Source organism: Saccoglossus kowalevskii, chromosome 6 (genome assembly GCF_978046115.1).
Source record: "Saccoglossus kowalevskii chromosome 6, keSacKowa6.1, whole genome shotgun sequence".
NCBI classification, from domain to species: Eukaryota; Metazoa; Hemichordata; class Enteropneusta; family Harrimaniidae; genus Saccoglossus; species Saccoglossus kowalevskii.
The window spans coordinates 2,584,550-2,701,674 of record NC_140646.1 but is presented as its reverse complement, the minus strand read 5'-3'; the positions used below and the strand labels follow the sequence as shown (position 1 = coordinate 2,701,674).

General features: G+C 38.1%; 1 protein-coding gene across 1 annotated transcript; it reads right to left on the bottom strand.

Moving 5' to 3' along the window:
* Positions 1-14,790: 14,790 nt before the first annotated feature.
* On the bottom strand, positions 14,791-107,205 carry LOC100373947 (NACHT domain- and WD repeat-containing protein 1-like). Its single transcript, XM_085499949.1, has 11 exons — positions 107,062-107,205; positions 71,038-71,426; positions 70,421-70,623; positions 69,321-69,633; positions 64,720-65,115; positions 59,794-60,134; positions 41,067-41,273; positions 38,833-40,584; positions 37,754-37,938; positions 15,341-15,465; positions 14,791-15,169 (listed from the first exon to the last, which is right to left on the bottom strand). Exons 1-11 carry the CDS (start codon positions 107,070-107,072, stop codon positions 14,961-14,963), a joined length of 4,131 nt encoding a protein of 1,376 aa, XP_085356075.1. The 5' UTR covers positions 107,073-107,205; the 3' UTR covers positions 14,791-14,960.
* Positions 107,206-117,125: the final 9,920 nt, after the last annotated feature.

Here is a 117,125-nt window from a genome sequence, read left to right as displayed (position 1 = left end):
GACAGAGCAGAGAAACGAGGAAATGTTAGTGATTAATTCCAAAAATATCGATACCGAATCCACATCGGTCCACGTCTGGTAAAATTTGACATTCAATTTTTAAAATTAAGTCACGATCATTGATTGAGTTAGGTCTATACCGTATACGTATACGTAAAAGTGTTCCCACAAAAAATATTTTCGACTAAAAACGGCCATATGCCCTGAAAAAATCGAACAGAGCTTGACATGTATGAATAATTTATTGGGCTTAAAAGAAAAACGTGTCAAATTTAGTTATAGCCATAACTATTTGGTGGCCAGTCGATGAACAATTCGAAACTCAGGATTCACACGGAAGTCCTTCAAGGCTGAAAATCATCGACCCTACTCTGGTTTACTTTATTTCACAACTTGCAGAGAAAACTGATTCGCGTGAACTCTAATGTATCTTAGCCTAGTATTTTCTTTTTGAACTAAGGTCAAATTCCATCAGTTTGTCAAAATATATGTTTTTCAGCGAATAATTTTGAAGCCTGTCACAGCATAAAAAAAACTACGTGAATCGACGCCGGAGATTGGATGGTACGACGACCCTTCAATTAGCGTCAAATATGCTTTGTTACAACATCATTGATTGGCTGAGAGTCACCTGATCGGAGCACGACCTGGGTCACAGAAGCATATTTGTCCGTATTATCAACAGGACTTCGCAAGATAACCACACCCACATTTTCAATTTTTTTTAGCGCGGAAGTTGCCAACAAATGTAAAAAAATCGTGAATTTCATGGATTCGAATAAAATAAAGCAAGCGATTGATAAGGATGATTATTAATATTTTCCCTGATGCTCTTCGAATTTTTATTTGTTTTTATTTCAAGGTAAGAAATGGCTAGTTGAAGTTGCATCGTCTTCAATGCGGTTGTTTCACCGCGAACAACTCTAGCTCTGTTTTGGGCATAGTTTAGTTTCGCGGTGTAAAATAAAATATATATTAAAATAATAATACTTGTTTTATTATTTGGGGTTTCAGCCCACAAATTACGGACATGATCCCCATGAATTACGGTCAATGCCCTACCTGAACTCAGTATGGAGAAACCAACGGGGATCGACATTCCAAACAAACAATCGAAATTATCAACGAAAGATGAGATTTTTCTAGATATTTACAAACATACTGTCATGACAAACATAAAACGTAAAATTAACAAATACACAAAGAGGTGTAATATTAGGTTTTATTTTAGGCTTAGAAATATTTTCTTTCACTCAGCCCATGCATGTAACTGCCATTTAGCTTTACGGTCCTTCAGCATCGGGGGAAAACAACAATAATTATACAAAACACATTTTGAAGACTCAACAATCAGGAAAGAACCATGTAGTACTTGTGTTGAAATACATTTTGTATTTCACGTCAGAATATTTCGCGGTTTGCGCGGTCAAAAATAAAGCGGAAATTGTCCGGTCGAGTTCAACAAGCGGTCGCAAAGGCGAGAGAAAAAGGTGATTGGAAAGCGGAAGCGGGCGGGAGGTTGTGCGAAAGGAGTACTGTAACTTTGCACAACTTTCTTTTAAATCGTTTTATTTTCCAAGTCAATATTCTATTTTACTAATACAATTTTTTTCTAACGCAATGGCGAAGAAAAGAAAGAAAGCGTTGACAGACGAGGCAAAGAAAAATCTGCCATTCAGTGTTGTACTTAGCTGCGGTTCCGTAGCTCTTTGGTGCGACCTACAATCGAATTTCGCCCTAACAATTTCATTTGGACGTCTTTTTTTTAATGTTGTTGTTGTACGTCGAACATAGAGCTACGGGATCTATCACCGTTTAAAAACAGAAATCTGGCATACGTAAATTAAATCGCTTTTGCTTTCGATTAGTCTTTATTGTGAATTGATAGCTGGATGAATAACATACAAACTTTTGTTTGCAATTTGTGTTTATAAATAAGCAATAATTTGTGATATTTTCAAACAATTACCGCGGAAACCAAGCAAATTACGAGAAAACGACAGCCATTGACATCCCACACTCCCTAGCACAGAATAAATGTAATCTCGTTTGGCGGTCATGTGATACAGTGGTGGAAGAATAAAACTCACTCTTCCCGTTATTCTAATTGTTCCAACAAAGCAATCACATACAGTATTTATAATTGTATGATTTTTGTTTAATAATAGAAACTAGTTGCATAAACGCAATTTATCTACTGATTTCGGTCACGTGGTACAAAATTATAGGTCTCGCGTAATTTGCTATAGGTCTCGCGTAACTCTGTAGTCCAAAATGGCGTCTTTCGTCATGTTATTTTTCTGCGACTCGGTGTACGGTAAATAAAGTCAATTTTTTTATGACCACCGTCTTCATTTCACAGCGCAAATAGGTTCTGGTCATTGTTTGGAAGTAAATAAACATAGTGAGTACTTTCGAAGGTCTTAAAATGTGATTTTCGCGACGACCAAATTTGGCATGTGGATTTTAACCGGTATTCAGTCGCACAAGGCCCCATAGCCATATGGGCCGGCCAGAGTCAGTCACGTAAATAATGCGGTCGGCAACATAGGGCTATGATTCCACAGCTATGTTGTACTCTGACACAGCAATTTTTTTTCAAACATCGGCCATTTTGTTTCACCATGAAAACTGTTTTATTAGTTGTCATATCAGAGACACTTGAAGGATTAGCTTGTTTGTAAACTGTCATCGTGTACAGTGGGACAGTAATGTTTGTCAGAGGATTATCCCTCGTTGTTCGTTTGCATAACAATGGAAAACCCGAACGTTCCTGGAGTACGGACTCAAATGCCAGCAGTTTTCTTCATTTTCCACGCTCGAGCTTGAAAATATTCATTATCTGACACTCTTTATGAGTTCTATGATATCAGTGGTTAATATGTTTGGCCATTTTTAGTGTATATTTATAATAATGCAGCAAATCTACAGTGTTTTATTAACCAAAACTGTTTTTCGCGTTTTTCTCGAGTTGAAGTTTTGATCGAGTACGACTCATTGGGACCGCCGCCAAATCAAGTGCGTTCGGACTAGGACATTCAAACTCGCAGTTATCGTTCAAAAGATAATGATGGTGCGAAATATGTCTGGGTTTTTAAAGAAAATGCTTTGTCACAGAATAATAGTCTGTTAAAGGTGCCAAGTATGAAATAATTTGGGGACACAAAAACAAACCTGCATCGAAATCGGAATAATAGGTCTTTTGATTATCGGAGACGTATTTCAATGGACTTGATTACGGACAATGCATGACGTAAATTTCACCAGGAAATTCCGCAGTGTGCTCTCGCAATCGCGGACTTAGTCATTTTTACAAGGTTCGCCATTTTTGATGTCACGTGATAATTATGTAAACAATGACTGTCCAGTTTGTGCGAACTTGCACCTCTATACTTAGTCTTTTGATATATATAACCTAAATTACTGTTCTGAACGAGACCACAGACAGAGAATGTTTTATTTAAAAACGTCACAAAACCCTTCTCGCTACCTTAATGGCGAAAAAAATATCTATAGCAACCATGTCGTCCATGCGAAATGAACATTCTAATTTAATTATACTCGACTATAATATTTTACTAATATTTCTGATACATTAAATGACCACTATATTATAAATAAAGAGGTATTTTCGTAAGCTGTAATCAATTGTTTTTATTTTCGTAATAATGTAATTTAAATAAATAAAAACGTAAATTCGTAGACAGTAAACATGTAATCAGCTATATTTTATTCATCCGTAATTTGTACAAGGACATTTTTTTGTAAGCGTATAAAACATTTACCGAATTAAATGTGGTATTCGTACGCAATTTCCAATTTTGATTCTTAAACTCAAATTATCAAAAATATTATAAAAATGTAATTAGGAATTTGCTTTATCTGTACAGTGTAAAAACCTATTTTTTACTGTAAATGGAACTTTCATTTTATTTCCCGTAAAAACGTAAAATGCCGTTTTTATTTCTTGTAACCTGTAACAGTTACCACCCCTGCCCCTTCTATAAATCCACTAGTGTCACTAGCTTATAAATACGTATTAAGAAACTTGGAATAAGAACAAGATATTATGCGTACAATATCATCCCTCTTTTCAAGATAGAACGTTGTAAAAATTACGGAAGTTAACCATGTGTTTGTGCCATACGCTCATCGCCAATTCAGTAAATGAGCTCCACCTCCGTCAGCAGTAACATTTTAATTGACAATAAATGACAATACAGTATACTGACTACGCAACTGCTACAGATGTTGGTGCCAAGATGTTTATGAGATTAATACAGTACATGTAGTATTAATTAAGAAAAATAAATATGTAATTATTTTTCATGTGATTACTGATGATTTTATTGTTCTTTTTATTTTTGGTCGGAAATGATACCGGCATTAATCTCATTTTGTCCTGCGGTTGTTTAATTTCCCTGGCTTACTTAATCTTTTTACATTTCATTTCAAAGAGGCATGAGTGTCTTTTATTGAATCAAACATATACTTTCAAAGAAAATATGTGTTCATTGGGAATATATATTATTTGGTAATTACCCACAAGTCTTTGCTTTAATATTTTGTCAAATTACTGCACGTGAACGATATACTGATAATATTCTATTGGGTCCTGAAAATCAACTGACCAATCACAGCGACTCTATTTGACGTCACTAAAAATATAGGAAGAATAGGTATTTAAAGATTTTAGTGAAAATAAAGTAGTTGCAATGTTTCCTATATTCTTTGACAGAGCAGATTTTGTTATTTGTTACGTATTAAGGAATCATAAAGTCTTCAGTATTTGATTTGACTTGATTTGATGTTTTTACGCCCAAATTTGTCTGCACTTTTTTCATATATTCTTCAATATTTCTGGAAATGAAACCTAATTCTTTAGTCAACAGACAAAAATTTGAGTCAATTTTTACTCAAAAAATTTGGCTATTTTTGACCTAATCTTCTGAATGAAAGTGCAGACTATAAACGGGACTATTTTGTGAAGTTGTGATGAAAAGGTTAAGTTTGTGTATTTATTGTCTAAACAGTCAATGGATTACATAAGGTGGATATGTTAAATGATTTTGCATCTGTACCAGTTGTTTTCATCAGAACATGTATTCTAAACACTCAATATGTTATAGCGCCCTCTATGGTCTTTTCTCGGTAAGTCATTGGATGTACATTTCACTCTGTCGACATTAATGGTACTGGGTTTGAACATGCAAGATGAAACTGTAAATCGCTTTAAGTTAAGTGAGAGACAAATAGTAACAAATAGTAACAAATAAGTTTTGTAGCACTGACAATTTCTTTGGGGTCTAAAGACATGGGTTTACGCAAAATGTTGTCTTTACAAATGCCACAAAATCCAGAAATCATGAGAATTGAATATTTTACATTACTCATGCAAGTATTCTAAGCACCTACTCATAATTTTTGAAAAAGTTGGTCATAAATTTCATGACAATGTTCCTTTGTTTATTATGTACAATCACAGAGATTTCGACCCATGGCATCACTGAATAGCATATTTTAAGAAACTTGTCATACTTAAAAAAAAAAAAAAAATTCAGAACAATTACTTAGAATACAATGTTAAATATAAATTGTATTTCTTGACACTTTTTAAAATGCAGATTTTTGAAATAAATCAGGACAACAAATAGTACCTCATCATTTATAATAAATAATGTCACCAGGCTACAAGATTGAGATGTGCTATGGAAACCTACGATAAAAGTGTTATAATACTGATAAAATAGCCACTATCCACTAAAATACAACCATCATTTTTTTCGAATATTAGGCTGGTGATTTCAAACTTTTTTTACGTCAATATCCATAAAATGCCTGGGAGTATGAATAAATTCTGGGTATTTGCATTCATGAGTAGGCTTCTAATTCAATGTGTTGTGCTGCAATGAAAACAATTTACCAACCAAACACTGAGGGCGACCTTTTGTATTTACTTCAGTTTGGCACTTGTGCAGAGACAAATCAGCAGATTGCAGAATCTTTTAATTTTACAATTTTCACTTTGATAAAAATGTGTATTCACACCATCTTATAAAGACACTCAGTGTTGTGTGTTTACAAGACTCTGGCCACAACTGTGGCATTTACAATCACAAACACACAATGTGACTATCAAAACTACGATGAATTGAGTAACACATGGTAATCTGTTAGGAAGCTATGTAATTTATTCCTATAGAAGTGTGTAGAAATACAAAAAAGCACACATTTTACAGCATAAAACAGTTAGTTTTACAATGTTATGTACAAAGAAGGGAAGACAGTTCACTAAATTACTGACTGCAAGCATTCACTATAACTACCTATCATAAAGTCATAGGAGAAACCACATTTTTTTTCCTTTACCTTGAGTGACAGCTTTCCTAACTTTGTGGAAATAACCAAATTTTGATTTGGTTTCATGTAAGCTTTGAATGCTATTAGAGAATGTGGTGATTCTAGAAAGTACATAGATCTGGAATTGCTAAAAATAGAACACCTAACATCATATACAAGGATTTGAATCAAAAGTCGAAGCAGACACACCCACCAACATTTAATGGGTCAGCGCCATGTCACAACGACTTATCTAGTTTAGTCATGTATTTGTTTTCACACTGTTTACTCCAATCTATAGACTAGTTACAATAGGACCACCAACAAGTCATGAGAAAATGTTACTTTTTTTTCGATTATTTTTCATTAAGAAGCAGGAAATGGACATACAATAGTATTATAAAATACAAATACTCTTTGGACTAAAAATAAATAACAGAGAACTCAACTTAAAAATATCAATCCTGCATATTTACATATTGCACCATACATACATGGTGCTGTTAGTTTGGAGAAAGATGGATAACACAGACCCCTTTCATAGAAACAAAAACAAATACTTCCACAGTAAAGTTTTTCTAATGCCTACTTGGTCTTTAAATAAGTTATAAATTAGTCTTAAAAAATAAGAAAATATGCTAAATTTGGTTGAAGTTCAAATAACGACTATTACAACAAGTACAATACTGCAAAGAGAAGTGACAATAAATGCAAGCAAGGTTGAGAAATAAAAGATACACACAAATCTCATAAAACAGAAAATATTGGAAGTGTTGTAGCATAGGATTCAACACACTGATGATAAAAGAAATAGTTTGTACAATTAATTAATTCAATTAATTTTGGTGCTCACAATGTAACCTTTTTACTAATTTTGTAGTGTCGGGGTGGGGTGGTATTAGGTTAGCTATGGACAGGATTGCAATTGGGGTATTAGGTTAGCTATGGACAGGATTGCAATTGGGGGGGGGTATTAGGTTAGCTATGGACAGGATTACAATGTGGGGGAGGGGTATTAGGTTAGCTATGGACAGGATTGCAATGTGGGGGGTATTAGGTTAGCTATGGACAGGATTGCAATGTGTCTGTGGGGGGTATTAGGTTAGCTATGGACAGGCTTGCAATGTGGGGGAGGGGTATTAGGTTAGCTATGGACAGGATTGCAATGTGTGTGTGTGTGGGGGGGGGTATTAGGTTAGCTATGGACAGGCTTGCAATGTGGGGGAGGGGTATTAGGTTAGATATGGACAGGATTGCAATGTGTGTGTGGGGGGTATTAGGTTAGCTATGGACAGGATTGCAATGTGGGGGTGGGGTGGTATTAGGTTAGCTATGGACAGGATTGCAATTTGGGGGGTGTTAGGTTAGATATGAACAGGATTGCAATTGGGGGGGCTGTTAGGTTAGATATGACAGGATTGCAATGTGTGTGTGTGTGTGGGGTATTAGGTTAGCTATGGACAGGCTTGCAATGTGGGGGGGGTGTTAGGTTAGATATGACAGGATTGCAATTTGGGGGGTGTTAGGTTAGATATGAACAGGATTGCAATGTGTGTGTGGGGTATTAGGTTAGCTATGGACAGGCTTGCAATGTGGGGGGGGGGCTGTTAGGTTAGCTATGGACAGGCTTGCAATGTGGGGGGGGGGGGTGTGTTAGGTTAGATATGACAGGATTGCAATTTGGGGGGTGTTAGGTTAGATATGAACAGGATTGCAATGTGTGTGGGGGGTATTAGGTTAGCTATGGACAGGCTTGCAATGTGGGGGTGGGGTGGTATTAGGTTAGCTATGGACAGGATTGCAATTTGGGGGGTGTTAGGTTAGATATGAACAGGATTGCAATGTGTGTGTGGGGGTATTAGGTTAGCTATGGACAGGCTTGCAATGTGGGGGGGGGGGGGGGCTGTTAGGTTAGATATGACAGGCTTGCAATGTGGGGGGTATTAGGTTAGATATGAACAGGATTGCAATGTGTGTGTGGGGGGTATTAGGTTAGCTATGGACAGGCTTGCAATGTGGGGGGGGGGGGGGCTGTTAGGTTAGATATGACAGGATTGCAATGTGTGTGGGGGGTATTAGGTTAGCTATGGACAGGCTTGCAATGTGGGGTGTGTGTGTTAGGTTAGATATGACAGGATTGCAATGTGGGGGGTACTAGGTTAGCTATGGACAGGCTTGCAATGTGGGGGGTGTTAGGTTAGATATGAACATGATTGCAATGTGTGTGTGTGTGGGGGTATTAGGTTAGCTATGGGCAGGATTGCAATGTGGGGGGTGTTAGGTTAGATATGACAGGATTGCAATGTGTGTGTGTGTGGGGGGGTGTTAGGTTAGCTATGGACAGGCTTGCAATGTGGGGGTGTTAGGTTAGATATGAACATGATTGCAATGTGTGTGTGGGGTATTAGGTTAGCTATGGACAGGATTGCAATGTGGGGGGTGTTAGGTTAGATATGACAGGATTACAATGTGTGTGTGTGTGGGGGGGGTGTTAGGTTAGATATGACAGGATTGCAATGTGTGTGTGTGTGTGTGGGGGGGGTGTTAGGTTAGATATGAACAGGATTGCAATGTGGGGGGTGTTAGGTTAGATATGACAGGATTGCAATGTGGGGGTGTTAGGTTAGATATGACAGGATTGCAATGTGTGTGTGTGTGTGTGGGGGGGGGGGGTGTTAGGTTAGATATGACAGGATTGCAATGTGAAGGGTGTTAGGTTAGATATGACAGGATTGCAATGTGAAGGGTGTTAGGTTAGCTATGGACAGGATTGCAATGTGGGGGGGGGGTATTAGGTTAGCTATGGACAGGATTGCAATGTGTGTGTGGGGGTATTAGGTTAGCTATGGACAGGATTGCAATGTGGGGGGTGTTAGGTTAGATATGACAGGATTGCAATGTGTGTGGGGGGGGGTGTGTGTTAGGTTAGATATGACAGGATTGCAATGTGAAGGGTGTTAGGTTAGATATGACAGGATTGCAATGTGAAGGGTGTTAGGTTAGCTATGGACAGGATTGCAATGTGTGTGTGTGTGTGGGGGGTATTAGGTTAGCTATGGACAGGATTGCAATGTGGGGGGTGTTAGGTTAGATATGGACAGGATTGCAATGTGTGGGGGGGGTGTTAGGTTAGATATGACAGGATTGCAATGGGTGTGTGTGTGTGGGGGGGTATCAGGTTAGCTATGGACAGGATTGCAATGTGGGGGGTGTTAGGTTAGATATGACAGGATTGCAATGTGGGGGTGTTAGGTTAGCTATGGAAGGATTGCAATGTGGGGGGGGGGGTATTAGGTTAGCTATGAGCAGGATTGCAATGTGGGGGGGGGTTATTAGGTTAGCTATGGACAGGATTGCAATGTGGGGGGTGTTAGGTTAGATATGGACAGGATTGCAATGTGTGTGTGTGTGGGGGGGGGTGTTAGGTTAGCTATGGACAGGATTGCAATGTGGGGGGGGGTGTTAGGTTAGATATGACAGGATTGCAATGTGGGGGGGGTATGTTAGATATGGACAGGATTGCAATGTGTGTGTGGGGGGGGTGTTAGGTTAGCTATGGACAGGATTGCAAAGTGGGGGGGGTATTAGGTTAGATATGGACAGGATTGCAAATTAGCTAGGTTTAAATCATCCATTAATGGAGCAGGAAAAATTTGCAAAGATTGTGCGATTTATGAGTTTGAACAATTATTTTACATTATTATGTATATTCATAGTAATTACAAAAGGACACAATATGTCTGTGAAGAATAGGGTGGTTATGGGATGGTAAACTAACCCTTGTTAACGGGTAAATATCATTGGCAGCAAGTTATTTCATTTTTGCAATGGCTATACAAACACTGAAGTAGCAATTTTCTGAGGTACGTCTACGTCTGTTTTATCCCATGTACATTACACCTATGACAATTGTCATCAGAAAGCAAAATGTAACTATTGGACACTGGTGTCTAAAAATCACAAAACATGATGTAATATCATAATTACACCAAATATTGGATACATTTGGAGATAATGATATGAAGAAAAATACAGATTTTAATAAAACAATAATAAATTTGTGTATGAATGCTGTGAAGGTACCAATTGCAAAGACACTGACATTTTTAATTTCTCTCAATCATTTGAAAAACCCTGTTAAATATTAAATAATTTCACAAAATTTGAGAGATATAATTTGTAACAATAACAACATAGAATCATGAGTGAACTTCCTGTTAGCATGCTATATAGCATATACCCCTATACATGGAGTAGGATATACCCACCGTATCTGTAGCAGGATATACCCACCGTATCTGTAGCAGGATATACCCAACATATCTGTAGCAGGATATACCCACCGTATCTGTAGCAGGATATACCCACCGTATCTGTAGCAGGATATACCCACTGTATCTGTAGCAGGATATACCCACCGTATCTGTAGCAGGATATACCCACCGTATCTGTAGCAGGATATACTCACCGTATCTGTAGCAGGATATACCCACCGTATCTGTAGCAGGATATACCCACCGTATCTGTAGCAGGATATACCCACCGTATCTGTAGCAGGATATACCCACCGTATCTGTAGCAGGATATACCCACCGTATCTGTAGCAGGATATACCCACCGTATCTGTAGCAGGATATACCCAAGATATCTGTAGCAGGATATACCCAAGATATCTGTAGCAGGATATACCTAACATATCTGTAGCAGGATATACCCACCATATCTGTAGCAGGATATACCTAACATAACTGTAGCAGGATATACCCACTGTTTCTGTAGCAGGATATACCCACCGTATCTATAGCAGGATATACCCACCGTATCTATAGCAGGATATACCCACCGTATCTATAGCAGGATATACCCACCGTATCTATAGCAGGATATACCCACCGTATCTATAGCAGGATATACCCACCGTATCTATAGCAGGATATACCCACCGTATCTATAGCAGGATATACCCACCGTATCTATAGCAGGATATACCCACCGTATCTGTAGCAGGATATACTCAACATATCTGTAGCAGGATATACCCAACATATCTGTAGCAGGATATACCCACCATATCTGTAGCAGGATATACCCACCGTATCTGTAGCAGGATATACCCATTTTAGCTATACATAGAGCAGAATATACCCAACCAATCTGTGAGAGGATATACCCACTGTATCTATAGCAGTATATACCCACCGTATCTGTAGCAGGATATACCCACCGTATCTATAGCAGGATATACCCACCGTATCTATAGCAGGATATACCCACCGTATCTATAGCAGGATATACCCACCATCTGTAGCAGGATATACCAAACATATCTGTAGCGGGATATATCCAAGATATCTGTAGCAGGATATACCCAACATATCTGTAGCAGGATATACCCAACGTATCTGTTGCAGGATATACCCACCATATCTGTTGTAGGATATACCCACTGTTTCTGTAGCAGGATATACCCACCGTATCTATAGCAGGATATACCCACCGTATCTATAGCAGGATATACCCACCGTATCTGTAGCAGGATATACACACCGTATCTATAGCAGGATATACCCACCGTATCTGTAGCAGGATATACCTAACATATCTGTAGCAGGATATACCCACCGTATCTGTAGCAGGATATACCCACCGTATCTATAGCAGGATATACCCACCGTATCTGTAGCTGGATATACCCACCGTATCTGTAGTAGGATATACCCACCGTATCTGTAGCAGGATATACCCATTTTAGCTATACATAGAGCAGAATATACCCAACCTATCTGTGAGAGGATATACCCACTGTATCTATAGCAGTATATACCCACCGTATCTGTAGCAGGATATACCCACCGTATCTGTAGCAGAATATACCCACCGTATCTGTAGCAGGATATGCCCACCGTATCTGTAGCAGGATATACCCACCATATCTATAGCAGGATATACCCACCGTATCTGTAGCAGGATATACCCAAGATATCTGTAGCAGGATATATCCAAGATATCTGTAGCAGGATATATCCAAGATATCTGTAGCAGGATATACCCAACATATCTGTAGCAGGATATACCCAACATATCTGTTGCAGGATATACCCACTGTTTCTGTAGCAGGATATACCCACCGTATCTATAGAAGGATATACCCACCATATCTGTAGTAGGATATACCCACCGTATCTGTAGCAGGATATACTCAATATATCTGTAACAGGATATACCCACCGTATCTGTAGCAGGATATACCCAACATATCTGTAGTAGGATATATCCACTGTATCTATAGCAGGATATACCCACCGTATCTGTAGCAGGATATACCCATTTTAGCTATACATAGAGCAGAATATACCCAACCTATCTGTGAGAGGATATATCCACTGTATCTATAGCAGTATATACCCACCGTATCTGTAGCAGGATGTACCCATTGTATCTATAGCAAGATATACCCACCGTATCTGTAGCAGGATATACCCATTTTAGCTATACATGGAGCAGGATATACCCAACGTATTTGTGAGAGGATATACCCACTGTATCTATAGCAGTATATACCCACGTATCTGTAGCAGGATATACCGACTGTATCTGTAGCAGGATATACCCACCGTATCTGTAGCAGGATATACCCACCGTATCTTGAGCAGGATATACCCACCGTATCTTGAGCAGGATATACTCACCCTATCTGTAGCAGGATATACACACCGTATCTGTAGCAGGATATACACACCGTATCTGTAGCAGGATAGACACACCGTATCTATAGCAGGATATACACACCGTATCTATAGCAGGATATACCCACCGTATCTGTAGCAGGATATACCAACCGTATCTGTAGCAGAATATACCCACTGTATCTGTAGCAGGATATACCCACCGTATCTATAGCAGGATATACCCACTGTATCTATAGCAGGATATACCCACTGTATCTGTAGCAGGATATACCCACTGTTTCTGTAGCAGGATATACCCACCGTATCTATAGCAGGATATACCCATCCTATCTGTAGCAGGATATACCCACCGTATCTATAGCAGGATATACCAACTGTATCTGTAACAGGATATACCCACTCTATCTGTAGCAGGATATACCCACCGAATCTATAGCAGGATATACCCACCGTATCTGTAACAGGATATACCCACCCTATCTGTAGCCTTCTCATAGAGTACACAATCCCCAAACCATCATTTCTTGATTAACTCACTACAACAATAAAATCACCTTTATGCATATAATAAGTGCTTTCTGTCAGAAAGAAAATGATCAAATGCATTTCAGCTTAAAATTATATTATATACAGTAAAAATATTATATGGAAAGACCCTGTGTATAACTGAGAAGAAGTGAAACAAAGAAAGATCTTACGGTTAAAGGAATGAAACCAATAATATTCTTCAATGAAGCCTCGATTGACACTTTTCAAGGATAACACTTTCCAGACTTACATCTCACTAACATTTTGCAGTGTATAAATCTCCCACAGACCCCACACCACACAAGGGATATGTGCCTTCTCTGACACCAAAGCTAAGAACAGATGCCCCAACTGACACCCTACAATGTACCCACTAAGACAAAGGAGCACAAAGTCCACAGATGCCCCACACCACACAATGGACCTGACACCCCATATGCTCCCACTGACACCCAGTTAATGACATATGCTCCCACTGACACCCAGTTAATGACATATGCTCCCACTGACACCCAGTTAATGACATATGCTCCCACTAACACCCAGTTAATGACATATGCTCCCACTGATACCCAGTTAATGACATATGCTCCCACTGATAACCAGCTAAGGACATATGCTCCCACTGACACCCAGCTAAGGACATATGCTCCCACTGACACCCAGCTAAGGACATATGCTCCCACTGGCACCCAGCTAAGGACAAATGCTTCCACTAACACCCAGCTAAGGACATATGATCCCACTGACACCAAGCTAAGGACATATGCTCCCACTGACACCCAGTTAAGGACATATGACTAAAGACATGCCTACACTGACAGCCAGGCTAAGGCCATAACCCAATGCTAAGACTCACTATAAGGACACCCCACCTTAATGTACAGATACTTCAAGTGACAATCTGATAACCTGACTTATAATCCACTGAGGACAGATATCCTCACTGACAAATGCTGTGTAGTAGTGTAGTAATACTTTATAAACCATACTTTATGTTCCCTAATAGACTGAATCATTTGTTTCATTGTCATCAATACTTTGCCTTTGCAAGTCTGATGCAAGTTTGCAGGAAAATATACAGTGATCATTCTAATTTCATACTTTGTTGCACATCTTGATGTTTTACTATGAATGAAATCCGTCCATTCATCTCAATTGTGGAAAGGTTAGTTATCTCCCAAAATGTGAACTGAAATGGAATTCACACAATAACTTAAATATGACAATAATATTTTGCAGGTGTAGATTTCTTTCAACCAATGAGGCTAACCTAATTGTACATTGTCTTGTGGGATAGAAACAAGCTGCATACCAAGGTAGAACTTGTACATATAGAAAATATTACTTTTACTGAGATTTACATCCGTTGTCAAATATTTTATCCGTGTTTTATTTAATTTTTTATTTTTTTAGATCAAAAACTGTTGACATTCTTGCAGCATCACCATATATGGTGTTGTTTTCAGGAATCGGTGCAGAGTCGGATGTGCGAAGTCGCAGAGTGATTATGCCTTCCAGCTTGTCCAGACCTATCACAGCACTCGTACCATTAGCGTTTATCTGGCAGCAGCTGATTGGTACATCTGTGGTGAATGTTGCCAAGCATACACCTAGGAAAAGAAAGGGTTTAATTAAGTGCAAACCAGTAACATGTTCAGATGAACATGAATCCTACTGTAGGGCATTGAACTAGTAGCAGGGTATCGCATGGTTTATGGTTAGCATGATTTTAATTGCTGAAATGTGGTCACATGATGTGTAGCAACCAATAATATTCTTACCATTCTGTAGATCCCACAGTCTAACACTTCTATCAAGCTGAGATGAATCATAAGTCAGACAACGATTCCCAATCTCACTCATGTAAATTCTGTCAATAGGATGGGTGTGTCCTCGCAATGTATGCCTGTGAAAACAAAGAATCATGTGTGAATTCCCTTTACATTATGGATCTATAATAGACCATTACTATACTGTACTGACACTGACACTTGCACTGACACTTGCACTGACACTGACACTGACACTTGCACTGACACCGACACTGACACTAGCACAGAGTGGATCTATAATAGACCATTACTACACTGTACTGACACTGGCACAGAGTGGATCTATAATAGACCATTACTACACTGCACTGACACTGACACAGAGTGGATCTATAATAGACCATTACTACACTGTACTGACACTGGCACAGAGTGGATCTATAATAGACCATTACTACACTGCACTGACACTGACACTGGCACTAGCACAGAGTGGATCTATAATAGACCATTACTACACTGTACTGACACTGACACAGAGTGGATCTATAATAGACCATTACTACATTGTACTGACACTGACACTGGCACTAGCACAGAGTGGATCTATAATAGACCATTACTACACTACACTGTACTGACACTGGCACAGAGTGGATCTATAAAAGACCATTACTACACTGTACTGACACTGGCACTGACACTGACACTAGCAAAGAGTGGATCTATAATATACCATTACTACACTGTACTGACACTGGCACAGAGTGGATCTATAATAGACCATTACTACACTGTACTGACACTGACACAAAGTGGATCTATAAATAGACCATTACTACACTGCACTGACACAGAGTGGATCTATAATAGACCATTACTACACTGTACTGACACTGGCACAGAGTGGATCTATAATAGACCATTACTACACTGTACTGACACTGACACTGGCACTAGCACAGAGTGGATCTATAAAAGACCATTACTACACTGTACTGACACTGGCACTGACACTGACACTAGCACAGAGTGGATCTATAATAGACCATTACTACACTGTACTGACACTGGCACTGACACTGACACTAGCACAGAGTGGATCTATAATAGACCACTACTACACTGTACTGACACTGACCCAGAGTGGATCTATAATAGACCACTACTACACTGTACTGACACTGACGCAGAGTGGATCTATAATAGACCATTACTACACTGCACTGACACTGACACAGAGTGGATCTATAATAGACCATTACTACACTGTACTGACACTGGCACAGAGTGGATCTATAATAGACCATTACTACACTGTACTGACACTGGCACAGAGTGGATCTATAATGGACCATTACTACACTGTACTGACACTGACACTGACGCAGAGTGGATCTATAATAGACCATTACTACACTGTACTGACACTGACGCAGAGTGGATCTATAATAGACCATTACTACACTGCACTGACACTGACACAGAGTGGATCTATAATAGACCATTACTACACTGTACTGACACTGACGCAGAGTGGATCTATAATAGACCATTACTACACTGCACTGACACTGACACAGAGTGGATCTATAATAGACCATTACTACACTGTACTGACACTGGCACAGAGTGGATCTATAATGGACCATTACTACACTGTACTGACACTGACACTGACGCAGAGTGGATCTATAATAGACCATTACTACACTGTACTGACACTAACACAGAGTGGATCTATAATAGACCATTACTACACTGTACTGACACTGGCACAGAGTGGATCTATAATAGACCATTACTACACTGTACTGACACTGACGCAGAGTGGATCTATAATAGACCATTAATACACTGTACTGACACTGGCACTGACACTGACACTAGCACAGAGTGGATCTATAATAGACCATTACTACACTGTACTGACACTGGCACAGAGTGGATCTATAATAGACCATTACTACACTGTACTGACACTGGCACAGAGTGGATCTATAATAGACCATTACTACACTGTACTGACACTGACGCAGAGTGGATCTATAATAGACCATTAATACACTGTACTGAGACTGACATAGAGTGGATCTATAATAGAACATTACTACACTATACTGACACTGACACAGAGTGGATCTATAATAGACCATTACTACACTGTACTGACACTGGCACAGAGTGGATCTATAATAGACCATTACTACACTGTACTGACACTGACACAAAGTGGATCTATAAATAGACCATTACTACACTGCACTGACACAGAGTGGATCTATAATAGACCATTACTACACTGTACTGACACTGGCACAGAGTGGATCTATAATAGACCATTACTACACTGTACTGACACTGACACTGGCACTAGCACAGAGTGGATCTATAATAGACCATTACTAAACTACACTGTACTGACACTGGCACAGAGTGGATCTATAAAAGACCATTACTACACTGTACTGACACTGGCACTGACACTGACACTAGCACAGAGTGGATCTATAATAGACCACTACTACACTGTACTGACACTGGCACTGACACTGACACTAGCACAGAGTGGATCTATAATAGACCACTACTACACTGTACTGACACTGACCCAGAGTGGATCTATAATAGACCACTACTACACTGTACTGACACTGACACAGAGTGGATCTATAATAGACCATTACTACACTGCACTGACACTGACACAGAGTGGATCTATAATAGACCATTACTACACTGTACTGACACTGGCACAGAGTGGATCTATAATAGACCATTACTACACTGTACTGACACTGGCACAGAGTGGATCTATAATGGACCATTACTACACTGTACTGACACTGACACTGACGCAGAGTGGATCTATAATAGACCATTACTACACTGTACTGACACTGACGCAGAGTGGATCTATAATAGACCATTACTACACTGCACTGACACTGACACAGAGTGGATCTATAATAGACCATTACTACACTGTACTGACACTGACGCAGAGTGGATCTATAATAGACCATTACTACACTGCACTGACACTGACACAGAGTGGATCTATAATAGACCATTACTACACTGTACTGACACTGGCACAGAGTGGATCTATAATGGACCATTACTACACTGTACTGACACTGACACTGACGCAGAGTGGATCTATAATAGACCATTACTACACTGTACTGACACTAACACAGAGTGGATCTATAATAGACCATTACTACACTGTACTGACACTGGCACAGAGTGGATCTATAATAGACCATTACTACACTGTACTGACACTGACGCAGAGTGGATCTATAATAGACCATTAATACACTGTACTGACACTGGCACTGACACTGACACTAGCACAGAGTGGATCTATAATAGACCATTACTACACTGTACTGACACTGGCACTGACACTGACACTAGCACAGAGTGGATCTATAATAGACCACTACTACACTGTACTGACACTGACCCAGAGTGGATCTATAATAGACCACTACTACACTGTACTGACACTGACACAGAGTGGATCTATAATAGACCATTACTACACTGTACTGACACTGACACAGAGTGGATCTATAATAGACCATTACTACACTGCACTGACACTGACACAGAGTGGATCTATAATAGACCATTACTACACTGTACTGACACTGGCACAGAGTGGATCTATAATGGACCATTACTACACTGTACTGACACTGACACTGACGCAGAGTGGATCTATAATAGACCATTACTACACTGTACTGACACTGGCACAGAGTGGATCTATAATAGACCATTACTACACTGTACTGACACTGACGCAGAGTGGATCTATAATAGACCATTAATACACTGTACTGAGACTGACACAGAGTGGATCTATAATAGACCATTACTACACTATACTGACACTGACACAGAGTGGATCTATAATAGACCATTACTACACTGTACTGACACTGGCACAGAGTGGATCTATAATAGACCATTACTACACTGTACTGACACTGGCACAGAGTGGATCTATAATGGACCATTACTACACTGTACTGACACTGACACTGACGCAGAGTGGATCTATAATAGACCATTACTACACTGTACTGACACTGGCACAGAGTGGATCTATAATAGACCATTACTACACTGTACTGACACTGACGCAGAGTGGATCTATAATAGACCATTAATACACTGTACTGAGACTGACACAGAGTGGATCTATAATAGACCATTACTACACTATACTGACAATGACACAGAGTGGATCTATAATAGACCATTACTACACTGTACTGACACTGGCACAGAGTGGATCTATAATAGACCATTACTACACTGTACTGACACTGGCACAGAGTGGATCTATAATAGACCATTACTACACTGTACTGACACTGGCACAGAGTGGACGATCTATAATAGACCATTACTACACTGTACTGACACTGACGCAGAGTGGATCTATAATAGACCATTACTACACTGCACTGACACAGAGTGGATCTATAATAGACCATTACTACACTGTACTGACACTGGAACAGAGTGGATCTATAATAGACCATTACTACACTGTACTGACACTGACACTGACACTGACACTGACACTAGCAAAGAGTGGATCTATAATAGACCATTACTACACTGTACTGACACTGGCACAGAGTGGATCTATAATAGACCATTACTACACTGTACTGACACTGGCACAGAGTGGATCTATAATAGACCATTACTACACTGTACTGACACTGACACAGAGTGGATCTATAATAGACCATTACTACACTGCACTGACACAGAGTGGATCTATAATAGACCATTACTACACTGTACTGACACTGGCACAGAGTGGATCTATAATAGACCATTACTACACTGTACTGACACTGGCACTGACACTGACACGAGCACAGAGTGGATCTATAATAGACCATTACTACACTGTACTGACACTAGCACAGAGTGGATCTATAATAGACCATTACTACACTGTACTGACACTGGCACAGAGTGGATCTATAATAGACCATTACTACACTGTACTGACACTGACACAGAGTTGATCTACAATAGACGATTACTACACTGTACTGACACTGACACAGAATGGATCTATAGACCATTACTACACTGTACTGACACTGACACAGAATGGATCTATAATAGACCATTACTACACTGTACTGACACTGGCACTGCACTGACACTAGCACAGAGTGGATCTATAATAGACCATTACTACACTGTACTGACACAGGCACTGACACTGACACTAGCAAAGAGTGGATCTATAATAGACCATTACTACACTGTACTGACACTGGCACTGACACTGACACTAGCACAGAGTGGATCTATAATAGACCATTACTACACTGTACTGACACAGAGTGGATCTATAATAGACCATTACTACACTGTACTGACACTGGCACTGACACTGACACTAGCACAGAGTGGATCTATAATAGACCATTACTACACTGTACTGACACTGACCCAGAGTGGATCTATAATAGACCACTACTACACTGTACTGACACTGACACAGAGTGGATCTATAATAGACCATTACTACACTGCACTGACACAGAGTGGATCTATAATAGACCATTACTACACTGTACTGACACTGGCACAGAGTGGATCTATAATAGACCATTACTACACTGTACTGACACTGACACAGAGTTGATCTACAATAGACGATTACTACACTGTACTGACACTGACACAGAGTGGATCTATAATAGACCATTACTACACTGTACTGACACTGGCACTGCACTGACACTAGCACAGAGTGGATCTATAATAGACCATTACTACACTGTACTGACACAGGCACTGACACTGACACTAGCAAAGAGTGGATCTATAATAGACCATTACTACACTGTACTGACACTGGCACTGACACTGACACTAGCACAGAGTGGATCTATAATAGACCATTACTACACTGTACTGACACAGAGTGGATCTATAATAGACCATTACTACACTGTACTGACACTGGCACTGACACTGACACTAGCACAGAGTGGATCTATAATAGACCATTACTACACTGTACTGACACTGACCCAGAGTGGATCTATAATAGACCACTACTACACTGTACTGACACTGACACAGAGTGGATCTATAATAGACCATTACTACACTGCACTGACACAGAGTGGATCTATAATAGACCATTACTACACTGTACTGACACTGACGCAGAGTGGATCTATAATAGACCATTACTACACTGCACTGACACAGAGTGGCTCTGTAATAGACCATTACTACACTGTACTAACACAGACACTGACACAGACACAGAGTGGATCTATAATAGACCATTACTACATTGTACTGACACTGACACAGAGTGGCTCTGTAATAGACCATTACTACACTGTACTAACACTGGCACAGAGTGGATCTATAATAGACCATTACTACACTGTACTGACACAGAGTGGATCTATAATAGACCATTACTACACTGTACTGTACTGACACTGGCACTGGCACTGACACTGACACTGACACTGACACAAGCAAAGAGTGGATCTATAATAGACCATTACTACACTGTACTGACACTGGCACTGACACTGACACTAGCACAGAGTGGATCTATAATAGACCATTACTACACTGTACTGACACAGAGTGGATCTATAATAGACCATTACTACACTGTACTGACACTGGCACTGACACTAGCACAGAGTGGATCTATAATAGACCATTACTACACTGTACTGACACTGGCACTGACACTGACACTAGCACAGAGTGGATCTATAATAGACCATTACTACACTGTACTGACACTGACCCAGAGTGGATCTATAATAGACCACTACTACACTGTACTGACACTAACACAGAGTGGATCTATAATAGACCATTACTACACTGCACTGACACAGAGTGGATCTATAATAGACCATTACTACAGTGTACTGACACTGACACAGAGTGGCTCTGTAATAGACCATTACTACACTGTACTAACACAGACACTGACACAGAGTGGATCTGTAATAGACCATTACTACACTGTACTGACAATGACACAGAGTGGATCTATAATAGACCATTACTACATTGCACTGACACAGAGTGGCTCTGTAATAGACCATTACTACACTGTACTAACACTGGCACAGAGTGGATCTATAATAAACCATTACTACACTGTACTGACACTGACACAGAGTGGATCTATAAATAGACCATTACTACACTGCACTGACACAGAGTGGATCTATAATAGACCATTACTACACTGTACTGACACTGGCACAGAGTGGATCTATAATAGACCATAACTACACTGTACTGACACTGGCACAGAGTGGATCTACAATAGACTATTACTTCACTGTACTGACACTGGCACAGTGTGGATCTATAATAGACTATTACTACACTGTACTGACACAGACACTGACACAGGGTGGATCTATAATAGACCATTACTACACTATACTGACACTGACACAGAGTGGATCTATAATAGACCATTACTACACTGTACTGACACTGACACAGAGTGGATCTACAATAGACCATTACTACACTGTACTGACACTGGCACAGAGTGGATCTACAATAGACTATTACTTCACTGTACTGACACTGGCACAGTGTGGATCTATAATAGACTATTACTACACTGTACTGACACAGACACTGACACAGAGTGGAGCTATAATAGACCATTACTACACTGTACTGACACTGGCACAGTGTGGATCTATAATAGACCATTAATACACTGTACTGACACTGACACAGAGTGGATCTATAATAGACCATTACTACACTGTACTGACACTGACACAGAATGGATCTATAGACCATTACTACACTACACTGCACTGACACTGACACAGAGTGGATCTATAATAGACCATTACTACACTGTACTGACACTGACACAGAGTGGATCTATAATAGACCACTACTACACTGTACTGACACTGACACAGAGTGGATCTATAATAGACCATTACTACACTGTACTGACACTGGCACAGTGTGGATCTATAATAGACCATTACTACACTGTACTGACACTGACGCAGAGTGGATCTATAATAGACCATTACTACACTGTACTGACACTGACACAGAGTGGATCTATAATAGACCATTACTACACTGTACTAACACTGGCACAGAGTGGATCTATAATAGACCATTACTACACTATACTGACACTGACACAGAGTGGATCTATAATAGACCATTACTGCACTGTACTGACACTGGCACCGAGTGGATCTATAATAGACCATTACTACACTGTACTGACACTGACACAGAATGGATCTATAGACCATTACTACACTGCACTGACACAGAGTGGCTCTGTAATAGAAAATTACTTCACTGTACTAACACTGACACAGACACTGACACAGAGTGGATCTATAATAGACCATTACTACACTGTACTGACACTGACACAGAGTGGCTCTGTAATAGACCATTACTACACTGTACTAACACTGGCACAGAGTGGATCTATAATAAACCATTACTACACTGCACTGACACAGACACTGACACAGACACAGACACAGACACAGACACAGACACAGACACAGACACAGACACAGACACAGACACAGACACAGACACTGACACTGACACTGACACAGAGTGGATCTATAATAGACCATTACTACACTGCACTGACACAGACACAGACACAGACGCAGACACAGACACAGACACAGACACAGACACAGACACAGACACTGACACTGACACTGACACAGAGTGGATCTATAATAGACCATTACTACACTGTACTGACACTGACACAGAGTGGATCTATAATAGACCATTACTACACTGTACTGGCACTGACACAGAGTGGATCTATAATAGACCATTACCACACTGTACTGACACTGACACAGAGTGGATCTATAATAGACCATTACTACACTACACTGTACTGACACTGACACAGAGTGGATCTATAATAGACCATTACTACACTGTACTGACACTGACGCAGAGTAGATCTATAATAGACCATTACTACACTGCACTGACACAGAGTGGCTCTGTAATAGACCATTACTACACTGTACTAACACAGACACTGACACTGACACAGAGTGGATCTATAATAGACTATTACTACACTACACTGTACTGACACTGACACAGAGTGGATCTATAATAGACCATTACTACACTGTACTGACACTGACGCAGAGTAGATCTATAATAGACCATTACTACACTGCACTGACACAGAGTGGCTCTGTAATAGACCATTACTACACTGTACTAACACAGACACTGACACTGACACAGAGTGGATCTATAATAGACCATTACTACACTGTACTGACACTGACACAGAGTGGATCTATAATAGACCATTACTACATTGTACTGACACTGACACAGAGTGGCTCTGTAATAGACCATTACTACACTGTACTGACACTGGCACAGAGTGGATCTATAGACCATTACTACACTGTACTGACACTGACACAGAGTGGATCTATAATAGACCATTACTACACTGCACTGACACTGACACAGTGTGGATCTATAATAGACCATTACTACACTGTACTAACACTGGCACAGAGTGGATCTATAGACCATTACTACACTGTACTGACACTGACACAGAGTGGATCTATAATAGACCATTACTACACTGTACTAACACTGGCACAGAGTGGATCTATAGACCATTACTACACTGCACTGACACTGACACAGAGTGGCTCTGTAATAGACCATTACTACACTGTACTAACACTGGCACAGAGTGGATCTATAGACCATTACTACACTGTACTGACACTGACACAGAGTGGATCTATAATAGACCATTACTACACTGCACTGACACTGACACAGTGTGGATCTATAATAGACCATTACTACACTGTACTGACACTGACACAGAGTGGATCTATAATAGACCATTACTACAATGTACTGACACTGACACAGAATGGATCTATAGACCATTACTACACTGTACTGACACTGACACAGAATGGATCTATAAATAGACCATTACTACACTGCACTGACACAGAGTGGATCTATAATAGACCATTACTACACTGTACTGACACTGGCACAGAGTGGATCTATAATAGACCATTACTACACTGTACTGACACTGACACAGAGTGGATCTATAATAGACCATTACTACACTGTACTGACACTGGCACAGAGTGGATCTATAATAGACCATTACTACACTGTACTGACACTGGCACTGACACTGACACTAGCAAAGAGTGGATCTATAATAGACCATTACTACACTGTACTGACACTGGCACTGACACTGACACTAGCACAGAGTGGATCTATAATAGACCATTACTACACTGTACTGACACAGAGTGGCTCTGTAATAGACCATTACTACACTGTACTGACAATGACACAGAGTGGATCTATAATAGACCATTACTACATTGCACTGACACTGACACAGAGTGGCTCTGTAATAGACCATTACTACACTGTACTAACACTGGCACAGAGTGGATCTATAATATACCATTACTACACTGCACTGACACAGACACAGACACTGACACAGACACTAACTCAGAGTGGATCTATAATAGACCATTACTACACTGTACTGACACTGACACAGGGTGGATCTATAATAGACCATTACTACACTATACTGACACTGACACAGAGTGGATCTATAATAGACCATTACTACACTATACTGACACTGACACAGAGTGGATCTATAATAGACCATTACTACACTGTACTGACACTGGCACAGAGTGGATCTATAATAGACCATTACTACACTGTACTGACACTGGCACAGAGTGGATCTATAATAGACCATTACTACACTGTACTGACACTGACACAGGGTGGATCTATAATAGACCATTACTACACTATACTGACACTGACACAGAGTGGATCTATAATAGACCATTACTACACTGTACTGACACTGACACAGAGTGGATCTACAATAGACCATTAATACACTGTACTGACACTGGCACAGAGTGGATCTATAATAGACCAATACTACACTGTACTGACACTGGCACAGAGTGGATCTATAATAGACCATTACTACACTGCACTGACACAGAGTGGCTCTGTAATAGACCATTACTACACTGTACTAACACAGACACAGAGTGGATCTATAATAGACCATTACTACATTGTACTGACACTGACACAGAGTGGCTCTGTAATAGACCATTACTACACTGTACTAACACTGGCACAGAGTGGATCTATAATAGACCATTACTACACTGTACTGACACAGAGTGGATCTATAATAGACCATTACTACACTGTACTGTACTGACACTGGCACTGACACTGACACAAGCAAAGAGTGGATCTATAATAGACCATTACTACACTGTACTGACACTGGCACTGACACTGACACTAGCACAGAGTGGATCTATAATAGACCATTACTACACTGTACTGACACAGAGTGGATCTATAATAGACCATTACTACACTGTACTGTACTGACACTGGCACTGGCACTGACACTGACACAAGCCAAGAGTGGATCTATAATAGACCATTACTACACTGTACTGACACAGAGTGGATCTATAATAGACCATTACTACACTGTACTGACACTGGCACTGACACTAGCACAGAGTGGATCTATAATAGACCATTACTACACTGTACTGACACTGGCACTGACACTGACACTAGCACAGAGTGGATCTATAATAGACCATTACTACACTGTACTGACACTGACCCAGAGTGGATCTATAATAGACCATTACTACACTGCACTGACACTGACACAGAGTGGATCTATAATAGACCATTACTACACTGCACTGACACAGAGTGGCTCTGTAATAGACCATTACTACACTGTACTAACACAGACACTGACACAGAGTGGATCTGTAATAGACCATTACTACACTGTACTGACAATGACACAGAGTGGATCTATAATAGACCATTACTACATTGCACTGACACAGAGTGGCTCTGTAATAGACCATTACTACACTGTACTAACACTGGCACAGAGTGGATCTATAATAAACCATTACTACACTGTACTGACACTGACACAGAGTGGATCTATAAATAGACCATTACTACACTGCACTGACACAGAGTGGATCTATAATAGACCATTACTACACTGTACTGACACTGGCACAGAGTGGATCTATAATAGACCATAACTACACTGTACTGACACTGGCACAGAGTGGATCTACAATAGACTATTACTTCACTGTACTGACACTGGCACAGTGTGGATCTATAATAGACTATTACTACACTGTACTGACACAGACACTGACACAGGGTGGATCTATAATAGACCATTACTACACTATACTGACACTGACACAGAGTGGATCTATAATAGACCATTACTACACTGTACTGACACTGACACAGAGTGGATCTACAATAGACCATTACTACACTGTACTGACACTGGCACAGAGTGGATCTACAATAGACTATTACTTCACTGTACTGACACTGGCACAGTGTGGATCTATAATAGACTATTACTACACTGTACTGACACAGACACTGACACAGAGTGGATCTATAATAGATCATTACTACACTGTACTGACACTGGCACAGTGTGGATCTATAATAGACCATTACTACACTGTACTGACACTGACACAGAGTGGATCTATAATAGACCATTACTACACTACACTGCACTGACACTGACACAGAGTGGATCTATAATAGACCATTACTACACTGTACTGACACTGACACAGAGTGGATCTATAATAGACCACTACTACACTGTACTGACACTGACACAGAGTGGATCTATAATAGACCATTACTACACTGTACTGACACTGGCACAGTGTGGATCTATAATAGACCATTACTACACTGTACTGACACTGACGCAGAGTGGATCTATAATAGACCATTACTGCACTGTACTGACACTGGCACAGAGTGGATCTATAATAGACCATTACTACACTGTACTGACACTGACACAGAATGCATCTATAGACCATTACTACACTGCACTGACACAGAGTGGCTCTGTAATAGAAAATTACTTCACTGTACTAACACTGGCACAGAGTGGATCTATAGACCATTACTACACTGTACTGACACTGACACAGAGTGGCTCTGTAATAGACCATTACTACACTGTACTAACACTGGCACAGAGTGGATCTATAATAAACCATTACTACACTGCACTGACACAGACACTGACACAGACACAGACACAGACACAGACACAGACACAGACACAGACACAGACACAGACACTGACACTGACACAGACACAGACACAGACACTGACACTGACACTGACACTGACACAGAGTGGATCTATAATAGACCATTACTACACTGCACTGACACAGACACAGACGCAGACACAGACACTGACACAGAGTGGATCTATAATAGACCATTACTACACTGTACTGACACTGACACAGAGTGGATCTATAATAGACCATTACTACACTGCACTGACACTGACACAGAGTGGATCTATAATAGACCATTACTACACTATACTGACACTGACACAGAGTGGATCTATAATAGACCATTACCACACTGTACTGACACTGACACAGAGTGGATCTATAATAGACCATTACTACACTACACTGTACTGACACAGAGTGGATCTATAATAGACCATTACTACACTGTACTGACACTGACGCAGAGTAGATCTATAATAGACCATTACTACACTGCACTGACACAGAGTGGCTCTGTAATAGACCATTACTACACTGTACTAACACAGACACTGACACTGACACAGAGTGGATCTATAATAGACCATTACTACACTACACTGTACTGACACTGACACAGAGTGGATCTATAATAGACCATTACTACACTGTACTGACACTGACGCAGAGTAGATCTATAATAGACCATTACTACACTGCACTGACACAGAGTGGCTCTGTAATAGACCATTACTACACTGTACTAACACAGACACTGACACTGACACAGAGTGGATCTATAATAGACCATTACTACACTGTACTGACACTGACACAGAGTGGATCTATAATAGACCATTACTACACTGTACTGACACTGACACAGAGTGGATCTATAATAGATCATTACTACACTGCACTGACACTGACACAGTGTGGATCTATAATAGACCATTACTACACTGTACTGACACTGACACAGAGTGGATCTATAATAGACCATTACTACACTGTACTGACACTGACACAGAGTGGATCTATAATAGACCATTACTACACTGTACTGACACTGACACAGAGTGGATCTATAATAGACCATTACTACACTGCACTGACACTGACACAGTGTGGATCTATAATAGACCATTACTACACTGTACTGACACTGACACAGAGTGGATCTATAATAGACCATTACTACAATGTACTGACACTGACACAGAGTGGATCTATAATAGACCATTACTACACTGTACTGACACTGACACAGAGTGGATCTATAATAGACCATTACTACACTGTACTGACACAGACACAGAGTGGATCTATAATAGACCATTACTACATTGTACTGACACTGACACAGAGTGGCTCTGTAATAGACCATTACTACACTGTACTAACACTGGCACAGAGTGGATCTATAATAGACCATTACTACACTGTACTGACACAGAGTGGATCTATAATAGACCATTACTACACTGTACTGTACTGACACTGGCACTGACACTGACACAAGCAAAGAGTGGATCTATAATAGACCATTACTACACTGTACTGACACTGGCACTGACACTGACACTAGCACAGAGTGGATCTATAATAGACCATTACTACACTGTACTGACACAGAGTGGATCTATAATAGACCATTACTACACTGTACTGTACTGACACTGGCACTGGCACTGACACTGACACAAGCCAAGAGTGGATCTATAATAGACCATTACTACACTGTACTGACACAGAGTGGATCTATAATAGACCATTACTACACTGTACTGACACTGGCACTGACACTAGCACAGAGTGGATCTATAATAGACCATTACTACACTGTACTGACACTGGCACTGACACTGACACTAGCACAGAGTGGATCTATAATAGACCATTACTACACTGTACTGACACTGACCCAGAGTGGATCTATAATAGACCATTACTACACTGCACTGACACTGACACAGAGTGGATCTATAATAGACCATTACTACACTGCACTGACACAGAGTGGCTCTGTAATAGACCATTACTACACTGTACTAACACAGACACTGACACAGAGTGGATCTGTAATAGACCATTACTACACTGTACTGACAATGACACAGAGTGGATCTATAATAGACCATTACTACATTGCACTGACACAGAGTGGCTCTGTAATAGACCATTACTACACTGTACTAACACTGGCACAGAGTGGATCTATAATAAACCATTACTACACTGTACTGACACTGACACAGAGTGGATCTATAAATAGACCATTACTACACTGCACTGACACAGAGTGGATCTATAATAGACCATTACTACACTGTACTGACACTGGCACAGAGTGGATCTATAATAGACCATAACTACACTGTACTGACACTGGCACAGAGTGGATCTACAATAGACTATTACTTCACTGTACTGATACTGGCACAGTGTGGATCTATAATAGACTATTACTACACTGTACTGACACAGACACTGACACAGGGTGGATCTATAATAGACCATTACTACACTATACTGACACTGACACAGAGTGGATCTATAATAGACCATTACTACACTGTACTGACACTGACACAGAGTGGATCTACAATAGACCATTACTACACTGTACTGACACTGGCACAGAGTGGATCTACAATAGACTATTACTTCACTGTACTGACACTGGCACAGTGTGGATCTATAATAGACTATTACTACACTGTACTGACACAGACACTGACACAGAGTGGATCTATAATAGATCATTACTACACTGTACTGACACTGGCACAGTGTGGATCTATAATAGACCATTACTACACTGTACTGACACTGACACAGAGTGGATCTATAATAGACCATTACTACACTACACTGCACTGACACTGACACAGAGTGGATCTATAATAGACCATTACTACACTGTACTGACACTGACACAGAGTGGATCTATAATAGACCACTACTACACTGTACTGACACTGACACAGAGTGGATCTATAATAGACCATTACTACACTGTACTGACACTGGCACAGTGTGGATCTATAATAGACCATTACTACACTGTACTGACACTGACGCAGAGTGGATCTATAATAGACCATTACTGCACTGTACTGACACTGGCACAGAGTGGATCTATAATAGACCATTACTACACTGTACTGACACTGACACAGAATGCATCTATAGACCATTACTACACTGCACTGACACAGAGTGGCTCTGTAATAGAAAATTACTTCACTGTACTAACACTGGCACAGAGTGGATCTATAGACCATTACTACACTGTACTGACACTGACACAGAGTGGCTCTGTAATAGACCATTACTACACTGTACTAACACTGGCACAGAGTGGATCTATAATAAACCATTACTACACTGCACTGACACAGACACTGACACAGACACAGACACAGACACAGACACAGACACAGACACAGACACAGACACTGACACTGACACAGACACAGACACAGACACAGACACAGACACTGACACTGACACTGACACAGAGTGGATCTATAATAGACCATTACTACACTGCACTGACACAGACACAGACGCAGACACAGACACTGACACAGAGTGGATCTATAATAGACCATTACTACACTGTACTGACACTGACACAGAGTGGATCTATAATAGACCATTACTACACTGCACTGACACTGACACAGAGTGGATCTATAATAGACCATTACTACACTATACTGACACTGACACAGAGTGGATCTATAATAGACCATTACCACACTGTACTGACACTGACACAGAGTGGATCTATAATAGACCATTACTACACTACACTGTACTGACACAGAGTGGATCTATAATAGACCATTACTACACTGTACTGACACTGACGCAGAGTAGATCTATAATAGACCATTACTACACTGCACTGACACAGAGTGGCTCTGTAATAGACCATTACTACACTGTACTAACACAGACACTGACACTGACACAGAGTGGATCTATAATAGACCATTACTACACTACACTGTACTGACACTGACACAGAGTGGATCTATAATAGACCATTACTACACTGTACTGACACTGACGCAGAGTAGATCTATAATAGACCATTACTACACTGCACTGACACAGAGTGGCTCTGTAATAGACCATTACTACACTGTACTAACACAGACACTGACACTGACACAGAGTGGATCTATAATAGACCATTACTACACTGTACTGACACTGACACAGAGTGGATCTATAATAGACCATTACTACACTGTACTGACACTGACACAGAGTGGATCTATAATAGACCATTACTACACTGCACTGACACTGACACAGTGTGGATCTATAATAGACCATTACTACACTGTACTGACACTGACACAGAGTGGATCTATAATAGACCATTACTACACTGTACTGACACTGACACAGAGTGGATCTATAATAGACCATTACTACACTGTACTGACACTGACACAGAGTGGATCTATAATAGACCATTACTACACTGCACTGACACTGACACAGTGTGGATCTATAATAGACCATTACTACACTGTACTGACACTGACACAGAGTGGATCTATAATAGACCATTACTACAATGTACTGACACTGACACAGAGTGGATCTATAATAGACCATTACTACACTGTACTGACACTGACACAGAGTGGATCTATAATAGACCATTACTACACTGTACTGACACAGACACAGAGTGGATCTATAATAGACCATTACTACATTGTACTGACACTGACACAGAGTGGCTCTGTAATAGACCATTACTACACTGTACTAACACTGGCACAGAGTGGATCTATAATAGACCATTACTACACTGTACTGACACAGAGTGGATCTATAATAGACCATTACTACACTGTACTGTACTGACACTGGCACTGACACTGACACAAGCAAAGAGTGGATCTATAATAGACCATTACTACACTGTACTGACACTGGCACTGACACTGACACTAGCACAGAGTGGATCTATAATAGACCATTACTACACTGTACTGACACAGAGTGGATCTATAATAGACCATTACTACACTGTACTGTACTGACACTGGCACTGGCACTGACACTGACACAAGCCAAGAGTGGATCTATAATAGACCATTACTACACTGTACTGACACAGAGTGGATCTATAATAGACCATTACTACACTGTACTGACACTGGCACTGACACTAGCACAGAGTGGATCTATAATAGACCATTACTACACTGTACTGACACTGGCACTGACACTGACACTAGCACAGAGTGGATCTATAATAGACCATTACTACACTGTACTGACACTGACCCAGAGTGGATCTATAATAGACCATTACTACACTGCACTGACACTGACACAGAGTGGATCTATAATAGACCATTACTACACTGCACTGACACAGAGTGGCTCTGTAATAGACCATTACTACACTGTACTAACACAGACACTGACACAGAGTGGATCTGTAATAGACCATTACTACACTGTACTGACAATGACACAGAGTGGATCTATAATAGACCATTACTACATTGCACTGACACAGAGTGGCTCTGTAATAGACCATTACTACACTGTACTAACACTGGCACAGAGTGGATCTATAATAAACCATTACTACACTGTACTGACACTGACACAGAGTGGATCTATAAATAGACCATTACTACACTGTACTGACACAGAGTGGATCTATAATAGACCATTACTACACTGTACTGACACTGGCACAGAGTGGATCTATAATAGACCATAACTACACTGTACTGACACTGGCACAGAGTGGATCTACAATAGACTATTACTTCACTGTACTGACACTGGCACAGTGTGGATCTATAATAGACTATTACTACACTGTACTGACACAGACACTGACACAGGGTGGATCTATAATAGACCATTACTACACTATACTGACACTGACACAGAGTGGATCTATAATAGACCATTACTACACTGTACTGACACTGACACAGAGTGGATCTACAATAGACCATTACTACACTGTACTGACACTGGCACAGAGTGGATCTACAATAGACTATTACTTCACTGTACTGACACTGGCACAGTGTGGATCTATAATAGACTATTACTACACTGTACTGACACAGACACTGACACAGAGTGGATCTATAATAGATCATTACTACACTGTACTGACACTGGCACAGTGTGGATCTATAATAGACCATTACTACACTGTACTGACACTGACACAGAGTGGATCTATAATAGACCATTACTACACTACACTGCACTGACACTGACACAGAGTGGATCTATAATAGACCATTACTACACTGTACTGACACTGACACAGAGTGGATCTATAATAGACCACTACTACACTGTACTGACACTGACACAGAGTGGATCTATAATAGACCATTACTACACTGTACTGACACTGGCACAGTGTGGATCTATAATAGACCATTACTACACTGTACTGACACTGACGCAGAGTGGATCTATAATAGACCATTACTGCACTGTACTGACACTGGCACAGAGTGGATCTATAATAGACCATTACTACACTGTACTGACACTGACACAGAATGCATCTATAGACCATTACTACACTGCACTGACACAGAGTGGCTCTGTAATAGAAAATTACTTCACTGTACTAACACTGGCACAGAGTGGATCTATAGACCATTACTACACTGTACTGACACTGACACAGAGTGGCTCTGTAATAGACCATTACTACACTGTACTAACACTGGCACAGAGTGGATCTATAATAAACCATTACTACACTGCACTGACACAGACACTGACACAGACACAGACACAGACACAGACACAGACACAGACACAGACACAGACACAGACACAGACACAGACACTGACACTGACACAGACACTGACACTGACACAGACACAGACACAGACACTGACACTGACACTGACACTGACACAGAGTGGATCTATAATAGACCATTACTACACTGCACTGACACAGACACAGACGCAGACACAGACACTGACACAGAGTGGATCTATAATAGACCATTACTACACTGTACTGACACTGACACAGAGTGGATCTATAATAGACCATTACTACACTGCACTGACACTGACACAGAGTGGATCTATAATAGACCATTACTACACTATACTGACACTGACACAGAGTGGATCTATAATAGACCATTACCACACTGTACTGACACTGACACAGAGTGGATCTATAATAGACCATTACTACACTACACTGTACTGACACAGAGTGGATCTATAATAGACCATTACTACACTGTACTGACACTGACGCAGAGTAGATCTATAATAGACCATTACTACACTGCACTGACACAGAGTGGCTCTGTAATAGACCATTACTACACTGTACTAACACAGACACTGACACTGACACAGAGTGGATCTATAATAGACCATTACTACACTACACTGTACTGACACTGACACAGAGTGGATCTATAATAGACCATTACTACACTGTACTGACACTGACGCAGAGTAGATCTATAATAGACCATTACTACACTGCACTGACACAGAGTGGCTCTGTAATAGACCATTACTACACTGTACTAACACAGACACTGACACTGACACAGAGTGGATCTATAATAGACCATTACTACACTGTACTGACACTGACACAGAGTGGATCTATAATAGACCATTACTACACTGTACTGACACTGACACAGAGTGGATCTATAATAGACCATTACTACACTGCACTGACACTGACACAGTGTGGATCTATAATAGACCATTACTACACTGTACTGACACTGACACAGAGTGGATCTATAATAGACCATTACTACACTGTACTGACACTGACACAGAGTGGATCTATAATAGACCATTACTACACTGTACTGACACTGACACAGAGTGGATCTATAATAGACCATTACTACACTGCACTGACACTGACACAGTGTGGATCTATAATAGACCATTACTACACTGTACTGACACTGACACAGAGTGGATCTATAATAGACCATTACTACACTGTACTGACACTGACACAGAATGGATCTATAGACCATTACTACACTGTACTGACACTGACACAGAATGGATCTATAGACCATTACTACACTGTACTGACACTGACACAGAGTGGATCTATAATAGACCATTACTACACTGCACTGACACTGACACAGAGTGGATCTATAATAGACCATTACTACACTATACTGACACTGACACAGAGTGGATCTATAATAGACCATTACTACACTGCACTGACACTGACACTGACACAGAGTGGATCTATAATAGACCATTACTACACTGTACTGACATTGACACAGAGTGGATCTATAATAGACCATTACTACACTGCACTGACACTGACACAGAGTGGATCTATAATAGACCATTACTACACTATACTGACACTGACACAGAGTGGATCTATAATAGACCATTACTACACTGCACTGACACTGACACAGAGTGGATCTATAATAGACCATTACTACACTATACTGACACTGACACAGAGTGGATCTATAATAGACCATTACTACACTGCACTGACACTGACACAGAGTGGCTCTGTAATAGACCATTACTACACTGTACTAACACAGACACTGACACAGAGTGGATCTATAATAGACCATTACTACACTGCACTGACACTGACACAGAGTGGATCTATAATAGACCATTACTACACTGTACTGACACTGACACAGAGTGGATCTATAATAGACCATTACTACACTGCACTGACACTGACACAGAATGGATCTATAATAGACCATTACTACACTGTACTGACACTGACACAGAGTGGATCTATAATAGACCATTACTACACTGTACTGACACTGACACAGAGTGGATCTATAATAGACCATTACTACACTGCACTGACACTGACACAGAATGGATCTATAATAGACCATTACTACACTGTACTGACACTGACACAGAGTGGATCTATAATAGACCATTACTACACTGTACTGACACTGACACAGAGTGGATCTATAATAGACCATTACTACACTGTACTGAGACTGACACAGAGTGGATCTATAATAGACCATTACTACACTGCACTGACACTGGCATAGTTAACATACATAGATAATAGATAAGAACAAATACGTACTTGAGGGCGCCAGATGTGAGATTCCATACCAGGATAGTATTGTCTTCACAACCGTTCACTACACATTCCCCTTCTGATGAAATATCAACACAACAAGTATTGGAAACTGGTTTCCATTTCTTGAACAATTGTCCACTTATGAGGTCATAGACAATCACAAAATTTGGTGCAGGATCATCTACTTCCTGTGAAACAACAAACAGACAGCTTCAGTGGTTAGGTAAATCTAATGTCAGCATGTAATTGGCCTAATGGTTGTCAAAAGGAAGGCTAAAATAGCATTTTTCAGCCAAAATATTCACTGAAACAGGAGAATTGGAATATAATATTATAGAATTATAATGAACAAACTGATGCCTTTTCAAGAATACCATGTTTATTGTGACTGACAAAATAGACTGTTATAACCGTAAAAGTGTTGATAAAATACTTTAATGCTCATTTTTTTCAAAAATCACTAGTTCATCGTCTTAAAAACAATCATGCTAGTTTTTCACTGGTTTCCAAATTATTGCCAAAAGATGATACTTAATCATTCAAAAAACAATTCTTCATTGGCAATATTCTAAAATGCACGGATACTGTTGACTGTACCACGCAACATTCTGATTGGTTTATAATTGACTTATGTCAAAGGATGCAGTATCACTTCAACTCATGCAAGAAAAAAAACATTGCAGATATCTTTTTACATTAAGTACGTGCATGTGACCAAAAACATTCACACAAGATGAAACTTTGCTGACAACTTTAAGTTTAATCATAATCATGACAGAGTAAAATTAAACAATAGTAACATTTCAAAAACAGGTTATTTGCATGTGAAATGGTATGATCAGACTGATGTGCATGTATGTTTTCATTGTAATTTGCTCTAATTTGTAGTGACCAACAAAATAAAAACAACACATAGCATATTAAAATGGCCCAGTATTTTTTTTATCATGTGGAAATACTTTTTTTACATTTTTTGGACTGTAAAATGTTATCTGTTTATGACAGCTATATTCAAATATGCCTGATGTCTAAATTAGAATACATATGGTCCATTAAAACAAACAGGCCAACAGTTTTCTTACCTTGATTACAGACACCACATAATTCCCGTCCTTACTAATGGCAGACATCTTGGTTTTAAACTCATGCTGTGCAATCCGGAAATCATGAAGCAGTTTTCTTGCATTCAAATCCCAGACAAGCAATGGGCTTGGTTTCTGTGTTTCGTCACCACATACACATCTTTCTCCATTCTCACTCACAAGCAGACTGTTCAGAAATCGATCCTCCCCAACTTTAAAGGTGGATTCCACCTCGCCACTACTCACGTTGATGATGTTCAAATACATTCGATTACGTGCCAAAGCAACAACATGATCCCGATCTTGAATACCGTAGTATGGCATCTGAAGATTCATGATTCCTTTCAAAGTGGTTTCCAGGGTGCCCGTATCCAAGTTGAAGATTTTTAACGCTCTGTTGCACAGAATAACACATCTATGATCATCTATCATTCGTACATCTCTTGGCATATCTATCCCGGTTAGTGTTCGCACAGTTGTTTGATTCTCTATATTCCAAACTTTCACCTCACCTTTCAAGGTTGCTATGGAAACCATGTGAGTCATGTCTCCTTTGATGCGGTAGAATCCATTGAGGATCTTGTTTGCATCCTTTCTGGTATCCAAGGTGACTTCATCCACTTCATCATCATCACCTTCATCTAACTGCACCAAGCAGTCTCCAGAGGGCAGGAAATTTGTTATCGGTGGATTTTGAGCTTGATTCACAATTTGGGACAACTTAGGATACAGGGAGGCATCTTTTCCATCCAAGTAACTGCGGAGCCGAGTGTGAATCTGGGAAAAAACTTGGTTGCCATCGCAGTATAGAGCATACGCAGATAACTGAACAACTTTCTGGAACATTTCCAAGTCAGTATTGTCAGGTTCGGCTGTCCTAGCTAGCGCAATGTCATCAAGAAGTTGAAACACATCAGATCCATCTAGTTTACTACAAACCCAGGAAATATCCCAGATATAATTTTTCATGAATTTGCTATCTCCGCTATGAAAGACATGAAAAGGAAGCTCCTCAAGCTTCCTTGTATTGTACACTTTGTCAAACTTGAGTGGTTGAGGCTGTACATGACGATCCATGCTCACTTCAACTCCTTTCCCTCTGGGACATGGCTTCTTGTCCCCAGCCCATTTCCCTTGGAAATAATTAGCTAAAAATTGGTGTACTTTCTTTTTCTGAGACTCTGAAGCAAGATAGCGTTGCATGACAGCATCTCGGATAACCCTATGTGACCAAGTTCTTAACAAATGCCCATTAACAAGATGCTCATTTAGAAAAGGAGCCAGCTCCTTTCGCAGTTTGGTCCATATAATTGCAGGTGCTCGTCGAATGGACAATTGTCGATGGGTGCAATACTCATCCAAAACTGTTTCATCACAGGATATCAAATCAAGCATTTCTGAATCTGAAAGACCATGTTTAGATGCTGTTAGATAACTCAACATATTCTGCACAGCATTCACACCCTGACATTTCTCTAAAAGTGTGAGGAAGGAGTTGATTTGATCTTTGATGTTGTTGCTAAGCACTGTCTCATTGCTGATGTTGTAACTATGCCAACGGGATGCCATGTGACTGGCTAGCTGCACATACAGTGGTAGGGGGCAATTGTTTATAGCATCCTGAAGAACTTTAGATTGACCATCGGACAACTTTCTTGTTTTTGATTTCAGTATATTTTGTGATAATCCACCGACTTCGGATGAAGTCATCTTTGGTACTTCTAGAAAACATGAAGGTTGGTTCAGGTGTGACTGCACAAGAAAAGAAAAATAATATATTTCAGATAACCTTAAAGACATGGTATTCTGGAATTCAGTTATGATGTTTTGAGACCCAAATATATTTATGCAAACATTATCGAAATTGTAATTCTTTAAAATGGCATTTATATCAGGTGTGGTTTTAGAAGATTAATGATAAAGGGGGGGGGGAAGATAAGCTTTAAGTGGTTCCCTTCAAATCATGTCAGCTGACTTCTCAATAAATAATATGTAATCAAATATAACAGGGAGCTGCCCTCTATGTTATCCAAAATAAAATATGGCAACTTTCTTAGTTCTTGGGGAAGGTTAGTCAAATAGTCATTTCTCAAAAAATAACTACATCATATAACTGCTTGATACATGTTAATAAAATATTTCTGCACAAAAATCTTTATCAAAATTGAATAAAAAAAATAAAATACGAAAAAATTAATCATACTCCCCTCCCCACATGAACAAATACACAGTACCTTAAGAGAGGAAAAGCCGGGAAAGTTGTCACTAGAAGTAGACAATATCATTTTGACATGGGGAGGTAAGGTTGGTGGAATCCAATCAGACTCATCATAGTCTCCCCTCACAAGTTCATCAATACCATCAATAATGATCACCAGAGGGCGCTTTGCCTGCACTTTTTTCAAAAGCAGTGGCAACTCTTTTCTAATTCTGCCAACTCCCTAGAGAGAAAGGAAAATATTCAACATGTTGGCATGAAAGAAAACAAAAAAGCTAAACTTGTCGATGAGTTAATTGAAGGGTGTTCATTAATTTTTTTGAATAAGAAAGACGTAAAACCCTGAGAAGTGAGACAAAGTTGTGACATGCTCTCGTACATACATGTATCACAGCATATATTGACGTAGGTACACATTGCATCATATATTGACGTAGGTACACAGTGCACCATATATTGACGTAGGTACACAGTGCACCATATATTGACGTAGGTACACATTGCACCATATATTGACGTAGGTACACATTGCATCATATATTGACATAGGTATACATTGCACCACATAATGACGTAAGTACTGACGTAGGTACACATTGCATCATATATAGACGTAGGTACACATTGCATCATATATTGACGTAGGTACACATTGCACCACATATTGACGTAGGTACACATTGCACCACATATTGACGTAGGTACACATTGCACCACATACTGACGTAGGTACACATTGCATCACATACTGACGTAGGTACACATTGCATCATATATTGACGTAGGTACACATTGCATCATATATTGACGTAGGTACACATTGCATCATATATTGACGTAGGTACACATTGCATCATATATTGACATAGGTACACATTGCACCATATATTGACGTAGGTACACAGTGCACCATATATTGACGTAGGTACACAGTGCACCATATATTGACGTAGGTACACATTGCATCATATATTGACGTAGGTACACATTGCATAATATATTGACGTAAGTACACATTGCATCATATATTGACGTAGGTACACATTGCATCATATATGGACATAGGTACACATTGCACCACATATTGACATAGGTACACATTGCACCACATATTGACATAGGTACACATTGCACCACATATTGACGTAGGTACACATTGCATCATATATTGACGTAGGTACACATTGCACCATATATTGACATAGGTACACATTGCACCATATATTGACGTAGGTACACATTGCATCATATATTGACATAGGTACACATTGCATCATATATTGACGTAGGTACACATTGCATCATATATTGACGTAGGTACACATTGCATCATATATTGACGTAGGTACACATTGCATCATATATAGACGTAGGTACACATTGCATCATATATTGACGTAGGTACACATTGCACCACATACTGACGTAGGTACACATTGCATCATATATAGACGTAGGTACACATTGCATCATATATTGACGTAGGTACACATTGCACCACATACTGACGAAGGTACACATTGCATCATATATTGACGTAGGTACACATTGCATCATATATTGACGTAGGTACACATTGCACCATATATTGACGTAGGTACACATTGCACCATATATTGACGTAGGTACACATTGCATCATATATTGACATAGGTACACATTGCACCACATATTGACGTAAGTACTGACGTAGGTACACATTGCATCATATATAGACGTAGGTACACATTGCATCATATATTGATGTAGGTACACATTGCACCACATACTGACGTAGGTACATATTGCATCATATATTGACGTAGGTACACATTGCATCATATATTGACGTAGGTACACATTGCATCATATATTGACGTAGGTACACATTGCATCATATATTGACGTAGGTACACATTGCACCATATATTGACGTAGGTACACATTGCACCATATATTGACGTAGGTACACATTGCATCATATATTGACGTAGGTACACATTGCACCATATATTGACGTAGGTACACATTGCACCATATATTGATGTAGGTACACATTGCATCATATATTGACATAGGTACACATTGCACCACATATTGACGTAAGTACTGACGTAGGTACACATTGCATCATATATAGACGTAGGTACACATTGCAACATATATTGATGTAGGTACACATTGCACCACATACTGACGTAGGTACACATTGCATCATATATTGACGTAGGTACACATTGCATCATATATTGACGTAGGTACACATTGCATCATATATTGACGTAGGTACACATTGCATCATATATTGACGTAGGTACACATTGCACCATATATTGACGTAGGTACACATTGCACCATATATTGACATAGGTACACATTGCATAATATATTGACGTAAGTACACATTGCATCATATATTGACGTAGGTACACATTGCATCATATATGGACATAGGTACACATTGCACCATATATTGACGTAGGTACACATTGCACCACATATTGACATAGGTACACATTGCATCATATATTGACATAGGTACACATTCCATCATATATTGACGTAGGTACACATTGCATCATATATTGACGTAGGTACACATTGCATCATATATTGACGTAGGTACACATTGCACCATATATTGACCTAGGTACACATTGCATCATATATTGACATAGGTACACATTGCACCACATATTGACGTAAGTACTGACGTAGGTACACATTGCATCATATATAGACGTAGGTACACATTGCATCATATATTGACGTAGGTACACATTGCACCATATATTGACCTAGGTACACATTGCATCATATATTGACATAGGTACACATTGCACCACATATTGACGTAAGTACTGACGTAGGTACACATTGCATCATATATTGACGTAGGTACACATTGCACCACATACTGACGTAGGTACACATTACATCATATATAGACGTAGGTACACATTGCATCATATATTGACGTAGGTACACATTGCATCATATATGGACATAGGTACACATTGCATCATATATTGACGTAGGTACACATTGCATCATATATAGACATAGGTACACATTGCATCATATATTGACGTAGGTACACATTGCACCACATATTGACGTAGGTACACATTGCATCATATATTGACGTAGGTACACATTGCATCATATATTGACGTAGGTACACATTGCATCATATATTGACGAAGGTACACATTGCATCATATATTGACGTAGATACACATTGCATCATATATTGACGTAGGTACATGCACATTGCACCACATACTGACATAGGTACACATTGCATCATATATTGACGTAGGTACACATTGCATTATATATTGACGTAGGTACACATTGCATCATATATTGACGTAGGTACACATTGCATCATATATTGACGTAGGTACACATTGCATCATATATGGACATAGGTACACATTGCATCATATATTGACGTAGGTACACATTGCATCATATATTGACGTAGGTACACATTGCATCATATATTGACGTAGGTACACATTGCATCATATATTGACGTAGGTACACATTGCATCATATATTGACGTAGGCACACATTGCATCATATATTGACGTAGGTACACATTGCATCATATATTGACGTAGGTACACATTGCACCACATATTGACGTAGGTACACATTGCATCATATATAGACATAGGTACACATTGCATCATATATTGACGTAGGTACACATTGCACCACATATTGACGTAGGTACACATTGCATCATATATTGACGTAGGTACACATTGCATCATATATTGACGTAGGTACACATTGCATCATATATTGACGAAGGTACACATTGCATCATATATTGACGTAGGTACACATTGCATCATATATTGACGTAGGTACATGCACATTGCACCACATACTGACATAGGTACACATTGCATCATATATTGACGTAGGTACACATTGCATTATATATTGACGTAGGTACACATTGCATCATATATTGACGTAAGTACACATTGCATCATATATTGACGTAGGTACACATTGCATCATATATGGACATAGGTACACATTGCATCATATATTGACGTAGGTACACATTGCATCATATATTGACGTAGGTACACATTGCATCATATATTGACGTAGGTACACATTGCATCATATATTGACGTAGGTACACATTGCATCATATATTGACGTAGGTACACATTGCATCATATATGAATTATGAAGTAGATGAATTACATCATTTACTAGAATGTAAACTGTACACAGAACACAGAGATGACATATATAATATCCTTAAAGAAATTAACAGTGATTACCAAAACTTAAACAAAAAAGAACAATTTAAACTTGTACTACAGTCACCAAATACAAAGCATCTTATCACTCTCTGCAAATATTTAGTTAAATCTAAACAAGACTAATTCTTTTATTTTGTCATGTTCTTCTATATTTTTTACATATTCTATGCTACATACAGTGATACTTACATATCACAGTATTTTAATATTTCTTATATTATTAATATTTGTCTGTAGTTTTCTTGTCGTTCACTAATGTTGAATTCTTTTTAAATCAATTTTTATATTTCATGTACTTTTATTATTTACTTTATTAATCTGAAAACCTAAAAGGAAATGTTAACTCTTTCTTTACGGTATTAATAAAGCATTATTCTATTCTATTCTATTCTATATTGACGTAGGTACACATTGCATCATATATTGACGTAGGTACACATTGCATCATATATTGACGTAGGTACACATTGCATCATATATTGACGTAGGTACACATTGCATCATATATAGACGTAGGTACACATTGCATCATATATTGACGTAGGTACACATTGCATCATATATTGACGTAGGTACACATTGCACCATATATTGACGTAGGTACACATTGCACCATATATTGACGTAGGTACACATTGCATCATATATTGACGTAGGTACACATTGCACCATATATTGACGTAGGTACACATTGCACCATATATTGATGTAGGTACACATTGCATCATATATTGACATAGGTACACATTGCACCACATATTGACGTAAGTACTGACGTAGGTACACATTGCATCATATATAGACGTAGGTACACATTGCAACATATATTGATGTAGGTACACATTGCACCACATACTGACGTAGGTACACATTGCATCATATATTGACGTAGGTACACATTGCATCATATATTGACGTAGGTACACATTGCATCATATATTGACGTAGGTACACATTGCATCATATATTGACGTAGGTACACATTGCACCATATATTGACGTAGGTACACATTGCACCATATATTGACATAGGTACACATTGCATAATATATTGACGTAAGTACACATTGCATCATATATTGACGTAGGTACACATTGCATCATATATGGACATAGGTACACATTGCACCATATATTGACGTAGGTACACATTGCACCACATATTGACATAGGTACACATTGCATCATATATTGACATAGGTACACATTCCATCATATATTGACGTAGGTACACATTGCATCATATATTGACGTAGGTACACATTGCATCATATATTGACGTAGGTACACATTGCATAATATATTGACATAGGTACACATTGCACCACATATTGACGTAAGTACTGACGTAGGTACACATTGCATCATATATAGACGTAGGTACACATTGCATCATATATTGACGTAGGTACACATTGCACCATATATTGACCTAGGTACACATTGCATCATATATTGACATAGGTACACATTGCACCACATATTGACGTAAGTACTGACGTAGGTACACATTGCATCATATATTGACGTAGGTACACATTGCACCACATACTGACGTAGGTACACATTACATCATATATAAACGTAGGTACACATTGCATCATATATTGACGTAGGTACACATTGCATCATATATGGACATAGGTACACATTGCATCATATATTGACGTAGGTACACATTGCATCATATATAGACATAGGTACACATTGCATCATATATTGACGTAGGTACACATTGCACCACATATTGACGTAGGTACACATTGCATCATATATTGACGTAGGTACACATTGCATCATATATTGACGTAGGTACACATTGCATCATATATTGACGAAGGTACACATTGCATCATATATTGACGTAGATACACATTGCATCATATATTGACGTAGGTACATGCACATTGCACCACATACTGACATAGGTACACATTGCATCATATATTGACGTAGGTACACATTGCATTATATATTGACGTAGGTACACATTGCATCATATATTGACGTAGGTACACATTGCATCATATATTGACGTAGGTACACATTGCATCATATATGGACATAGGTACACATTGCATCATATATTGACGTAGGTACACATTGCATCATATATTGACGTAGGTACACATTGCATCATATATTGACGTAGGTACACATTGCATCATATATTGACGTAGGTACACATTGCATCATATATTGACGTAGGCACACATTGCATCATATATTGACGTAGGTACACATTGCATCATATATTGACGTAGGTACACATTGCATAATATATTGACGTAGGTACACATTGCATCATATATTGACATAGGTACACATTGCACCACATATTAACGTAGGTACACATTGCATCATATATTGACGTAGGTACACATTGCATCATATATTGACGTAGGTACACATTGCACCATATATTGACGTAAGTACTGACGTAGGTACACATTGCATCATATATAGACGTAGGTACACATTGCATCATATATTGACGTAGGTACACATTGCACCATATATTGACCTAGGTACACATTGCATCATATATTGACATAGGTACACATTGCACCACATATTGACGTAAGTACTGACGTAGGTACACATTGCATCATATATTGACGTAGGTACACATTGCACCACATACTGACGTAGGTACACATTGCATCATATATAGACGTAGGTACACATTGCATCATATATTGACGTAGGTACACATTGCACCACATACTGACGTAGGTACACATTGCACCACATACTGACGTAGGTACACATTGCATCATATATGGACATAGGTACACATTGCATCATATATTGACGTAGGTACACATTGCATCATATATAGACATAGGTACACATTGCATCATATATTGACGTAGGTACACATTGCACCACATATTGACGTAGGTACACATTGCATCATATATTGACGTAGGTACACATTGCATCATATATTGACGAAGGTACACATTGCATCATATATTGACGTAGGTACACATTGCATCATATATTGACGTAGGTACATGCACATTGCACCACATACTGACATAGGTACACATTGCATCATATATTGACGTAGGTACACATTGCATTATATATTGACGTAGGTACACATTGCATCATATATTGACGTAGGTACACATTGCATCATATATTGACGTAGGTACACATTGCATCATATATGGACATAGGTACACATTGCATCATATATTGACGTAGGTACACATTGCATCATATATTGACGTAGGTACACATTGCATCATATATTGACGTAGGTACACATTGCATCATATATTGACGTAGGTACACATTGCATCATATATTGACGTAGGTACACATTGCATCATATATTGACGTAGGTACACATTGCATCATATATTGACGTAGGTACATGCACATTGCACCACATACTGACGTAGGTACACATTGCATCATATATTGACGTAGGTACACATTGCATCATATATTGACGTAGGTACACATTGCATCATATATTGACGTAGGTACACATTGCATCATATATTGACGTAGGTACACATTGCATCATATATTGACGTAGGTACACATTGCACCATATATTGACGTAAGTACACATTGCATCATATATTGACGTAGGTACACATTGCACCACATATGGACGTAAGTACACATTGCACCACATATCAACGTAAGTACACATTACATCATATATTGACATAGGTACACATTGCATCATATATTGACATAGGTACACATTGCATCATATATGAATTATGAAGTAGATGAATTACATCATTTACTAGAATGTAAACTGTACACAGAACACAGAGATGACATATATAATATCCTTAAAGAAATTAACAGTGATTACCAAAACTTAAACAAAAAAGAACAATTTAAACTTGTACTACAGTCACCAAATACAAAGCATCTTATCACTCTCTGCAAATATTTAGTTAAATCTAAACAAGACTAATTCTTTTATTTTGTCATGTTCTTCTATATTTTTTACATATTCTATGCTACATACAGTGATACTTACATATCACAGTATTTTAATATTTCTTATATTATTAATATTTGTCTGTAGTTTTCTTGTCGTTCACTAATGTTGAATTCTTTTTAAATCAATTTTTATATTTCATGTACTTTTATTATTTACTTTATTAATCTGAAAACCTAAAAGGAAATGTTAACTCTTTCTTTACGGTATTAATAAAGCATTATTCTATTCTATTCTATTCTATATTGACGTAGGTACACATTGCATCATATATTGACGTAGGTACACATTGCATCATATATTGACGTAGGTACACATTGCATCATATATTGACGTAGGTACACATTGCATCATATATTGACGTAGGTACACATTGCATCATATATAGACGTAGGTACACATTGCATCATATATTGACGTAGGTACACATTGCACCACATATTGACGTAGGTACACATTGCACCATATATTGACGTAGGTACACATTGCATCATATATTGACGTAGGTACACATTGCATAATATATTGACGTAGGTACACATTGCACCATATATTGACGTAGGTACACATTGCACGACATATTGACGTAAGTACACATTGCACCATATATTGACGTAGGTACACATTGCATCACATATTGACGTAGGTACACATTGCATCATATATTGACGTAGGTACACATTGCATCATATATTGACGTAGGTACATGCACATTGCACCACATACTGACGTAGGTACACATTGCATCACATATAGACATAGGTACACATTGCATCATATATTGACATAGGTAAACATTGCACCACATACTGACGTAGGTACACATTGCATCATATATTGACGTAGGTACACATTGCATCATATATTGACGTAGGTACACATTGCATCATATATTGATGTAGGTACACATTGCACCATATATTGACGTAAGTACACATTGCATCATATAGTGACGTAGGTACACATTGCATAATATATTGACGTAAGTACACATTGCACCACATATCGACGTAGGTACACATTACATCATATATCGACGTAGGTACACATTGCATCATATATTGACATAGGTACACATTGCATAATATATTGACGTAGGTGCACATTGCATCATATATTGACGTAGGTACACATTGCATCATATATTGACGTAGGTACACATTGCATCATATATTGACGTAGGTACATGCACATTGCACCACATACTGACGTAGGTACACATTGCATCATATATTGACGTAGGTACACATTGCACCACATACTGACGTAGGTACACATTGCATCATATATTGACGTAGGTACACATTGCATCATATATTGACGTAGGTACACATTGCATCATATATTGACGTAGGTACACATTGCATCATATATTGACGTTGGTACACATTGCACCATATATTGACGTAGGTACACATTGCATAATATATTGACAAAGGTACACATTGCATAATATATGGACATAGGTACACATTGCACCACATATGGACATAGGTACACATTGCATAATATATGGACGTAGGTACACATTGCATAATATATGGACGTAGGTACACATTGCACCATATATTGACGTAGGTACACATTGCACCATATATTGACGTAGGTACACATTGCATCATATATTGACGTAGGTACACATTGCATCATATATTGACGTAGGTACACATTGCATCATATATTGACGTAGGTACACATTGCATCATATATTGACGTAGGTACATGCACATTGCACCACATACTGACGTAGGTACACATTGCATCACATATAGACATAGGTACACATTGCATCATATATTGACGTAGGTACACATTGCACCACATACTGACGTAGGTACACATTGCATCATATATAGACATAGGTACACATTGCATCATATATTGACGTAGGTACATGCACATTGCACCACATACTGACGTAGGTACACATTGCATCACATATAGACATAGGTACACATTGCATCATATATTGACGTAGGTACACATTGCACCACATACTGACGTAGGTACACATTGCATCATATATTGACGTAGGTACACATTGCATCATATATTGACGTAGGTACACATTGCATCATATATTGATGTAGGTACACATTGCACCATATATTGACGTAAGTACACATTGCATCATATATTGACGTAGGTACACATTGCATAATATATTGACGTAAGTACACATTGCACCACATATTGACGTAGGTACACATTACATCATATATCGACATAGGTACACATTGCACCATATATTGACGTAGGTACACATTGCATCATATATTGACGTAGGTACACATTGCATAATATATTGACGTAGGTACACATTTCACCATATATTGACGTAGGTACACATTGCATCATATATTGACGTAGGTACACATTACATCATATATTGACGTAGGTACACATTGCATCATATATTGACGTAGGTACACATTGCATCATATATTGACGTAGGTACATGCACATTGCACCACATACTGACGTAGGTACACATTGCATCATATATTGACGTAGGTACACATTGCACCACATACTGACGTAGGTACACATTGCATCATATATTGACATAGGTACACATTGCATCATATATTGACGTAGGTACACATTGCATCATATATTGACGTAGGTACACATTGCACCATATATTGACGTAGGTACACATTGCACCATATATTGACGTAGGTACACATTGCACCATATATTGACGTAGGTACACATTGCATAATATATTGACGTAGGTACACATTGCATAATATATTGACATAGGTACACATTGCACCATATATTGACGTAAGTACACATTGCATAATATATTGACATAGGTACACATTGCACCACATATTGACATAGGTATACATTGCACCACATATTGACATAGGTACACATTGCATCATATATTGACGTAGGTACACATTGCATCATATATTGACGTAAAACACAGAGCATCATATATTGACGTAAGTACACATTGCATCATATAGTGACGTAGGTACACATTGCATAATATATTGACGTAAGTACACATTGCACGACATATTGACGTAGGTACACATTGCACCATATATTGACGTAGGTACACATTGCATCACATATTGACGTAGGTACACATTGCACCATATATTGACATAGGTACACATTGCATAATATATTGACAAAGGTACACATTGCATAATATATGGACATAGGTACACATTGCACCACATATTGACATAGGTACACATTGCATAATATATGGACGTAGGTACACATTGCACCATATATTGACGTAAGTACACATTGCATCATATATTGACGTAAGTACACATTGCATCATATATTGACGTAGGTACACATTGCATAATATATTGACGTAAGTACACATTGCACCACATATCGACGTAGGTACACATTACATCATATATCGACGTAGGTACACATTGCATCATATATTGACATAGGTACACATTGCATCATATATTGACGTAGGTACACATTGCATAATATATTGACGTAGGTGCACATTGCACCATATATTGACGTAGGTACACATTGCATCATATATTGACGAAGGTACACATTGCATCATATATTGACGAAGGTACACATTGCATCATATATTGACGTAGGTACACATTGCATCATATATTGACGTAGGTACACATTGCATCATATATTGACGTAGGTACATGCACATTGCACCACATACTGACGTAGGTACACATTGCACCACATACTGACGTAGGTACACATTGCATCATATATTGACGTAGGTACACATTGCATCATATATGGACATAGGTACACATTGCATCATATATTGACGTAGGTACACATTGCATCATATATTGACGTAGGTACACATTGCATCATATATTGACGTAGGTACACATTGCATCATATATTGACGTAGGTACACATTGCATCATATATTGACGTAGGTACACATTGCATCATATATTGACGTAGGTACACATTGCATCATATATTGACGTAGGTACACATTGCACCATATATTGACATAGGTACACATTGCATAATATATTGACAAAGGTACACATTGCATAATATATGGACATAGGTACACATTGCACCACATATTGACATAGGTACACATTGCATAATATATGGACGTAGGTACACATTGCACCACATATTGACGCAGGTACACATTGCACCATATATTGACGTAGGTACACATTACATCATATATTGACGTAGGTACACATTGCATCATATATTGACGTAGGTACACATTGCACCATATATTGACGTAGGTACACATTGCATCATATATTGACATAGGTACACATTGCATCATATATTGACGTAGGTACACATTGCATCATATATTGACGTAGGTACATGCACATTGCACCACATACTGACGTAGGTACACATTGCATCATATATAGACGTAGGTACACATTGCATCATATATTGACGTAGGTACACATTGCACCATATATTGACGTAGGTACACATTGCATCATATATTGACATAGGTACACATTGCATCATATATTGACGTAGGTACACATTGCATAATATATTGACGTAGGTACACATTGCATAATATATTGACGTAGGTACACATTGCATAATATATTGACGTAGGTACACATTGCATAATATATTGACGTAAGTACACATTGCACCGCATATTGACGTAGGTACACATTGCACCACATATTGATGTAGGTACACATTACATCGTATATCGACGTAGATACACATTGCATCATATATTGACATAGGTACACATTGCATAATATATGGACGTAGGTACACATTGCACCACATATTGACGTAGGTACACATTGCACCACATATTGACGTAGGTACACATTGCACCACATATTGACGTAGGTACACATTGCACCACATATTGACGTAGGTACACATTGCATCATATATTGACGTAGGTACACATTGCATCATATATTGACGTAGGTACACATTGCATCATATATTGACGTAGGTACACATTGCATAATATATTGACGTAGGTACACATTGCATAATATATTGACGTAGGTACACATTGCATAATATATTGACGTAAGTACACATTGTACCACATATTGACGTAGGTACACATTGCACCACATATTGATGTAGGTACACATTACATCATATATCGACGTAGATACACATTGCATCATATATTGACATAGGTACACATTGCATAATATATGGACGTAGGTACACATTGCACCACATATTGACGTAGGTACACATTGCACCACATATTGACGTAGGTACACATTGCATCATATATTGACGTAGGTACACATTGCATAATATATTGACGTAGGTACACATTGCACCATATATTGACGTAGGTACACATTGCATCATATATTGACATAGGTACACATTGCATCATATATTGACGTAGGTACACATTGCATCATATATTGACGTAGGTACATGCACATTGCACCACATACTGACGTAGGTACACATTGCATCATATATAGACATAGGTACACATTGCATCATATATTGACGTAGGTACACATTGCACCACATACTGACGTAGGTACACATTGCATCATATATTGACGTAGGTACACATTGCATCATATATTGACGTAGGTACACATTGCATCATATATTGACGTAGGTACACATTGCATAATATATTGACGTAGGTACACATTGCATAATATATTGACGTAGGTACACATTGCATAATATATTGACGTAGGTACACATTGCATAATATATTGACGTAGGTACACATTGCACCACATATTGACGTAGGTACACATTGCACCACATATAGATGTAGGTACACATTACATCATATATCGACGTAGATACACATTGCATCATATATTGACATAGGTACACATTGCATAATATATGGACGTAGGTACACATTGCACCACATATTGACGTAGGTACACATTGCACCACATATTGACTTAGGTACACATTGCACCACATATTGACTTAGGTACACATTGCACCACATATTGACGTAGGTACACATTGCATCATATATTGACGTAGGTACACATTGCATCATATATTGACGTAGGTACACATTGCATAATATATTGACGTAGGTACACATTGCATAATATATTGACGTAGGTACACATTGCATCATATATAGACGTAGGTACACATTGCATCATATATTGACGTAGGTACACATTGCACCACATATTGACGTAGGTACACATTGCACCATATATTGACGTAAGTACACATTGCATCATATATTGACGTAGGTACACATTGCATAATATATTGACGTAAGTACACATTGCACCACATATCGACGTAGGTACACATTACATCATATATCGACGTAGGTACACATTGCATCATATATTGACATAGGTACACATTGCATCATATATTGACGTAGGTACACATTGCATAATATATTGACGTAGGTGCACATTGCACCATATATTGACGTAGGTACACATTGCATCATATATTGACGAAGGTACACATTGCATCATATATTGACGTAGGTACACATTGCATCATATATTGACGTAGGTACACATTGCATCATATATTGACGTAGGTACACATTGCATCATATATTGACGTAGGTACATGCACATTGCACCACATACTGACGAAGGTACACATTGCACCACATACTGACGTAGGTACACATTGCATCATATATTGACGTAGGTACACATTGCATCATATATTGACGTAGGTACACATTGCATCATATATTGACGTAGGTACACATTGCATCATATATTGACGTAGGTACACATTGCATCATATATTGACATATGTACACATTGCATAATATATTGACAAAGGTACACATTGCATAATATATGGACATAGGTACACATTGCACCACATATTGACATAGGTACACATTGCATAATATATGGACGTAGGTACACATTGCACCACATATTGACGTAGGTACACATTGCACCATATATTGACGTAGGTACACATTGCATCATATATTGACATAGGTACACATTGCATAATATATTGACATAGGTACACATTACACCATATATTGACGTAGGTACACATTGCATCATATATTGACATAGGTACACATTGCATCATATATTGACGTAGGTACACATTGCATCATATATTGACGTAGGTACATGCACATTGCACGACATACTGACGTAGGTACACATTGCATCATATATAGACGTAGGTACACATTGCATCATATATTGACGTAGGTACACATTGCACCACATACTGACGTAGGTACACATTGCATCATATATTGACGTAGGTACACATTGCATCATATATTGACATAGGTACACATTGCATCATATATTGACGTAGGTACACATTGCATAATATATTGACGTAGGTACACATTGCATAATATATTGACGTAGGTACACATTGCATAATATATTGACGTAGGTACACATTGCATAATATATTGACGTAGGTACACATTGCATAATATATTGACGTAAGTACACATTGCACCGCATATTGACGTAGGTACACATTGCACCACATATTGATGTAGGTACACATTACATCATATATCGACGTAGATACACATTGCATCATATATTGACATAGGTACACATTGCATAATATATGGACGTAGGTACACATTGCACCACATATTGACGTAGGTACACATTGCACCACATATTGACGTAGGTACACATTGCACCACATATTGACGTAGGTACACATTGCATCATATATTGACGTAGGTACACATTGCATCATATATTGACGTAGGTACACATTGCATAATATATTGACATAGGTACACATTGCATAATATATTGACGTAGGTACACATTGCACCACATATTGACGTAGGTACACATTGCACCACATATTGACGTAGGTACACATTGCATCATATATTGACGTAGGTACACATTGCATAATATATTGACGTAGGTACACATTGCACCATATATTGACGTAGGTACACATTGCATCATATATTGACATAGGTACACATTGCATCATATATTGACGTAGGTACACATTGCATCATATATTGACGTAGGTACATGCACATTGCACCACATACTGACGTAGGTACACATTGCATCATATATAGACATAGGTACACATTGCATCATATATTGACGTAGGTACACATTGCACCACATACTGACGTAGGTACACATTGCATCATATATTGACGTAGGTACACATTGCATCATATATTGACATAGGTACACATTGCATCATATATTGACGTAGGTACACATTGCATAATATATTGACGTAGGTACACATTGCATAATATATTGACGTAGGTACACATTGCACCACATATTGACGTAGGTACACATTGCACCACATATTGACGTAGGTACACATTGCATCATATATTGACGTAGGTACACATTGCATAATATATTGACGTAGGTACACATTGCACCATATATTGACGTAGGTACACATTGCATCATATATTGACATAGGTACACATTGCATCATATATTGACGTAGGTACACATTGCATCATATATTGACGTAGGTACATGCACATTGCACGACATACTGACGTAGGTACACATTGCATCATATATAGACGTAGGTACACATTGCATCATATATTGACGTAGGTACACATTGCACCACATACTGACGTAGGTACACATTGCATCATATATTGACGTAGGTACACATTGCATCATATATTGACATAGGTACACATTGCATCATATATTGACGTAGGTACACATTGCATAATATATTGACGTAGGTACACATTGCATAATATATTGACGTAGGTACACATTGCATAATATATTGACGTAGGTACACATTGCATAATATATTGACGTAAGTACACATTGCACCGCATATTGACGTAGGTACACATTACATCATATATCGACGTAGATACACATTGCATCATATATTGACATAGGTACACATTGCATAATATATGGACGTAGGTACACATTGCACCACATATTGACGTAGGTACACATTGCACCACATATTGACGTAGGTACACATTGCACCACATATTGACGTAGGTACACATTGCATCATATATTGACGTAGGTACACATTGCATCATATATTGACGTAGGTACACATTGCATAATATATTGACATAGGTACACATTGCATAATATATTGACGTAGGTACACATTGCACCACATATTGACGTAGGTACACATTGCACCACATATTGACGTAGGTACACATTGCATCATATATTGACGTAGGTACACATTGCATAATATATTGACGTAGGTACACATTGCACCATATATTGACGTAGGTACACATTGCATCATATATTGACATAGGTACACATTGCATCATATATTGACGTAGGTACACATTGCATCATATATTGACGTAGGTACATGCACATTGCACCACATACTGACGTAGGTACACATTGCATCATATATAGACATAGGTACACATTGCATCATATATTGACGTAGGTACACATTGCACCACATACTGACGTAGGTACACATTGCATCACATATTGACGTAGGTACACATTGCATCATATATTGACGTAGGTACACATTGCATCATATATTGACGTAGGTACACATTGCATAATATATTGACGTAGGTACACATTGCATAATATATTGACGTAGGTACACATTGCATAATATATTGACGTAGGTACACATTGCATAATATATTGACGTAGGTACACATTGCACCACATATTGACGTAGGTACACATTGCACCACATATAGATGTAGGTACACATTACATCATATATCGACGTAGATACACATTGCATCATATATTGACATAGGTACACATTGCATAATATATGGACGTAGGTACACATTGCACCACATATTGACGTAGGTACACATTGCACCACATATTGACGTAAGTACACATTGCACCACATATTGACGTAGGTACACATTGCACCACATATTGACGTAGGTACACATTGCATCATATATTGACGTAGGTACACATTGCATCATATATTGACGTAGGTACACATTGCATCCTATATTGACGTAGGTACACATTGCATCATATATTGACGCAGGTACACATTGCATCATATATTGACGTAGGTACACATTGCATCATATATTGACATAGGTACACATTGCATCATATATTGACGTAGGTACACATTGCATCATATATTGACATAGGTACACATTGCATCATATATTGACGTAGGTACACATTGCATCATATATTGACGTAAAACACAGTGCATCATATATTGACGTAAAACACAGTGCATCATATATTGACGTAGGTACACATTGCATCATATATTGACGTAGGTACATATTGCATCATATATTGACGTAGGTACACATTGCATCATATATTGACGTAGGTACACATTGCATCATATATAGACGTAAAACACAGTGCATCATATATTGACGTAAAACACAGTGCATCATATATTGACGTAAAACACAGTGCATCATATATTGACGTAAAACACAGTGCATCAACTAATTTGTAAAATTGTACAATATACAAAGTATACTACCAAGCATTACAGACATAAATATTACCTTAGAACCCACTGAGATGTGGTTTCCATAGAGATAAGCAACTTGTTCACAAACACTCCGCAACAACTGCCCTAAAGAATACGTCTCAACCGTAGCTCCTACAAAGCGCACAATGCATGCACAGTCCTTAACAACCTGGTAGCAACGACCAGCAGCCTTGGCAACAAGCGCAGTCTTTCCACATCCAGTGAGTCCATGTATGATCAGAGGAAACTGAGAATCACTAGCAAGGTACTTTTCGACTTTGGAGAGAAGATCTTGGCGTCCTTGGAATGTATTACAAAGTTGTTGGCAGTATTTGGTATGCTGTTGCAGCTCACTGTAAAGTCTGTCATGGATTTCTGAGTATTTGATAGTGGAAATGAATGTAGTGTTAATACATCTATACATAGCACAGTGGAAGGTTGATTAAATTAATTGAAAACACATTTATGTCAATTATAAAAGCAATAACTCTTGATCCAACATTGCCCGGCATCACTATCAATACATGGGTAACCAACCAAGGTAGAGATTTCTCCAGAAAGGTTTCTGAGCCAAGGGAATACTAAAAGTAAATCATTGTACCAAAGCATAAACAAAATGAGTAATGTGTGATATTGACAAGGAAAGCTGTATAATGTATAACATTGGCCAGGGAAGCTGTATAATGTACATGTGTAGTATAGTAGTGAATTTATGTACAAAATTTAAAAAAGATAGCTCCGCTGTTAGCAATGCACACTTCAATTAAAGAACAGAAGATATCATTAGGAAATGAACAATATGTAGACTTGCTGTTTTCAACAAGAATTCAAAAATATCACTTTTCACCAAAAATGACAAAAATAATCATAAAAATTAGATAATTGAAGATATCATCACGAAATGAACAAATCTGAGAGAGGTCCACATGTAGTACCTACAGTTGTATATATGTAATATCAAAGCAATTGGACTTGTGGTTTTTAACAAGAAGTCGAAAAAATCCCTGTTAACCAGAAATATTAACCAAAATGAGAGAATTAAAGATATCAGCATGAAATGAACAAATCTGAGAGAGGTCTATCCAAGGTAATTATACACCAAGTATCAAAGCATTCAGGCTTGTTGTTTTGAAGAAGAAGGCAAAAAAGTAAAAAGTTGACATGGACGCCGGACGCCGGACAATCACTCATATGATAAGCTCCGCTCGACAAAGTCTACACGTCTTACATGTCTTACTAGGCACATGCAAAGAATGAACAGATGCAGTCTGGAGTGAGCTGAAATATAACTCTGGACATGGATTAATAAATTTATTTGTGAGTAGGAAAAACTAAATCAGTTTGGTGACTTGAAGGCACTATATTTTAGGCGATTTATATTCAGGTGACTAAAATTGGAATTTTTTCATGGTTGTAAACAGGGAAGAGAAATTTCATTACACTCCCCCGGGTTACGGGTGATCTTTTGTCAAGTCAAGTGGCACTGCATCATTACTTTTAGAGCAAATGAACCAGCACAGACTGATTAGTAAGTCTTTCCAAAGACTTGCTTGATGGTAAACATGTGATGGTTGCAAATCAAATGACACACCTAATCCCTAGGCATCCTGTGTGGAAATCGTAATGTATAAGTGTTGTGTCTTGAACAGACAACACAATTAACTTTCTCTTTCATTCTATGTTCCAATATGTTTAATGTACTCAAATAATAACCCTGTAAGTTTGATTGGTACAGAAATGGCTAAGATAATAACCCTGTAGGTTTGATTGGTCCAGACATGGCTAAGATAATAACCCTGTAGGTTTGATTGGTCTAGGCATGGCTGAGATAATAACCCTGTAGGTTTGATTGGTCCAGGCATGGCTGAGATAACAACCCTGTAGGTTTGATTGGTCCAGGCATGGCTGAGATAATAACCCTGTAGGTTTGATTGGTCTAGGCATGGCTAAGATAATAACCCTGTAGATTTGATTGGTCTAGGCATGGCTGAGATAATAACCCTGTAGGTTTGATTGGTCTAGGCATGGCTGAGATAATAACCCTGTAGGTTTGATTGGTCTAGGCATGGCTAAGATAATAACCCTGTAGGTTTGATTGGTCTAGGCATGGCTGAGATAATAACCCTGTAGGTTTGATTGGTCTAGGCATGGCTGAGATAATAACCCTGTAGGTTTGATTGGTCTAGGCATGGCTGAGATAATAACCCTGTAGGTTTGATTGGTCCAGACATGGCTGAGATAATAACCCTGTAGGTTTGATTGGTCCAGACATGGCTGAGATAATAACCCTGTAGGTTTGATTGGGTTAGGCATGGCTGAGATAATAACCCTGTAGGTTTGATTGGTCTAGGCATGGCTGAGATAATAACCCTGTAGGTTTGATTGGTCTAGGCATGGCTGAGATAATAATCCTGTAGGTTTGATTGGTCTAGGCATGGCTGAGATAATAACCCTGTAGGTTTGATTGGTCTAGGCATGGCTGAAATAATAACCCTGTAGGTTTGATTGGTCTAAGCATGGCTGAGATAATAACCCTGTATGTTTGATTGGTCTAGGCATGGCTGAGATAATAACCCTGTAGGTTTGATTGGTCCAGACATGGCTGAGATAATAACCCTGTAGGTTTGATTGGTCCAGACATGGCTGAGATAATAACCCTGTAGGTTTGATTGGTCTAGGCATGGCTGAGATAATAACCCTGTAGGTTTGATTGGTCTAGGCATGGCTGAGATAATAACCCTGTAGATTTGATTGGTCCAGACATGGCTGAAATAATAACCCTGTAGGTTTGATTGGTCCAGACATGGCTGAGATAATAACCCTGTAGGTTTGATTGGTCTAGGCATGGCTGAGATAATAACCCTGTAGATTTGATTGGTCCAGACATGGCTGAAATAATAACCCTGTAGGTTTGATTGGTCCAGACATGGCTGAGATAATAACCCTGTAGGTTTGATTGGTCTAGGCATGGCTGAGATAATAACCCTGTAGGTTTGATTGGTCTAGGCATGGCTGAGATAATAACCCTGTAGGTTTGATTGGTCTAGGCATGGCTGAGATAATAACCCTGTAGATTTGATTGGTCTAGGCATGGCTGAAATAATAACCCTGTAGGTTTGATTGGTCTAGGCATGGCTGAGATAATAACCCTGTAGGTTTGATTGGTCCAGGCATGGCTGAGATAATAACTCTGTAGGTTTGATTGGTCCAGACATGGCTGAGATAATAACCCTGTAGGTTTGATTGGTCTAGGCATGGCTGAGATAATAACCCTGTATGTTTGATTGGTCTAGGCATGGCTGAGATAATAACCCTGTAGGTTTGATTGGTCTAGGCATGGCTGAGATAATAACCCTGTAGGTTTGATTGGTCTAGGCATGGCTGAGATAATAACCCTGTAGGTTTGATTGGTCTAGGCATGGCTGAAATAATAACCCTGTAGGTTTGATTGGTCTAGGCATGGGTGAAATAATAACCCTGTAGGTTTGCTTGGTCCAGACATGGCTGAGATAATAACCCTGTAGGTTTGATTGGTCCAGACATGGCTGAGATAATAACCCTGTAGGTTTGATTGGTCTAGGCATGGCTGAGATAATAACCCTGTAGGTTTGATTGGTCTAGGCATGGCTGAGATAATAACCCTGTAGATTTGATTGGTCCAGACATGGCTGAAATAATAACCCTGTAGGTTTGATTGGTCCAGACATGGCTGAGATAATAACCCTGTAGGTTTGATTGGTCTAGGCATGGCTGAGATAATAACCCTGTAGATTTGATTGGTCCAGACATGGCTGAAATAATAACCCTGTAGGTTTGATTAGTCCAGACATGGCTGAGATAATAACCCTGTAGGTTTGATTGGTCCAGGTATGGCCGAGATAATAACCCTGTAGGTTTGATTGGTCCAGGCATGGCTGAGATAATAACCCTGTAGGTTTGATTGGTCTAGGCATGGCTGAGATAATAACCCTGTAGGTTTGATTGGTCCAGGCATGGCTGAGATAATAACCCTGTAGGTTTGATTGGTCCAGGCATGGCTGAGATAATAACCCTGTAGGTTTGATTGGTCTAGGCATGGCTGAGATAATAACCCTGTAGGTTTGATTGGTCCAGGCATGGCTGAGATAATAACCCTGTAGGTTTCATTGGTCCAGGCATGGCTGAGATAATAACCCTGTAGGTTTGATTGGTCCAGGCATGGCTGAGATAATAACCCTGTAGGTTTGATTGGTCCAGGCATGGCTGAGATAATAACCCTGTAGGTTTGATTGGTCTAGGCATGGCTGAGATAATAACCCTGTAGGTTTGATTGGTCCAGGCATGGCTGAGATAATAACCCTGTAGGTTTGATTGGTCCAGGCATGGCTGAGATAATAACCCTGTAGGTTTGATTGGTCCAGGCATGGCTGAGATAATAACCCTGTAGGTTTGATTGGTCTAGGCATGGCTGAGATAATAACCCTGAAGGTTTGATTGGTCCAGGCATGGCTGAGATACGGGTGAACACACTAGTACATGCACAGATCAACAAAGCGTCCAAAAAGAAACAAATAATTTGACGCATTCTTCATTGCCAATTATAGTTTTTATCATGATGCAATTTTTTGTTTAGACCTTACTCTTGTGTAATGTTTCATGACCTTTCATTACCAAATTTAACATTACAATGCTATGAAGGACATTTGAACGAATCAGTCTACACCATCTAAGAAAACGCGATCTTAAATATGAACTAAGTTATATTATGTGTTAAGGATCAGGAAATATTTACAGAGCATGTATATTTTTTTTAAAAAAAACCTGAAATTGATAAAATAAGAATGTACAATACAATTGTGCAATAATCAGGAATACATGTTGACAATGAAAAGAGATGTGCTTAGGGTGTAAACAAGTCTTGGTTATCAATATTAATGTTGATCTGTCATTTAATATTTTGTAAGAAAAGCAAAAGACTTACTTTTGACTGGAGCTTCATCTTGATGTACTTGCCAATCACTGATGGCCTTATCAATAAGTGTCGTCAACATTACTTCACTTTGATTACACAGGCTATCAATATACTGAGCATGTTCAGAAATGCCCTCTGGATCAACTCCATTCTTGCTCCACGAAATCTCAAACTTGAGAAAATTACCCTCATTAATCTTCGCACCTAATTCATTTCGTAACTGACTGAGCCTATCTTGTATGACTTCATCTATCTCGTTGTTTTCACCCAGAGTGTCAATGTACGATCGGTTGGAAGAGTCCCCTACGCTTGACTCAATGTCTTTGAACACGCGTCGTATCCACACAATATCGTCCGATGATGCTTCAGTTTCCAGAGGTCCACTCCTTATCTCTTTCTCCATCACTACACAAAACGTCGATATTCAATGTAAGTTCATATAGGGTAATCAATATCAGAAATGTGTTTATATATTTTGATAAAAACAAAATGACAGGCACTGAGGTACATGTATGTCATGTTCAATGCTTATAACAATTTTAAATAAAATTTGTCCATGTACATGCAAGGTTTGACTCTAGAATGGCAGACATGCTTGATTTTCAGAAGTTTTAGTTTCACGATTGATGCCATTTAACCATGTTGCATAGAATTAGAAACAGTTGCATACGTTTCACATAATGTACATTGTATGATGAATGTGTGAAATCTGAATGGGACCAGTACAGACATGTCAGAGGCATTCATTATTAAAATAATATGGCCACCAGAAGGCCATTTTGAATCCAATTTGCAAAACAATAATGTCCAACGTATGTGTCAAGTTGTAATGAAATTCGCCTTTGCAAGATAGGGATCTGGTTGTTCTTGAATGACAGAAATGTTTGATTTTCTTGAATTTTTGGCACTAAAATGCCATTTACCGATATATATGAAGTTTGAACAAACAAACAGCAAATGAATGGACAGACAGGGAATTAATTACATAAGTAAATAAATAACAAACTGTCAGACATAATGACCATACTGTAATTTGTACATATTTATATAAATATACATATACAAGAATTATGTCACTACACAAGTTTTATATGAACTATAATGTATGACATTTAACCTTTTTACCACCAGTTCCCTCTTTTCATCACAAATTCACAAAATAGTCCTATTTATAGTCTGCAGAAATAGTAAAAAATTTTGAGTAAAAACTGAAAATTGATTCGTTAGCTCCAAAATTAGGGTTCATTTCCATATAAGATAAGATAAGATAATTCTTTATTACAACCTTATAGAATGAATTACATATCTATTTTGGTTTATGAAATGCAATAAAGGTGTTAAAATAAACATAACAAGTTAGATATCTAAAATCTACTACAATACAGTTACATGAAATAATGTAAAAAAAAAAAACTATTGATGACCCATTAGGTGGTTTTCTCTAATGGTATTTGCTGTTTTTATAAATTTGATAAGCTCTGTTAGTAAATATTTGTTGTTTGTATTGAAGGATATAAGAAAAAAGTGCAGAAAAATTTGGGCAAAAAAGTTAGGTGTTGAAATAAAAAATATCTCTAAAATATTCATATTTAGTTTTATGTCAGCATTTTTCTTTAAAGACAGATTAAATCCAGAATTAGGTACATTAGACATTTAAATAAATTATACATAATTATTCATTTTTTGCATAAAATGTGGAAACTTTATTAAATAGTCATGGAAAGCTGTTAACCATAATGAAAAAAAAACACATTTCGCTTCATTTAGATTATCGGTAAGTAATGAACAAGGTACTTTTATCATCACCATGGTGATGTCAGAATTGACAAAGCACTCAAGATGATTTCATCATGGCATTGTCATAGCAAGAACCATAAAGGTGACCATTGTAGCAGTTTTCAGTTAAGCCTAAACACATGTATTCTATTGACAAGGATTGACGTCATTCACTGACGTAATGCCTGCCAGCCAAAGTGTGTCAACCACTCAAATAAGAGAAAATCACTCGCAACTATGAAAAGCAGGGAAGATTTTTAGAAATAAATATCCAGAGAAAATATTGAGATTATAATTCTACACACAAAAAAAATCACAGAAAATAAACTATATTTATAAAAACAAGCAGCCTATCGGCTGAGATAGCTCCGCTGTTAGCAATGCACATTTCATTAAAGAACTGAAGACATCATTAGAAAATGAACAATATGTATAGTATCAAAGCAATCAGACTTACAGTTTTTAACAAGAAGTCAAAAATATCACTTTCTACCAAAAATGACAAAAATATTCACCAAAATTAGAGAATTGAAGATATCATCACGAAATGAACAAATCTGAGAGAGGTCCACTTGTAGTACCTATATATGTAGTATCAAAGCAATTGGACTTGCGGTTTTTAACAAGAAGTCGAAAATATAACTTTTTACCCAAAATGACAAAAATATTCACCAAAATTAGAAAATTAAAGATATCATAACAAAATGAACAAATCTGAAAGAGGTCCACATGTAGTACCTATATATGTAATATCAAAGCAATTGCACTTGCGGTTTTTAACAAGAAGTCGAAAATATTACTTTTTACCAAAAATATTCAACAAAATTAGAGAATTGAAGATATCAACATGAAATAAACAAACCTGAGAGAGGTCTACCCAAGGTACATATACACCAAGTATCAAAGCATTCAGGCTTGTAGTTTTCAAGAAGAAGTCGAAAAAGTAAAACATTGACACGGACGACGAACAATCACTCATATGATAAGCTCCGCTCGACAAAGTCGACAGCGGAGCTAAAAAGCAGATTTGATAGAGCAAACAAACAAGAAAATAGTTAAAAAATAAGATAACAATATAACTGAACAGCTTTTCTACCATACACATTCTAGAGTTTCTAACCACTAAACTCATTTGGACTCCTTGAAATAAGAAAATCAAAATATTTTCAAAATCTAATATATGTTTATCCCCTTTTCTGAGGAAATGTTTTGTTTACATAAAAATAGTGTCACAGCCATTGCCAAGTAATGATCACAAATGGTTTTCATGTTGTGCCAGCTAAAGTGTGTACACTGTTATAACCTTTGATATCAGCAATTCAAACATAGTGAAAACATTGAAACCTTGCTCGCAAGTGAATGTACTATCTTGAGACAATACAATTCATTAGAATTATACTCATTGATGTATTACCTTTCGATAGATATTAAACATTAGACATTGAAATACTATTTCTGTTCTACTACCGTCCCTTGTCATAATCCCCTCCTTGGGTATACAATGTAAGGCCACCCGCTTATTTTTAGACATTTAATAAATTTAAGTGCATCGCTGGTTATACGCCCAGACTGTTTTTTTAATGGATTTAATCTTAAAAATAAAGATGTGGCAAAAATGTGACGGTCAAGTCATGAAACCTGGTCAGTGAACATTGCTTCACTTTCCTGAATAATCAGTGAATCCATTGAGACTACCATTAATGAGCTATGAATGGGTAAATATGTTTCAATGTGACCTGTGAAAAGTGTTAAGTACTTCCTCCACACTAAGTTTACATTTCAAAAGTTGTGAATTACCTCTTTTTTTTTAAATTCACCCCTTTTTTTCATTAAAATCAGTGCCAACAGATCATACAATGTACTTCAGAATGTCTACATTGTGTTAAAGAAATGCCCATGGTCAATATTCTGACCTGTTAAAGTGAAAGTCAAGGCTAACAACATAATATTCCTCGATGGAAGAGCTCGGCAAATGTAAGGACATGCAATTTACAGTTTTTTTATATCACTTCTCATTCTCTAGATATTCAATTTTTCATCAATTTATGTAGACCGCCATCTTGATTCTTCAGCAAAGGATTGTGGGTAAAGTATGACATCATAGAGTCTGTTGTCAGAAATTGAGAATCAAGATGGCTGACAACATAATACTGATGAAATGTTGAATATCTAGAGAATGAAAAGTGATATAAAAAAACTGTAAATTGCATTCTCCTACATTTGTGGAGCTTTTTCTTGGGGGGTCATTGTGTTGTTTGGCTTGACTTTCCCTTTGTGTAGAAAAACATCATGGTGGAAATTGTGTAGAATCAAAAACATCCTATGGCAAAGATATTAATTAATAATATTGTAATAATATGTTTACATGTTTTGTTTTAAAAGTATATTAGTTGTGCATACATTTACATAAATTTCAGAAGTGTTTCTATGGTTAAAATAATTTAAATTGTAACTATTTAGATATACAATAAATGCAATTGTTGGTTATAGGTGCTTCTATTGGATATATTGTAATAGAATGAATACATTATAAAGTGCTGAACCTAAGCAAACAACCACCTCCACCTGACCAATCCATCTTCACCATTACCTACCCCACCCACAACAACACATCTTGTTTTTAGACCATACTGGTAGCCATGGGTAACCAAAGTAATCCTAAAGTCTCATGGGAAATTACTTAAAATGAAATTTTCATCACCAGAGACTTGCAACCAATAAAAAATATTGCCAATTACAGCAAGTTTTGTCTAGAGAGCTATAAAAATTTACTGTACAAATCAATAAACACTACTGAGAAGCAAGGTACGAAGGGGGTAAGGAGGGAGACTCACCTGATACCATATACCTTTCTTGCTCTTCTCTACTCCAGCAGCTCGTCAGTATTTTCTTGATTCTGTCTTGCACGCTGTTCCATTCTTTTTCCGCTTGTAACCTAACATCTTTATTTGTATCTTTATATTTCTTAATTTGGCTACTAATTGGTTGTAAGACATACTCGGGTGGTACAGCATTTGTATCAATTCGATACCATTCATCTAATATCTGTTTGTCAGTGCTGTCTGTTATCGACTCTTGAAGTTTTTTAAATGCTGTTGCTGGGATCTGACATGGACATTGGCAGTTGTATTTCTGGTTGAGAAAACTCTGTAGAAAAATAATTGAAAAATGAATTATTATATATAGTAATGTATTCCTGGTATTTCGGAGTGATTACATACAGGTGATTAGTAGTATTACACAACAGAACACCTTCGTTATCAAAATGCATGCAGTTATTCAGACATACACGTTTACTGGTGTAATATCAAATGGAACAGTTCCAAGGCATGGTTCAATTAATATGGAAGGTTTGGACTTTTCAAATAATGAAATATATTATTTACAGTGGGCCAGTGGGCAGTAAAATAAACTGATCACTATTTCCCTATCAGTTTCCCTTGTAACATTGTAATATTCACAGGAACATTTCCAAGGGTGTTTTCATTCCAACAAGCTCCCGAACATAAGAATTTTCACATAACTTCACTGCAGTAACAACCACACAGTATGTGAATGGAACTATTTAAGAAAAAGATTTATGGATTTGGAATTAAAATAAAGTTACATCATGAGATAAAGAATTGTGTGAATTCAACAACTGTCTGAACATTTCAAATTAAAAATGACATGATATGCAACCATCACTAGCAATGTTCCTCTGAATACTGCCAAATTTTGATTAGGTGATAGTGGCTTGTCAGATTATGAGAGGGGTGGAGTTTAAAACATGGAGTTATCACTATCTATGAAACTATTAAAGTTTGTGAAAAGCTTTTTCTATTAAAATAAGAATATATGTTAATTAACCACCATCGTAAACATGGCAATGAAGAGAACACTTGCCATTCAAAACAAATTCATCTTTTTCATTGAACAAAACTGACATACTTACAATAAATTTTGGTCCAATGGATTTTTGTTGACATTCTTTCAATTCAAAAAGACTACAACCCACTAAGCTGTGGTCATCCATGTCTTCTAACCTATGACCCCAATGAAGATCTACAAGTTGAAGTTCAAACCCATTTTTCGCACAGTGCATTTGTAGCTTTGGAAACACTCTCTCCATCAATACAGTACGCTCAAGTTCTGAATCTATCAGGATGAAACAAGATTGAGTAATCATGGTTACTATGGTGATTGATTCATCGACACAAGATGGATGAATTCAGTGTGGCACCCTTTGTTTGCTGACTACAACTAACACTAATAACGTTTTCTCTGACTTTTAACAAACTGGAGATCATTTAATATCTATAGAATATGTGATTAGAATATTATTGTATAAACACAAGCTGAATGTTAAGCAGATGAATGATTGTTATAACTCATTGCTGGACACAGATTGAAAGGAACATGGTGGAGCAATGAAAAGTAAAACGACAAATCCAGAGTGCACACAAGGAAGATAATATAGATTATCTCGCAGCATGTCCCTGGCCTTTTGCCTTTAATATTCCTCTACTGTAGGACATGTGCCTTTAATTTGTACAATGTATGAAGACTCACCAGCTTGGCATGCACTCACAAATATCCTGATCACTTTTATCATCTCCGTACATTGAACGTTGGCAACGTCTCCTGTTAGCAGCTTTTGTACATCGTCACGGAGATCAGCTAAGCTTGGTAACGGTGGATCACTAGGTCCGCTTTTCACTTGTGGAGGAGGTTTAGGCTGCGGTGGTTCTGCTGGTGGAGGCGCATTACTGGGTGGTGGCGGAGGTGATGACTGTGTGGATGGAGGAGGCCCTGCTGTATTGGCATCTGACGGACTACTTTGTGATGGATTTGTCTTATCTTCTACATTCACCGCAACATGGACATTACTTGATGATGTTTCACTAGGGCGACCTCTTTTCTTTGACTCCTTTTCTTCTGAGGAATGGCGGTTACCCATGCTGAAATCAAATATAGCAATTATTACTAATTAGCTACTAGTAATGGGTCTTATTAGTTTTAGAAACTTGACAAAAGTTTTAACCATGGTAGTATATACAACAATGAAGTTGTCAATAAAAATCAAAACAACAATTGTAACAATGTTAAGAAACCAGTCTTCATGTTCCAAAATTAGACAACTGGGCAAATGCATGCTCAGCTCATTTTGTTTCGCCAACAAAACAAAATGGAAACCAGTCGGCCATTTTCAATAAAATCATGAAACACAATGATGTGCATCAGTAATGCAGCGTGAATGATGTAAATTCTTAAAATCTGATTGATGACATCTTCAAATATTGTTGTTTTTAAACAAAACTGGCCAAATGCCAATCAAAGATTATTAAAAATTTAAAATACATGAACATTGTCTTCAATTCAGGGACTTGGCAAGTCTAGATTCGGGGACTTGGCAAGTCTAGATTCGGGGACTTGGCAAGTCTAGATTCAGGGACTTGGCAAGTCTAGATTCAGGGACTTGGCAAGTCTAGATTCAGGGACTTGGCAAGTCTAGATTCAGGGACTTGGCAGGTCTAGATTCAGGGACTTGGCAAGTCTAGATTCAGGGACTTGGCAAGTCTAGATTCAGGGACTTGGCAAGTCTAGATTCAGGGACTTGGCAAGTCTAGATTCAGGGACTTGGCAAGTCTAGATTCAGGGACTTGGGAAGTCTAGATTCAGGGACTTGGTAAGTCTAGATTCAGGGACTTGGTAAGTCTAGAATCAGGGACTTGGTAAGTCTAGATTCAGGGACTTGGTAAGTCTAGATTCAGGGACGTGGGAAGTCTAGATTCAGGGACGTGGGAAGTCTTGATTCAGGGACTTGGTAAGTCTAGATTCAGGGACTTGGTAAGTCTAGATTCAGGGACTTGGTAAGTCTTGATTCAGGAACTTGTAAGTCTAGATTCAGGGACTTGGTAAGTCTAGATTCAGGGACTTGGCAAGTCTAGATTCAGGAATTTAGTAAGTCTCGATTCAGGGACTTGGTAAGTCTCAATTGCTCCTGTTAAGGTAGGTAAGTAATAATGGAATGGGTATCTGTGCTCATGACAATGTGTTTTTAATATATAACAAATTACCAAATGTCTATGAATAAAATATGCTAATATATAAATGAGAATTCTAATGAAATTTTACAGAACTTGAAACTCCACTGATTAGGACAAACATGTAAAATTGTCACAGAAATATTTTAAAATTCACTTTACTAATATACATGTATTTATTAAATGCACAGCAAATTTTGTTGTTTATGTAGTTAGTTGGCTATTTTAAAACAAATGATACGATTTTACTGAATTTTACAATATGGTTTTATTACATGCTGTTGACAAAACCCAGACAATCATACAACGTATATGGTCACCAAATTTTCATTGGTAAGAAGTTCTCACCATATCTCAAAACTTCTTAACTAATTATGAGAGCAGTACTTATTATTACACGAATTATGAAAACTATTTATTATTAAATGAAACAATGCTTTAACAGATTTCTATTTTGCATAATTTCAGGCAGCTCCCCCTCCAAATACAACTACAGTGACATGTGTTCAAATCGACAATTATTTAATAACTTTAAAACTGAAAATTATGATTAAATTTGTTACTATTATTTATAAGATTAAATACCAACGATCAACCTTATATACCAGTTCAAGTTATAACTGTCGCTATATATTGGACCCCAATTGCCATTTACTGGTTCCTGACATTTTTGACTTGTGTTGCGTTGAGTCAACTCAATGTTTTGACGTGTCAAGACAGTTAATTGGAGGAAAGTATTCACAAACAATTATTCAATCAGACCAGATTTTTCCATAGCAAGTCCCAGTGAGAATATTCAGATGAGTTGGCAATACATTCTGTGTATTCGCATCAAATGTGACCCACTCTTGTTCCAAAATGGAGGTCCCCCTCTAATATATAGGCGTCTGAACGCAGAAATTGGGGTTAAGGCAATCTTGCTGCCCAGTTAGACCTCATAAATAAAGTCATGAAAATGCAACTGGTGGAAGAAGGCATAAAATAGGTTATGGTAGAGTAGTGAGGAAGAACAGAAATAATTACAAGAAAGTAAAACTACAAACAAATACAGAACAAATGATTTATAAACTGAGTATTGAGTGGTTATCAAAATCAAAACACCACCACCGACAAATTTTTTGAGTAAAAACTGAAAATTTACTTAAATTGTGTCTGTTGGCTCTAAAATTAAGGTTCCTTTCTAGAAATACTGAAGAAGATAAGAAAAATAATTTGGGCGAGAAAGTCTGGTGGTGAAAATCTTAAATGTTTGGTATATGTAAGGTATTCACAAGGGAATGAAGCAACAAAAGTCACCACAGATCCCTACTTATAAATTATCAAGTTCTCAAGACCCATGAAATATAAAACAAGTTCTGTCATATCGACAAATTGGTAATGATAAAAAAAACATCACTGTAGTTGTGGTAGAATCAGTTCAAAACTTGGTGCCTTGCAGAAAAAATACATTATTTTGATTATTCAACTACAATTGTATTACTTCAATAACAAAAATGAGTTATGGCAAAAAAGGTTTCCAAAAAAATAAAAATCTGTCCACCTCGCAGCAAGCTCAGACACGATACTTGAGATAAAACACTACAGACGCAATTAGCTATTGTAATTGCCATTCAGTTTAATATTATCACCTCCTCTAGGGCAACAGGTTCATACTGTATATTACTATTCAGTACAGTACCTGCCTGAGAGTGCAAGCTCTAAAAAAAATATGCAATATCACAATTCTAGAAAAAATACCGGCACATAAAAATCCATTGTAACATTTGTGTGCTATTAATTGTAAGTAAATAACTGCAAAGCCATTTGGAAAGTGAAGAATCTTGATATCTTTAATGGAGCCTATATAAAATTGGCTGTTATACTGGACACAATTGTTCAAGGTCACAGTCCTTTTAATATCAGACACTATTGTAAATTAATTATAAAATAAAGAAGAGAATCAAATGTTCTCATACTGTAGAAGCTTCTATTGCAATTTTTGCAAAATTTTTTTATTTTTTATTTAATGTTTTCTAGAATTAATAAATAAATAAATAATTTGATAAATTTAAAACAAGTAGTTTAACAGGTTCTGCTGTTTAATGGTTATGCATGTCTTTCACTTTTTGCCATCCATATTATTAAAACAAAGACACAGTGATGAAGAAAGAAAACTGACAATTTACAACAACCTAATAATATAGGAAGTGACAATATTACACATGTATAATACATCACCATTACAGCCAAATATTCATTATAAGACTATTTAATAAGAAAAAATGAAATATACATGCCAAAATGAACACCATTTTTTTATTCAAGCCAAACCTGGGCTCTATTTCAATATGCCTAGCTCATAGGATAGCTGCAAAATACAGCCAAGCATGGTCGATTCTAGGTTATTCATTAATCATGGAAACCCCACACTTAGCAACACTTAGCAACCACCCTACTGATGACGTCAAAGCCAGCACTGCTATCATATTCAATACAATGGCCAGCACAAGACTCCGAAAACAAAGCCATTTAATTTGACACAGTTGCTTTTATCATCCTTTCATATATTACTGCCCTATTTTAAGAGGGTGACACCCTCCTGTTTTTACAACTAAACGCAAGCTTTTTCTTTGTCCTCGAACTCCCAGGCCCCTAATGAAATGCATTCAATATGCATGCCATCCTAGTTTCCAAGGTCCCACAGTAAAAGCAACAATGTGGCAAACAAAATAATGATGATGACAGTGTCACCATGACAACTCCATTAATATTCTGCCTAGATTTGGGGACCTCAATATAATGTCAATTTCCATGGCCCTTGCATGATTTATTTCCCTTCTCAATTTATGGAGCGACAAAACAACTGTAACGAAATCAACAAAAGACACAAGACCAAGCAAATTAAAACTAAGAAAATAACAGGCGTGAGAGTCATAAATTTTATTTGATGTTGGAAATAAAACCATGCCCCAGCGATTTCAGCAAAACTATCAAAATCCAACCCATGAAATCAAAGTGATTTTTCTACATCTCTTACAGATGAGCATCTACAACATAAATTATACAAAAATACATCACAAATTTAATTTGCATATAGTTTAATTTATTAGGTTTGACATTTTCATTGTTATCTTTGAAATAACAACATGGAATATTGCCAGACAAGGTAACTGAGGGGTGTGATTTACATAAACCCACATCAGTGAGGGCTGTGATTTACATAAACCCACATCAGTGAGGGATGTGATTTACATAAACCCACATCAGTGAGGGGTGTGATTTACATAAACCCACATCAGTGAGGGATGTGATTTATATAAACCCACATCAGTGAGGGGTGTGATTTACATAAACCCACATCAGTGAGGGATGTGATTTACATAAACCCACATCAGTGAGGGGTGTGATTTACATAAACCCACATCAGTGAGGGATGTGATTTACATAAACCCACATCAGTGAGGGGTGTGATTTACATAAACCCACATCAGTGAGGGATGTGATTTACATAAACCCACATCAGTGAGGGATGTGATTTACATAAACCCACATCAGTGAGGGGTGTGATTTACATAAACCCACATCAGTGAGGGGTGTGATTTACATAAACCCACATCAGTGAGGGGTGTGATTTACATAAACCCACATCAGTGAGGGATGTGATTTACATAAACCCACATCAGTGAGGGGTGTGATTTACATAAACCCACATCAGTGAGGGGTGTGATTTACATAAAAACCCACATCAGTGAGGGGTGTGATTTACATAAAAACCCACATCAGTGAGGGGTGTGATTTACATAAACCCACATCAGTGAGGGGTGTGATTTACATAAACCCACATCAGTGAGGGGTGTGATTTACATAAACCCACATCAGTGAGGGGTGTGATTTACATAAACCCACATCAGTGAGGGGTGTGATTTACATAAACCCACATCAGTGAGGGGTGTGATTTACATAAACCCACATCAGTGAGGGGTGTGATTTACATAAACCCACATCAGTGAGGGGTGTGATTTACATAAACCCACATCAGTGAGGGGTGTGATTTACATAAACCCACATCAGTGAGGGCTGTGATTTACATAAACCCACATCAGTGAGGGGTGTGATTTACATAAACCCACATCAGTGAGGGGTGTGATTTACATAAACCCACATCAGTGAGGGGTGTGATTTACATAAACCCACATCAGTGAGGGATGTGATTTACATAAACCCACATCAGTGAGGGATGTGATTTACATAAACCCACATCAGTGAGGGATGTGATTTACATAAACCCACATCAGTGAGGGATGTGATTTACATAAACCCACATCAGTGAGGGATGTGATTTACATAAACCCACATCAGTGAGGGATGTGATTTACATAAACCCACATCAGTGAGGGATGTGATTTACATAAACCCACATCAGTGAGGGATGTGATTTACATAAACCCACATCAGTGAGTGAAGGTAACTATGAAATAAATGCACTAACAATATCAATTTTATTACATGCAAAACAAGAATTATTATTAATGAGTGTAATTCTTTTTTTTGCCAATCGGAGTAGCACATGTGATGAAAAATATATCACCGATATCACTTGTTGGTAAAGCTGTTTGCCATATATTATTCAATGACATCATAAATTGTGATGCAAATTTATTAATAATTTATGACATATTCCATTATATACCTTTTTAAAAAATCTATGTGTAAAAATGAACAAGCAGCCTGCCGGCTGAGATAGCTCCGCTGTTAGCAATGCACATTAGAAAATGAACAATATGCATAGTTTCAATGCAATGGGACTTTCTGTTTTCAACAAGACTTCAAAAATATCACTTTTTACCAAAAATGACAAAAATATTCACCAAAATTAGAAAATTAAAGATATCATCATGAAATGAACAAATCTGAGAGAGGTCCACATGTAGTACCTATATATGTAATATTAGAGCAATTGGACTTGTGGTTTTTAACAAGAAGTCGAAAATATCACTTTTTACCAAAAATAACAAAAATATTCATCAAAATTAGAGAATTGAAGATATCATGGAATGAACAAATTTGAGAGTGGTTCACATGTAATACCTATATGTGTAATATCAAAGCAAATGGACGACGGACAATCACTCGTATGATAAGCTCCGCTCGACAAAGTCGACAGCGGAGCTAAAAAAGTCCTATTCAAACCAGAACATTCATAATTAGATTTTGATCAATTGCAACAGAACCATCTCATTATTTTCTGGACAAATATTATGACAAAAGTATGAGTTGGTGATCCATAAAATAATCCAGCATCTATGTAAAGATCACCTGCCTATGAAGATCCTTTTAATGAAGTCCCTTGGGTCACTTACATGTTAATGAGAAATTAATTAGAAAAATATAATCAGAGAAATTAAGTTGGTTGATTCGGTCACAAGTAAATACATTGAAATCAATGAAAACATTTCAACACAAGATTCTGTAAAACTATAAATTTGTTTAGCAATACTGTAAGATACTTATTACCAAACGCTTCAGCGTGGTATTAAGAGTTTGTTTTCAGGGGTGGGTGATACCAAGGTGGGAAATGGATGCACATATGGGGTTAATTCCTTGAATTGCAATATAGAGGGTTCAGGCTGAAATACAATATATAGTGTTTTCATGTTTCGTCTGATATTTCTGTGGTATTCTGCTGCTGTAAGTAATGCACGATTTGTTCCGAAATTCAGTATATTATGCGTATTCCAGGGTTATTCGTTTTTTGCTGAAAACACCCCTATTTTTTAGTGGCAGAGTCGAATAGTCTCACTCCCACTGGGAAATCTGCATTGTTGCTTGAATGTGAGCTAATTAAACACATTTTCCAGACCAGCGAAAGAGTATGCAACAGCCAATTTTAACAGCCTGTCCCATGATTTTACTCTGAATGTCAACATGAAAAGAGGCTAGTCCATTTTACGCAGGAGTAATTGGGAGTAGAATATGTGAGGGATAGTATCAACAGAGATGTGTATAGTGAAAAGTAATATCTATCCTTCATTTGCATCTCTGAGCATTTCTGTTTTAGTATATTGGTTTGAAAATGTTGAACTTGCATGATTTGCAATGTGTTTTTTTTTACTGGGACTCCCCTATTGATCGAATCCCGGGTTTGAACGAGAACGGCACACCACGTGATTTGTTTGAATACAATGCTGATGGCAAACATGCCGTGTTACTGCGGTATTCCACTGACGGGATGACTTACTAGTACTGCATGCTACAACTTTGCTTGTGATGTTGCTTGTCAGCCATGGATTACATGAATCTTGATTACTAGTCAAATGTTGCTCATTTGACGTTGGTAATCTTTATTTGGAACTGAGTAACTTCCTGGTAATTCGTACTATGATAAAAATCAGTCAACATACATCAAGTTCTCTCAATCGTCACGGTAGTATTCCATGTGATGTACACCTAATAGTGCCAAAAATGTTGCTGAACGATTTGAACTGAATAAAAATAGCAGACGAAAATTTGTTTACAAAATAAAAATACTTCGGTTGCCAATGAAAACCGGTAAAAAACAAACAATATGTTTTCGGCTGTTATCATGGAAGGACATGAACGTGAAGCTAACGTCTGTTTATAACTAAAACCGGGCACCTTATACGAGGTTCGCAAAATAACATGGCAGTCATTAGAAGTCACTTTATTTTATTGTTAGGACGTATTCAGTCGTTAAATGTATTATTTCCAACCGTTTTGCGATAGTATTTTCTAGATTGGAGGCAGCATTTACATTTTATTCAAAGTTCAAAGCTGCGTTGGGATTACGTTGACAGTGGTAACAATGTCGGCGCCGGTGATCTCTTACCAGTGCACAACATAGCCAAAATAAAAGGCATGATCATTTGGCCACTGCTATTACAAGACTGGTAGGAGGCAATAAATTTGGCGAAAATATTCAAAAAACAGATTTTGGCTGTTGCCATGGTAGCGGTGGGTCAGGATTGTTTTTCCAATTAGTGACGGTACGACCTGCCTGTCAAGTATGAACAAAATCAGCCAAGCCAAAAAAAATCACAGAAGAGTTAAAAAGCCATTCCTGCTGAACAGTTACTCTAACTTCGGGGTCAACTTTCTCATTAATGAAAAAAGATTTCAAAAATTCAAATAGTAACTTTTTGCCCACACTCAAGCCGAGTACAATGAGCTATGTCTGAGGTGTTGTATCACAGGGAGTTGGACAAACTTATGTATTTTAATAAATTATTGAATAATAAAATGTTATATAACTTTTCTTAACCCCCCCCCTTTCCTGGTATCTATTTCAAGTATTTTGTCAGGTTCAAATCGTTCACCAGCATTTTTGGCATGTTAGATGTACATCACATAGAATACTAGGATTGGGAGAACTTAATGTTTGTTGACCACCTGGAAACTGAGTTTTATAAACCTTGCTCTCGGAAGATCCACCCGCTGCCTGGACCCGCAGTAAAATCTCCGATTAATATGGAACCGCAACCATCAACATCGATATACCATGAGGTTTCTGCTGGCGACGTTGCGGCGTTACTCAGTTCCAAATAAAGATTACCAACGCCAAATTAGCAAAATTTAATCGGTAACCAAGACTCAGTCTATCCACGACCAGCAAGTAACATCACAAACGAGGTTGTAATGTGCAGCTCACGAGTCAGCGACGACCGATTTCAACGAAAGTCATTCCGTCAGTGGTGTACCGCAGTTGCACCGTGACGGCATGTTTGCCAATGCACAGATCTGTGGAGGAACTTTTAACTTCAACATCAACCGTGTATCGTAGTCGCCCAGTTTAAGTTCTGATTCTGTCGTGGTCCCAACTAAAGGGCGACAGTCGTCGTGTCGCGTCCTGTTCGATATGGGACTCTAAGCGACGTATACAACGCATGTAAAATACATTGTTTATTTACATGAAATTCAAACACGCGCTGCACGTACAGCGACACGCGTTCTACACTGACAAGCGTTGCTAGGTCGCAGCACTGTCTTGGAGCATATTAATGGGCAATTGGGTTCTCCGATCTAAATTTCTATCCCGGTTTGTTGCACGTTCTTTTTTTAATATGAAATAATCAAATATGGGACATGTGTATAATAACAGAACCCCACACCCTCCCCGTGGCTTCGCTTGTGAAAGTACGGCAGCAGAATACACCGCATCACTCGTGAAAATAACCTCCATACGCAATGAAAGCCACGGGGAGGGTATCTGTCATAATACTTCATTATCACTGAAAACATTTTTCCCCTGAAATAAATTCCAGTGAATATGCCATTTCCCTCATACTCTATTGAGACACAGCGCAGTGAAAATTGGATTCACATGTAATGCTTGAAAACATGTCAGAAAAAATAAATTAAGTGAAATTCTACGTGACTTCATAATAGTTGGAAATGAACACATTACACCTGACCCTACCACTCCATCTACAATGTAAACTACACCCCAAAACATCCTTTCACCCACAGTTACTACCGTGTTTCACCAGTGTATTCTATTTGACGTCAGGAGAAATTGAAATAAACAAATTAATTATTTTAATTTCAGCCTCTAGTTGACCACTGATTAAATAAACTACCTCGTCTTTATGTCAACTTGCAGTTATTCGTTGCCTACATCAGTGACTTCAAAATATATGTTTCAATCCCAGGAATTTCACTCGCTGTTAATTGCATGGGAGTGGCAGTCTTTAATGAATTTCTATTGTCATGTCAATTTCTTGCAATTACTCGAACATTAAGCTGTAACCACATACCGCCTAGGTGCTGTAATTAAATCCTGGTGTAAGCACCATATGAACTATGAACAATGCATGTGAAGCCAGCTGTGGGGTATATTCAATCCTATAGATTTCTCATTGTTTGGTAACTATTTGCTGCAAATGCAACAAAAATCGATATAAAAAATATTACCCACACAGTATTCTACAGGTTATTTGTCTTCACTCAGTATTTATTTTCACTATTTTCGCATTAAAAATAAATTCCAGTGGAAATACCCTTTTTTCTAAATTTTACATTAAACTAATTAAAAATCAGTGGAAATAAACGTAATAAAAAAACATCCCAAAATGTCTTTTCAGCGAAAATTAATTCCAGCTAAGAGAAATTATTTTACAGTAACATCATTGATGAAATTTTAGTTGAGTTGCCAGGCAGAGATAATTTATTCCAACATCACTGTATCCTCCCACACATGAAATGATCAAACAGCTTGCAACAAACAGAATAATGAAAAAAGATGCTTTAATCTTTTTTTTCACTGAAAATCATTTTAGAAATAAGAAATGATATCATATAAAAATAGAGAATGAAGGCAAAAACTACAAATTAAATTGATATGTCCTAATTAACATAGGGAGTTGGAATTGACGTCATTAAAGGAGAATCCATCAAGCTGTACTTTAACAATGTGTACAATGGTGCCCATTATTCCTAAGCCATACCACTTAACATAAATTCTAAACTGTAACTAGGCATCCCTATACAATGATCAGTTTTTTAGACACAAAAATGGGAATAAATTGCGCACATCACAAATGTGTTCGTGTTCTGCTAAATGGGTTTAAAAGTGAGAGGAAAGGATTCAGCTATGCATAATGTAGATATTTTAAGATCCAGGTTGGCGCACATTGCTAGGAACATAGTCGACCGCAAGGAATCGTTTTCAAGGAGTCAGGTTAATGAATCTAAACATACAAATCCATAATCAAAACAATAAATTTTAATTGCCCTTCCTTATGCACCACAGTATCAACATATGATGCAGCATACTGTAGTTTTCAGGTATTGCATTCAAGTATCTACATCTAAATTCCATTTCCAAATATGGATTGATTTTGAAAATGAAGTTCTTAGTGGGAAAGTCACAATAATTTGTTACCGTTTTGCTCAGTTTAGGGCATCCAAGACCTAGTGGTTGGATGACGAAAATAAATAACAATTTAACAATTAAGGAATTGAACTGTCATATTCAATGAGCATCTTGCATAAATTAAAAACATAGTTGAACTCTGGTGACCTTGCCCTTTGTTATATAATATAATTCCCTTTATCATAGTTTGATTCAATATAAATATGCATTGTCATAATTAATTTTGAATACAAACAAGTTTTGGTGTTGAACCAACAGTGGGGAATCAGTCTACCGAATGTCCTTAAAAGATGTAAATATCTTACAAAAACATTGGTGCCTTATTTGTTTAATTATTTTAAGGGACATAATTTCCAGCTTTATTCAAAGTAATTCAGATATTTTAGTATAAAAACAAATGTCTCATTGCAAAAAAAAAGTGCTGCATTTTGATGTGAATAGATTCATAAAACATGCAAGATAACAGAAAATTTTAGCTGGCTTTTGTCCAAGTATTTTGTACAGGTGTCTGTCAAGAATTAATGATTCACTGAAACAAATATGAACTGCCTCATTGTGTGACTACTGTATTATATGAAAAGTAAAAAAAAAAACACCCTTTATGAATAGCTATCATGTTGCAAGTTCTGCTTTGTATGCAAATCAACTTAAATAGTTAGTTGGTGTCCAGTGGAAGGAGAAGTCAACAGTACTGTTGCCTCCTGAGAATCTACATCTTCAAACACTGCAATCTTTGAAGTGCGTTTTTAAACCAGTATTATAAAAACTCTATCATTCTGTTCTAATAGCTGAAACATATTCCTGTGAGTTTTCATTTGTCGAATGAACTGTTTGTCAAATACAGAATACATATATTTTAGAATAATTTTCTTTTTAAAATGTGGATGAAATGTTTTGCTTTTAATGTATTTTTTATGTATTGTTTTTGATTTGATAACTTTGAACTAAACAGATTTTCTATTAGCTTCAGATCTTGATCAAAGTTAGGCACCCAGTTCATAGGAGTGCTTATATTGATTTTCTGACATCTTGTTTTCTGTAAAGATGTTATTGGTAGGTTTGCAAATGTGTATCAGACTGTGCAATCTCTCCATGAGTTGGTTTTGAAACCCAGTATGGGATTCTGAGATACATTATCAAGGATATTATTACAAGATAAATCATTTGCTTCATTGAACACATACAACAATGCATATTTCCACTGAGATCAGTGACCTTTGATGTGCATCACCAGTGATCAGTCAAGTAGAAACAGTCAAAATATTTTATCAGATTGTCTCAATTTTTGCATATTTTCATACAGGGCATCTGTTGTTCAAACTCAGGGAAGACTTTATACTGATGAATAAGGTGACCAAGTTTGATAAAGTTTGGAATAGAATTAGTAAAGTTATTATGCACACAATAACAATTCATGACGACGACGACGACGACGACGACGACGACAACAACAACGACAACGCCAGACAAAATTTTTCCCTTAATATACCTTTCCCTTCCATCTTTGATGGTACGGGCAAGGTAAAAATCGTATGAGTTGGTGAGTCTGTGAAAAAAATTATTTGTGTTTATCTTAGATAGTCTTAAGTAGTTATACAAGCCGGTAGGCTGGTTGGCGATCCGCTCCGCTCAGAAACAAGCAATATGTTTTGGGTTGTTTCCATGGTGACATAAACGTGAAGCTAACGTTGGTTTATAACTAATACGAAGTTCGCAAACACCATTCAGTCTTTAGAAGTCATTTAGTTTATTACTAGGACCACATTTACTCTCCTCGTAGAGTGACTGTGCTAGGACGTATTCTGCTGTTACATTTATTATTTCCAACCGTTTTGCGATAGCATTTTCTAGAATGAAGCGTTTCCTGTAAATGTTGGAAAGCGAAATAATGAAATAACTAAATGGTAAATATTTACATAAAGTACAGTGTGTTGACCTTCATAATAATATACTTCATAATGCAAAACACTAGTCACGGTGAGTTATTTAAACATACCGGTACGACTCATAATCGGGAAAATATGACCACAGTCCAGAATTTCAGACGGATATTAAGCAACCTAAGAGCATATCAGAAGCATTTACTCTAAAATATAAAAAAGAACTGCAGTCAAAAGTCAAGAATGCCAGCAAATAAAGGACTCTGTCCCACAATCCTTTGTGCGCGTTATTACAGACACGCACAAAAAACTGTACCACGCTTGTCAAATCTGGGTCAAATATGATTGTTTAGTAGTGGAGTGTTCGGTGACCATTGAATTAGCCCGTGATTCATATTTTATGTGTATTAATTTATTCATCAATTTTCGTGACTGACAGTACTGCCCAAATTTTAGTCAAAAAACGCAACTGGTGAAACGGAAGAGCATCGCCAGGCGATGGACGTGGGGCTCTTTGACAACGATCGCATAGAGGTCAAAATACGCGTTCTATTTTTACGCGTTAAGTTTAGCTCTTCAGTTTTAACTCCCTCCGGAATGTTTTACTTTCACAGCCTAATCGCAGGTTTTCGAAAAACGTCGAAAAAACACAAGAATTAGTAGAAATGTTCCTGTTTTGGGCGGATTATTGATAGAGAATAATGTCTTTATTACAAAAATGCTGAAAATCGTGAGTTTTTGCTTTAGTTATTTTTTTATTGGCGAAAAACTGCGAACTCGGCAAATTTGGTTGCACAACTTCCCTTTATCATATACACCCAGCGACACCGATGTACAAAACTGGTAGGAGGTAATACATTTGGGGCGAAAGTATTCAAAAATCAGTTTTTGGATGTTGCAATGGCAGTGGTGGGCCAGGATTTTTTTCCAATTAGTGACGGCACGTCCTACCTGTGAAGTATGAACAAAACCAGCCCAGCCGACAAAATCACAGAGGAGTTAAAAGCCGTTGCTGGTGAAAAGTTACCCCAACTTTGGGGTCAAATTTCTCGGTAATGAAAAAAGATATCAAAAATTCAAATGGTAACTTTGTGCCCACACTCAAGCTGAGTAGAATGAGCTATGTCTGAAGTGTTTTATCCCAAATTTGTAGGAGGAGATACATTTGGCGCGAACCTAACCAAAAATCAGTTTTTTGGCAACAGTGGGCCAAAAATTTTTTTCGGATTTTTCCTTATAATCTACCTGCCAAGTTTGAAAGAAATCGGCCAAGCCAAAAAAATCACATAAGAAATCATACGTGAAAACACTGGAAATGTACACACACAGACACACACACACACAAAACGACAAAAGTGATTATAAGGGCAATCCTAGCGGAGCGGATCGCCAACAGAAAGCATTTAATATACAATGTATGTGTTCGGCGTTTTAAATCACCCATTGTGTTCTGTGACGCTATTGGTTGCATTGACAAACATTTCCAGTCACCCATTGTGTTCTGTGACGCTATTGGTTGCATTGACAAACATTTCCAGTCACCCATTGTGTTCTGTGACGCTATTGGTTGCATTGACAAACATTTCCAGTCACCCATTGTGTTCTGTGACGCTATTGGTTGCATTGACAAACATTTTAAATCACCCATTATGTTCTGTGACGCTATTGGTTGCATTGACAAACATTTTAAATCACCCATTGTGTTCTGTGATGCTATTGGTTGCATTGACCAACATTTCCAGTCACCCATTGTGTTCTGTGACGCTATTGGTTGCATTGACAAACATTTCCAGTCACCCATTGTGTTCTGTGACGCTATTGGTTGCATTGACAAACATTTCCAGTCACCCATTGTGTTCTGTGACGCTATTGGTTGCATTGACAAACATTTCCAGTCACCCATTGTGTTCTGTGACGCTATTGGTTGCATTGACAAACATTTCCAGTCACCCATTGTGTTCTGTGACGCTATTTGTTGCATTGACAAACATTTCCAATCACCCATTGTGTTCTGTGACGCTATTGGTTGCATTGAAAAACATTTCCAGTCACCCATTGTGTTCTGTGACGCTATTGGTTGCATTGACAAGCATTTCCAGTCACCCATTGTGTTCTGTGACGCTATTGGTTGCATTGACAAACATTTCCAGTCACCCATTGTGTTCTGTGACGCTATTTGTTGCATTGACAAACATTTCCAGTCACCCATTGTGTTCTGTGACGCTATTGGTTGCATTGACAAACATTTCCAATCACCCAATGTGTTCAAACATAGAATGGGAACGCTTTAAAAATTTCACAAATTGCAAAAGTTCACTTCTCGTGAGATCTTCATTGCATATCAACGTATATACATGTAGTTATGAAAGTTGCCTATCATTATATAAATCCTTGATAATAATTTACATATTAGCAATGGGGTTCTCACATCTGATGTTGATTACCATGTATTATTTTATTGTTGATTGATGCTAAACTTATGCTATTATGCTAGAATAACCACCGCATAAATCATGTTAGTGCACCATAATGCATAATGCAAATACCATAATGAACCTGTTTGTAAAAAAAAGTCAAAGGCTTCAAAACTAAATCTATATGACGACACAGACGACATCTCAAACTGCCAGTTAGGTCAGTTGGGACATCACTTAAAGCAAACAGCCATAATGACGTTACCATGCCATATATCGGACATGACACACATCTGCACCCTGGAAATAATAATTCATGTCAATTGAATTTTTATTTTTAAAAATCCAAAAGAATTATGTTTGAGGATCGTAGTTTACAATTCTACGTGCACATGATTTTTTTCCAAGGGAGAATAAAGCTTATAAAAATTGGATAATTATGATGACAAAAATGTTAATTCCCAAGCTCCAAGGTACCAAAGTAATACTTATACAATAACATTATTTTTTCTCCATAATATATTGCATAATTAACCCTTTTATTGCCATTGTCAACTTTTGGCATCATGCTACAAAATAATTTTGAAATATAAAAATTGCCAAACCTTTAGATCAAAAACTAAAAGCAATATCTGATAATGGTATGGTTCAAAATGATGATGAAATTAATTTAGAAAATGTGAAAAAAAACTTTGGAACAGACAAAATTTTAGTCACTTTTCAGTTACTAACCCAAAAATTTGGCTATTGTTGTCCGAATCTTCTGAAAGAAAGTGCAGATTATTTTGTCAATTTGTGATGAAAAAAGGGAACTGGTGGTGAAAACGTTAATACTTTGATTTTTCACATTGTATACTAAATCAGTTAAACATTGAAAACTTCTAAATACCCGAGTTTTATACTCACATATTTTAGAATTAGAAAGGTTACATTTTCTTTATGATCCATCTGTATAATTTTAGTACATAGCCACTGAATTGTGAGAAATCTCTATATAGTTATCAGACTAGCACCTGCAGACAATTGTAGTCAAATTGCAGTCACTACAAGTATTTCTCCTCCTCCTGAAACTATGGGCAATTCCATTTGGTATCAGTACCTCTTGCTATTATGGGCCATTCCATTTGATATCAGTACCTCTTGCTATTATGGGCCATTCCATTTGATATCAGTACCTCTTGCTATTATGGGCCATTCCATTTGATATCAGCACCTCTTGCTATTATGGGCCATTCCATTTGATATCAGCACCTCTTGCTATTATGGACCATTCCATTCGATATCAGCACCTCTTGCTATTATGGGCCATTCCATTGGATATCAGCACCTCTTGCTATTATGGGCCATTCCCTTTGATATCAGTACCTCTTGCTATTATGGGCCATTCCATTTGATATCAGTACCTCTTGCTATTATGGGCCATTCCATTTGATATCAGTACCTCTTGCTATTATGGGCCATTCCATTTGATATCAGTACCTCTTGCTATTATGGGCCATTCCATTTGATATCAGCACCTCTTGCTATTATGGGCCATTCCATTTGATATCAGCACCTCTTGCTATTATGGGCCATTCCATTTGATATCAGCACCTCTTGCTATTATGGGCCATTCCATTTGATATCAGCACCTCTTGCTATTATGGGCCATTCCATTTGATATCAGCACCTCTTGCTATTATGGGCCATTCCATTTGATATCAGCACCTCTTGCTATTATGGGCCATTCCATTTGATATCAGCACCTCTTGCTATTATGGGCCATTCCATTTAATATCAGTACCTCTTGCTATTATGGGCCATTCCATTTGATATCAGCACCTCTTGCTATTATGGGCCATTCCATTTGATATCAGCACCTCTTGCTATTATGGGCCATTCCATTTGATATCAGCACCTCTTGCTATTATGGGCCATTCCATTTGGTATCAGCACCTCTTGCTATTATGGGCCATTCCATTTGGTATCAGCACCTCTTGCTATTATGGGCCATTCCATTTGATATCAGTACCTCTTGCTATTATGGGCCATTCCATTTGATATCAGCACCTCTTGCTATTATGGGCCATTCCATTTGATATCAGCACCTCTTGCTATTATGGGCCATTCCCTTTGATATCAGTACCTCTTGCTATTATGGGCCATTCCATTTGATATCAGCACCTCTTGCTATTATGGGCCATTCCATTTGATATCAGTACCTCTTGCTATTATGGGCCATTCCATTTGATATCAGTACCTCTTGCTATTATGGGCCATTCCATTTGATATCAGTACCTCTTGCTATTATGGGCCATTCCATTTGATATCAGCACCTCTTGCTATTATGGGCCATTCCATTTGGTATCAGCACCTCTTACTATTATGGGCCATTCCATTTGATATCAGTACCTCTTGCTATTATGGACCATTCCATTCGATATCAGCACCTGCCTGAACACTGTACGTGTATTACTTTATTTTTTTATGTTACATTATGTTTGAGTAAATTGAGAGGATTTTTTCAACAATTACCAAATTAGCAATTACCAAATGTAATGTCCTAACCCCATAGGATTGAATTAAATTCATACAGTATCCTATGACAAATTATATTCTATAGAGATGAGATTTCCCTTCCCATAGAAACAAGCAGGGTGCTTATCCTTTGTATTTATCTAAAATACTGTTCATATTATAACATATCAAAAATGTGTAGAAAGTGTTATTTCCCCCATTTCCTCATATACCTTATTAATCAGCACTTGCCTTAAAGTCAATTTCTATAGGAATCTAAATCAATGTTCCGTCAGTAAAACAAGATTCATAAAAATTAGAAAATATAAATCTAAATAAATCTGAGACAGACAGACAGACATACAGACAGACAGACAGACAGACAGACAGACAGACAGACAGACAGACAGACAGACAGACAGACAGACAGACAGACAGACAGACAGACAGACAGACAGACAGACAGGAGTTAACACAGCATGTTACCTTTGACATTATCACCAGTGCACATTGAGATGACTTTAAGGTTGTCAGCCCCACTAATCACCACCCATTTCAAATTTTACAGACACTCACATTATATCACCAGCACAAGTCAACAAAATAGTAAAACTAATTCAATAGGTTTTATATATTTTAGATAAAAATGGATTTCATGTAAACTTTTACTTATTGCAGATTTTAATTTCTTTCAACAAAGATATTTAGAACAACCAAAGATTGAAAAGATAATATTTTAATGTTATGTGTTGACGCATATTTATATATTGTACCAGAGGTACATTACTTGGGGTTTGCAACTACGCTGATATGATAACAAGATCCCGTTTCAATCTCGCTCTTGCATAAGCGTTCCAACTCAGAAAAATGCGAATGCGCATGCCCGAGGTAACTCGGATGTCCAGGTGGATCAAAATACTTGTTCACGATGTGACGGATTACGATAACTATATTTTCTGTACATTTTCGATGTATTACATTTTTTCGCTGAATGTAGTAATACATGTGTTATTGTGTTATTACAAACGGTCTATGTCATTTCAGAAGGTCGTAGCATCAGCCTCGCTATCTACAAGATAAGACTTGAATGGGATCTTGGCATGATGTCACCATACAGTACTATGCGCGTTGCAAACCCCAAGTAATGTACCTCCGATTGTACATAATAATTTTCGTGTTACGTTTAGTATAATTCTGATTTGTTTCTGTGAATCACTTTAAAGTTGTTCACCTGTATTTTGTTTCTCTGTTTACACAAATTATTCATCAATTCAAATTATGATATAAATTTGAGTTGATGGCCAAAAACCTTGGCATTGGTGATAGTCAAGTAATGGATACTGACAAATACAGTATACCACATGAAGTTGTTTGGTTCTGGTTGTTAAGGACATGCCCACTTATCTTGTATCGCCAATATTAATTCACATCAATTGGTAACACAGCCTAGGCTCAAAATACATGTATTCTATGAGGTTACATATTATTGACAGTTTCATTGGGATGCAATTGGTAACACAGCCTAGGCTCAAAGTACATGTATTCTATGAGGTTACATATTATTGACAGTTTCATTGCGATGCAATTGGTAACACAGCCTAGGCTCAAAGTACATGTATTCTATGAGGTTACATATTATTGACAGTTTCATTGGGATGCAATTGGTAACACAGCCTAGGCTCAAAGTACATGTATTCTATGAGGTTACATATTATTGACAGTTTCATTGGGATGCAATTGGTAACACAGCCTAGGCTCAAAGTACATGTATTCTATGAGGTTACATATTATTGACAGTTTCATTGGGATGCAATTGGTAACACAGCCTAGGCTCAAAGTACATGTATTCTATGAGGTTACATATTATTGACAGTTTCATTGGGATGCAATTGGTAACACAGCCTAGGCTCAAAATACATGTATTCTATGAGGTTACATATTATTGACAGTTTCATTGGGATGCAATTGGTAACACAGCCTAGGCTCAAAATACATGTATTCTATGAGGTTACATATTATTGACAGTTTCATTGGGATGCAATTGGTAACACAGCCTAGGCTCAAAATACATGTATTCTATGAGGTTACATATTATTGACAGTTTCATTGGGATGCAATTGGTAACACAGCCTAGGCTCAAAATACATGTATTCTATGAGGTTACATATTATTGACAGTTTCATTGGGATGCAATTGGTAACACAGCCTAGGCTCAAAGTACATGTATTCTATGAGGTTACATATTATTGACAGTTTCATTGGGATGCAATTGGTAACACAGCCTAGGCTCAAAGTACATGTATTCTATGAGGTTACATATTATTGACAGTTTCATTGGGATGCAATTGGTAACACAGCCTAGGCTCAAAATACATGTATTCTATGAGGTTACATATTATTGACAGTTTCATTGGGATGCAATTGGTAACACAGCCTAGGCTCAAAGTACATGTATTCTATGAGGTTACATATTATTGACAGTTTCATTGCGATGCAATTGGTAACACAGCCTAGGCTCAAAGTACATGTATTCTATGAGGTTACATATTATTGACAGTTTCATTGGGATGCAATTGGTAACACAGCCTAGGCTCAAAGTACATGTATTCTATGAGGTTACATATTATTGACAGTTTCATTGGGATGCAATTGGTAACACAGCCTAGGCTCAAAGTACATGTATTCTATGAGGTTACATATTATTGACAGTTTCATTGGGATGCAATTGGTAACACAGCCTAGGCTCAAAGTACATGTATTCTATGAGGTTACATATTATTGACAGTTTCATTGGGATGCAATTGGTAACACAGCCTAGGCTCAAAATACATGTATTCTATGAGGTTACATATTATTGACAGTTTCATTGGGATGCAATTGGTAACACAGCCTAGGCTCAAAATACATGTATTCTATGAGGTTACATATTATTGACAGTTTCATTGGGATGCAATTGGTAACACAGCCTAGGCTCAAAGTACATGTATTCTATGAGGTTACATATTATTGACAGTTTCATTGGGATGCAATTGGTAACACAGCCTAGGCTCAAAGTACATGTATTCTATGAGGTTACATATTATTGACAGTTTCATTGGGATGCAATTGGTAACACAGCCTAGGCTCAAAATACATGTATTCTATGAGGTTACATATTATTGACAGTTTCATTGGGATGCAATTGGTAACACAGCCTAGGCTCAAAGTACATGTATTCTATGAGGTTACATATTATTGACAGTTTCATTGCGATGCAATTGGTAACACAGCCTAGGCTCAAAGTACATGTATTCTATGAGGTTACATATTATTGACAGTTTCATTGGGATGCAATTGGTAACACAGCCTAGGCTCAAAGTACATGTATTCTATGAGGTTACATATTATTGACAGTTTCATTGGGATGCAATTGGTAACACAGCCTAGGCTCAAAGTACATGTATTCTATGAGGTTACATATTATTGACAGTTTCATTGGGATGCAATTGGTAACACAGCCTAGGCTCAAAGTACATGTATTCTATGAGGTTACATATTATTGACAGTTTCATTGGGATGCAATTGGTAACACAGCCTAGGCTCAAAGTACATGTATTCTATGAGGTTACATATTATTGACAGTTTCATTGGGATGCAATTGGTAACACAGCCTAGGCTCAAAGTACATGTATTCTATGAGGTTACATATTATTGACAGTGTCATTGGGATGCAATTGGTAACACAGCCTAGGCTCAAAATACATGTATTCTATGAGGTTACATATTATTGACAGTTTCATTGGGATGCAATTGGTAACACAGCCTAGGCTCAAAGTACATGTATTCTATGAGGTTACATATTATTGACAGTTTCATTGGGATGCAATTGGTAACACAGCCTAGGCTCAAAGTACATGTATTCTATGAGGTTACATATTATTGACAGTTTCATTGCGATGCAATTGCCCGAAAAAAAGGAATATTTTTTTTTTTTTCAAATTACAAATACACATATAGTATATGTACATGTATCTTGTGTGATAAAAATGTACATATACACTGTGCAAGCACATTCACATTTATTACCAAGAAACATTTATAAAAACAAAAAACCCAGAAAATATCAATAAAACTGAGAAAACATCATTAAAACAGATTAGCTAAGATTCACATAATTATATTCTTTCAAATGATTGTTCATTTTTTTTTAAATTATTTGTTTTACTTTCTATATATATTTTCTGAGTCTAAAAGACAAATGAATTATCATGATTCTTTAACCATTATATTTCAAATAAGTACATTAATATTGTCTGCACAATGAGGGAATTAACATGCAGGTAACTGTTTTCCCCTGGGAAGGGAAACGTTCTGATTGCAGCCATTGAATTTCCTGATGCATAGTATACATTATGCAACTGTTTTTATTAACAGACTCTTTAAGACAAATGCAACAGTAATGACAGTATAACATGCTTTAGCTGAAGATTAATGTTTATTAACTGTCTAAAAATAAGCTACTGCCAGGCCCAATATTAACCAATTTATCCCCATGGCATGCGTATGCATCCAGGTCTGCTAGGCAGAGAGGCCCCACAAGGTATGCTCCTGTTGCTAAGACCCCACAAGGTTTGTCCCAGTTGCCAAGGCCCCACACGATAAAATATAATTTCTCCTGGAAGAGAATATATCCTGGGAAATAGACTACAATGATAAAAATATGTTCATTACAACAATATTTTAAATGTACTTTTTCACTAAAATTGAACTATAGATTTTAAATTTAATTAATATTTTATTTCATGCTTTATAACTTAATTTAAAGAATACACCCCTGTACAAGACATTTACATCCAAACTGATAGCATGACAAGACTATATAGTTTCCTACACTGGACTATAAGCTACGAATACTGATAGCATGACAGGTCTATATAGTTTCCTACACTGGACTATAAGCTACGAATACTGATAGCATGACAGGTCTATATAGTTTCCTACACTGGACTATAAGCTACAAATATTGATAGCATGACAAGACTATATAGTTTCCTACACTGGACTATAAGCTACAAATATTGATAGCATGACAAGTCTATATAGTTTCCTACACTGGACTATAAGCTACAAATATTGATAGCATGACAAGACTATATAGTTTCCTACACTGGACTATAAGCTACAAATATTGATAGCATGACAAGTCTATATAGTTTCCTACACTGGACTATAAGCTACAAATATTGATAGCATGACAAGAATATATAGTTTCCTACACTGGACTATAAGCTACAAATATTGATAGCATGACAAGTCTATATAGTTTCCTACACTGGACTATAAGCTACAAATATTGATAGCATGACAAGTCTATATAGTTTCTTACACTGGACTATAAGCTACAAATATTGATAGCATGACAAGACTATATAGTTTCCTACACTGGACTATAAGCTACAAATATTGATAGCATGACAAGTCTATATAGTTTCCTACACTGGACTATAAGCTACAAATATTTATAGCATGACAAGACTATATAGTTTCCTACACTGGACTATAAGCTACGAATACTGATAGCATGACAGGTCTATATAGTTTCCTACACTGGACTATAAGCTACGAATACTGATAGCATGACAGGTCTATATAGTTTCCTACACTGGACTATAAGCTACGAATACTGATAGCATGACAGGTCTATATAGTTTCCTACACTGGACTATAAGCTACAAATATTGATAGCATGACAAGCCTATATAGTTTCCTACACTGGACTATAAGCTACAAATATTGATAGCATGACAGGTCTATATAGTTTCCTACACTGGACTATAAGCTACAAATATTGATAGCATGACAAGACTATATAGTTTCCTACACTGGACTATAAGCTACAAATATTGATAGCATGACAAGTCTATATAGTTTCCTACACTGGACTATAAGCTACAAATATTGATAGCATGACAAGACTATATAGTTTCCTACACTGGACTATAAGCTACGAATACTGATAGCATGACAGGTCTATATAGTTTCCTACACTGGACTATAAGCTACAAATATTGATAGCATGACAAGACTATATAGTTTCCTACACTGGACTATAAGCTACAAATATTGATAGCATGACAAGACTATATAGTTTCCTACACTGGACTATAAGCTACAAATATTGATAGCATGACAAGTCTATATAGTTTCCTACACTGGACTATAAGCTACAAATATTGATAGCATGACAAGACTATATAGTTTCCTACACTGGACTATAAGCTACAAATATTGATAGCATGACAAGTCTATATAGTTTCCTACACTGGACTATAAGCTACAAATATTGATAGCATGACAAGTCTATATAGTTTCCTACACTGGACTATAAGCTACAAATATTGATAGCATGACAAGACTATATAGTTTCCTACACTGGACTATAAGCTACAAATATTGATAGCATGACAAGTCTATATAGTTTCCTACACTGGACTATAAGCTACAAATATTGATAGCATGACAAGACTATATAGTTTCCTACACTGGACTATAAGCTACGAATACTGATAGCATGACAGGTCTATATAGTTTCCTACACTGGACTATAAGCTACGAATACTGATAGCATGACAGGTCTATATAGTTTCCTACACTGGACTATAAGCTACGAATACTGATAGCATGACAGGTCTATATAGTTTCCTACACTGGACTATAAGCTACAAATATTGATAGCATGACAAGCCTATATAGTTTCCTACACTGGACTATAAGCTACAAATATTGATAGCATGACAGGTCTATATAGTTTCCTACACTGGACTATAAGCTACAAATATTGATAGCATGACAAGACTATATAGTTTCCTACACTGGACTATAAGCTACAAATATTGATAGCATGACAAGTCTATATAGTTTCCTACACTGGACTATAAGCTACGAATACTGATAGCATGACAGGTCTATATAGTTTCCTACACTGGACTATAAGCTACGAATACTGATAGCATGACAGGTCTATATAGTTTCCTACACTGGACTATAAGCTACGAATACTGATAGCATGACAGGTCTATATAGTTTCCTACACTGGACTATAAGCTACAAATATTGATAGCATGACAAGCCTATATAGTTTCCTACACTGGACTATAAGCTACAAATATTGATAGCATGACAGGTCTATATAGTTTCCTACACTGGACTATAAGCTACAAATATTGATAGCATGACAAGACTATATAGTTTCCTACACTGGACTATAAGCTACAAATATTGATAGCATGACAAGTCTATATAGTTTCCTACACTGGACTATAAGCTACAAATATTGATAGCATGACAAGACTATATAGTTTCCTACACTGGACTATAAGCTACGAATACTGATAGCATGACAGGTCTATATAGTTTCCTACACTGGACTATAAGCTACAAATATTGATAGCATGACAAGACTATATAGTTTCCTACACTGGACTATAAGCTACAAATATTGATAGCATGACAAGTCTATATAGTTTCCTACACTGGACTATAAGCTACAAATATTGATAGCATGACAAGTCTATATAGTTTCCTACACTGGACTATAAGCTACAAATATTGATAGCATGACAAGACTATATAGTTTCCTACACTGGACTATAAGCTACAAATATTGATAGCATGACAAGTCTATATAGTTTCCTACACTGGACTATAAGCTACAAATATTGATAGCATGACAAGACTATATAGTTTCCTACACTGGACTATAAGCTACGAATACTGATAGCATGACAGGTCTATATAGTTTCCTACACTGGACTATAAGCTACGAATACTGATAGCATGACAGGTCTATATAGTTTCCTACACTGGACTATAAGCTACGAATACTGATAGCATGACAGGTCTATATAGTTTCCTACACTGGACTATAAGCTACAAATATTGATAGCATGACAGGTCTATATAGTTTCCTACACTGGACTATAAGCTACAAATATTGATAGCATGACAAGACTATATAGTTTCCTACACTGGACTATAAGCTACGAATACTGATAGCATGACAGGTCTATATAGTTTCCTACACTGGACTATAAGCTACGAATACTGATAGCATGACAGGTCTATATAGTTTCCTACACTGGACTATAAGCTACGAATACTGATAGCATGACAGGTCTATATAGTTTCCTACACTGGACTATAAGCTACAAATATTGATAGCATGACAAGACTATATAGTTTCCTACACTGGACTATAAGCTACGAATACTGATAGCATGACAGGTCTATATAGTTTCCTACACTGGACTATAAGCTACGAATACTGATAGCATGACAGGTCTATATAGTTTCCTACACTGGACTATAAGCTACAAATATTGATAGCATGACAGGTCTATATAGTTTCCTACACTGGACTATAAGCTACAAATATTGATAGCATGACAGGTCTATATAGTTTCCTACACTGGACTATAAGCTACAAATATTGATAGCATGACAGGTCTACATAGTTTCCTACACTGGACTATAAGCTACAAATATTGATAGCATGACAGGTCTATATAGTTTCCTACACTGGACTATAAGCTACAAATACTACAAGCATGACAGGTCTATATAGTTTCCTACACTGGACTATAAGCTACAAATACTGATAGCATGACAGGTCTATATAGTTTCCTACACTGGACTATAAGCTACAAATACTGATAGCATGACAGGTCTATATAGTTTCCTACACTGGACTATAAGCTACAAATATTGATAGCATGACAAGTCTATATAGTTTCCTACAGTGGACTATAAGCTACAAATATTGATAGCATGACAGGTCTATATAGTTTCCTACACTGGACTATAAGCTACAAATATTGATAGCATGACAAGTCTATATAGTTTCCTACAGTGGACTATAAGCTACAAATATTGATAGCATGACAGGTCTATATAGTTTCCTACACTGGACTATAAGCTACAAAATACTGATAGCATGACAGGTCTATATAGTTTCCTACACTGGACTATAAGCTACAAATATTGATAGCATGACAAGTCTATATAATTTCCTACAGTGGACTATAAGCTACAAATATTGATAGCATGACAGGTCTATATAGTTTCCTACACTGGACTATAAGCTACAAATATTGATAGCATGACAAGTCTATATAGTTTCCTACAGTGGACTATAAGCTACAAATATTGATAGCATGACAAGTCTAAATAGTTTCCTACAGTGGACTATAAGCTACAAATATTGATAGCATGACAAGTCTATATAGTTTCCTACACTGGACTATAAGCTACAAATATTGATAGCATGACAGGTCTATATAGTTTCCTACACTGGACTATAAGCTACAAATATTGATAGCATGACAAGTCTATATAGTTTCCTACACTGGACTATAAGCTACAAATATTGATAGCATGACAGGTCTATATAGTTTCCTACACTGGACTATAAGCTACAAATACTGATAGCATGACAGGTCTATATAGTTTCCTACACTGGACTATAAGCTACAAATACTGATAGCATGACAGGTCTATATAGTTTCCTACAGTGGACTATAAGCTACAAATATTGATAGCATGACAAGTCTATATAGTTTCCTACACTGGACTATAAGCTACAAATATTGATAGTATGACAGGTCTATATAGTTTCCTACAGTGGACTATAAGCTACAAATATTGATAGCATGACAGGTCTATATAGTTTCCTACACTGGACTATAAGCTACAAATACTGATAGCATGACAGGTCTATATAGTTTCCTACACTGGACTATAAGCTACAAATATTGATAGTATGACAGGTCTATATAGTTTCCTACACTGGACTATAAGCTACAAATACTGATAGCATGACAGGTCTATATAGTTTCCTACACTGGACTATAAGCTACAAATACTGATAGCATGACAGGTCTATATAGTTTCCTATACTGGACTATAAGCTACAAATATTGATAGCATGACAGGTCTATATAGTTTCCTACACTGGACTATAAGCTACAAATACTGATAGCATGACAGGTCTATATAGTTTCCTACACTGGACTATAAGCTACAAATACTGATAGCATGACAGGTCTATATAGTTTCCTACACTGGACTATAAGCTACAAATACTGATAGCATGACAGGTCTATATAGTTTCCTACACTGGAATATAATCTATGAAAGCTGATAGCATGACAGGTCTATATAGTTTCCTACACTGGAATATAATCTATGAAAGCTGATAGCATGACAGGTCTACTTTTCCACAAATACTGTTACTGTAACAGTATTTACTATATTATATAGCCTAATAGACAATAGAATTAAAAGTGATATGTAATTTTAATCAAAATCAAAGTCTACATCACAATATGTCTGTTCCACGTATACATGTACCATTTAATTCCAATCACAATCTGTGACAAAACGAACACCCCTTCCCCATAGAACACCCCTCCCCATAGAACACCCCTCCCCATAGAACACCCTTCCCCATAGAACACCCCTCCCCATAGAACACCCCTCCCCATAGAACACCCTTCATCTGATTGTATACTCAAATATTTTTATGTCAGGTCATACATGTATTACATGATTTATTCAATTCTAAATGTCTATACTGATACCAAGATATTGAAATTAAAAACATTATTCTATTATTCTTTTCCTAAAGGTTGCATTGTACAAAAAAACAACAACATGTAATTATGAACTGATATTGATAATAATTATTAAAAAATTATGATGTGGGACATTATGACGTTATGAATATGTAAATTATATAGGAACACCATGCATATAAAGCCTGGTACATGTATTCATTGTCAGTATGACCTACTCAGTTGAAACATTATTAGATATGCAAGTTATATAACTTATACATGTATTAATTGTCAGTATGACCTACTCAGTTGCGACATTATTAGATATGCAAGTTATATAACTTATACATGTACATACCAAATATCAAGTGATATTTTTTTTAAGAAATGTTATAATATGTTTTGAAATTACTTTTACAAGATCAGAAATTTCCAGCAAAAATTCAAATACCTTAATTTGAATTGTGGCATAAAATTTTGCATGTTTTTATTTATTTCTTTATAATTTGATGACTAATTTGAAGCCAAATCATAATTTTTCATCATTTTTTTTCAATTATGTGGGTTAACATTGGGAAGGTTAAGTATGTATTACCAAGGAATACTGCACTGAAATGATTACATTTGGAATAACTATACAGCAATGACTAGTCTAGCTAGAATGCTCTGTGATTACAGCAACAAGAATGACCACACTGTAGCCAGATTGACTTGACGATTACAGCAGCCAGGACAGCCACGCTGCAATGATAACACAGCAGCCAGAATGACTGCACTTCAATAACAGCAGCCAAAATTACTGCACTGCAATAATAGCAGCCAGAATGACTGCACTGCAATAACAGCGGCCAAAATGACTGCACTACGATGATCACATCAGCCAGAATGACTGCACCGCAATGATCACATCAGCCAGAATGACTGCACTACGATGATCACATCAGCCAGAATGACTGCACTATGATGATCACATCAGCCAGAATGACTGCACTACGATGATCACATCAGCCAGAATGACTGCACCGCAATGATCACATCAGCCAGAATGACTGCACTACGATGATCACATCAGCCAGAGTGACTGCACTACGATGGTCACATCAGCCAGAGTGACTGCACTAAGATGATCACATCAGCCAGAATGACTGCACCGCAATGATCACATCAGCCAGAATGACTGCACTACAATGATCACATCAGCCAGAATGACTGCACTATGATGATCACATCAGCCAGGATGACTACACTACGATGATCACATCAGCCAGAATGACTGCACTACGATGATCACATCAGCCAGAATGACTGCACTACGATGATCACATCAGCCAGAGTGCCTGCACTATGATGATCACATCAGCCAGAATGACTGCACTACGATGATCACATCAGCCAGAGTGACTGCACTACGATGATCACATCAGCCAGAATGACTGCACTACGATGATCACATCAGCCAGAGTGTCTGCACTACGATGATCACATCAGCCAGAGTGACTGCACTACGATGATCACATCAGCCAGAATGACTGCACTACGATGATCACATCAGCCAGAATGGCTGCACCGCAATGATTACATCAGCCAGAATGACTGCACTGCAATAACAGCGACCAAAATGACTGCACCGCAATGATAACATCAGCCAGAATGACTGCACTGCAATAATAGCAGCCAGAATGACTGCACTGCAATAACAGCGGCCAAAATGACTGCACCGCAATGATAACAGCAGCCAGAATGACTGCACTGCAATGATAACAGCAGCCAAAATTACTGCACTGCAATAATAGCAGCCAGAATGACTGCACTGCAATAATAGCAGCCAAAATGACTGCACCGCAATAACAGCGGCCAAAATGACTGCACTGCAATGATAACAGCGACCAAAATGACTGCACCGCAATGATCACATCAGCCAGTATGACTGCACTACGATGATCACATCAGCCAGAATGACTGCACTACGATGATCACATCAGCCAGAATGACTGCACTACGATGATCACATCAGCCAGAATGACTGCACTACGATGATCACATCAGCCAGAATGACTGCACTACGATGATCACATCAGCCAGAATGACTGCACTACGATGATCACATCAGCCAGAATGAGTGCACTACAATGATCACATCAGCCAGAATGACTGCACTACGATGATCACATCAGCCAGAATGACTGCACTACGATGATCACATCAGCCAGAATAACTGCACTACGATGATAACAGCAGCCAGGACAGGCACGCTGCAACGATATATGTAACAGCAGCCAAAATGACTGCACTGCGATAACAGCAGCTAGAATTACTGCACTGCAATAACAGTAGCCAAAATGACTGCACTGCAATAACAGTAGCCAAAATGACTGCACTGCAATGATACCAGCGACCAGAATGACTGCGCTGCAATAACAGCAGTTAGAATGACTGCACTGCAATGATACCAGCAGTTAGAATGACTGCACTACAATGATAACAGCAGTTAGAATGACTGCACTGCAATGATACCAGCGGCCAGAATGACTGCACTGCAATAACAGCAGTTAGAATGACTGCACTGCAATGATACCAGCAGTTAGAATGACTGCACTACAATGATAACAGCAGTTAAAATGACTGCACTACAATAACAGCAGTTAGAATGAATGCACTGCAATAACAGCGGCCAGAATGACTGCACTGCAATAACAGCAGTTAGAATGACTGCACTGCAATAACAGCAGTTAGAATGAATGCACTGCAATAACAGTGGTCAGAATGACTGCACTGCAATAACAGCGGCCAGAATGACTGCACTGCAATAACAGTGGTCAGAATGACTGCACTGCAATAACAGCGGCCAGAATGACTGCACTGCAATAACAGTGGCCAGAATGACTGCACTGCAATAACAGTGGCCAGAATGACTGCACTGCAATAACAGCGGTCAGAATGACTGCACTGCAATAACAGCGGCCAGAATGACTGCACTGCAATAACAGTGGCCAGAATGACTGCACTGCAATAACAGTGGCCAGAATGACTGCACTGCAATAACAGCAGTTAGAATGACTGCACTGCAATAACAGCGGCCAGAATGACTGCACTGCAATAACAGCGGCCAGAATGACTGCACTGCAATAACAGTGACCAGAATGACTGCACTGCAATAACAGCGGCCAGAATGACTGCACTGCAATAACAGCGGCCAGAATGACTGCACTGCAATAACAGCGACCAGAATGACTGCACTGCAATAACAGCGGCCAGAATGACTGCACTGCAATAACAGCGGCCAGAATGACTGCACTGCAATAACAGCGACCAGAATGACTGCACTGCAATAACAGCGGCCAGAATGACTGCACTGCAATGATAACAGCGGCCAGAATGACTGCACTGCAATAACAGCAGTTAGAATGACTGCACTGCAATGATACCAGCAGTTAGAATGACTGCACTGCAATGATACCAGCAGTTAGAATGACTGCACTGCAATGATAACAGCAGTTAGAATGACTGCACTGCAATGATACCAGCAGTTAGAATGACTGCACTGCAATGATAACAGCAGTTAGAATGACTGCACTACAATGATAACAGCAGTTAGAATGACTGCACTGCAATGATAACAGCAGTTAGAATGACTGCACTGCAATAACAGCGTCCAGAATGACTGCACTGCAATAACAGCGGCCAGAATGACTGCACTGCAATAACAGTGACCAGAATGACTGCACTGCAATAACAGCGGCCAGAATGACTGCACTGCAATAACAGCGGCCAGAATGACTGCACTGCAATAACAGCGGCCAGAATGACTGCACTGCAATAACAGCGACCAGAATGACTGCACTGCAATAACAGCGACCAGAATGACTGCACTGCAATAACAGCGACCAGAATGACTGCACTGCAATAACAGTGGCCAGAATGACTGCATTGCAATGATACCAGCAGTTAGAATGACTGCATTGCAATGATACCAGCAGTTAGAATGACTGCACTGCAATGATAACAGCAGTTAGAATGACTGCACTGCAATGATACCAGCAGTTAGAATGACTGCACTGCAATGATAACAGCAGTTAGAATGACTGCACTACAATGATAACAGCAGTTAGAATGACTGCACTGCAATGATACCAGCGGCCAGAATGACTGCACTGCAATGATACCAGCAGTTAGAATGACTGCACTGCAATGATACCAGCAGTTAGAATGACGGCACTGCAATGATACCAGCAGTTAGAATGACTGCACTACAATGATAACAGCGACCAGAATGACTGCACTGCAATAACAGCAGTTAGAATGACTGCACTGCAATGATACCAGCAGTTAGAATGACTGCACTGCAATGATACCAGCAGTTAGAATGACTGCACTGCAATGATAACAGCGGCCAGAATGACTGCACTGCAATAACAGCAGTTAGAATGACTGCACTGCAATGATACCAGCAGTTAGAATGACTGCACTGCAATGATACCAGCAGTTAGAATGACTGCACTGCAATGATAACAGCAGTTAGAATAACTGCACTACAATGATAACAGCAGTTAGAATGACTGCACTGCAATGATACCAGCGGCCAGAATGACTGCACTGCAATGATACCAGCAGTTAGAATGACTGCACTGCAATGATAACAGCAGTTAGAATAACTGCACTACAATGATAACAGCAGTTAGAATGACTGCACTGCAATGATACCAGCGGCCAGAATGACTGCACTGCAATGATACCAGCAGTTAGAATGACTGCACTGCAATGATACCAGCAGTTAGAATGACGGCACTGCAATGATACCAGCAGTTAGAATGACTGCACTACAATGATAACAGCAGCCAGAATGACTGCACTGCAATAACAGCAGTTAGAATGACTGCACTGCAATGATACCAGCAGTTAGAATGACTGCACTACAATGATAACAGCAGTTAAAATGACTGCACTACAATAACAGCAGTTAGAATGACTGCACTACGATGATCACATCAGCCAGAATGACTGCACTACGATGATCACATCAGCCAGAATAACTGCACTACGATGATCACAGCAGCCAGGACAGGCACGCTGCAACGATACATGTAACAGCAGCCAAAATAACTGCACTGCGATAACAGCAGCCAGAATTACTGCACTGCAATAACAGTAGCCAAAATGACTGCACTGCAATAACAGCAGCCAGAATGACTGCACTGCAATAACAGAGGCCAAAATGACTGCACTGCAATGATACCAGCTGCCAGAATGACTGCACTGCAATAACAGCAGTTAGAATGACTGCACTGCAATGATACCAGCAGTTAGAATGACTGCACTGCAATGATAACAGCGGCCAGAATGACTGCACTGCAATAACAGCAGTTAGAATTACTGCACTGCAAAGATACCAGCAGTCAGAATGACTGCACTGCAATAACAGCAGTCAGAATGACTGCACTGCAATAACAGCAGTTAGAATGACTGCACTGCAAAGATACCAGCAGTCAGAATGACTGCACTACAATGATAACAGCAGTCAGAATGACTGCACTGCAATAACAGCAGTTAGAATTACTGCACTGCAAAGATACCAGCAGTTAGAATGACTGCACTGCAATGATACCAGCAGTTAGAATGACTGCACTACAATGATACCAGCGGCCAGAATGACTGCACTGCAATAACAGCAGTTAGAATGACTGCACTGCAATGATAACAGCAGTTAGAATGACTGCACTGCAATGATACCAGCGGCCAGAATGACTGCACTGCAATAACAGCAGTTAGAATGACTGTACTACAATGATAACAGCAGTTAGAATGACTGCACTGCAATGATAACAGCGGCCAGAATGACTGCACTGCAATAACAGCAGTTAGAATTACTGCACTGCAAAGATACCAGCAGTCAGAATGACTGCACTGCAATGATACCAGCGGCCAGAATGACTGCACTGCAATAACAGCAGTTAGAATGACTGCACTACAATGATAGCAGCAGTTAGAATGACTGCACTGCAATGATAACAGCGGCCAGAATGACTGCACTGCAATAACAGCGGCCAGAATGACTGCACTGCAATAACAGCAGTCAGAATGACTACACTGAGTTGATTATAGAATGACAAGATATCTCTGGAATGATGTCATAAAATTAACACTGACGTCATGAAAATTGAAACGCATTTAGCCCTTAATTTTTTGGCTAGACTGGTGGAGTAACATTTTTTTTCTCGAATATTTTAATTCTGATTTAATTCACCGTCCCTCTATTCACCCGATAACACACACAATCCATGCCAGCAGTAATATCTATGTGATAAAAAGGGAATATTTTTAACCATCCCAAAAATGACGGAAGCGATACATCACCGATCTAAAACTCCAGGCAGCTGAAACTGTACTTTAACTGTTCCAGAACATAACAAATATTTAGTTGTCAAAATATATACAATCAATCTTGCTACACACACACCAGTTAGTTATGGTGGTAAAATGTGTGCCACAGCTTGCATTGTTTTCAACACAAAAAGTGACCCCATGGTATTTACGTCACACATGCAGTCTTTGTATTTGCCACAGAGGAGATACCTTTTCGATTGTTGGGACATGGTGAACCGGACATTTACGATCACGTAAAATGGTGAATGCGAGAAATACATGTATCCTTATTTGAATTATAAATAACACGCAATGTATCTATTTTATTTTATTTATTGTTCAATATCCAAACTGTTACATTATTAAATTAAGTCATTCACGCCACTGTTTGATTCGGAAAAATTGTTGGTGATATTAGTATTATTACAAATATGAGTGTACATGCAATAACGCTTTCAAATTGTAAAATACCATCGAATAATAATGCGAAGGGCTTGGCCAGTTTTCAACGCAGACAGCTGAAAATTATGCATGACTAGACGAGATCGCCGTGAGTGTTATGTACCGTGGTCGGTTGTCGGAGGCCTGCTGTCATGTCATTACTGACGGCACTGACACTTACAATATACAAATTGTGGCCTTGGTCACCTTGTTTTATGTTTGGTAAACGAGTCCACACGGTCCGATCGGGAAGCTTTCTATGATTAGGCAGGTACGATGAACCGAATATAGCTCTGAGGCAAGGCTCAATTAACTTGTAATCCTGTACAGTACTAACGTGAAAATTTCAATGGAGCAACCACCGTCCACATACGACGATCATTGAGAGGGGCCTTCGCCGAGTGAACAAGGGGTTGTTAGTGTTACATTACGGTACGTTGTGTTGATGTTCGGATCGGTAACTTACAACTACGGTAAAATTAATAACTCCCGACTTACCAGGCACCCATGCTACAGACCGAGAGATGTCAAACCTCTACTCTGATGGGAAGTACACACCGCAACCTCCGCGAAAGCAGTCTAATTTGGCTCGGAAAAGCACTCGGCAACTGACATACAACTCGACTACCACTCGTCATTAGCATAAATGAATTATGCATCAATATGCTAATATTGCAAAGGGTTATGGGAAAGAGTAAGCGCCAGAATACTTTGTATACTAATATTCTTAGAGAAAGGAAGTTTATTAGATTATTATCAAAATACAATTCAATCTGCATTAATTCCACAATTTTTAAATACAATAACAATGAGACATTTGTTTTTGAACAGGGCTTTATATTACTGCCATAAATTATTAAATGAGGGGCACTGCTGTCGGAGTTCACGCTTTCAATTTGTTTATCTGTTTGTTGTGGGAGTAATAATGTTATATATAGGTGTACAATTTCCAGGCAACCACAAACACATCCCCTGTCGATAACTTTTTATTTTATTTTTCTGACATTTCTATATAATAGTTGAAATCTTGGACAGTGAAGATTTAGGGTTTCAGAATTGATTAAAGATGCAATTTGAACAAGAACATGACATTTTTTGTATTGTTGTATTCTGTATGATGACTATGATTCACCTTGACTTGAAAAAGCTGTTCTTGTTGCACACATCAAAGTGTTTTTCTAATATACACATGCACTGATTGTTTTGGTACATATATAACAATCACTGCACATGCATATTAGCGGTTTTGATTTTGTATCTAACAAATACTGTTGTGAGTTCTGCAACATTTTGAGTTTATGATAAATCATAATCCAATTAACACATGAAAAAAATATATGTTCTCATCCATATTGCATCTTAAAGTGTGTGTGTGGATTTTTGCTGTGTTTTCACTTGAAAAAGTTATGCCATCATAAGTTGTAAGATTACAAGGGACATAAATATGGATAATGTGCACAATGGTGTTGACCCACTGACATGCAATGTTTTGGTTGATCTGTTTTTTTATTTATAGAGCAATCAAGTATCATTAGTTGACAACTTTTCGTTCTGTTAAAATGTTATGTAAATATACAAACAAGTTCAACCAAGCAGCGGGTCTAAAGTTTAACAACATAACAAAGGTTAATATAACAACCCAAATTGCCTGACACATACTGTGAGAACATACTTTAAAATAAGTTAAACTTGGATACGTATGATCATGGTACTTAAATGAGGGTTAGGTCCCTATTTGATTCACAAACCTGTTGTGAATGATCATGAATAATGAACAATGCTGCCAAAAGTGTTACTATCAATGAATTTAGTGATTTTAGTGACCAGGAATATTTTTCAAATTGTTCATTCCAAGGATTGCACCAAGGAATCATGGGACAACATTGTTCATACCAAGGATTGCACCAAGGAATCATGGGACAACATTGTTCATACCAAGGATTGCACCAACGAATCATGGGGCAACATTGTTCATACCAAGGATTACACCAAGGATTCATGGGACAACATTGTTCATACCCAGGATGGCCCCAAGGAATCATGGGACAACATTGTTTATACTCAGGATTGCACCAAGGAATCATGGGACAACATTGTTAATACCCAGGATTGTACCAAGGAATCATGGGACAACATTGTTCATACCCAGGATTGCACCAAGGAATCATGAGACAACATTGTTTATACTCAGGATTGCACCAAGGAATCATGGGACAACATTGTTCATACCCAGGATGGCCCCAAGGAATCATGGGACAACATTGTTTATACTCAGGATTGCACCAAGGAATCATGGGACAACATTGTTTATACTCAGGATTGCACCAAGGAATCATGGGACAACGTTGTTTATACTCAGGATTGCACCAATGAATCATATGACAACATGGTTCATACCCAGGATTGCACGAAGGAATCATGGGACAACATTGTTCATAATTCATTTTTAACACTATCATGAAACATATTTAAGTTCATGTTATCTGAATTCATATTAACATAGCTGTCAAGCCATTCAGTGCCCGAGACATGGTTAATATTTTTCTTGTCTTGATTAGACTCCTTCATAAGATTTAGAATATTCCACATATGACAACATTGTTCATATCCAGGATGGCCCCAAGGAATCATGGGACAACATTGTATATACCCAGGATTGCACCAATGAATCATCTGACAACATTGTTCATACCCAGGATGGCCCCAAGGAATCATGGGACAACATTGTTTATACCCAGGATTGCACCAAGGAATCATGGAACAACATTGTTCATACCCAGGATTGCACCAAGGAATCATGGGACAACATTGTTTATACCCAGGATTGCACAAATGAATCATATGACAACATTGTTCATACCCAGGATGGCCCCAAGGAATCATAGGACAACATTGTTTATACTCAGGATTGCACCAAGGAATCATGGAACAACATTGTTCATACCCAGGATTGCACCAAGGAATCATGGGACAACATTGTTCATACCCAGGATTGCACGAAGGAATCATGGAACAACATTGTTCATAATTCATTTTTAACACTATCATGAAAAGTATTTAAGTTCATGTTATCTGAATTCATATTATTATAGCAGTCAAGCCATTCAGTGCCCGAGACATGGTTAATATTTTTCTTGTCTTGATTAGACTCCTTCATAAGATTTAGAATATTCCACATATGACAACATTGTTCATATCCAGGATGGCCCCAAGGAATCATGGGACAACATTGTTTATACCCAGGATTGCACCAACGAATCATATGACAACATTGTTCATACCCAGGATGGCCCCAAGGAATCAAGGGACAACATTGTTTATACCCATGATGGCCCCAAGGAATCATGGGACAACATTGTTCATACCCAGGAATGCACCAAGGAATCATGGAACAACATTGTTCATACCCAGGATTGCACGAAGGAATCATGGGACAACATTGTTTATACCCAGGATTGCACCAAGGAATCATGGGACAACATTGTTCATACCCAGGATGGCCCCAAGGAATCATGGGACAACATTGTTTATACTCAGGATTGCACCAAGGAATCATGGGACAACATTGTTTATACTCAGGATTGCACCAAGGAATCATGGGACAACGTTGTTTATACCCAGGATTGCACCAATGAATCATATGACAACATGGTTCATACCCAGGATTGCACGAAGTAATCATGGGACAACATTGTTCATAATTCATTTTTAACACTATCATGAAACATATTTAAGTTCATGTTATCTGAATTCATATTAACATAGCTGTCAAGCCATTCAGTGCCCGAGACATGGTTAATATTTTTCTTGTCTTGATTAGACTCCTTCATAAGATTTAGAATATTCCACATATGACAACATTGTTCATATCCAGGATGGCCCCAAGGAATCATGGGACAACATTGTATATACCCAGGATTGCACCAATGAATCATCTGACAACATTGTTCATACCCAGGATGGCCCCAAGGAATCATGGGACAACATTGTTTATACCCAGGATTGCACCAAGGAATCATGGAACAACATTGTTCATACCCAGGATTGCACCAAGGAATCATGGGACAACATTGTTTATACCCAGGATTGCACAAATGAATCATATGACAACATTGTTCATACCCAGGATGGCCCCAAGGAATCATAGGACAACATTGTTTATACTCAGGATTGCACCAAGGAATCATGGAACAACATTGTTCATACCCAGGATTGCACCAAGGAATCATGGGACAACATTGTTCATACCCAGGATTGCACGAAGGAATCATGGAACAACATTGTTCATAATTCATTTTTAACACTATCATGAAAAGTATTTAAGTTCATGTTATCTGAATTCATATTATTATAGCAGTCAAGCCATTCAGTGCCCGAGACATGGTTAATATTTTTCTTGTCTTGATTAGACTCCTTCATAAGATTTAGAATATTCCACATATGACAACATTGTTCATATCCAGGATGGCCCCAAGGAATCATGGGACAACATTGTTTATACCCAGGATTGCACCAACGAATCATATGACAACATTGTTCATACCCAGGATGGCCCCAAGGAATCATGGGACAACATTGTTTATACCCATGATGGCCCCAAGGAATCATGGGACAACATTGTTCATACCCAGGAATGCACCAAGGAATCATGGAACAACATTGTTCATACCCAGGATTGCACGAAGGAATCATGGGACAACATTGTTTATACCCAGGATGGCCCCAAGGAATAATGGGACAACATTGTTTATACCCATGATGGCCCCAAGCAATCATGGGACAACATTGTTCATACCCAGGATTGCACAAAGGAATCATGGAACAACATTGTTCATACCCAGGATTGCACCAAGGAATCATGGGACAACATTGTTTATACCCAGGATTGCACCAATGAATCATGGGACAACATTGTTCATACCCAGGATTGCACCAAGGAATCATGGGACAACATTGTTCATATCCAGGATTGCACCAAGGAATCATGGGACAACATTGTTCATACCCAGGATGGCTCCAAGGAATCATGGGACAACATTGTTTATACTCAGGATTGCACCAAGGAATCATGGGACAACATTGTTCATACCCAGGATTGCACAAAGGAATCATGGAACAACATTGTTCATAATTCATTTTTAACACTATCGTGAAACGTATTTAAGTTCATGTTATCTGAATTCATATTATTATAGCAGTCAAGCCATTCAGTGCCCGAGACATGGTTAATATTTTTCTTGTCTTGATTACACTCGTTCATAAGATTTAGAATATTCCACATATGACAACATTGTTCATATCCAGGATGGTCCCAAGGAATCATGGGACAACATTGTATATACCCAGGATTGCACCAATGAATCATATGACAACATTGTTCATACCCAGGATGGCCCCAAGGAATCATGGGACAACATTGTTCATACCCAGGATTGCACCAAGGAATCATGGAACAACATTGTTTATACCCAGGATGGCCCCAAGGAATCATGGGACAACATTGTTTATACCCAGGATGCCCCAAGGAATCATGGGACAACATTGTTTATACCCAGGATTGCACCATCGAGTCATATGACAACATTGTTCATACCCAGGATGGCCCCAAAGAATCATGGGACAACATTGTTTATACCCATGATGGCCCCAAGGAATCATGGGACAACATTGTTCATACCCAGGATTGCACCAAGGAATCATGGAACAACATTGTTCATACCCAGGATTGCACCAAGGAATCATGGGACAACATTGTGTATACCCAGGATTGCACCAAGGAATCATGGGACAACATTGTTCATACCTAGGATTGCACCAAGGAATCATGGGACAACATTGTTCATATCCAGGATTGCACCAAGGAATCATGGGACAACATTGTTCATACCCAGGATGGCTCCAAGGAATCATGGGACAACATTGTTTATACTCAGGATTGCACCAAGGAATCATGGGACAACATTGTTCATACCCAGGATTGCACAAAGGAATCATGGAACAACATTGTTTATACCCAGGATGGCCCCAAGGAATCATGGGACAACATTGTTTATACGCAGGATGCCCCAAGGAATCATGGGACAACATTGTTTATACCCAGGATTGCACCAACGAATCATATGACAACATTGTTCATACCCAGGATGGCCCCAAGGAATCATGGGACAACATTGTTTATACCCATGATGGCCCCAAGGAATCATGGGACAACATTGTTCATACCCAGGATTGCACCAAGGAATCATGGAACAACATTGTTCATACCCAGGATTGCACGAAGGAATCATGGGACAACATTGTTTATACCCAGGATGGCCCCAAGGAATCATGGGGCAACATTGTTTATACCCATGATGGCCCCAAGGAATCATGGGACAACATTGTTCATACCCAGGATTGCACCAAGGAATCATGGAACAACATTGTTCATACCCAGGATTGCACCAAGGAATCATGGGACAACATTGTTTATACACAGGATTGCACCAAGGAATCATGGGACAACATTGTTCATACCCAGGATTGCACCAAGGAATCAAGGGACAACATTGTTCATATCCAGGATTGCACCAAGGAATCATGGGACAACATTGTTCATACCCAGGATGGCTCCAAGGAATCATGGGACAACATTGTTTATACTCAGGATTGCACCAAGGAATCATGGGACAACATTGTTCATACCCAGGATTGCACAAAGGAATCATGGAACAACATTGTTCATAATTCATTTTTAACACTATCATGAAACGTATTTAAGTTCATGTTATCTGAATTCATATTATTATAGCAGTCAAGCCATTCAGTGCCCGAGACATGGTTAATATTTTTCTTGTCTTGATTACACTCCTTCATAAGATTTAGAATATTCCACATATGACAACATTGTTCATATCCAGGATGGTCCCAAGGAATCATGGGACAACATTGTATATACCCAGGATTGCACCAATGAATCATATGACAACATTGTTCATACCCAGGATGGCCCCAAGGAATCATGGGACAACATTGTTTATACTCAGGATTGCACCAAGGAATCATGGAACAACATTGTTCATACCCAGGATTGCACCAAGGAATCATGGGACAACATTGTTTATACCCAGAATTGCACCAAGGAATCATGGGACAACATTGTTCATACCCAGGATTGCACCAAGGAATTATGGGACAACATTGTTTATACCCATGATGGCCGCAAGAAATCATGGGACAACATTGTTCATACCCAGGATTGCACCAAGGAATCATGGGACAACATTGTTTATACCCATGATGGCCCCAAGAAATCATGGGACAACATTGTTCATACCCAGGATTGCACCAAGGAATCATGGAACAACATTGTTCATACCCAGGATTGCACCAAGGAATCATGGGACAACATTGTTTATACCCAGGATGGCCCCAAGGAATCATGGGACAACATTGTTTATACCCATGATGGCCCACGGAATCATGGGACAACATTGTTCATACCCAGGATTGCACCAAGGAATCATGGAACAACATTGTTCATACCCAGGATTGCACCAAGGAATCATGAGACAACATTGTTTATACCCAGGATTGCACCAAGGAATCATGGGACAACATTGTTCATATCCAGGATTGCACCAAGGAATCATGGGACAACATTGTTCATACCCAGGATGGCTCCAAGGAATCATGGGACAACATTGTTTATACTCAGGATTGCACCAAGGAATCATGGGACAACATTGTTCATACCCAGGATTGCACAAAGGAATCATGGAACAACATTGTTCATAATTCATTTTTAACACTATCATGAAACGTATTTATGTTCATGTTATCTGAATTCATATTATTATAGCAGTCAAGCCATTCAGTGCCCGAGACATGGTTAATATTTTTCTTGTCTTGATTAGACTCTTTCATAAGATTTAGAATATTCCACATATGACAACATTGTTCATATCCAGGATGGCCCCAAGGAATCATGGGACAACATTGTATATACCCAGGATTGCACCAATGAATCATATGACAACATTGTTCATACCCAGGATTGCACCAACGAATCATATGACAACATTGTTCATACCCAGGATGGCCCCAAGGAATCATGGGACAACATTGTTTATACCCATGATGGCCCCAAGGAATCATGGGACAACATTGCTCATACCCAGGAATGCACCAAGGAATCATGGAACAACATTGTTCATACCCAGGATTGCACGAAGGAATCATGGGACAACATTGTTTATACCCAGGATGGCCCCAAGGAATAATGGGACAACATTGTTTATACCCATGATGGCCCCAAGCAATCATGGGACAACATTGTTCATACCCAGGATTGCACAAAGGAATCATGGAACAACATTGTTCATACCCAGGATTGCACCAAGGAATCATGGGACAACATTGTTTATACCCAGGATTGCACCAATGAATCATGGGACAACATTGTTCATACCCAGGATTGCACCAAGGAATCATGGGACAACATTGTTCATATCCAGGATTGCACCAAGGAATCATGGGACAACATTGTTCATACCCAGGATGGCTCCAAGGAATCATGGGACAACATTGTTTATACTCAGGATTGCACCAAGGAATCATGGGACAACATTGTTCATACCCAGGATTGCACAAAGGAATCATGGAACAACATTGTTCATAATTCATTTTTAACACTATCATGAAACGTATTTAAGTTCATGTTATCTGAATTCATATTATTATAGCAGTCAAGCCATTCAGTGCCCGAGACATGGTTAATATTTTTCTTGTCTTGATTACACTCGTTCATAAGATTTATAATATTCCACATATGACAACATTGTTCATATCCAGGATGGTCCCAAGGAATCATGGGACAACATTGTATATACCCAGGATTGCACCAATGAATCATATGACAACATTGTTCATACCCAGGATGGCCCCAAGGAATCATGGGACAACATTGTTCATATCCAGGATTGCACCAAGGAATCATGGAACAACATTGTTTATACCCAGGATGGCCCCAAGGAATCATGGGACAACATTGTTTATACCCAGGATGCCCCAAGGAATCATGGGACAACATTGTTTATACCCAGGATTGCACCAACGAATCATATGACAACATTGTTCATACCCAGGATGGCCCCAAAGAATCATGGGACAACATTGTTTATACCCATGATGGCCCCAAGGATTCATGGGACAACATTGTTCATACCCAGGATTGCACCAAGGAATCATGGAACAACATTGTTCATTCCCAGGATTGCACGAAGGAATCATGGGACAACATTGTTTATACCCAGGATGGCCCCAAGGAATAATGGGACAACATTGTTTATACCCATGATGGCCCCAAGGAATCATGGGACAACATTGTTCATACCCAGAATTGCATCAAGGAATCATGGAACAACATTGTTCATACCCAGGATTGCACCAAGGAATCATGGGACAACATTGTGTATACCCAGGATTGCACCAAGGAATCATGGGACAACATTGTTCATACCTAGGATTGCACCAAGGAATCATGGGACAACATTGTTCATATCCAGGATTACACCAAGGAATCATGGGACAACATTGTTCATACCCAGGATGGCTCCAAGGAATCATGGGACAACATTGTTTATACTCAGGATTGCACCAAGGAATCATGGGACAACATTGTTCATACCCAGGATTGCACAAAGGAATCATGGAACAACATTGTTCATAATTCATTTTTAACACTATCATGAAACGTATTTAAGTTCATGTTATCTGAATTCATATTATTATAGCAGTCAAGCCATTCAGTGCCCGAGACATGGTTAATATTTTTCTTGTCTTGATTACACTCCTTCATAAGATTTAGAATATTCCACACATGACAACATTGTTCATATCCAGGATGGTCCCAAGGAATCATGGGACAACATTGTATATACCCAGGATTGCACCAATGAATCATATGACAACATTGTTCATACCCAGGATGGCCCCAAGGAATCATGGGACAACATTGTTCATACCCAGGATTGCACCAAGGAATCATGGAACAACATTGTTTATACCCAGGATGGCCCCAAGGAATCATGAGACAACATTGTTTATACCCAGGATGCCCCAAGGAATCATGGGACAACATTGTTTATACCCAGGATTGCACCAACGAATCATATGACAACATTGTTCATACCCAGGATGGCCCCAAGGAATCATGGGACAACATTGTTTATACCCATGATGGCCCCAAGGAATCATGGGACAACATTGTTCATACCCAGGATTGCACCAAGGAATCATGGAACAACATTGTTCATACCCAGGATTGCACGAAGGAATCATGGGACAACATTGTTTATACCCAGGATGGCCCCAAGGAATCATGGGGCAACATTGTTTATACCCATGATGGCCCCAAGGAATCATGGGACAACATTGTTCATACCCAGGATTGCACCAAGGAATCATGGAACAACATTGTTCATACCCAGGATTGCACCAAGGAATCATGGGACAACATTGTTTATAAACAGGATTGCACCAAGGAATCATGGGACAACATTGCTCATACCCAGGATTGCACC

Excerpts from the sequence above, each read along its gene's own strand:
- LOC100373947 (XM_085499949.1), bottom strand. Across the intron at positions 41,274-59,793 it reads ACATCTCAGTGGGTTCTAAG|GGAGTTGGCAGAATTAGAAA; the intron begins GTAATATTTATG and ends CTTTCTCTCTAG. Across the intron at positions 15,466-37,753 it reads CTCACATCTGGCGCCCTCAA|GCATACATTGCGAGGACACA; the intron begins GTACGTATTTGT and ends TTGTTTTCACAG.